Source organism: Plectrocnemia conspersa, unplaced genomic scaffold, assembly GCF_051122295.1.
Source record: "Plectrocnemia conspersa isolate PC_06_02 unplaced genomic scaffold, ASM5112229v1 ptg000003l, whole genome shotgun sequence".
Taxonomy (NCBI): Eukaryota; Metazoa; Arthropoda; class Insecta; order Trichoptera; family Polycentropodidae; genus Plectrocnemia; species Plectrocnemia conspersa.
In genome coordinates, this window is record NW_028277167.1 from 8,520,749 (window position 1) to 8,643,967 (window position 123,219).

Here is a 123,219-nt window from a genome sequence, read left to right on the forward strand (position 1 = left end):
TTGCACGAATTAAAAAAAATAGATAATACTTGGTAACATTATTTCAATCAATCAGTTTAAATAATTTAAAAAAATAGATCATTAAATCTGTCATAAACTACCAATAACTTTTTAATCAATGATATTTTTTATTTAAGGTTAATATATTTATTTTTATATTAATAGCTCATAATTAGAGAATTTTTGACCTTGACTCTCTTAGATACGATAGAATATTAAAAACACTAGGACCTTTTGGGGATTTTAACTTATCTCTTAGATATTAGTCACTGAATTTTATTGTCGATTTTTATGAAGCAATGTCGAGCAAAGCATAATAACTACCATTTAATACAAAAACAGAACATTTATTATACAAAAATACTGAGCATTTATTATAATTACACACTGTTTAAGAACTGACCCTTTATTACTACACTGACCATTTGATAATGTAAAATTAATATTTTATTTTATATATTACAATGTTTTTATTAAAGAAAATTATCTAAAATAAAAAGAAACTTTTTAACAAAAACTTAATTTGTAGTTCAAATGTAATAGTACATTAAGATATTTTTTAGCTTATATAAGTTTAAAATATATCATTTGATAAATAATTAAAATTTTAATTTTATTATATAACTTGAGAAGGATTTGTAGTACTTTAAAGAAAGAAAAACCTAATTGAGTGAATACAATAATATTTGGCAATCATAAAAACAGCAATGGTAATTATACTTTTTGCAACAGTGAAGTATTTTAAATGGAGACTATGGAGCAAACCTTAAAAAAACTATTTACAGAATATTGATCTGTTATGTAAAGATATTGATATATTTAAAAAAAGAAGCACTGTTGTAATATAGTTGTGTGTGTTAAGTATTTCACTTAATCATTTCTATATTAGTTTTAAATATTATTAAATTTGTAATATTTACATTACTAATTATAAATCATACTTAATTAAAATTCTTAGATTATTCTTAATACATACATATGTACAAAGTTATGAATGAGATTTATACATCTATTTCCATGATGGTCACCCTACGTTTAGGTGTTTTAAAACACTATAGATTGTTCTACGGAGCCTTTGTAAGGTCGTAACCTGTACAGTCGTAGCACACAAATTCACCCCATATACCGCCCTTCGCACGGCACACAACGGACTGTCGCCATAGGGTGCATGCTCTGGTTTCGAGGGTTTATTTTTCGTTATCACAGGTTGAGAGCCATAACCTTCCAGTGCCAAAGCTTTCGCCAAACGCGCCGGTCGTGTCCGAGCTTTTTGCCACGCTCAAAACAACGTGCTTTCGGTATCGATGTCGGTCACGGGCACGAAAAAGCTTTGGAAAATATCAAACAACAAATAAAACCAACTCAATAATAATAAAAATATTAACATGATAAAAAAAAATTGTAATTTTTTATAATGAATATTAACGCGTTGTTGTAACTATTATTAATTACACGTGATTGTAAATATTGTAAAACTGCAATATCGTTCGACGTTTATACATCAGTTTTATAAAATTTTGTATGATTTTAAATATTATTGTGTGAAATTGTTACGATATGTTCGAGTATTTGGAGTGAATTTGCGACACATATCAAATAAAGCAGGTATGTTAAAACATGCATTTTAATAAGTTTAAATATACAATAATAATATTTGTAGAAATATATGTATGTAACTAACAGAATGTTTACAAATCACTTGAAAAATACTAACAATAATGTTTTACTAATAAACAATAAAATTATTTATAAAAGTAAATATCACATAGTATAAAAACGCATATAAGATAAATAAAATATTTTAAATGTATATTACTCATGTACAATGCCAAAAAAAATACTATTATATTTATATTAGTTTAATTAATTTTGGTAATACTATTTTATTATTTATTACAACAGATATGTTTATATATGTCATATAAAAATATGTTTTATTTTGACTTTTGATGATTTTTGTACAGATAGAATTCATATTGTATTGTTTATCATAAATATATCAAATAGTAATTTAATGCATAAACAATAAATTTGAATATGATATTTGGCCTTCTATGAACATTACCCGTCGGAAGCTTTTCTTGGAAAAGCGCCATAACTTTGAAAGCTTGTTTGATATAAATACAACAGTAATACACGCATACTATAATAAATAGCTATAAAATATAAACGAAAAGTATCTGTACAGTATATTTATTTTATAAATGGGTGTATATTAGATTATAAAAGCGTAAAAATAAAACGCTAGAGAGAATTCCATAGAGCGAGCAGACTTTTCTTAATTAGTCTTATTCTGCGGAAAAAGGGGTGAATTGAAAGGGAGGCACTCGAACGGATGACAACAAAATGCAATCACAAAAAAGGTAGAAAGTGGAGAGAGGAGACACCTTTAGAAAATAATTAACGCGACGGGAGGGGCCGTCGCATACAAAAAGGAGCTCTTTTTTGTTTTAGAAGCTGTGAAAAGTCCGCTAATAATTTATTATTAACTACACTCGTGACGCGCTACGGTGGAAAAACTCGTAGCCCTTTTCTCTCTCACTGCATAAGCCCTTGAATCGGTGAAAAGCTGGCTCGTTCAAGCGAAAATGTGTGTTGGTTGGATTAAAAAGCGATGCACTGAGTTTTCAATGAGAAAATGAGGTTAAAATTTTACTCAATGACTAATTTAAATAATTTATAAAGAAGCTTAAATAATAACATACAATTCAATATTCTTTGATTATTAATAGCGATTATTAAAATGTACTATAATTATTAAACATATTTTTAATAATCTCAACATGAGTGTACAAATCGCAATTGAAAGTAAAATAATTATTTTTATTATAATTATAGTATCTAAAATGTAATTAAATTATTAAATATTACGTATCAATATACATTTTAATTAAATTAAATTAAGTCATATATTTATAAAAATATATGATATACTTAAAGCTATGTATATTTGCCGAGATTAAATAGATAATATAAAAATATATTAGTCACGTTACAGAGTAATTTATATATCTTTAATACATTTTTACGATTAATTTCAATACAATTTTTAACCTCAAGACTATTTGATAATTGCTTTTTATTAAAATTTTATTTCTTAGCTTTATTGTCTTATAGGTTTTAGTATATAATTTAACTTGAAATTACATATTTTTTCTAATTGTTGTCAATCGTTGTGGTTCTACTTACAAAAAATAGTATAATTGTATGAAAATTAAACACAATATAGTTGTAAAATACAAATTTAAATTCTGTGAAAAGTCTGCGATAAAAGCTTTGAAGCACACAATAAAAAATACTAGAGAAAAATCGGATCTAGTAATAATTTAATAAGCTCTTCACAAATATAATTTTATTTTATTATTTAAAAATATTTTTATATGAAATAAATAATATTAAAAAATTATATTGGTTTATCTAACTCATCATAAATTATATGATCATTTATTTGTTGCAGGCAAATTGCGTATTCCGGACATTTCGGAATGTTGCCGGCGCAGCAGCTCGGCGCCATCAACCCTTGGCCTCCCGACACGGGTATTCTTGACCGAATGGACGACTTAGCCCATAAAGGTCTATTTAATAATTATGTGTTATAATAAATACATATCAATTATCTGTATTAAATATTTCAATAGAAATTCATAAAATTTTACCTATGGTTTTATCTTATACCTTCTAAAACACAAAATATAAATAATATAAAATTATATAGCATTTTTTTATTGAAATATTTTTTTTATATTACAGTCTCCAACTCTCAATATTTAGAAGGTACTTCTTTTAAAAACACAGGTAATTTATATTATTAGTAATAGTAGATTGAAACTTTTATTATATACACACATTAATTGTATGTGTGTATATGAAAAGTTTTGCGAAGCACAAAGCGATTTTTTCTCTTTTTACCCCGAAGAACCGTTGGGGGTGGCAGGGTTAAAAAATATTGGGGCGGGGGTCGAACGGGTATGGTGGGAGCTACCGACGAAATGAACGGTGGAAGAAAATATTTAATGTAAAATAATATTTGATTTTGCTAAAGATAAAAGGCACCGTAAAAGGGTCTTTTAGTTTCAAAGAAATAATAATTTCAAACTGTCTTAGAGATAAAGGCATTTTCCCTGGGAAAACTTCTCCTTTATGGCCATTTTCCAGGCGAAATTAAAAAGTTTATACCGCGGCGGAGAGAAGAACAGTTATAGCTATAAAACGAAGCTCAAACGGCAATGGGTACTTAAAGGCTCTATGTACATTTTTCCGCTCTCTAGCCGATATAACTTTTCCTGTCTGAGCCTCGGGAAATTTATTTCGTTTTATTTTTAGACGAGAAATATAATATATCTATTATATATATAAAAAAATATACACCGTACTCGACAAACTCGCGCGAAGCTTCTCGCTAAGCTAACGATGTGAAATAGTTATAATTAAAATATGATACAATGATATATGATATGATATGATAGATTAGAAATTACAATTTTGTACATTCCATATTAATAAATAGGCAAGAAGCAAATAAAAAATATTTTAGAACCGCTGGTGCCTCAAGTGACGCTCGCGCTTACACGCTTATTCCACCGATACAATTAACATAATTCAATATAAAAAGTGCATAATTATATATTAAAAAAACTAGCAAGATTTTTATGTTTAACATCAGGGGCGTACCAATAGCTAAATAAATAAATTATAAAACTATGGATTAATATATACCCTAAATATCGTTAAAGAATACTTAAATTATTTTTATATAAATAAAATCTTTAGAATAGAATTCTATAAATATTTCAATGTTAATTTTAATACTATTTTTAAGGTAATTAACTAATAGTAATAAATTAAATGATTTAGTTCTTGAAATTAATATAGTTAATTCAATAAATTTAGAATTTGGTATGATTAGAATGCAGATTTAATAAAAATAAATTTAAATCACCACAAACATATTTAGATATGCAGATATTTTAGCGCAACGTTAATATTTTTAGTATAGGTATAAATAATCATTTTTCTAATTAGCGTTAGTAAGTACAATTAATTTAAAATTAGCCTCTAAAAACATTTTACTTATACTTTGTAAAACACAGCCATATAAATACTAACACATTAGGAAATTCATATGTATATAAGCAATATTCTAAAAGTCGAAATATGAAAACCAGAAAATATTTTATATTGATTAAAAATACTTTTTTCACGCCTTTAATTTTTTTAACAAAGTAAATATTTTATGGGAGTCTAAAATTAATTTTATTGTTTCAAACATCAAATAATTTACGATCTTGCTTTATTTTTAGCACCCAACGCGCGCATATACGTTTTATTAAAAAAATATTTTTTCATATTTGCCACAAAGTTTATCCGTGCTTATTATTTTTTTTTACATTTGTTTAATAAGCTCATCACTGTTAACTGTTTTCTACTCATTTTTTAAATAAATACGTGTTTTTTTTTAGTTTTTTCACAATTATTACTAAATTACTAATAAAAATACTAATAATAAATACAGAAAATACTTATTTTTTAATTAAAATACACTAGAAACAATTTAAATATGTTTTATCATACATCAATAAATTTAGTGGGCGCTAAAAAAACATTCTGAAAAGTCCAAAAAAATATTTATTTTATATTTAAAATACATTAGGAACAATCATTTAAATACTTTTTAGCATACATTAATTTATTAGCTAATGCTAAAACAATTTTCTTAATTCCAATATCATATAGATCTGCCCTTTTTTTGGAATTTCTGATAGCCTAATCTTATCAGTAATCGTATTATTTATTTATTGCAAATATTCTGTTGTTACATTAAAATCATTGGCTCAATGCGTTGCAACCAAGTTGACACAATCAACAACTAAAAAAATCAGTGACATGCATTTTATTAAATATTAACAATTTTTACAGCTTACAATTCATTTTAGACCAACTCAAATTTATTTTTATTATTTATTACGACATTAATCCGTGAGAAGAGGAAAATCTATGATAATCGGTTAGTATCATATATATTACTAATTCCGTTATTCCAGACAGGATATAAATTAAAAAAACACTAAATTTCATATTGGATTTGAGCCCACGTTTTTCAAGTAATAGTCCACTTGTCTATCACGCTTGTTTAATAACTTTTCTTATCAACATTTTGTTCTTTAATTTTCTTCAATATTGTTGTATCTTCATGCTTTGAATTGAATAGTTTGTAGCGTACTCGAATATGGCTTCATTGTCTAAAATCCGAATGAAGCAAAGAGTGGAGAGAATTAAAAGAAAAAGTCTGAAATATCTCTACAGGTCGTTTGCGTATTTGTACTAGAAGCGTTAGGATACATTTCATTGCATTATTAGCGTAGTGTCTACTCGATGTAACATTTTTTAAAGATACTAAGGGGTGGTGTCAATCTTCTGCTAACGCTCAGTACTCTAGAAAGTTGCGATCGCGTTCCTTATTCTTGCTCGTAGCGGCCAGGACGTCAACGCTTGAAAACGCTCCTCTTGCACGATCCTTCCAGCTTCTGAACGAGCTTGGCAAATTCAAGAGGAGCTGCAAAAAATATGTGTTATAGTGCTCATCTATTTTATGTGTATTTTTAATGTCTAATATTGTTTGTATATTGAACAATATGACGCATCAAGGAAACCTGTCAGGTTATGAGTCAGATATGTAATAAAAATTAAAAATAATATATTCTTATTAGAAGATGCATCTTTAATTGTATGATTCTTTATTGTTATTTAGTCCAATTTTTAGTTTATTCTATTATTTTGTGCAATACAAATATTTACGAAATATATTTTAAATCTATTTTTTATGATTTGTTATACTTGTTATAATAGACGTTTGATTAATTTAATTCGCAGCTTTTGTTTTACAAAATTATATTTTTTAAATATTTACGTATAGAATATAGTTCATTTGTTGGTACGCCACTATTAAGATGGCATATAAATTTGTTTTATATTATATAACTTGTTAAGATCGTTTTCTCGACATGCACTGTCAATAGACAGGTCTCAGTGACACTTTCGGTGCGCATTTCGCTCACGGGTCAGGGTCAGTGGAATAAGTGCGTAGGTGGTCGAGCAGCAAGTGACGCGGGTGCGTTGTGTGTCCGGCAGGTCACAGCGGGGTTAACCAACTGGGCGGGGTGTTTGTAGGGGGGAGACCTCTTCCGGATTCCACCAGGCAGAAGATTGTGGAGTTGGCACACTCTGGAGCAAGACCGTGCGACATATCCAGAATCCTACAAGTCTCCAACGGATGCGTGTCCAAGATCCTTGGCAGGTAAGCCATTGTTCAATATTTTTAATTATTTTTTAAAAGTCTTTCGATACCAGAGTTGTGTTTAGTTTCTGAATATTCATAAAGTTTTAAAGAAACACAAAATAATATTGTGTAATGAATGTATATTTTATTATACAAACAAAAATAACAATAGAATTAATTTTAGTTTGAAAAATTCATTATTACAAAGTTTAGATTGAATCTTTGCTAGTATAAACATACCCTTTAAATTACTTTTAATGTTGACGTTTATTATCAGCAAATATTGAATATTGAATATTCGAATACTATATATATTCGGCAGTTTTTCAATTATCTGTTTTTTATTGTATTGTAGAATTTTTATTTTATAAAATCACCAAAAGCTCTTGGGGGTTGATTTTCGGTGATAATACACAAATGTGTATTACAGCATCGCAAGTAGTAATTTTCTTTATATTATTAATATTAATTATATATATATTTTAACATTGTAATATAATTTCTTGCATAAATAATAATAGGTACGAGTTAACCTTTTATATGCTACAAATTAATATAAAAATTAACCACCGTTGCGACATATTTTCTAAAATCATATTTTATGCAGACAAATTATGGAGCAATATGTGAGATCCGATGTCTGTCTGTACTTCTCTTCCGCTTATTTTTTCCTGAGAGATGAAAGTTCTAAAACTATAATTAGTATTAGAACTTTCATTAAATTAGGTTTGGGTTTGTACAACAAATGAACGTTTCGCAACTGTCAAATTGAGCTTCATAGACATTTTAAAGCAGCATATTAGCGCATATTAGTTAAATTATATTTTTGCTAGTAGAAATATATATCTACATGTGAAAATATAACTTTACCAAAAAATACACATTCACTGTAACATTTATACATCGGATGTAAATATATAATATATATTACTACATATAGTAAAGTTGAAATTATATAATTTCACTAGCACCTGCCATATAAATTATATTTTCACTGGTAAAATTTATATCTACTGATGTAAATGTATTCTGATATGATTTTATTGAAATAAAATGTTTAAAAAAATTTTGGGATAGATTTGAGACTGTTTTTAAATGAATAACCACATGAAACTGAATGTATTATTTTATCATGAAATTATCAAATTATTACTAGTACAATATATAAAAACATAAAATTTACATAATCCAGCTGATGCCGTTATTGATTTTTCGTTATTTCTTTGCTTCTTCCTTAGGTAATTGATCTGAATTTTCAGAAAATCGATAAAGATGCTTGTTTTTATCTTGAAAAACGCGTGCTATTTTGAGAATACTTTAGTATTGCGCACTCTTTATGATGCCCTAGTCCACAGCGTACTAGAAGCTTGGTCCAGTATATGAATTTATAGTAAAATAAATTGCGGCCCGAAAAAATACTACAGCGTAAATTCCTTTAAAAAAAAAGGAATACGGGTATTATTCGTTTCTGTTATCCAGTTACGTCCGCTGTTCTTCCTTGTAAATGCTAGAATTGGAGCACTTGCCAACTCTTTTCTGACAATGCTCGTCAGACTGCTTAATACCTACTTGTGCATCAAGATTTTGATATTTTCTCGTGCATATACGGAGAATTGATTCAGTTAGTATGGGACAATGTACTTCTGTTGAGATAATTTGTGTCTGTCCCTTTTTTATTTTTTCATGTTTTCAATTAAGTATATTATTATATTTTTAAATTGTTATTTTTTATGCTTTTGGCGATCGTGACGCATTAATATATTGTCAGATAACGGTGGTAGGACACAAAAAATTGATATTACCCTGTGTCATTACACGCACCACTATATCCCTCTTGGCGAACAACCAATAACATGGCATAAATTTAAATTTATGCCATGTTATTGGTTGTTTGCTTGTTATTTGGCTCTCAAGAGCACAAAAATATCTTTAGTTGAATAATGATATTGGCTAATTACTTTTAAAAATAAATTTACTATAGTTACAACTTGAAAAATAACTACGATTATTTTTAAGTTACTATATGGGAATCGAAAACATTTATTCGTGATTAATCCAAACTATTTTTTTTTCATAAGATTATTCCAATAGCGTGTTTTTTATGATGGAAATCCGATTACGTTGCCTTTGGGTTAAAAACCTGATAAATCATACTACTGTATAAAAATAATTTTCTTACAAAGTTAAAATAGTTTGATTTAAACAAAAGTTGATATATCATTTGATTTTAATACTGTTTATTTTATTTAAAGAAATTATTGTAATTATTAAGCTAATATAGTTTTTAGCAAAAAAATTAATTTTTTTATTAAACAAATGCTATACAAGGATATTTAAAAAATATATAAAAGTCGTATAAAAAATAAGTCTATGACAGATCAGTGAGTAAATTGAGTTGATAAATTGAAAAAATTAAATACATATGTACTATACTTAATTATATAATTTATTATAAAATAACTATTAGAAAAAATCCGTATCTCAAGTATTCAATTGCTAAGTACACATTTTTTAATATTTTGTTAAATTTGTAAGAGCAACATTAAAATTATTAGGTTTTAAACTTTAATAATTAAATAATTTTTGATTTAGTGAAAATATAAATGCGTAATAATAAAGCAGTTAAAAGCGATTTTTTCGTAGCAATAAGTATAAATCTAAAGTAGTAATAGTTTAGAATTCAATTTGTATTTCAAAAATTGCGTTACTTAGTTTTTATTTATATACTAGTATCGTGTACATGAAAATATCACCACGGTTAATATTGTTTAATTAAAAACTATTGATATAAAAAAATTACACTCAAAATATTGTTGTATTTTATGAATTTTGACGCTTAACGAAATTTTGTAACAACATTTTAAATTTAAAATTGTCGATAGTTTTATAAAAATTAAATAATTCAATTTTTTTTCAGTATTTTTTTCAAAAATATCTTGAAATTTAATACAGATAATAAAAAAAACTTATGACAGATTATAATCAGTGAGTTATTTACATATACATATAAAAACCAAAACAAAAAAAGGAAAATTATAAAACTGTATATTTAATTAAAAAACGATATACTATTTAATTTATATTATAACACATCCTATTTATTTTTTGTTAGCATTTTAAAGACTAGCTTAAAAAATATGTTTCGATCTTTATTAAATAATCTTGGGAAAATTGTTTTTCTATTGATTATATTTAAACTTAAAAAAATGCAGTTAAGCAAAAAGTAGTTAAAAAACAAATTTCTTTCGAACAATAAATATAACCAAAAAAACAGATATAATAAATATTACCACGGTAAATATATTTTAAATAAATAACTTTTTATCTAATCCTAAATTTAGTCTAAAGCTCGGAATATTGTTGTATTTTTAAAAATCATGCATTTACCGAGATTTTTACCACTTTTTTAAATGTAAAATTGTTTTTATATTACAATGTGTTGGCAAAATATTTCTTCAAATATAATGTACAAACAGCTTAATATATTTTTTTATTAATTCAAATCAGCAATTTACATATAAATGAAATTACCTGTTGGAAAAATACTGTGTAATTTTTCGTGAATGATTTGTTATTTATTAATTTTATACATACACATATAACCCAAACTAATTAATATTTATTAGCACGTTAAAGGCCAGCATAACATATATTTGCTCTTGTATCGCAATATTTAATTTAAAGTAATTAGATATATTATTTTAGAAAAAAAAACTCCTTTCAAAAAATACGTTGATGTTAAAAGAATATATTTGAAAAAAGGATTATTGTAAAAAAATTGGGTTCGAATAACTTTTTATTTATAAACTAATTTTGTCTTCACAGAAAAATAATTTAATTTATAAATTTCTTTCAATATTATTGTATTTTATAAATGATATAAATATCTAATACAAACCTAGTTTAAATAGCGTTATTTTATTATAGAATTATGTATTAAATACGTAGTTTAAAATCATGACTAAAACTAATTATACAACGCTAAAATATGACTATGAATGATATATTTTTATTAAGCTGCTTAACGAGCTTTTTAACCATATATTTAAATAAATATATATAAGTATAGTATTTATTCATTGATATTTTTAAATTAATACAATACATATAAGTGTATAATATTAGGATAACAATTATTTCAAGAATTAATTTAAATTAACGATGTAAAATTTTATTTTATACTATAAATTACAACTCACTCCATTTTTTAATTCAAAAAAATATAATAACACCATTACGCCAACCATTAAAACTTTTGATTATTAAGTGGGGTGAACGATACGCTAAGAAACATTTCACCCCTTAGTGAAAAGGAAGAGAAGATTGAGAATATAATTATGTATATTCTCAAACTTGAATAAAGTTTTTAAAGTGATATATTATACTACTTTTTAATTAACTTATTTTTTTTATAAGACTATTTTCTTTAATTTTACAATGACATAAAAGTTTGGCAACACCTGTGAAGAATGCCTGTGGTATTATAGCTGACACATTGCACGTAAGAAGTTTTTGCATGTAACGTTAGAAATGACATGCTGTCAATGGCGCGAGCGACTGATGTGGTTTCTTCGGAACACCCTGTGCCGGAAAATATCAAACTACAACGCATTCGCAATATGTCATCATTGTTAACTACACTTTTTATCTTTATTTTTTTAATAACTTATATATTTAATAATACTTGTTAATTTCACATTGGATGGTTAGGTGTAATTTTTTTTCTAGTTTTGAAACGTTTTCTAAATTTCATAAAGATCGCCGTCAATAGGCCCATATATTTTCGGTCCAGCATCACACCTGAGCGGTGTAACATAAAACCGGCTCGGAATAGTTGCGGTCTCTGGAAGATATCTAGCGTTAAATTCTCGGCTAGACACGAGACGAGCGCCGCTACAAACGTATATTGTTACACAAATATTTTAATACGACATTGTCCGGTTGAATTACACACTCTAATCTGTTCGAACGAAATAGAAAACCTTCGACGTGTGCTACAAATAAATGGATCGCTACATACGAAAGACGTCTTTCAATACACCGATGGATAAACTATTATAAATAATCATTCGTATAGTTAATGTGAACAAATGTATTGTTTGCTTTATGACTATTTTAATACATTTCATTGATAGAAATACACATATAATTTATTGTTGTAATAGTATGATTTCGTAATGTGAACGCCATTAACAATTTTTTTTATTAAAAGAGTTTCTTAATTTTATTTTTATAGTGTTGTTTATCTTTTTACTTGAAATTTAATATTTTTTATTACATAGCAGATAAAAATCACAACGTTAAAATGTCTCATTCGCGATTTAAAATATTCAAACACACAGAAAGATTACTATTACATGATGAAGAAGATTCAATATAATAATATATTCTTTCACTCTAGGTACTACGAAACCGGTTCGATAAGACCAAGAGCGATCGGAGGTTCGAAACCGAGGGTGGCTACTGCTGAGGTCGTCAGCAAAATCAGCCAATACAAGAGGGAGTGCCCCAGCATCTTTGCGTGGGAGATAAGGGATCGTCTTCTGCAAGAGGGTGTCTGCACCAATGACAACATTCCTAGTGTAAGTGCCATTATATTATATTCTTTGTAGAGCATTAATCCCATGTATGAAGTACGCATTTTCATACATACGCATACATACATCGACGGCAATAAAATGTGCGTAATTGAAAATCGGAAACCATAATGCGAGCTGCGGTCATGGTTGGGGATCGCTGTGGTATTAACGGTAAGATTTACGGGAAATATTAACGTTTATCTGGAAGCCAAATTGTCGGCGGCCGCTTACGCAAAGCGCGGATATGTATGGGTATGTCTGTTCCGGTGCAAGGGGTTGTCAACCGTTTTAAAATTATTTTAAAATAATAAAAAAATATCCATTTTGGATATTTTTTATTATTTTATTAAGTCTATCACTTTATTATAGACGTTGTTGTAAGGCAGAGCAAATCAATTATGTTGTTTCAGTGTTGTCAATTTTAAACTGAATTTCTGGATTATTATACAATATAAATAAGTACCTAATATAATAAATAATATATATAAAAGACTAAATGGTTATGTATGTAACATTCTTTACAATCCGTTCATGCTAGTTTACTTAAATATAACATGTTTATGGTTATTTAATAACTAATATGGTTAGGTCTACTGTCAAATAATACCCGGGTCCAGGGAAAACAATGATTCCGAGCCTCATGGCAAAAATGGAATTTTATATATTTTTTAACATCGTAATATAATTTCTTAAGTAAATAATAATAGGTACGAGTACTAATAAATATAAAAATTAGCTACTGTTCCGACATATTTTATGCAAAATAATTTAATTAGGCATTAAAAATATCTACTCATAATATTTATCTGAGTATTATCCATCTTTTCTTTGCTGCTCAGTGTTGCCATATGCTGAATTTCCAGTCCAGGTCAAAAGGAAAAATCGTAACAATGCGGTGAAAACGCTCGATTATTTAACGCTTTATTATAATCGAATAAAACACATCTAAACCAAATTTTGACCAATAGGAGGGCGCAAAAAACAATTATCACTTCTCAGAAGGCAAAAATCCACGCCAAAAGCAATAAAATCGTGCCGTCGCCGTCGCAGTGAGAACGCTCGTTGCCGAGCGTTCCCACTGCGACGGCGCCGACACGATTTTATTGCTTTTGACGTGAATTTTTGCCTTCTGAGAAGTGATAATTGTTTTTGCGTTCTCCTATTGACCAAAATTCGGTTTGAAAATACTTTGGTCAGCTCTCTAATGTTGGAAGTTCATAGTAATATCGGTAAATACAGCTATCATATTTTTAATGTGGAACATATGTGAGATGCAATGTCTGTCTGTACTTATTCTTCCGCATATTTTCCCTTGAGAGATAAGTTGGCTTAGTTTGTATTTTATCTGTACTTCTTTTTTGTCATATTATATTTTAAACTTAACCTAATGAAAGTTTTAAAAATATAATTATTTTTAGAACTTTAATTAGGTTAAGTTTTGGTTTGAACAGCAAATGGTCGTTTCGCAACTGTCAAATTGAGTTTCATAGACATTTTAGAGCAGCATATTAGCGCCTAACAGTTGAATTATATTTTCACTAGTAGAAATATATATCTATTGGTGAAACTGTATTTGGACTGTATTAGGATAAATATAACTTTACCAAAAAATTCACATACTACATATAAAAAAGTTGAAATCATATAATTATTTTATTAGCACCTGCCAGATAATTTATATTTTCACTGGCAAAAATATGTATCTACTGGTGAAAATATATTCCGATATGATTTTACTGAAATGACATATTTTAAAAAATAGTTTTGCCATAGACTCGAAACTGTTTTTTTTTATATATTTACTTCTTGGAAGATCCGCATGAAACTGAATGTATTCTTTACTTATTTTGCTGCAATAGATCCAGTTGTCAAATTATCGATCATACAATCTATAAAAACATTCAATTTATATTATTTTTGTTGATGTTAATTTTTTAACATTTCTTTGCTTCTTCCTTAGGTATTTGATCTGAATTTTCAGATTAAATACCTAAATTTTCTGCTACTAATTTACATTCATTGAATATTTCCTCTTATGTCTAATATTTTTTAAGCATTTAAAAAGAAATTAAGTCAACAATAAATTGCAAACAAATTTTAATACAAATGGACCCGCGTCAAAAAAATACAATCTGTCCCTTTGAATAATAATATTTATTGTGAAAGTACTACCTAGAAAGTGTGTGCTTTTGAAGGCAATGTTCTGCTCCTTTCATTTATTTTATATTATGTATAAAAATAGCTATAGGAATTTAAACCTGAAATACATCAGTAGATACTGTAGTCCAGATTTATTATTTGCGGTCGGTTTTTACTTTTTTTATAAATATATTCTTTCTATGAATTTTTTAGTGTTGGGCCCTCAAGGAGAATGGGCCTCGGGTTTTTTTTTGTAAAATCACTAATTATGATCTTCCAGATGCAATCTAAATTAAAAAACGCTATAGGTTCATGTGATAATTGAACCTATAGTGTTTTTTATTTTGACAATTTAATAATTCTTAAAAAAAAGCATGACTTTTACAGTTGCGCTATCATTCTGGTTTATTTCTGAATATTATTTCTCTATGCTGAGTAGTATTAAAATTATAAACATTGCTCCACTAATTTGCAAGTATAATGCAATAGAGAAATGTTTCAAACTTAGAGCGAGCAATCGTTTCTGACATTTATTAATATGTTTTGTTATTATGAATAATTTTTAAATAGTCTCATGACGTGTCTAAATATTTTGCGTTTCATATAACAATACGAAGTCAATGACTTATATCTGAAAGACTTTAATTTAAATTCCATTTAGACCTTAATGTTTTTAAATTTATATTATACTGTGAGATTAGAATTAGTAATTATTATATCATCACAGATAAGAGTTTCTTAGATTTTCCTAATCTCACAGTTGAATTTCGTTTTAAATATTAAAAATAAAATCGAGCTTGGACATGAATATATTGTAAGCAGAAATAATAGTATTTTTCCCGTTCTAACGCATTGGGCTGATGTATGTTATGTTGCAATATAATATATTAAGATAAAAAAAATTGATCTAATTTTGAACATTATTTTAACACACAATTTTAGTGTTAAAATTACATTGTTGTTTCAAAAGGTTGATTTACCTCATAAATTAAATTAAAATGTATTTATTATTAACGCACATTTTAAAAATAAATAATAAATTCTAACCCCTGTTAAAGCGCCTTGTCGATTATATAAATATATATTTCTCAGCGAAGTCCCATGCAAATTTCCATGGTTACGGCTGCGAGTCTACGTAGCTCAGGTAGATCTACGAAGCGTAGAGGGGTGTGCAGATATTTAAAGGGTATTCGTACATAATACGCGTATATGTATCTACCCGAAACGTCAGATTTATAATCCACAATTTGATGGAACAAAATATACACATAATGCGTACAAACGAGCGCAGAAATATTAAAATGTTGTATTTATCGCATAGTAAAGGTATAATGAAATAATTTGTACTTTTAAAGATATTTTTATATTAGTGTATATTGAAGATTGGAGAATCCCCCTCTATGAATAATTTTTACTGACGGCAAAATGTCTACATATATGTGTGTCTCTGTCACACTCTTTCAAATTGCATTCAGGTGAACGTGAAAGTGACTTTTTTTGTAGGGAGATAAACGGATTTTTCCATGCGATAGATTTAAGCGTTAATCTTAAACAATCGCTGTATATATCTGCAAAGATTTTGTTCTCTGTATTATTTTGTAGATAATCTCGAGAAATTTTTAAATATATCGAGAAATAAAAAATCATAATTTATTATTTTTTTATATTTGCTTTATTCAACCTTTCTTGAAACATACTTTCTTGTTTTTCTTATTTCATAAGAGTTGAGATGCTCAATTTTGATTTAAATTGCTTAATAATGAACAGCACGATGGAGGAGGTGCATTAAGTCGCACTGAAGGATCTGGTTCGAATCCTATATTTATTTTAGTGTTTTTTAATTAATTGAAAAACACGAAATTAATTTCGTGTCTAGGAGACAAAAGTTAGTTATTATTATAAAATTAAAATTTCGATCAATCATCACGTATTAGGTTTTCCCAGATTTTCTTAATCTCACTGATGTATATTGTATGATTATTTTAAATATTATACATATTATCTATGAAAAATTCTCTAAACTTGAGCTATATTAGCTAGGTATAAAAAATATTACTAATTAGGATTAGCTTATATGATTATCTTTAATATAAACAAAAATTAAAAATGTATGCTTTACTGTTGATAATGCAACATTATATTCTGTTTTATTTTCTTTAGCAATCTGGTTTAAATAAATACTGTTGAAGTTAAGAGTAGGTAAGCAGTTAGCTTAGGGTGACTTATATGTCTCTGTGTATATTTATAATACATAATACAATATATAGTATAAAAGCATTTAAGTAAAATCCTATTTTATATTCAAAAGGAAAGCATTATAATTTATAATAGTACCAAAAAGCTTTCAATGGCTATTGTTCGGTATTGACTCAGTTCGAGTCCTTCCATTTTCATACATACCCTGTGTGTAGTATGTCTTACGAACGGCGGGTCATGTACAACAAAGGAAGCTTAGCAAAATGTCTTTTTCACGCCCAGTGTATTTATTCATGAATATATTATTCGCATTATCGACATACATATACGTATAACACACACAAAATATATTTGCACGAAAATCATAGATAAGGAAATTATATGGTATTAAAATTTGTGACGTTACAGATTATCTCTCACTCTCTCGGTGTGACGGTTCGCAGCCTCCCCCACGTGCTCCTTATCTGTCTGATGGGATCATATTAAAAATGTCATTTGCTAGCGTGATGACTCTATCATTTTAAATACTTCCCTATCAGATCTACACACCCCGCTTAGGGTCGTTTACGAAGGGATGTGTTATTGAACAAGTACCTCATATATTTATATTATATAAAAAATATAACTTTTCGCAGCTCGCAAAAAAAAAATATTATATATATATATATATATATATATATTTTGAAATAGTGCATCGTCCCTTTTAGATGAGATAAGAACTGTGCGGTGTATATAAAACTGTATAATAATGATGTATTAATCTTATCTGTCATCACCAACATCTCTCTTGAGGGTTGAGGGAAAAATAACAAATCAAAGGGCCCTTGTATTAAAACATATGTCCCGAAGCGTTACTGATGGACACTGTTATGTTTTTTGTAAGGGTTGAATAAATTTGTTGTTGAAGAGCGTTTGAATCTGTAAAATCCTATTAGGACTATGATCTATTGAGATAGGTAATTTTATTGCAATATAATAAGTTAGTTTATTTAAACATTTCAGACTTTTTATGTAATTTAAAAAAAAATATAAGAAAATGATCAAAACCAAAACCTGGCATATTAGTATTTTTTTATTGTATATAAGTACTGTCAGAGATTTTGGAAACTTTTCGACGAATAATTAATCTTGAGTTTTTAATCTTCCTGCTCGTGAATTAGTATGAATTTTGCCCCAATAATTTATTTATTATTGTAGTACTATTTACAAGATTGAGTATATGTATGTATGTGAAAACTTTCTATTCACAATCCAGCAAAATATTTAAGAGATGTTGATGCTTTTTGTTGCTCTGTTGAATTTTGTCATTAGCTTTTCTTTAAAATGTCGATTATTAAAACTATTTTTGAAAGATTTTATTTTAGTTTTTCCTCAATAGAGTTATTTTTATAACTTATTATTTTAAAGTTTTAGGACTCTTAATTATAAATATGGATTTTAGAGTATATCGTATTATATATTATTTTTCGTTATAGTAGTGATACATAAAAACAACTACTGTTATTGACATGTATAGTTTTTTGTTTGTTATTGTCAGTTATATATTTTTCACGGAACGTGTTTAACATAAACAATTAAGAACTTTTTTGCTAGTAATAAATATGACATTTCTTGTTATAGTGGTGATATATAAAATACTCGACAACTGTTTTTATATTAATACAAATATATAGTACAATAAAATAGTGGTTAAAATTGGCAACTAATACCTAAAATATATGGATTCTTAGTGTTATCTAATTTTTATCGCGTCTGACTGATTGGAATTATCGATTGAGCATTACATTTTATGTTTTCTTAGATTTTACAAATCTTACGGATGAATATCATGATGAATTAATAAAATAAAAGAGCTTAGTCATGCATATATGGTTTATGTTAATTGTAAGTTTTACTGTTAGTATATAATAAAGTATATGTTACTAATTTCCTACTAATTTCCACCTGTTGTCTCACTACTTACTAAGTAGTAGTTGATTGTGTTTATCAAGTTAACGCCTGTTATGTTACAATGGAAAATTCCAAATATATATTATTCTAAATTTGAGGCTAAAATATATTTTGTATTGCTTTATTAATTATATTTAGTTTTATATGTACTACATAATATTTTGATGGTATTTCTTAATTTTTAATTAGAAATTTAATGCATATTAAAAAATAACCTGTTGGGAAGAATAACTGTAAAAATATATTATTTCAAAGATCAAATAATTGCTTTAAAATATTAGTACAGTTAAACCTCGGTTTAAGAGCTAAATTCAATGCAAATTTTCCTATAGGAATGGTAACTTAATTTGATTCGTTCCATTATCCAAAAATATTTATATTAAAATTAATAATACAAGATACACGTATATTATTTTTTATTTATATGTATTATAAAATAATTTAATTTATAAATTATTCATATTGGAATCATTGCAGTCTAGCACTGATTATTTAATACAATATTTTTCTTTTCCTAAAATTTTAAAAAGGAACCAATCCAGTGGCGTAGCTATGGGGGGGCGGAGGGGGCGGGCCGCCCCGGGCGGTACTTGCTTGGGGGCGGCATATTCGCGATTAAGAACCACACTAGACTCTAGTGTAGTTCTTAACCCTGAATAAACTAAAATTTATGTAAATCTACGAATACCAAGAGTTCAAAAATAATCAATTTATTATTTTAAGAAATGCTGATTTTATGACCCTGTAATAAAATGTACGGGGGGGGGGGCAATTTTAAGGATTGCCGGGCGGCACATACCCAAGCTACGTCATATACGTCATTATCTCTGATTTATTTTGAAGTGAATGGTTTCTCAGCCTCTTTCTCTTTCTATTTAGACGAGATCACTTCTGTAGCCGCATGCTCTTGTTCCTGATGAATGGATATTTTGGTAGTCAGTTCTTGGCCATGTTCCTCCATCAACTTTTAAATATCTTCTTCATTTACTTCTAATTCCATGTTCTTCTCTAGGGAAACAATTTCAACGACAGTTGTAGGCTCTTGTCATCAACGTAATTAAACCACAGTTTTTTCCAATTAGAATTGAGGATTTTTATTTATCACACTCTATGCTTTATCGATCATTTTTAGGCAGCTCACGACGTGGAATTGATTTTTCCAAAAGTCTTTTAAGGGTAAGATTTGTTCTTTCGGTCACTTCAAAGCATAGCTGAAAAATAATAAATGTTGCGAAAATGATACTTAATCCTAATCAGTTAGTTGTCCTTAAGGATTAGAGAATGAGCAGAAGTATTATTTATAACCAAAAAAACTTTGAGTGACAAATTATTTTCAAAAAGTATGTCTTCACTGCAAAAATAATTGTCATAAATACTTCTCGTATTGCAAAACATCGCTCGTTTAGCAAATCAAAATTTATTAAAAATAATTGATATAAAATATTTTTAAATATCGATTCAGATCTGAACAAAGTCATATCTCACGGGTTATAAACTTATTAATAAAAAAATATGATACAATAATAACTTCCGCGGTTCGCTTTCTAGCCGAATGAAACTGCAACTTCAGACTCATGTCGGTGCAATATCTGGGAGCACGTGCTCGATCCGTGTCGTGCACGCTCCTGACACGTGTCGGTACAGAGGCCCATCTCCGGCACGCTGATTGTCCACCCTAATCTTCTTAGCGAGTAATTCTTCTTATTGTTATTATTTATCCTCTGCGAGAGACGCGTAATCGTCAATAGGGATGATGAGTTATTTAACACAGCACTCGACAACTAATCTGTTCCTTTTAATTATGAACTATATGATATAACAGTGGTAGTTATATGTCATTTAAATACTGGTTTTATTACATTTTAACTGCTATATTATTAAATAGTATAATATATACCAAAGCAAAAAATAATTCTAAATATTTATGTTTATATACTTCATAACATACAATAGAAAATGTATTTCAGCACTTAGCATGAAGAATGTAAATTCATATATTTTTAATAAAAATAAGAGACACATGATTGCAAGTAGCAGATAATGAATTAAACGTCTCAAAAATTTCATTATATCTGACCATTCTCAATTAACAACAAAATTCAAGTTTGTATATCGAATCTTATTGTCGTTATTTATTAGATGTTTTTTAAGAAGGCTTTATTTGCTATTTACACTACCATAATTTTTCTTTAATTGGTGAAGAATAGAACTCTTCCATGACAGCAAAATATATCTACTTTTTTAAAAAAATAATTATTCAATGTGCACAGTTTCTTCTACTAATTGACGAGAAAAAAAGAGCAAATCTCGACATCTAGTGAGTCTTACCGTTTCATTTATTTGTTTTTTTTGTCAGCCCTGATTTAGGGGGGACATAATGTTTAAATTGGTACGTAAATCGTGTAGTTTCGCACGCGAACAGCAGCTCCCCTGCAACTGCATAGTCAAATTGTAAATCGTGGCCTACTGGCGCGTGAAGGATCATACTCGTTTGTTGCGATTATGACGGGAATGACGCAGAGTACACGGTGTTAAAAAAGTATTTATATTTATTTTATTACAAGGCACTTATTATGAAGGGTGGATTTATATAGAATTAATATTTCGAAACGAATGCTACTTGAAACATCTTTTATTGAGACAGTGAGCCTAAAAAAACATTCGTTTATAATCCATGTAAATAGTTATAATTGTTCAATTATATTAAATAAATCACTCATGCATTTACTATTCTTCTTTTATTTTTAAATATTTTAGCAAAAAATATTAAAAAATAAAAGAACTTAATTTTGGACATTGAAATTAAAACTGTAGGTTTTGCTTATATTACAATTAGAGACTCGAATAATCATATACCAATATTTGCTGGTTTATTGAACTATTTGTTATCTCAATATTTGTCCAATTATTCGTGAAATATTTGTAATAAAATATTTTGGAATTTTTGATCTATAAAAATCGACCAGCTCTAAATACACAATTGTCTTTGTGTGTTTTATTTTTTTACCTCTACAAACCATTTGTCATAGCAGATGCACGATATAACGATAAAAAAATTACTTTATAATTGCTGTAATTACAGAAATTACTCACACTTCTGAGCTAATGTTGTGCAGCTGTGGACTATTTTAACGCCCGAAAATTAATTTATAGGAATGTGTATAATGAATATTTTTATTTTGTCTGAAGTAATTTTTTGTGTTAATATTTTTGTTGTAGTCTTTTTAGCGGCATGAATATATAATTAAAATAAAACTTCGTACTCAATTAAAGTTTAATGCACTTAATATTCCATTATTTTAAAAATTAAAATAAATACTAATATTAATTTATTGATTTTTATTACAATGTTTGTATCAACCTGAATTTTTATTAAAACTTTATTAATTGCTTTACGAATATATTAAAATATTCGAATGGTTAAAAATACCAATTACAATTAATACTATCAAAGATTTAAAAGACAAGGCGTAAATATTTGAAATAATTAAACATTGAAAGCATCTGAGGCATATTAAAAAAAATTAAAGACAATTTAAACTTATCAAGTGTTATAAATACTATCACACTTGGTAAAAAAATCAACGCAGAGCTAAAAAATTATTGAATCTGAAGAAAAATTTTTTTTTTAAAGCAATGGAACGATTTTATAAACATGATGAAATATAGTATTTTAAATTATTATAACTTAACACTAACCTAACATACTATTTAATTAAAAAGTGTTGCTGTTATGCTTTTTAATAATATGTAATTATTGTTTCAATATTATTTTTATTTATTAAAAAAATAATCCAAGTATCCATATCAGTCTTTTAGCTATTATTTTACAGTTTTGATTTTAATTTTTGGTTAGTTACACAGCTAAGACTAAATTATCATTTAATAATCTAAGATAAAAAAATGACAATGACATATATTTTTAAATATAAAATTGAGAGAAATAAATTAAATAGAAAAGTTTTAAAGAAATTTTAGTGCAGTGTTTCATCAGAAAATAAAATTATTTCTACATATTAATTATACAATTATTGTTAGATTTATCAATTTTTATTTGATAACTACTGAATTGCATTACTCTTAGTATATTGATTAATGAGCAATATTTAAAAAATCTCTTTTATAAATACATTTTATGAACATAAATTCGCGATTTTTATACCACTGATTGTTATGTTAAAAATCACTTTTAATATAACACCGATTTAGTAGTACTTGGTTTATTTTTTATATACTATGATATATTTTATTTTTAAACATACTGTTGTTACCAAAGCATACGTCCCTTATTACTGCGTTTTGCACGAGGAATTTAATTGTAATCTCTGTTTCTGGTACAGTGGGCAGTCTCAATTGGCGGCGGAGCCCTCCCCGCGCTAGGGGTGCAGCTTTTTACACCCCCAGCCGTTGGAGAAAAAAATGCAATATATTCAATATTAAGTAAAACTCTTTCACTGGGAATGGGGGAGAGATGGCCGACTCACAATGAAGGATATTAGCCAAGTACTCGGCTTAAGGGGTCCACAATGGACCATCAAAAACGAGCCATTGTCCCACTAAACTATGCATTCGAAACACAGATTTTAACGCTCCAATATGCTCGAGAATCTTTTTTTAAGCTTTTATGATGAGTCAATAATGTATTTTAATAGTTTGTAAAGACACAGTATATATGCAAAATAATATATAGCAATATATAATATTAGCAAAACGAAATATAAACAATAATTCAACAGTTATTTTTGATTCTTAATACACTGCTAAAAAATCACCGATATCTAAAATATAATATAAACAATTTCAAACGATAATTAAAAGTTAAATAAACACTTTATCTTATTATGGTAGGTGATTTTATTTGTAGTCCGCAGTGATTTCCCATTTGCTTTCACAAAGAATAATGGCTAATGGAAAACCTAATCTAAAGTGATCGATCTGAATTAAAATTTAATATTTATTATTATTATTATCAATTCTCCCAGATTTGATAGAAATTTTCCATATGTAATAAATTTACTATATAATATAATACCTACGCTAGATAGGATTATATCACTGGGTTTGCTAATCGAAGCTTGATAGTATTAATTGATAACTGCGTTGTTATATCATTTGGATGCCCCCAGTGATATATGAATCTGCATACCCTATGGCAGGTTTGCAATTAGTTGAGCATCAAAGGTATGCTTTGATGCGGATAAGCCCGTAATGTTTGACGAGCCTTCCGAATAGTTTTGGTCTTTGGAGAATCGAGACACCATTTGAACTTGAATTAATTTACAACCCCTTCGAACGGTTTTTTAATATACCGATTTTTTTTCAATATACAGAAAATGATATAAACTTAATAATCAGATCTGAATATCGAAATGAATTTATATATAAACTTTCTAATATACCAAACGGGGTTCAAAATGAATGGTAATATCCTTCGCAATATATGTTGTTTATTATATAACCCAAATTATAGTTTTATAGTGTTTTATTAAAAACCCGTTTTTCACTGTTATTGCATGTCAAAGTATAATTTCTGAAAACCATGAATTGATTTGATTGCAAATTTAAATCTTGTTTTTTTAATAACTAAAAAGGATTTTTATCTCTATCTTGCTTAAAATATATAAAATGTAAATTAGCAACTGTTTTTATTAAAAAAATTCTTTACGATTCGGGTGTAAATATAAAAGCCCAAAATTTCTTCGTAGCTCTAGTCTTTTACAAGTTTTACAATCGAAGTAGATCGATCCTTTCTAAAAATCTTATATAATGTAGAGCTTAAAATCAGTTCAAAATAAATTTCATACATCATAAAAATTAAATAAAATATATTATCGACTATTTTACAATTTTATGCATTACAATTTTGATACTTTAAATTACCATAATATCTTAATCTTAAATCAATTTCTTTAAATTCATTATCAATTATTTTCTACACATATGACAAAGAATCAGTAAGAATAAATATGTTTCTTGTTACTCTTATTATGTGGTAGAAAATTCTCATCCTAGCTGAATACATCTACAATACGATACAATAGATTTATCAATACGGCATTAATTTTAGTTACTCATTAATTTCGAATGTGTCGAAGTTTGATCAAAGCGATCCAGTTAGTTAGCCGACTGACCCTCAGGGTCACTTTGTGTCCTAAGCTGATGGTATTATACGTGTGACGACACAAAGTGGCGTCTCTCCCCATTCCGGATTCCGGACATATTGTTGTGGATGCTCCCGAGGGTGTTCATGAAGGGTCTGCAACCCTCCCGGGACACTCTTTGCTCAATAAACCGTTTATTCGGCGAACATGCACTTACCTTGACCGGGACGCTTTGATACATCCGCCATAATTTATTGCCGTTTAATTTAATTAACAATGGGATTCGATATGCCAGAATCAGTGGTGCTATTTGGGTTTATCAATTTGGATGTGTCTGGGTCAAGTCTGAAAGAGAACAGCTTTTATAAATATTTTATTATATTATTTATTGAAATTCCTAAATATTTTTTTAACTTTTTAATAGTTTTATTATGTAAAAATAATATTAATAAAAAATTAAACAATTATTTATTAGGTAATTCTTTTGAGAGATATATGCATTAAAATAAATACGTTGTTCCACAAAACGTAGTTTTTGATTGGTAATTAGGTCAGGAAAGCTTGTAATATTTTAGTTGCATCCATTGTGGCGACTTCAGGAAAGTGTAATTTATATTATAAAAAATACATGACAGTTAAATTATACTTAGATAAAATCTTTCAAAAGTAGGCTTTTTATTTTTACAGAAAAAAGTTAAACGTCCCTTAATTTTAACATGCGCTTAAAAAGTTGTTTTTCTGATAGCCAGGGTACTTTTATTGGACAGAAGAGCACTCTATATATTACTCCCTTGAATCACACAAATGGTATTATAATTTTTTCTAGGTTGTTGTAACAATCTTTTGCCATGACTTTATTTTTTATCAAAGTAGCAAAACTAGCTCTTATGAGATAAGATACATGCAATCTTCGTAAAATTATATTTTTCAACGTTCTTATTGCAATCTACGTATTTATTGTACTTATTACCATCATTTCATAAGTCTAGGTATGGAATCAGTTTCTGTAATAAATGGGATTTAAGGCCAGGTTTGACCCAAAAATCAATACCCTACTAGGCTTTTGCACGTTTAACACTTAAAATATGGGGACATATCAATTTAAATTACTCAGTCTTTAAAATCTAACATCTGAGAATATTTATTTAATTATCTAGTATAAAACAACATGCTAAATTTTAATATCCCCAAAGATACAACAAAAAGAAATATTCCAAATAAAGATATCGGTCGAAAGTAATTTTAATGGCATATGTATAAAAAAGTCCACAATGTTATTTTTGATTTTAATATAAGGTTATCTAGTGAGAAAGAAAATTAACGATATTAAAACGATACAAATGATTATAGATCTGGTTATTATTTTTTTCTTAGTCGTATCTTGACACTATTGTTTCAAGATGCGACAAAAAATTATATGTATAACATTATTTTATATGTATATTTTTTTTTATATATTTAAAAAATACGTACTTTCGTGTATAAATATTTATACTGTATTAAATTTATTATAGTATATTTATACACAAAAGTAACTATTTTAAATACATATAAAATATTCTCTATGAGCTAAAATAACTCATTATTAGAGAATTTCAAGTATTCAATATGTACGATCTACCTCAATTTTAATTAATCATGACGATATTTATCAGTTAGATTGAGAAAATATAGTTAAATTTAATCTGTGATGATCAATTGGAATAATATTTATCACTAATTCAGATCTCATTGAGACTATAGAAATTAAAAAATGCCAAAATCTATATTCAGTTACAACCTAGGTATTTCAGGTTAATAGTCAGCGATTTATACCACTCGTCTATCATACTGGTCATTAGTAAGTAACTTAAGTCAAGCTTAAGTATCTCAAATGACTCAATCTTTAACATCTACCGTCTAAGAATATTTCTTTATTTAGCAATTCATTTATCTAGTAGAAAACAAGATTTATCAGTTTTAATATATACAGGAATTTGGCAAACACATAAAAAATTTATCGCAAGTAATTTAATGAATATATTTATGAAAAAACACTAAAAAAGTTTTAGATATGATGTAGCAAGAATTTTTTTTAAATACACAAATAGTATTTATACACAAAAGTAATATTTATTTTTATTTTTTACATACATATTATAATAGGTATTCTTTGTGAGCTAAAGTAGCTCATTGTTAGACAATTTTGAGTACTTAATATTAGTTCGATTTTATTTATACATGACGACAATAATCCATGAAATTAAGAAAGTTTAAGTAATCCTAATCTTTGATAATCGATCAGAATAATAATTATATAATTATCACTAATGCAGATCTCCTAGACACGATATAAATTTAAAAACACCAAAGTTTTTTAACCTATTTAGGCATATAACCCCTTACTTAAAAAAAAAAAATTATTGTAAAAAAATTGTACGGTATTTTAAATGAAGATGTGTTGCAAGAAAGGTTGTTTAAATCAAATATAAAAAAATTGGTTAGCTGTTTTAAGGTGATCAGGTAAAAAATGATAAATCTATTGTTTTCTATTCTGGTTTTGCCAAAATAAGTCAAGTATAGTTTTATTTTTAAATATGTACATAATAAGAACGAAGACTACACTAAAATTTAAATAAAAATATATAATGATATTTAGTGTTTATTTTTAATATATTGAATACATGTGCCGAAATAGCTATAACAAATAATTCAGAATATAAATATATATTGTCAAATAATGTATGTTACAATGATTTATTTGCATTTTCCCCAATGTAATTTATTGTCAGTTCGTTGTCAGATAATAAGATAGTTGATTTTCTTAGAATATTAAATTGATTATGTTAATAAGCAATCGTCTATATTTATATATTTATTAAATATGAAAGAAAAGACATATTTTTTAATTTAATGTTCACGTATAAAGAAAAAAAATACTGTAAACTATTTACTATTTCAAGCAGGTTATATTGATGAATTTAGTTGTGCTGCGAATCAAACTGCGTTATTTCCGATATATACTGCTTTTAGAATTTAAAATATAAATAATCATATTATATTAATTATCACCATCACAGTTTAGCCACGACCGGCGTGTTAAACGATTTGACGAGGTCTCTCAATTTTGATAATTAAATGCTGAGTCGCCCCTGTGTCCCTGGCGTATACCAGCCGTCGACATCATACCCCCACACCCTCGCTGTACTCCTCCGAGATGAATTGCGAATACGTCCCCCGATCCTCCCACACACCGCACAGGACTCGTGGTGGTTGTCGCGATGTCTGTGCCGACATAATATATGGTATGACACCTCGTCTCATGTATAAATGCATGTTGACAACGCATTTTTATTCCCAGAGCTCGTATTTTAGCCGACGCTCTCCAGTTGCGAATTGTAATTACGGAGGTCGAAATTTATTTCGTTAGACGTATTATAATTCATCGGTGGCTGTAAAATTATATTTAAATTGAGATATGTGAGGAATGCGAGAGCTTTGATAAAATGAAAAACAGAACGATGTACATAAATACTCTCATGAACTAGTATTGCTATATAAAAAATAAATATAAATATGTAAAGGATTAATTAAGTCCTTTTTAATAAAATATTGTCAATTTAATAGCAGCATTTTAACGGCCCCTTCATTCTAAGAAAGTACTAAAAAATCTATAGCTAGAAATTAATTTATTCATAGATGGATCGTATGAGAAAAGTCATTAAATAAGTGCCGAAATAAGATTGAAATAAAAAATATTATATTAATAATATTTTTACATTTAGGAACCATTCCATATTTTCACGAGCTGGCAACGTAGAATTATTTGGGCTGCTGTTAGTCTTCATTTCTATAAAATCATCGTTTAAAGATGCTCGCTATGAATCAAATTAAAGTTATATAGGTTATCTTCGAGGACTTTCTATTTTAATCACAATGATTGTATAAGAGTCCTGCTGGTTAATTTTATATTAGTTGCTCTTCGGCACATTCATCACTGTGCGTAGTTTTTCTAGATTTCTCGAGAAAAATCCCAAATCGAGAATTCTGAAAAATTTTCATAAGAGCTTTTTTTTATATAAATTAAATTTATGCAAATATTTCTTATTGTATTAAAAATCATTAACCGCTGATTTTTTTGTATCACTGCATAAAAAAGGGTGGGTCCGTGCCAAATATTTAAAAAGATGCTCATTTTCTTAGAAGGTCAGACGTATTTGAACTTCAACAAATTATTTACGATTTTCTCAACTTCCCTAATCTGTCTTATCTTTACTTTGATAATCTAAGAACTACATTAATAATCTGACAAGAAGAAACCGCTCGCGTGGAAATCAGCATATTGCAGAAATGTATGGGGGCTTTCCACAGAGTTACGCCATAAAATTTCCCTGTCGGCGAACTTAAGTCTAAAAAGGTTTTTATCTTTATATTGTTCGATATATACAAAATATAAAGTAACAACAGCTGTTATTGACAATTTTCTTTACGATTTGGATATAAATACCGGAGCTTGAAATTTTTCTCTTAATCCTCTTAAAATTGGTTTTCTTCAACGATCATCCATTTTTTTGCTCATCAATAATAATAAAAATATCTACAACTATATACCGTATTATTATAATCACATACTATATATTCTATATATTTTTTATATATAAAAATTTCTCAAAAAATGCCGAACTATGCGTCATATGACACCTAGATATTATTGACATTTAACGATAAAAGGTTTAATCACTTTAATCAAAGGCTTGGGTTGCTCTTTTGCTCCGTTGAAACATTTTGTTTTCTCTTTATAAAACCAAAACCTATTATCTTAACCACTTAAACGCCAGCGGCTTACCGATGAATCACTTCTTGATTATTTTTTTTACTCAAATTATTTTTTTAAAACAAGCTATTCAATTATTTACAATTAAAGATCATCGTACTAGCTTCGTGTATCAGTTAACCAAGTATTTTATATTTATTTTTATTTATTTTGTGATACTGACGCGTAAAGAAAAATAGCAAGTGACTCACTAAAAAGTCGCTGGCGTTTAAAGGGTTAAAATATATAAAAATTAAATAAAACCTAAATAACTCTTATTAAAACCGGTTTCAACAGTACGCAGTATTTTTGTGTATATAAAATATAATACCGGGGTACTAATTGAAACATTACTTTTGACAATTTGAAGTCCTCGGATTTCTATATTCAAGTCCAAGATTTTATTATTTATATGTATCTGTATTAAAAATAGTTTTTCTGTTGATATGAATGTTAAACGTTAAGCGTTATTTCTTTAACCAAATTTTAATATTATTTTTGACATAATTACATTCTGTCTAAAAATGCATTTTTGAATCCTGTTGTATTTGCTTTATATTTTTCTCATTATGATCTGTAATTAATGAAATAAATCAATTTTTTACAATGAAATGAAATCTTTTGGAAAATCTAAAAGAAAAGCAATAAACTTGTACAATAAATACAAATCCTTTTGAAACCTAATATCTAGGTTATTTAATTTATATTATACGCCATTTTAACATTTCTACTAATTATTTAAAGATTACATTATTTACAAATATTGAGCATAAATATATGTTTTTTAATGTGAAAAATTCTAAAATATAAATGAAAAGCTTTTGTTTTTTTACTAAAATTAAACATATTTTTGATATACGTTATATTTAAAAAAAATGCATTTTTGAAGCCCTTAGAAATTGTCTTATATCTTTCGCAATAAAATTATTATCAGTAATTTATTTTACGAAAAACATCATAGCATTAGTTTTACTTACAATGAAACTTTTGGATATTCTAGAAAAAAAATCATTATTTTGTACTATAAATATAAATATATTTAAAATTTTATTTCTAGATAATTTAATTCATATTACCCGCTATTTTATCATTTCTACTAATAATTAAAATATTTATTTATTTAATTAAAATGGAACAAATTACATTGATATATCATTAAACATATTTTTTGCGTAAGTACTAAAATTTGTTTAAATATTTATTTTTAATTAAATTTCTTGGGAATATCTAAAAAATATTGTACATTTTAAGTAAAATTTAGATGTGAGTACTTATATATAGAAATGCCTAACTGATTTCGATTATTCTCTGCACGTAAATTATTTTGGAAAATTCGTGTTTATTGAAAAATGTGATAAAATAAATTTATCGAAATATTCAAAAGCTTTTTTAAGTATCAGCCAATTTAACTGCAGTTATAAATATAAAATATAATTCCTAAATAATTGTCATCTTTTTTTAATGAAAGTAAAAAATCTAATGAATCGCTTACCACTTCAAATTTTTTTTTAGTGACCATGGTTGCTGAATGTTTTTAAAGAAATTATTATAACATTTAATTTTGTATAAATTGATCACTTGGTAAATATCTGCTGACGCAAATTTTGGGGCCCAATTTTTTTTAAATATATAGAGTTCATATATGCATAAAAAATATACATATGTATAACAAAATACGTACTTAGGTATCAACAGCACGACTGACTTAAATTGAAAAAATAACCAAATATAGGTATTTAATTTAAAAAAATATTCACATATTGACAAATATTTTGAATAGCACTTATATTAATTTTAATAACGATATTTTTCGGTATCAGAAACAATCCTTATTTAAATAAGAATATTAAGGTATTGCTTTTGATATGCAATAGAAAAACTTTAAGTTAGTCTTATTTTGATGTATTGTTTATACATTAACAATTCACGATAAATTCAATTCTGTGGTATATTTTTTAAGCGGTTGTAATTGTCCTGGCTTGTAATTTTTTTTTCTAGTAAAATTATACATTGAGAGGAAAACTTTGTTATACAGTTTATTTTTAGGATAAAAGCATCATTGAAAGTGTTCAGTTTAGGACCTGTATACGAAGGATATAAAAAATTCTTGTGAGAATTAAACACATAGTATTTCAAATAATGCATAATCTTTGGTGATTATATTTTCTTAATGGCTTCGTTGATCCATAAATAATACGATTTTTTGATATTTTTTATTCAGTACTGTACTTTAACTTACAACGATGAGTATGTATTATAAAAAAATAGAGCACTGTATAGAATTTAAATGCTTACATAATACATATCATATATGTGTACCACAATGATAATCACTGTACATAATATATAATAGAAATTATTTATAAATATTATACAGTAACACTGAGCTACTAAGATAATAAATAATATATGATATTAAAATTATTTCCCCTGTTCTTATAAGGAAAATTATAATAAAAATATTTAGATTATGTAGGTTTTGTGCTAGAAAATTTATTGCAAATATTTTTTTAATGAACAAACATTTAATTTAAAATCTCATGTGAATAAGTTACACGTTTAGTTATATTTTTTTTATTGCGTCGGAATATTCAGCCTTTATTTATTTATTATTATTTATTATCGCAATACTTGACTAAATTTAGCTTATATACGTTATTCTAAGTATTCCCATAATAAGTACCAGACGGGAATAAAAATCAATTGAACCGAATGGTAAAGGTAAAAATGTACCTTATCAATACACATTTATCAAATATAGTTTTATTGTGTTAAAAATTAGTTTAAATCATAAATTTCTAATATTTTTTGTAAAAAAAAACGGTATTATCGTACTACAAAGATATGTATTTAGTCTACGCATATAAAGAGAGCAGTATATATCTGACGTATAAACCTCACATATAACATCGCCTCTATCCAAGCGCGAAACAAAAGGAAACTGTGACAAATGCCTTTAGCCTGCGTCCTTCCGTATCAGGGATGGTCAAGTTCTAGGTCACATTTTATTACTTAATATATATAAAACAAGTATATGAAAATACACAAAGAGTCTCAGTGAAACTATATTTTTTAATTTAAATTAAATTTTCGATTTAAGATATTAAATTAATTTACTTTTTGGTCATTTCGTTTATTACAAACACAAAGTTCGATATCGTTGGAAGCTTCTGTCGGGTCCACCCTTATACAACCCCCGATATATATGTCATTGGGGGTAGAAGTCGAGGACATTAAGTGTGATCTAACGGCGGCCAACTGTGTGGCCAAATAAATAAATAAACTCTTCCCCTGCACATTGAGGGTTGCTCTGACGTCATTTGGAATTTTATGGTGTCGATATCGGAATAAACATTTGCCGAAAATAATTTCCCAAAGTTTCCCGGAAAAATCACAGAATGAATGAGAGAGGGGTCAGAAATTATGTATTCACAAAGGTGACAGAGATGTGTTTTGGGGTCCTGCGATTTTGATAAATGGTCCGTTTCTACCCCTCGCGAGCTTAACAACAATAACTGGATATTTATGTAGCCCATATTTAAAATATTTAGTGATGTGAACGCATAAATTCATGGCTAACACTCAATCTAGTAAATAAACGGTTTTGTTAGTCGAGTGTTAGACACGTGATAATTAATGTACGATGTGAGATTCTCAAATATTAAATATTATCGGTTAAAATCTAACTAATGGTTTTGTCAATATATTTGCGATTTATTCTCATATTGTTTTCGAGAGATCTGCTAGAATTCGGTTTTCTATATGAATAGTATCTTAAAATATCGGTTATTTTTCATTCTAGTTATATGTACTTTATTTTGAATAATTTTGATAGGGATATCTACTTTTTTTATTAACAGAATCTTAACCCATATGAAGATGAATAATTATAAATAAATAAATGCTGCTGCCCAATAATTGTGATTTCTGATTTCTGACTATAGTTGTTACTTAAAATCATAATTCATTATTTGACTGTTGATCACTTAAAGCAACTTTTGCTAATAATTAGTAGACACATTTGCGATAGATGATTAAATTCATATACTGAAAAATAAACGCTAAAATTGTGAATTTTAGAGAAAATTACTACGCCTTAAATTTATTATGTAACTATTCGCCGACTGATTGCTTTTCACAAATAATAATATTAAGTGTTATTTGTATTAATTTTAAACCAAATTACAATCTATGTAACCCAAAATATCTAAGCACATCTCATGTCTTACCAATAACAAATATACTTTAATGGCTTTTTATCTGAAAAATAATCATTACGTTGTCATTATTATGTTATGCAGCAATATTTGTTCTCAAATATTTGAGATGCATTCGTATACATGACGATATCATAATCTAATGGTGTCATACACGGGGCTGTTAACTGGCGTCAATAATTGTCGCTGTTGACACGGGCGACGAAGTTAAATACCCCCGCGACTCGGATAAAACTACCCCTCTAGATTTTGAATAAGCACATTTGAATTTAAATGATGTATCTGGGCAACAGATGCGGTGCCATGGGTCGTTTGTCAACGGGCAACAACCGGGGACGGTGTGCAAATGAGGCGCTATTAAAACGGGACATTTAACCGAAACCATTGAGCCATCTTCCCGGTCGGATGCGCCTCGACACAATTGTCCATTTACTCAATAACTAGAAAATTTTCATTCGATTACCATAATCTGACATTTGTGAGTATATTTGCTGAATAAAAGACGCGTAGAATATAATTCATGTGAAGAATATACAAAAATTTTTGAAATTCATAAAAATTTAACTGTTGAATGATATTGATTTTTTTCCATCATCCGACAAGGGTATGCAGATTGAAACATTTTATTTATCAAATAACTTATTATTTTATAATCTGAATGACAGAACTCACACGAATATTTAAAAAAATAATTTATACGATATATTTTCCTTAAGGGTGTTCCTCAGGGATCCAACCTAGGCACTGCTTTTATACAGCAGTTACGAATTTCAATTTTATTTTGTATGCCAATGATTTAATTTTTTAAATTGCAATTGCTCTTTGCAGACTCTCTCTCTTTCTCTCTTTTAATACTGATTTAGATTATCTATAAGCAATTTATTTTTTTGTCATTTGTAAAATGGCATTTGATCTAATTTTTTCGATTTTGTTTACCATCTGAATATTCATATAAATTCAGTGAAAACGTTCTAGCTTGAGAACAAACTTCAGTAAGAACATGATTTATTATATTTTTATACCCAAAGTGTAGAAAAAGTAAATTGTCCATAAAAACTGTTGCTACTTTACATTTTTAATATAATATTTCTAACAAGATAAAGTAAAAAACTCAGTTTGCGATAAGCATATTTTATAGCGTAACACTTTGGAAAGCCCCCATATATTTTTGCAATCTACCGATTCCCACGCGAAGCATTTTTATTATCTGATTGTTAATGCAGTTCTTACATTTCCAAAGCAAATTTACGGTTATTGACAGTTAGAGTAGTTGAGAAAATCGTCAACGTTTTTTCCATTCAAATACTTCCGACCTCTATTAGGAGCATATTTTCAAACATCTGGCACGGATACACCCTTTCTTATGCAGTAATATAAAAAATGTAGCGTTTTACAATCATTTAAAAATTTTCGTACAATTTTTTTAACAAAAAAAGTCTCTTGAGAAATTAAAAAATGAGAATTCTTGATTTGGCATTTTTATCGAGAAACAATTTACGAGAAGAAATAATAAATCACCCGCGATGGTGGTTAATTAAAATAAATAAATAAATGTTTGATTTAACTTTGAATGACTGCTTAAGTAAAATAATAAATCTTAAGTGATCATCGAAATCGAAATGAAATCTCGAGTGGATTCTGATGGGATTTTATTTTAAAATATCCATATGAAGGTGCTGCTTGTCTTTTTTTTTAATAAGGTTATAAACATTTTCTTGCTCTTAATTAGTTATTAGCTAAGTTCATTAAAAAGTAATGTATAACAAAACGTTTGTTATTATAATTTAAGAGGAAAAAAATACAAAACCTTTTACGTGCTTCCTAGCTATAATTTAGGTTTACGTTAACTCTTCGCAGCTTATATAACATAGTCGTTGAGTAAGTGAATTATTATTTTTTTGCAGCTGTTTTTAAAATAACCACAGCTCAATCTTTTCCAAATTATAAATATATTTTTTTTATTAAATACAGCGAAAATTCGTATTGGTCCAAAAATCATTACAAAAGACAAAATAAAATGATCAAAGGATACTAAAGCACTTCTTACTCACTAATCAAATAAGATGCGTTAAATGGGAATATCTGTATCTAGTTTAAATATATTAAGTGATCTATATTATCTTGAATAAATATTGATTTTATTGAAATATGATTATCGACGCATGTATATAAAAAGATGCATTATTTATATTTTTGTTAGTGAGTGACATTTAGTGATCTTAACCGCTTATTATAAGCTCAAAAAAAATTAAGATGCACATTCATTCTGGAATTAAATATAACAACGAAATAAAAACGGCAAAATTCGATATCATTAGAAATTTGCCAATTCAGCTGGCTCAAATGATATTAGAGTAAGAACAAATATTTTAAACATATTTTGCTTAATCTGCTATTTAACTTATATTATAATTAAAGGATGTTAGATTGTCACTCGCTGTTTAACGCATCAATCGTGAGTGTAAGGTGGAGACGAATTGTTATTCAACGTGGAAGAATAAGAGATATTAATTTTATGGCTTAAATGCCAGTAGGATGACTCTTTATACATTGTATAATAAAATATATATATGTGAAAAATTAAAATTATTTTTATATTGGATGTTTTTTAATTGTACGTAAATAATTTTCCAAAAATTCTAAAATCTGTTTCTGGCATTTAGTTTTAAATTAAACCTTATGTATAAACTCGACAGGAAATTCTATGAATATAATTAATTCATAATATTTAATTTAACTTAATACTATACTAAATATTTTGAACTTGTACTATAAATTTTCTCATTTCATTCTGAATATTTTAGTTTTGATTTTGCTTGTAAACTTATATCATAATAAGAACTCATATATTGTAAAATATAGTTCGCAATAAAAAACCACAAATGTATTTTTAATTTGTGCTATTTTGAAATGTATACTTGGTATCGTTTTATCCATTTCGCTGTTAATAAGCTTTAATCTTTCCCCAAAACGGTGACAAAATATCTCAATGCGGAATTCAAGAAGACGTCGCTTATATGGATTTTAGAAAGCCTTCGACAAGGTTTGTTTTTTTTAATAAAAAAATTGTCTGCCCTTAGTTGCTCTTTAACTCAGCTATTGCGTTTTTTAAGCACCGTAGGCTGTATTTTTCTTTTGTATGCAGATGATTTAAAATTGTTAAAATGCATTCCTCAAACTTTTTACAAAGCGATTTAGATACTCTATGAAGATGGGCTTCTGTCAACCGTTTGCCCTTTAGTGTCAAAAAGTACCATACTGTGCCATTTTCTCGATCCCGTTCGCCATCAGATTATTTTTACGATCTCAGTGGCAGTGGCGTAGGTATGGCCCCGGGCGGCACTTGCTTGGGGGCGGCATATTCGCGATGGGATATTCATAACCCTGAATGCACTAAAACTTAAATAAATTTACAAATAACAAGATCTTAATAATAACCAATTTATTATTTTAAGAAATGCTGATTTTATGACCCTACAAAAGATGTATGGGGGGGGGGGCAATTTTTAGAATCGCCCTGGGCGGCACATGTGGGAAAATTTTGGCTAGAGAAACTTCAACTAAATATCGGAATCACTTTTAAGAGCAAGTGAAGATTCTCTCTATACGTTAAGATGCTCGGCTCTGTCTGTCAGTTATTCGCGTCCTCTATGAATCAGGATATATAATTTGGAATCCCTGAAAAGGTTCACCTTCATAATAAGATATTTGGATATTACCTGTTCTTGCATATCAGCACCTTTCTTTTAGGAGCGTTGGGATATGATTTGCTGAGTTTTCTTAGAAAGTTATATATCGCTAAGCATTTATTTAAACTACAGAAAGGTGCTGTTCTCGAGGAATTCCAGTTTTGGGTTCCGGAACGTCATGAAACGTTTTCGGTTCCTCTTCTGATTTCACACTAGCCGACTCGCCTATGACTGTCACCATCCCGCGCCTTAATACGCTTTCATTGCAAACTGCTCTATTTAATGTCAGCTACCATGTAATATTTTTTATGTATTATAATAATACTATGTATAGATTTTTAATAAAATTTTAATGCATTTGGGTAACTTGTTAGCTTACTAAAGTTTAAATAATTTAAAAAAATAAATAAATATGCATTTAGAAAATAGGAAAAATGTTGCAAATTTTCTCAAAAATAATTTCAAAATATTATATAAAAAATATTTTAATTGAGTAAATCTTTCTTGCATTTTTTTTATTATTTTTATCAAGTGTCATAATTCTAAAAATATAATAATAAAGACATAAAACGTTAAATATTAGTGCGTGTTCACGAAAGCGCGAAAAAGCGATTCGCGACGCCAAGTACAAGGGTGCGTTTCGTTGCATTGTTATGTACACCATTATCAGAGCGTGCCGGGATTTTAACATAATTTCACACTAAATCCATTGCACCGTAATGGGATTCCCCTCGGATATTTGTTGCGGCCCTGAACGCATAAAAGTCACTCGTAATAATTATATTATATTATCAACGCGACAACCGCTCTTATAATAAAGGCCCTCTATGCGACACATCATTTTGTGTTTGTCGGATGTCGAATTATGTTTTTTTTTCTTATCAGATCATATTTATTAATATGTCAAATTTGATAATAATAATAAATAGGAATCATTGTGGACATTAAGTATTATAAATAAATTGTGTTATGACGCCATAATTCGATACGACCATGTTTACATTTTAATCCAAGCATTGTTTAGATTGACATATCAATACATTTGAATCTCTGCTTCAAAATTAAAATACAATGTACTGTGACTTATGAAATTATACAAGACAATATCTCAATGTCTGCAATATTATTTTTAAATATATTTGGTTCTCTTAGTTGCTCCTTGAAAGTTAAGTGACATGTAGTAAATTACTAATACCCTTTTTAATATAGCACAAATGGTATAAGTATGATCAATACGATGAACTTATACCACTAATAAATATAATAAGATTTCTTAGCTAAAATACAAATAAGCAAAATTTGATTATTCAGAAATCACAGTCAGTAGGCAGTATTTATAAATGAATTTCACTAATCTACTCTTTTTGAATAAGCCCATCAAATACATTTAAACTATTTCGATATTATACTGATATTTTTTTTTAAATAATACTCTTTCTTACATTTAAATATTGACATAAGAAATAATGCTTCACTGATTGTAATTTCTGAATCGAATATAGTTGCATTGAGATGTACGGTATATGACGTGCGAATATTGCGATAAAATATGCAGCTGATTTATAGTGATTTTTAAAACCCTTAAAAGTTTTAATTAGGTGTTGCTTTTTATTATTTCTCTTGCAATATTTTATTATGGCGATCATCAGTCAAGTATAATATAAAGCGCTTGACGCTTTGACCGTGAGAAAAAAACTTGTAGCAATACGCGATAAAATCGCAGTAAATTAAATGCCAGTATTTACGAGCCATTGTTATTCTGACAAGTGCATTTTGAATGAAACAAATACAAATACAATTGTATTACATTGATAAACGTAGGATGTTAAACACAGAATGACAAAAGTGTTGAGTTTTCAAATCTCCACGTGCTAAAACGTTGAAGATTACGCTAATATTCAAATAAGAAAAACGATAAATGCAATTCCAGCACAAAAGTAAAATGGTATAAGTCGCTGTCTATTGTCCTAAAAGATCTGGGCTCAAATCTCATATGGACCTTAGTGTTTTTCTTTTATAATTATATCGTATTTGGGAGATCTGAATTAGTGATTATTATATTATTGTAATTCTGATCAATTGTCATAGATTCGGCTTACCTCAATTTTTTCAACTCACAGATAACCATCGTGATAATTAATTAAAAATCGAGCTAAGTCGTACATATAAGATATAAAATTCTAATAATGTGCTACTTTAGATCATATAAAATATATTATATGTATGTATTAAAAAAAAAATTGGCAATCGCGTCTAAATGGATAGTAAGGAAAATTTCACCCAATGAAACCAAGCGTTTATAAACTCATATAATACACTTTCGTTCAGAATCTTTTTTCGTCAGTAATTCTAATCGGAATTTATTTCTAATAAAAAATTTCATCTGATGTCACTATTTTATGACACAATAGAGTTTATACGAACCATTACAAAACATTGGAGAATATTAAGAAAGCAACCGCTTCCCTCTTCACGTCAATTCTGGCTAATAGCGACTTCCGAAATCCAGAGTTCAATCTAGTTTTCAAAGACGATTGGATTTCATTCAAGACCTATTGTTGCACAATTATTTATAATTAGTGAGCCATATATATTTTTCAATTCATGCAAATATTCTTATGAAAAATTAATAGTTGTTGCATATTATTTCTATCACTATTAAATTGCTTTAACTAGTAATTTTATAGGGATAAAAATATTTTTAATAATTCTTACGGAAAAGTACTTTAAGCAAATGTCATTAACCTGAATTATGTATAATACAACAAAAAACGGAAAATAAATATAAGCTGTATACATTTATTTATAAAAAATAACTTATTGATATTTTTATACACAATTCATATTTCGGAGTATTAATCTAAAGGTAAATTTATATGTAGTGCTCGAAAGTATTGATATGCTATTGTATGATACATAATATAAATATATTCAACAACTACTATCAATACAAATTGAATACTGTATCAAAAAAATTGAACCAGTTATTTACTAGTGTGGGTTTTTCTATAATATATACAAAAAATAAGTGACTCAACACCTGGTCATTAAAAACATGGATGTAATAAATTCTTTCTTTGACTTTTCTTGGGGTTTAAATGTATCCATATCAATGTGCCTTTAGATAAATGCACCCATACTTAAGATTTAAATTAAAAAATAATATATTGGCAGAATCACACATAAACCTACTACGTTTCTTAAATTCTAACACATCTGAGAGATCAGAGTTAGTGATGTATGATTACAATTCGGTCAATTATCTCACATAAGTTTTCTTAGCTTTGCATAATCTCAGCGACAAAAATCAGTGTTTGGTAATTTAAGCCGAGCATAATATTCGCATAATAATGATTTATTACATCTTTAGGTAAAATATAATTTAATTGCAATTACCTAAAAATATTATTTTCTATTAAAAACTTTGTTATAAAAAATATCTAAAAATGAATTGTCTATTCTTATCCTTGAAATTAATTTCGTAGTAAATCGCTTATTTTCCTTTATAAATAAACAATTTTTACCTTAATTAGATATAATTAATCATCTGAAAAAGCACATTGCTGAGATCCCATACGTACAATTACGTATGGGATCCCATCAATGCCATAAAAATATTTTTAAAACTTATTTTGAAAAATGTTAATTTATTAACAGTTAAACTATTACTTAAAGCAAAATGGATCGAAATTATTTGCGCAAAAAATGCTAGTACATACTAACGATTTAACGGTTTTCATTAGGTTTTTTAAGTTATGTCAAAAGGAATTTTAGAGTTATTCCCAAATAAGTCCCTAATTGATCGTTACTTTTCGTCGCGAATTGCAAGACTTCCGGGGCGCTGATTCTTTGAAATAAAAAATAATGAAAATAATATGCATCGAATATTATAAATAGCATTGAATTGAATGGGCACCCATTGAAATCTGAGAAACACTTGGCGACCCATCCGTGAAATTCGCCGCGTTTTTACACTTCACCACTCGCATTGATCGCCGTCGGGAATAATTGCGTGTGTCCTTATTATGACGATTTATCGGACCGTGCCTTTTATTTATGTCAATAAAAAAATCGCTCATACTACTACTGCATACATAAGGTCTCGTTTTCATTATTATATTTCGTCCGCACCAAAATCATTATGAAGAAATACACTGAGGCACTTTGTATAGTTCGGTGATCAATTATCACGCGTCGATTGATCCCCAACGGCGAAAAAAAAGCAAATGCACTTTTTTATTACTCGTTTTGTTCGATGACTTTTAGAGAACGGTTTTTTGGGGGTATTATGTGATGTTAATAAGTGTTGATATTTTTATGATTTTTACGCGCTGGAAGTGACTATTGAAAAATTTCAAGTGCTAATGTAATTTATTATATATACAGGATCTTTGATACTTTTATATATTCGTATGTGTGTTAGAGTAGAATAAAATAAAAGTATGTCACAAATTGATATTGGTTTTAGCCACAACATCACTATTTTGTTTCGAAGAGTGTGCGTAATAAAATAAGTACATATGTACATATGACACGAAAGATCGATGTACTAGAAAAATATATTCTAGTTAAATTCTAGATAGTATATATATATTTAATAAAAAATCATAATAAACCTTTCGTCCTTACGGTGTTTTTTAAAAATAAATTACATATATATTGGTTTATGCTACAATTATAATTGAAAACAAACAACAACTTTTTAAATATTTTTTACTAAGTTTGGTGTTTACACTTTATCGTATTTAAATAAAACCATAGATTATTACACAACATGAGTTGGAAATTTTATCTTTGCTTTTCTCTTGTTGACTTTATTTCTATATATTTAAAGGAGCTTATTCCAAAATCTAGCAAAACATCTACTCTTTTAAAAAGGAGTAGATGTTTTGCTAGATTTTTAATAAATTATACGTAATGTTAGCCTGAGCATATTATTAACCATATGACATATGTAAAGTATCATCTTGATTAATCAATAATAGATTAATGAAATACCAAATTAAAGAGGAGAAAGATAAGAAGCTGATATTGATATTATGCTTTTTTGTTTTCTTTGAATAGGAATGAATTCTGACAATTATTTACCGACGTAAAATAATATTAATAATATAAGTGATCTTAATAAAAATACTTAATCTTTACCCTAAAAATAAAAAAAAGTTCGTTTCAAATATATATTATACGTGCTTTTAACATTGATTTATTTTCGTACATATTTTAGGTACCAATTAAATACGAAAGCATAGGACCGCCTATATATTTTTTTGAATCTATCTTTCAATCCTGACATTCAGCAAAACTTTTATCATTAAATATAACGTGGGTGAATCGCCCATCAGCTATTCGTCAAGACAACTATAAATTATTTAGTTTTCTCTTCAATCTTCCAGTCAATCTCTCCGTAATCAATTTATTGATTTTTCTCCATACTTTTCTTGTATTTTTGTCTTGCATTTTCTACTTATTCGTCGCCAATTTTAAGTTTCAAGTATTTTTAAATAATAAAGTTTGGAATATTCAATACGTTGCGTTGCTTGCTTGATCCCAAAGTTGATTACCATACATCCAAATTTGTATACACACAATTTATTCTCCACTGTAAGCTAGAACGTTTTGTCTGTTAGCTAGTAATATTTTTTTTATAGAGTTCTAGTTGTTGTTTTTTTACTCCAAATATAGGTTTTTCAGGTAAGGTGCATCCCCAAATATTTTTCACAATCCGATTGTTGAATTCTTGAGATTTTCTTGGAGATAAGTAAACGGGTTTTCACGAGAAGCCATATTAACTGTGTCGTCAGTTAGCGGAGGTAGTCCTTTTTGTAGTTGGAAAGTCTACAGTACTAGCCCTAGTACGCTGCCTTGAAGTACTCTAGTTTTATTGGACAGATGTATGATTTTTCGTCTTAATATTTTGCTATAAAATATCTATTGCTCAGACATGATTTCATGATTATTTCTAATGGCATACTTTGTGGAAAGTCTGCTTTAGGTATATTCAGGGAAGCAGCTGAGCAATGCTTCTTTTCTTGTAGTTTTTTTATTAGGCTCGTGTGCCACTTTGTGTATTTGTTCAACTATTACATTCCCTTGCCTGTATAGAAAGTATGTTAAATGTAGTTTTGATCCAATGACACTGCCTTGTAGAATTTCAAAATTTATTAGTATGTTCTTTCTATATATTTATTTCACAAGGAGCAAATAATCTATTCAGTAAACCATTAACTCTCTTAGTAATTAGATGATAGTCATGTAAATTATTAGTATTATTTCTTGTCGTGATAATTTTATCAAATAATATTTTTTATTCTTCAAAAAATTTTTGGTGTAGCTAATTATTTATGTATTCTAAATACTAAAGTAATTTTAAACGTTAGAATAATTTAAAATATGTTTCAATGGAGTATGTTTTTTTTACATGATGTTGTACCTATATATTTAAAGTTATTTTATATATTTATTTAGCTTTTTAAAACCTGACTCGGTTCATTTTTTTTCATTCATTCGAAAAGCATTGTTCTCTCCTCGGAGTCACTATAGACTGAATCGTTTACGCTTCACTATCATCCCTCTATTATTTATTGTATTCAAACAATGCCGAAATACAGGGTAACTTCCCTAATACGATATCATAAATAAAAAATGTGCTCTAAATACAAACGTATTTATACGTGTTAACTGTATATATTTATTAATAAATAAATATAAAAAATGTAAATGCGAATATATTATATAATTTGTACGATCTAATAAACGTTGATTAAAAATAATACCTTTAATTGGTCCAAGTACAAAATAAGCCTTTTATTAATGGTGAAAAGGCGTTTTTTTAATACATTAAATCCGCAAGTAGTGCCCCGAATGTACGAAAGTCTTTGGAAATGCGAAAAGAATGGGGATAAACAATAAAAGTCAGCTCTCATCCGTGAAGTGTCTCCGCGTGTGGGGCGCAGCCTCCAAGGGTCAGGGCCCCCCGAGACTCCCCGGGAAGCCCGGGAGTGGGTATTGTGAGAAACACCCCCCGTCGTCATCCATTTATCGACAGCTCTGCGCCTAAAGGCGCCCATACACACACGAGAAAAAATATCGATGCATTTGGCGGGGTAAATTTTATTAAATTTTAGCTATATGCTACCTCGCCATATCCTCGTTATTTGATGTCAATAACACATTACATGACTTTGTGTAAAATTTAATGGAGCATATATATATGATATAAAATTATTTTTAAGACTTATTAGACTTATAAATTTAGTTTTATAGCAAAGCGTGTGCGGGGAGCTTTTTTATTTTTTCAGTTGACAATGTACCATCGGCGCTTGAATGCGATGTCAATACCGTGTACCAGATATGGTGATTTTCATAATGTCTCCATTGTCAGGGAACGAAGTGGGAATGGGGCGTCAATAAGCGAGAACGTAAATAACAGAAGGTCCGCATTGTAGACGCCATTGTTCGCCGTCGGGATCTTGAAACGACTTTAATGCTTGCATTAATGACAATATAATCAAGTGCCCCTAAAGTTTCTTTAGAAAAAATACAAGGAAATGAAAAAAAAGTGTTTGTGTAGCTTGCATGTTGCTTTGTACGTGGGATAGTTTATTTTAATGGGATTATAAATTTTATAATCAGAAAGGCACTGAAAAAACGAATTATAAAAGTTACTCAAGATGATCATACTATGCAAAAAAAATACACAATCGCTACAAATATGGTCAATAAAATTAGCTTCTAGATTTTGCAATTTTAGCAATATATATTATTACTATTTAATATTGCTTAAAGATGATTGAGTAGCTGATTAAAATGTCATTATAAATATCAATTTACAGACTAAGTTTTTAGTTGCCAAAATTTGATATATCGACTTTTGTTAGTTTTGTATGAATTTCAAGATTCGAAGTCATCACTGATGAGAGAATCAAATTTATTTTTAATGCATATTTACTTTAGAACTAAATAACATTTTTTTTGTTACATAAAAAATTAGTATGTAGTAATCTCATTAGGGTCGGCAAAATTTCAGGAGTAACATTAAATTTTGATAAGGTCAACTATTTTTTGAGACCTTTGGATTGTAAAATAACTTTACAATCAGTATTTTAATTTGTTTTTTTTTAATCTTAGTTATGTAACAGTGAATGTGTATTACCGGTGTAGTTATAATTTCACTAGTTAAAATGTATTATTTTTGCGTAAACTTTGTTATAAAAACCATGAATGCTTCTAGAATCAAAAGCGGTAATATACGATGGTATGTCGAGTTCTTTTAATTGTACAACAAATTTATGATTTTTTTTCGATAGCAACTCTACTGTCATCTCTGTCATCGGACCCTTAAAAAATTACAATCAGTAATAAATTATTAATTAATAATACTATAAATTTTAGTCAAACCATAAAAATCATTATTATCTGTAATTTTATTTAAAAGTGCAATATGTATGTTACAGTGAATGTGTATTATTAGTGAAATAATATTTTAATTAGTAAATATAATTTTACTAAAACAGTAAGTTAAAATGTATCAAACATTTGATTTACAAGTTCACTGCTCATTATCAGTATAAACTGTATTTGTTATATAAAATTAAATATTATATAATTTTTTCTTCTGTTAATCTGTAAATCCAGCATAGATGACAACCAAAAATGACAAATATTTTATTTAACCCTTTAAGTGCCAAAGACTTAATAGTGAGTAAGATGTTATTTCTCTTCATGTGTCAGTATCTCGTTTTTAAAATAATTATAAAATGCTTGGTTTATTTATAAATGGTGCAAGCACAATACTCTTTACAAATTAAGAAATATTAATTTGTGAATAATTAATATTTTTTAACAAATTAATTTGTTTTTAGAAAAAATATCAATAAGTGACTCACGAGTGAGTCGCTGGCGTTTAAGTAGTTTTATTTGCGTTGTTGTTTCTTAATTTATATTTAAATGTTACTACTCCAATGTACTGAAAAATATAAAACTAATATTGCGAGCTAACTAATTTATGCGGTATGTTATGGGAAAATTTAATGAATAGAACATATACACGTCATTACAATTATTTTAATTTATTTTTTAATAAATTAAAAGTCCATTTATATTATATATATATTTGTATATTTGTTACACAACATGTAACTAATTTATGATTTAAAAGAGAAATTCTATTATTGTTTTTGTATTATTTATTATAGCCGGTATATTTCTCCCGTTATTATTCAATTAAAAACTTTTTGATTTTTCCCCGAGCGAATTGTTCTTTCGGCCGATTGCACATCAATTATTCGTGTTTATTAAATTTTTCCCATTAATTAGATGCGAATGGAAACGCAGATGTTAGTTGGAGGCAAAATCAAAGCCGTCTCGCGTTTCGATTGTTCGCGGCCGACTCAAAGAAAGGGTTTGTTCTCTTTCATGTTATAGAGAAAGTCTGTGTATAGTACGAAAATAAACATAAGGTTATATCGTTTAGTATCCCCTCTATAGGAAATGAGTCGCATTATATTAATGATCCCAGATATGATACTTTGCCTTTTCAATTTATTTTTAGCACAAATTTTCAATAAAACAATAAGGTGCTCAAATTTAATGATATCTATAAACGACACAGCAAATTTTCAATTTTTGCCACAAATGTAATAATTAAAAATGAGGTTCATAGCATTTTTTGATCACACAAGATTGAGTTATAAAGGGTTTTAGCACCCAAATAAAAATATGAAGGTGGTTACTGTGTGAAATCGTAGTAGGAACAGCGTAAAAGTGGCTTTCCGATCCATCGAACAAGGGACCGGTCCTCGGTTGGCTAAACGGTTTTGTCATCGTACGCTGCGAGTACACTTCCCGAAGACAGATCCTTGGCCGAGTTGAACTCCAACGTCTAGAACCCCTGTCAAGAGCTCGTCAGACCTCTGCATCGACACGCAGACCACCTTTGTCTTGGCGTACAGATATCGGATTACAGAATGGACGAAATCGGACCGATCGCACAGGGTGCTCGCGAAACGCTTATATCATATAATCCAGTTAGGTTATATTATAATGTAGGTGGCATTCTTTGGCAAAGAAACAAAATCTAAAGAACTAACCCTCAGGCTAACGGTAATCAAAGTCGTGGGCGGTGTATATATATATTTAAAAGAACGCGATTTTTAAGAGCAAATTTGATGTTAAGGAATACGTATAGGTATATTGTTTTTATTTTTTTCTATTAACGTTTGAGTAAAGTTATATTTGTAATATACTGTCTATATTTTTATATAACACTAATGATTCCCTTGAACCAATCAGTCTAAGAACTAAGTTTATCCGCATTGATTCCTACAACAATATTAGAGATTCTGATTCTTGGCACTTTTTGATTCGAGATTTTTATTTTAATATATGTTATTTGTATTAAATTTATAAAAAAAATATATAAGCCATTTACAATACATATAATGATATTATAATTATATCAAATTATACATAAAGGAATTATAAAGTAAAACTTACACATTTTCTTTTTCTAATTTCAATGTTCTTTATTGATTATTTATGTATTTTTTCGCTAAAAACTCTTATTAATTATGTGACCTATTCAAAAGTTTTTTTTTCTTGTAATAAAGATTTTTTTCTGTATAAAATCACTTTCACTTTCTGTCGACGTGTGATTAATGAATTAGATTCCAATATCTCGGATTATTTTCTTAACCCACTTTTTCTATTTTTAGGCCTAATAATTATTTTTCTTTATATTTTAATATGCAACTTCTAGATCATTAGATCATTTAGAAAATGAATCATTTGTTATAATACGTGTATTACTAAGTTCTACATTGATTAATTTCCTTGAACACTTCTACTGATATAAAATAATCTTTTTACCTTTTCAACAAAAATAAAAATTTATGCTTTATATTCAATCATATTCATTTAGTAAATCTAACTCAAACAAAAATATTATTTTAACAATGTATTACCAACTTAAATTTGAATAGTTTGCACTTGATAACAGCTTATTTTAAAATGTCAATATATTTAATAGCGTTGTCTGTAATGTCTCAGACTAGTAACTCCGAGGTTGCGAGTTCGAGCCCCAGCAGCTGCACTCAAATTTTTATTTATAAAAAATGCGCTATTATAAAAAAATTGGTCGCAGCTGCAATGACATATATTGGTTGTAAATTATATTGCACATAATAATTTATAATTTAAATATATATGGTTAATACTTACTTGTAGGTATTCATTATATCTAATTGACTTACTTAGTTGGTACAGATTTACCCCATTGTAACGCATTAGGCTTACGCCTGTCAAGTTACAACGGTAGATTTAATATTTTTTTTCAAATTATTCAGTAAGCTCATTTTTATTAATTCTTGAAAGTATTGAAAGATACAAATATTTAAATAAAATATACTTCATATTTTCAAAAAACATTTTTTTATTATTTATTTATATATTTAAATTGAATTAAAATCATCGTGACATAACAAAAGGTTACCCCAATGCGTCACGATTGTCAAAAACTGTGCAGATGATTTTTAAAAATGTCAATATCATGCAATTGTTAACGTATTGAATATTAAGAGTTTTAGTACTTAAAGGGATTTAACTATTTAAAGTAGTAACTATTAAGTAAGAATAATTTTTCTTATGTGCAATATATTTTTTGATGTGTTATATATTTATTTATAGTAAAATAAATTATTTTTACTGTAATATATTATATATGTTATAAGTCTAAGAATTTAAAAGCAACTTTCACAAAATTATGAAATATTTATTTAAGAATCAATATCACCATTTTAAGTTCTTCAATAATATTTTACATATTAAATCTTGTGTTTTTTTTAATTTGTGATTATTTCTCAGGATTCAGGAGTTAAAATTTCAAGATAATCTTGGAAATTTCCCAAGAAATCCAGAGACAGAATTCTGATAAAAGTGATTTGTAATTTTCTAAAGAAAGACATAACGATCGTCTGGAAGTCATTGAATAAAATATATAAACATAAATGTATATAAAAATGTTTTCGGAAAGAAATTCGAGATATTTGGATCAATTTGATTAATCACGCTAAATTTACATATCTACGATTAAGGATAGTAAAATTGATAGTGATTTTATACACCAGGAATACTAATTAAAATGATAGACAAAGACTTCTTAATACGTCGCTTGATATATAATTGTATTAGAACCTGTCAAATAATTTATATTTTCACTGGTAAAAATGTATTCCGATATAATTTTACTGAAATGACATATTTTAAAAAATATTTTCGGTATAGTTTCGAGACTTTTTAGGAATAACCAAACGTATTATTTATTTATTTTGCTGCATTGAATCCAGTTGTCTAGTTATTGACCTCTTTGAATAATAATAGAAAGTGGGTGGTTTTGAAGGCAATGTTCCGCTTCTCTTATTTCTTGTATGTAGGTACAATATAAAAAGGACTGGTTTCTTTTTTGTATATTTATTCTTGCTATGATTTTTTCCAGAGTCGGGGTCCGGGAATTTGTCCCCTCTTCCCCCTTCTCAGTAGGCCTGTTTGTGGGGCATATACTCGACTCAAATCTGAGTCAAATATACAACCATCTGCACTAGTTTATTAAAATTATTTATGTCAGTCTGGTGCGTCATCTTGATTAGGAATAAAACCAACGACCCCTGCAAAAGGTCCCTTAGTAAAGAAAAAATCAAGAGCAAAGGTCCTAAGAATTTATACAATAAACAATAATGAAAAACTAGGGTTGATAAAAAAAATAAGAAAGCTAAAGTTAAACGTGATATATTGTACTTACTGTGCAAAGTGAAAATAGAGCAGTGAATGTTTTTATTATAATATAAACACAGATTCAATTCCATTTATGATAATTGGAAAGATTTTTTTTATTTAAATGAAATAAATAAATATGTACTTTTCATGCTTATTTGAGTTCTCATTTGCAACCACAATTAAACTTGTATCCGCTTAGAGAAAATACGTTATTTATTATATACATATAAAATGTAGGAAAAAATATCGTAAATGTAAAACAAAAATAAGTTACGTTAATGATGAGAAGAGGGATGAAAGGGCATCTGTTTTTTGCTAGGTGTTTAACGATTGATGAACTTAATGAACAATGTCAAGAAGGGTGAATAAGTGTTCTTTGTAAAATGGCTATTGGTAACTCGCTGGATGCCGAAAAATATACTATAATACTCTATAATTCGTGTGTTATTGTTTTATCATTAAGACAAAAGTTGTTGATACTGGTTAAAAAATTTCATACATAAAATGTATTCAAATACAAAAGTGATAAACTAATTGTGTGACTATTCTTACTCTCTATTAAAAAAACAATAAAAATAAATAGTATATGTGTTCTCTAAAAGTCAAAATATAATATTAAAAAAAAATACTTTATCAATATAAATATTTGTGACCTATATAGATATGAAATCAGAGTTTCGTAATCAATTTTATTATGTATATTCGTGTAGGTGCCGGCAAAGAACTTTCACTTACCTCCAACGAGTCTCGGACTTTTCTGGTTATTAAACATGCCACCGGACGTTGATAATTTTAGCATCGCGTTCTTATTTTAGGTGTCGTCGATCAATAGAGTGCTGAGGAATTTGGCCGCCCAGAAGGAGAAGCAGGCGCACTCTCCGCCGGCAGGCTCTCCCGGAGGAGCTGTTTACGATAAATTGAGGCTCTTGAACGGACAGGTAATTCCATTGTCATGTTAAATTTTATCATCACTCACACACGCGCAGATGTATAGATTGATAGACGTAATAATAAGTTTCGCCGGTGTCACTCTTAAATTTTCGCGCCCTCGAACCTGACGAAGATTGATCGCTGGAACAATTTATGTTAAGCGGCTATAATCATATTTCAGTGGGGATTTTTTTCTTGTTCGAAGGGAGGAGGATGGGCGCGAGCGCCGTGGTACCCGGCGGCGAGGTCGCCGTTTCTGCCAGCCCTGAGTCCAGGGCCGCCCAATCACCACATGTCTGACATACCTGCTGCTAAGAAAGGTAGGATTTTAAATAATTATCACATTAGCACATACATAGTGAGCAAAAACGCGGTTTTTAATAGGATTTTTGCGGCACACAAAATATAAATAGCACATACAAGATGTACTTATTTACCTATGCACTACTAGGCAATGTAACATTGACTGGTAATGCAACGGCAGATTAATACATCATATTCTTAAAACTCGTGTTATTGCAAATAAAACATCAATAGATAATTTAAAAATGCTTAGGCCTATCGTATACATTTTAAAACGTATTTGATAAATGGAATAAATAGAAATCGGCTCCTAGAAAAAAACACATTAAAAAATATTTACGTTATCAATACTTGTAAATAGAGTAAAACGAAGTGGCGTTGAAAAATACTGTTTTTATTTAACCAGTGCACATTCCTCATTGAAAACAATTTTTTAATTGCGAGTTAATTACGCAAAAGGTGAATTCCGTGATCAATTCTAAAAAACATTCAATACTTTCAGTATATGATCAATGTTAAAAACCGTTACAACCTCTGTGTAATTTTCTAATAGGTGTATTTTAAATAATATAACTTTTAATCTGAAACACATTTTATTACAAAAAAAAGTTAGTAATTAGTACACATAATTTTAAGACAGACTTTGTTTTAGTTTTCAGTCAATTTTTTTAATTTTATCACTTAATCGCAAAATAATTTAGCATTAGAAAATGCATGGAATCCTTTAAGTAGCAAAATTTAATGTTCCTATTCTAATTATACACTTGTATGAATGATAAGGATGCATTTGTGTGTTCAATACATTTTAATAATAATAATTTATTTATTTGCATATTGTCAACCTTCCGTTGTACCCCAACCCTAACTATGTCCCTGAGATTATTTCATTATATATTTCTGGCTCAATAATCTCATTGGCACAACGATTTACTAGGATCTCTAAACTAGAACAGGGAAAATAATTCCTAGAGTTGCTTTTATTGGAATTTTATACACACCTTAATGCGTTTCGACCACAAGTCGATTTTTTTTATTCGTTGTTATTTTGTCTTCAACTTTAGACATATCATTTTTGCAGCTGCACATTAGAGATTTAAATTCAGTGAATTAAAATATGTAAAAATATCAGTCAAATAACTAACCAAGAAAAATGGTTAAGACATCCGCTAAATTCAATTTGCGTATCATTGTATAATGTAATCAAACTTATATACTTTGTTGCTTTAATCTCCAATATTGTATTTGTTATTACTTTTGTAGCAGAAAGAATTAGTTGCTCTGTTAGTTTTTCAGCTTGTTGCTAAAAAAATTGTTTTGCTGGTCTAAGAAATTAAAGAATATTTTTAAGTAGAGTTATGTTATGTTCTTTATGTCTATTTTAATCGTTAAAATTATAGCATTTTTATGTTAACGCTATAGTTTTTAGTACAAGAAAATGAAAAAGAAACATAATCGAGTATTTTTTTTAAATTTAATTTTACTCTTTTTTTTTTAATGCAAATGTCATTTTATTGCGCGTCTGTATTAGATAGCTTTAAATTCCCTTATATTATTAATTTAGTTTAAATTTTTTTAAGCCATATTTATTATGAATTTAAACCATATTTATTAAAAGCTTAAACCATTTTTAAAACAAGTGCAAAATTCACACGCTCCGGTGATGTACACTTAGTGTACATGTAAAAATATTGTAAAAAAATTATAATTTCAAACGAATATTATTCATAAGTCGTAAAAAATATTGGTACGTAAGTGCTTTATGGACATTGCATATTATTTTGTACTATTGCAGACATTGATGAAGTAAAACATTGAACAAAATATTTATTTTAAAATTCTTGTACGCGAACATGACTAAAATTTTTTTTATTGCTACCCGATTTTGTTGACAGACTTTATTTTTGTTGCTTTTGATAATCAATAATATATATTTTAATTACTTATTTTAATATGTAACTGCATCTCGCAGGATTTTCTAAAATATATACATTTTGCGTGACATATTATTAAAATATTCAGCTAATATTATATACATGTACACTTGGTGTACATCACAGCATCAGAAAGGTTAGCACAGCTTTTAGTACAAATATTGTTAAGGAACGCGGGGTGAAAATGATAATATCTAAAATTCTGGAAGTCATTAATGTTCTTTTCTTCAGTTGTTAACGGTTAACTGAAGGCATTATTTGAATTAGAATCACACATAAAATAAAGCAGCAAAACAATTGCTGTCAAAAATCTCCTGGACAAAGTTTGCTCTGCGCTTCTTTGAGGCAACAGAAACGATCGTATTGTAAAGTACGCTCGGGATAAGGATGCCAGTTTGTTATTGTGTGCGTGTAGATGTATATGAGAGGTAAAAGCGATGTAGCTTGTACTTCGTTGTCTCGCTTTAACTTTTAAAGACAGTCGCTGATTCGTCAACGCTGGTATTCGTCATTAAAGTGCAGTGTGGACCAGAAGTTCGATCTTCTCTAGTGATTTATTTTAAATAATTTTGTGTTGATATTGGTTTAACTCAGATATGCCCACTGTCCCATGGGTATGTCACTAAGCTCGTGCCACTGTTTTTTATTTATAAATAAAATTTTAAAAGAACAAAATTTCTTGGGCATATCTGGGTTAATTGATATCAAGGCTTCAAATATACACTGTAAGTTATTCGTTCTCTTACCCGTGGATTAAAATATTTTAATTATTTTTCCATTAGTCCGTACGTTGTTGGTTTTTTTACACTATTCTCTGTAAGGCTTAAAAAAGTTATTATTCTTATCGTTGCGCCAATGATATTTTTTTAATTTATTTAATAGATTCTAATGACTTAATAGAGTCGTCGAGCCATTAAACAATCTGCGAATAATTTCTTTCCTAATTTTATATCTTTTTTCTTTTGAAGAATAGTTAAAGACTTCATTATTTCTTTGACTAGTGAAAGATTTTGAATTTTGCAAATATTTAATTAATGACATCAATGTCTGGTTTCTTCGATTATATAATATATTTTTAATTGTCCGTTGAAATTTCCAACTTAGCTCAGATGTATGTATGTTAAATAAACATATATTTTCTTTTAAAATAAAAAAAAAAAAATATTCTGAGCGAAATTTTTTTAACAAACCGGAATCCTTATCCCGAGCGTACGCTAACATACGACAAAAAGTGGTTTATTTACAACAGAAAGCTGTCTGCACAATGGTTGGACAAAAATGACAACACAAAGCATTAGGCAAAATTTAAATACTCGCAAAATAAAATGTATTGTTAGGTAGAAGTCTAGTCTGCGATTGCGAAATTAAAACTAATATGTCTAAAATGTCTAGAGATTAATAAAATCCACAAGACATGTGACGTTTGTTCACGCACTGACCAACCAAAATGGTCCAATTCTCTTGCACTAAATTACGCGTTCACACATTACATCATAGACCCTCTAAAGTTGATTAAATTTGGCTATGAAATACTCCTTACTATACATATTGTAAGATTACTTGCTTTAAAGAGTAATTTTTAATCAGCTCCAGTACTCTAAAATTTTGATTAATTGCGTTGCTTTTCGTCTGAGAAAAATATATTTTATTTAAAAGAGAAAAATATAGTTATTTCTTACTAATTATAAAACTGTCCTGTAAGAACATCCTAATTATAAAATTCAAGGTTCTCGATTTATCTAAAACTAGATAGCTAGATTTCAACGGTGTGTATATTTTACGTTGGTTTAAATAATCAACATTTTAATAAAATTATGTGGATATTTTCTATTAATATATTTTTTTTAAACAGCTTCCTGAAAATATATTAACTTTCGTCAGGCCGTATATTTGACATGCCTGATTATATAAGATACATTTATATAGATTTGGGAGAGATCAATGCCGTCATATTTGACGGGGCGGCCGAAAAAGGAGAGCGGTGGCCGGCCATATTGGTAATCTCGGGCCGTTGCAAAAGCCGGGCGGGCGCAAAGAAACAGAGGCCCGAGGGTAGCAACTTCAGAGGGGAGTTTCCCGGCATCAAAGAATGTTTCAAAGAATAAAAATGAAAATTAAATCTTCCACGCGAGTTGGCAGACTAATGTTTCTGACGGTAACTATGGCCGAGCTCATCTACATGCCCACCCGCTCCTCTTTTTCATATCCGCTTTTGTCGGGGATACGTTCTCGAGTATATGGTATAAAGGCGGACGCGTTTATTTATACGAGGGATTTCCATTTAAAACCGATACACACATGTATCATAAACAGGCTTGCGTGAAAACTATCCCTGAAAAATATATGTATTTATGGATACGTACGAAAGTATGGTATAGATTAGATACATTTGTATTCCTAACTACACTGTACAACATTTTTTTTTGGCAAAATAATAACTTCTGTCTAAATCTAGACATCATTTAAATATGTTATTTTAATTAAAAATCGTAGAGTCAGATAGTACATGAGACTATTTATTAATATTGTTTCATGCATTGAAAGTCGAAATTAAAAATAAGCTTTTCTTGTAAGATTATGTATAATATAATTTAACAATTTTCGTCATTAATTATTTCTTTTACTTTTTGTTATAAAACACAATTTAACGCCGAGTTTTAGACTATAAATTATTGGTTACCAACTAAATAGTATGCTTTTTAAGGAAGATTTAATATAAGGTTTATTGAATAAATGGCTTCTGATTTAATTTCCGCAAAAAAGCTTTAACCAGGTTTTTGTGTCTGAGACTTTTACTACATATTTTTAATTTATAATTAAATAAGAGTTCCCTAAGGTTTACAAAAATATTAAAAAAATGTTCTATAACAAAAATCAAACTTTGTGTATTAATAAATTTCATTTTTGAATAATTATTTTTACTACAATATATTAAGCTTATCATTATTGGGAAAAAATCTAAATTTATAAGAATACAAATATATTTTTTGGCATTAAGTCATTAACCTGGTTATCGACTAATATTTGTTTCAAATATGTTACATACATATCTTGTGACTACTAATATATTATATTATTATTTTTTTGTTTATGTCAATCAAAAACATTAAAAATCAGATCATTTTCATATAACTATGAGTTTCCATTCATAAAAAAACGTACTCTATTTCAAGTTGAATAATTGAGTACAAACAAAGGATCTGTAAAAAATGTTTACGCCATCTTAAAATATATCGACAATATTTATTTTGATATCAAGTTAAAAAGTTTGTATTTACGTTCGCAACCAGTGGAAAAAATTGATTCAGTAGTCCAACCTTTAATTAAATTAATTTGTAAAAACGAGTGTTGTAGGCGGTCAAAAAAAACGTACCACAGAGGCTCTGTATACGTATCTACGCATGTAAAACCGTGGAATTTTCACGCTACAATTGTTTCAAAAACAGCGTCCGGTTTATTCATTTTTCCCCCGATTTTCGTTCGCCCCCATCGGGTAAAAGCCGATTTTATTTTTGTGTTCGACTCTCTAGTGACGCTTTGTGAACTCGAACCTACCTCAGGGTATACTTTGAATGTGAGAGTTTTGGCATTTATCAACCTTTATTTAATAATTAATTTTTTAATAAATTATTAAAATTAAAGCAAAATACAATTTTAAATAACGGTTCATGCGACGCAAATATAAGATAGATCTATTTATGTTTTTTTACAAATTAGTATAAATAAACTTTTTGTTATAAATTGCTACATGATAAAAGTTTTATATATTTGAAATTTTTTAAAGAAAAAGTTTGCTATATAGTTTTTTGATGTGTATATTGGAAACTTTATGCATTTAATTTAGAAGCGTCTTGTCATTTTTTACAATTAAATATGACTAATATTATTTTTCTGTAATAAACTTAATTAGTTCTTTGCCATAATGATTATATTATTTAATTTTAAGTATTATAACTAATATATTATAATAATTAAATAGGTATTTTTATGGTATAATAGTTATTAAAAATTCATTTTAATATAATTATATTTACTTACAAAACGAGATTGATTATTCAGCTATAATATAATAAACGTTTAATTAGTTAACACATAAATTTTTATATTATATGTGTAGAAAAAAAATGAAGTACACTGTAGGTGTAGATGGTTACTAAAAAAGAGTTTAAAATATATTGTACCTACATCAAAAATAATATAAAAAAATTAAATTTAATCGATACCTTTCATTATTAGGGTGGAATGAATTTTTCTAACTGTGTTTTCTGTAACATATATTTTGCAAACACAGTGAATATCGATTATTTTTATAGTTATTTATATATTTTTTTAGTAAAAGTGAGAAAAAATTAATAGTTTAGGCTGTTCATCATTTTTAAAATTAAATTATGCAGTAGTACTAGTACTAAAACTATTTGTGGACTTATCAAAACAATTCTAAATGTCACAGTTAATCTTAGGACAGTTAAGAGTTGCTAAATACGTTGTATTTACAGAAGTTTGTCATCAAAAATTGTTTTTTTTTTTTTTAATTGTGTTAAAATAGTGTAAAATGGTACAAAATCATAGACCTACTTTTGTATATTCATGTTGATAAAACACACTACTAAATTCAGCATCGATGAAAGCCAATAATTATTTATATTATTGGTACATATGATGTATGATGTTTTGCAAACACAGTTAAAATTAACTTATTTTTTAAATAACAATTCAGTGCAATGAAATGCTGTTGATTTATTTATCAATTTAATTTGATTGTGCAGTACTAAAAAATTCTGTGTACATTAAAAAATATTGTCAGTTCCCGTATTTATTAAATTTCATCAATTTTATACGTGATAGTTCATCTTAAGTTGCAAAATACATTATTTTTACAGCAGTTTCAATGCACTGCTTTTCTAGTTCATTATTAGAAAATTTGTAAAAATACTACTGATTGTATAGTTGCAGTTTTTAGTTTAGTCAACTCACCGATTCTTAAATAATCAAATAATTAATTAATCAGCTTATTGTACAGTTTAATTTATAATAAATAAAGCAACAGCATTATTTATTTCTTAATAATAAAGAATATTTTTATTATATTTTATTTTTAAAATATATTTTTTTAATATAAAAACATAGTTATCTTTGCCCTTTTTAGCGTTAGAAAATCGTATATAATATAATGTTAAAATCTAAGGTCCTTAAAAGCTTAACTCTAAGGCTGTATTTCAAACGATTTAACAACATAAAATAAACTGACACGGATTCTTATTAAATTTATGTTCTTAGTTAAACTTAAAATTAAGTATATTTTATTAAAAATGGTTTGATAAATGTTTTTTAACAGGAAACATATGGTTTCTTATATGATATTGTCCATTTAAAAAATGTATATGGCAAAATACAGAAAAATATCTTATAATTAAACTAAAATATTTTTTTATAGAAATTGCATCAACACAAATTAGTTTTAATGTTATTACTGTTTTCTAATAGAGCTAAAAGTAAATTAAAGACTATTTTCAAACAGAATTAGTATTGAATCCCATATTTCATATGCATCCCTCATATAGAGACACATATTACATTTTAGAAAATACAAAAGTAAATAGCCTAAATTATCATTTTTAAAACTTGAATATAAAATATCGTCATTAGTAAAAAGCGCATATAAGGATGGAATACCGTATTCCGTAACGTCTCAGACTAGTAACTCTGAGGTTGCGGGTTCGAGCCCCAGCAGCGGTACTCGAATTTTTATTTATAAAAAATGCGCTATTATTAAAAATAACCAGCCCTAGCTGCAGTGACATTCATTGATTATATATTGCACATAATAATTTATAATTAATAATATAGATGTCAACGATTTCCAAACTTTCTTTTTCAAATTGAAAATAATAAATACTTACTCAAATAATTTTCAATTTACTTATTTAAAAATATGTAATATGCTATATTCATAGCCCCCCTGTAACAGGTCGGTAATGACCGAGATTAGATTCGACCATCGACTGTTTAGTATTTAAGAGGTCGTATTTCGCGGTTAGCCATGTAACCCGATCTCGTCACTTATTATCCGTCATTTATCTACCCCGGTTGTAAAACAGCGGTTGACAGCGGGACATACATTGGTAATCCCGCCCCCATTGATGGCACACGCTCCGGTATTAATCTAATAATGCTGTTTTGTTAAATTGATGCCGCCGCTGCACCACTGCCGTACCATCGCCCGAGGCTCGATTCGTTTCAAAGGGACGATATGGGATTATAAAAAATATGTATCTATCTATGTGTGTATGTATGTGGATGATGGCACAGGCGTCAATTTGTATTTGTAATTGGTTTTCGGTCGAGTGGTTAATTCTGTTATTTTTTTATGAAAATATCATATAGGTATGTGAAAATTAAGAAAATGGTGTAATACAAAATATGTACAGAAATAAGATAGCTACAATTTTTCTATTGTGTGTATATACTTATATTGATTGTGCCATTTTAATTGATGAAAGATTTTTCTTTTGAAGAATATCTAATATTTATACAAGTAGTTTTGGAAAAAGTTCAAATTTAGTAAATGTAAGGCATGAGGAATTTTTTTCAAAATTCTAGAAAAATTAGGGTCTGAACTGTATTTTAAATGCATTAAAACAGCCCTACACATAAATTTGTGGTTTGGTGTTGCCAAAAAACCGGGTATTCGGGTACTTACGGGTTCCTAAAAAAACAAATACTCTTTATTTTTAACGGAAACCTGATAATATTTATGTGAGATATATATCTCACACAATTTTAAAGATGCAAAATTCTCTGGTTATTTTTATATTTTTTAAAACTCATTTATATATTATGTGGGTAATGAGAGCGGTGTATTGAAAAGATACAGAAACTCTATATATTCACAATGTAAGTTTTATGACACATTTCGTTTCTGCATCCTTAAATATTTACCGTTTAACAAAAAAATAAAAATGTGAGTAATGGCAAAAAATAAATACGGCATACTCGGAGGACGGTCATACACAAAAAAATGATGTTTAAGTATATTTTTATAATATTCCGTCAGTGATTTATGATCGTTAGGATCTTGTTCGCTCGTTATTCATCGGTTGATAGTTAGCACCGCTAGCATTGAACATTTTAACAATTTTTTTTAAAACTATTTCACAACACAAAATAAATTATTTGTTCAAATCTTTAATAAAAAAGCAAATTCTGCATGTATAATTTGGTGATCCATAAATAGAATATTATAAAAAATTATGATGCTTTCAATTTTATAATCCGCGAGAGTTGACAATAGTCGGCACTTTATAAAGTTTCTGGTAATCCTTTGACTCATTGTAGAAACACAATTTTGCTGTTAACAATGTATTGGGACGGGTGAGCCGTTTCGCGCGTTTTTATGATAAGCAAATTCATGTATTAAAATTTTCCCACGCTCGCAGACAAAAGTGGTTCTGAAATATTTCTTTGCTATTTTTTTTATCTTACTTTGGTTTCACGACAAAATTTATTTTTGACTGTGGACTCTAAAATTTAATCTTTCTTAGATGCAATTTTATAAAAATCACATAAGATTTATCTGTGGATTATCAGATTGTTTGACCGTTATTTTAAATCTGATAAATTTATTAATCATAATAGTTTTGTAACAAATAATATTTTAGCCGCCGTTGTAATTAATTTTGAAGAACAGTTGAAGTTTAGGAACCCTTCCCCGTCTTCTTACTTATATTTTTTTATTTAACCTCAGTTTTTTATTTCCCAAATGCAATTCTTAATTTATCTGTATTTTGTAAATAAAAAAATCATAATTCAAATATTCGGAATTGTTAACAATTCCGTCTTATTTCTTAATTAGTTGAGAAATGTTAATCAATAAAATTTCAGTTTAATAATTTGTTGAGTTTTAAAAACATGTTACCTAATGCAAAATATGTAACGCTTAGCATTAGACACATACGTTTTAGAAAAATATTATAGATACGATAAATGTAATGCTTATTAAATCATAATAAATATTTTCTAAGAAAAGAGACGTTTCAGGGTTTTATATGTTCGTATTTGGTTAAAACCAAATACGATAATAAATTATCTTTCATATTGGGAAAATGTTGATGATTGTCTCTTTTTTTGCTGCAATCTATTATGTTTTTGAAAACTAAAATATTAAAATAATATCAATTTTTTTTAAGTAATATCCTAATTTAACATATTTTTTTAATTTACTGATATTTGTCGTTTATTTTTCATTCTGACACCTCTCTTAGATAATTTTAAGTATTGACCATTCTTACGTATATTTTCTAAGCCTTGACCAATTTTTTAGTATTCACCGCTATTCATTGAATTGTTTTTTTTTAATATTAATTAATTGATAATGATAAAAAAGCAAAATTCCCAATAAAATAATTATTCCATAGAAACAGCACAAAAAAATCGTAATGATTTTTTACAAAGGATACACCATACAACGTATAGTCTTTGATATCAGCTCGATCACTTGTATCATATATAAACACACGTGCTAATCACTATAAAACAAATTGGTACAATATATATGTGCATAATGTATGAATTAATTAAACCTATCATCACGAGCCGCCCATGATCCATTTGGCAGTGTAACTATTTGTGTACGGCCTAAACGTTCGCGGCGCACGATATATTACATTGTGGCTTTGTGGTTCGCTTATTGACATAGCGAGTTTGTACCTATGTATCCATGGTTATATGTACACATCCACACCCGCCATCTCTATATGTATATAGCCAAAGTCTGTCTGCTGGTATTTATAGCTGTGACGGACACCGCCAGGGGCGTGCTCGACCAATGATCAAAGAGCTCCGTACACGGCTGATCATTTTGGGATGTCTGGATTTAATAACATTTTTTCCCTCAAATAGTATAAAATACATGTTTATGTATACAGGTTAGCAAAAAAAAATTCAATTTTATTTTTAGGAGAAATTTAAATATCAGGTAATTTTACAGGATTATGAAAATTTACCGTTTCAATTAGGTATCTCATATTTGTATTTTACAGTTAAATTTTTGGTAATATGAAAATCCAAATTAGGTGATTATTACGTAGCAAAAATTTAATTGAATATATAAATATAATAATTTATATTGATATGGATATACTTGCTTAAAAATGGAAAAAATATAAAGTAGTTTAAAATAAAAGTTATTTTTTTTTAATTACCAATTTTATTGTATTATGTTAAAAAATATATTTTTTATTTACAATCACTTTCTATTATCAATAGAATATATTTATTTAAAAAATGTACATTTTTAACGCTTTTGATATTTGATATGCACACCAAAAGGGTTAAACGTGTTATTGAAGATAGTAAAATTACTGCAAAGTTAAATTTTTGCGTGTATAAATTTATCACGTAACCTACACTATATTATATGCCATTGTAAAGTATGTATTTTTATTATCTCAAACACAACAGATTTAAATTTACTGCATTACAGTTTGACGGTTCAGTGATTATTGCCTAAGCGAAAATTGCGCACAGAAAAAATCCAATCATAGATGATCAATATACACATACATATATATTTGAGAATATGTCAATATATCAGATGACAATATGATTTTAATTTAAAAATATTTTACGATTATATTAGTAATTTACATTTAACAAAATTTGACTTAAAAATAGAGAAGAATATAAAGCAGTTGGAATTAGAAGTAAAATATATTTGACAATCAGATAGTCATCTATATTCAGAATTTTCACCGTATGAAATTTTCGTTTGCTCAATAATTCGGTCACCTATGTAGCAATGTATATAAACTGACATATAGTTAATAAATTTAGGTATTAAATAATATAATATATTGATTGTAAATTTTAATATCATTAGAATGATGTGCGGAATAATCTGTCTGTGAATCTACATATATTTTTTAGTATGTATCTACTTAGTTCTTTACAAATATACAAATTTTTATCTTTAAATAAAGAACAGATCAATGCCCTTAAAAGTCAACATTTAAAAAAAGTTTCTTAGTGAACATTTACTTTTATTACTGCACCAAATTAATTATTAAAATTAATTGCTTAGCGTCTTTTCTGAATACAAGTCAAGTTGCGACAAAGTGTAGCATATGGAAATAAAATATAAAATTAAAAAGGCACTACATTACCACATATATAAAATTATAAAGTCATATCTGAGCGATAGATATTTTATTGTAAAATATCAAGAGAAGCACTCAAATCTTACAAAGTTTGTTGCAGGTGAAATAATACATTTTTTTAAATTATATCAATATTAATTCCATAAATACTAAAAAGTAGATTATTACTTTTCGAGTTGTAGTAAATATAAAAATATGTCATAGCCAATTATATAATACATATGACGCCCCTAAAATCTCACCACCCATGTATCTTAAACCCATTAAACTTCCATTTGGCGCGTCTTTCCATAAGTATGTATATATATCCTTAAGTACATATGAAGTAAATTAAACTAGAAACGTGGGCAAAGGTAATAACCATATATGTGCATACGTAGTTTGCTGACGCTTGCTTAGTTGAGGCAAGACGAGAGGGCACCTGTTGAAGATAGCATGTTAGGGCAAACATATTAGAAGCTGCCAAAAGTTTTCCGCGAAAACTTTCACAATATTCCCGGCGTAGTGAGAGTAAGATGTTTCGAGTTCAAAGGCATCATAATTTCAGACTAAGCATCTTGCAAAGTGCTTCAAACTATACCGACACGCGAACTCGGGAGAATATTTTATTCTTTATTCGACTCGAAATTCAAGACAGATATATTGATTTATGTTTATTAATATGTTTTTGTGTTATCTGTTAGATATTGTTTGAGTCATAAACTTTTCTGAAATTTATTTTATGTATATATATATATATACATTTTTCACAGCTTATTCCAAAATTCTAAACTTGCATATTACAGAGTAACATTTTTAAGTCATCCGTTATATGTGGAAATTGATATCATTTAATTATGATTATTTAATATTTTAATGTTATGTACAATGAAATACAAAGTCTATATAAACATGCATGTTCTTTTCGCGAACAGAAAGTGTATAAATATTGTCGCAGTGATTTCGGTAATAGGGTATCCCCATCGAATAAAGCAAGTCAATAAATAGACAGGACATGTCCTATTAGCAAATTTAAACACGGGTTACATTCACCCCTCGGTATAACACGATTGTAACGTACACAACGACACACACTTAACCCCGTACGTAGTACACCCCCAGTGTGCAAAACACAGTCTCACCCCATGTTTAGGAAACATTTGCCGAACCCTCCCCTTCCACAAGAACACCCCACTCGTGTCCTTAGCGTTATTAATTTAACAACGATATCTTGTTATGCCTATTGATACAGTGATATTTTCGGATGTAGTCGCTTAATGATAATCCGTTACACTTTGATCTAAGCGTTAATTTATCATTCATTGAAAAAATGCCAGTTTAATTCTAGTAAAGCTCAGAAGCTGACGTTTTATTGAGAATAATTAGATCTTTAAATCTAACTACTTTTAAGTGTGATAGTAGATAAACTAATAATAACTAGAAATGAATTAGAGCATAGAAATTTTCCGTTTTTATATGTTAGCAGGTGATATGATATTAGCAAAATTATATGTATATCAAAGTATTATGCTATAAATATGGCAGTTGTATGAACTTTATATTAGCAGTGGTATATCAAATTGGTGACTAAAACTTGAAGAGCTTCGGCTCAAATCCCATATGAACTTTAATGCTTTTAAATTTCTACACTGTCGGTAAAAATGGAACTAGTAATCATTACAAATTAGGTATTCTTTAATTTGTGTTCTTAAGCAATCCCAAGCAAATAATCTATAAAACGTTACGTTTGAAAAAAGGCTTAAAAATCAATATTTTATTAGTAAATAGATTATTTTCTAAAAACATACATGACATTATACACAACTTATTATTATTTTATATATCAATGGAAAAATCATGAATTATGTCAAGTAATTATTCTCGATAATTATTTCTATAGAATATCTAGAAAAAATATTATTTCTTATTTTTCGACATTTTTTAAATTGTTTCTCTATATTTTTTTTTAATAAATTTATATTAATATTTTTAAATATTTTACAACCGCTTTAATTTTTAGTACTAATTGTAGTTTTAATCTGCCAAGTTCACAGTTGCTTGCAGAGTAGGTAGTACGGAAAGGGGCAAATATTTCAAATATAAAACTCAAGAAATATTGCTTAGTAATGTTCATTTTATGGCCGACTCTAGAAATTAAAAAAATCGTTTCAAATCTTTAAACATTTTCCGGTAAATATAAAATAAGAAGTGCAAAAATACATGACTTAATAAAGTCTTTAAAAGTATTCGTTTGCGGAATAAATTAAATAAGAGTCAATATTTCTATCTAAGTGCTTTAAATTATGCTATAAATGATATAACATCGATTAAAAATTAATTAATAGTTTAATATCTACTTACATGTTTTAATAAATGTTTAACTATTTTTGCGTTTTTATAATTAGAATATTAACTATAATATAATTTACATGCATAGATGTTGACACAAATTCTAGTAAATTATATCAGTAAAAAGATTTTCCATGTACAAAAAATATACTGTAGTAATCTAAATACAGGCGGCCCTCGACTTTCGCACATAATTGGTTCCTGAAAATGTGTGCGAATGTTGAATGAACGCAAGTCGAGGGAAGTAAAAAAATTTAAATTGTGTGTATTTTAAAATATTTATTTATCAAGTTAATATAAGATGTTTAAGAGGCGTTTAAGAGACACGTTTAAGTGGGGTTTGTGGGTGTTTTCTTTGAAGAGTCATCAAGAGTTAACTGTTTTCCACTATTATTTTTCTTTTCTTCATATAGTATTTTATAACATGCTATGTTTTTATTGATCACCCCACGCACTTGAGATATGCGTTCTCCATTGGGATCACAATCTTTCATTATATTTAAAAATTTGTCAAGGTGCGTGAAGGCTTCATTCATATTTTTCATTGTTAAAGAGTTTTCCAAAATAAACCTGTCTCATCTACATTAAATATTTGGCTAGAGGAATATTCTACATCTTCAATAATTATGTATATTTAGAAAATAAATTCTTTTGCAGCATCTTTATCCGCATCAGACGATTCTCCAGTAAATTTAATATTATGAAAAGAATTCCTCATTTTAAAATTGAAAAACCAACCGTTACTTGCTTGGAAAACCATGCTAAAATATTTTTTTAATCTATCCTTCCAATCTTTGTGCAAACTAAGAGCTTTTGCTTGAATAATTGTAATACTCAGAGGAACATCTTTTTGATGTTGGTCATCGATCTACGATGACAAAGATTTTCCATTTCATCCATGTTTTTTTGGAAACATATCATTAAAGATTGTGGAAATATATCTTTATTTTCCAAAATTTTGAACGTATTTTTTAATTATATTTTTTTTTGCAAAATTGAACATATCTTAGACCTGTTTGTATCATATAAACGTCCGATTGAAGCAAAAGATTCATCGCTATCAGAACGTTTTTTAAAAAAAAAATTAAATTTAAAAAAATCGTTTTTTTTTAATGTGCGAAATAGCGAATTGTGCGAAAGTCGAACGTTCGAAAGTCGAGGGCCGCCTATACAAAAATATTATATGTTCAAATTTCTCATTCTCGAGAAATAAGTAACACTAACTGTGCTCAATACAATTTAATAAGACGCAAAAATGTTTTTATGCAAAAAAATATAATAAATAATAAACTAAAAGACATATGCTTATATATTTTTAATAAAACATATTATCAATATATTCAGAGTAGCAAAAGTATAACTCAAAATATATGTAACGATAAAACAATCTAAGAGGAAAGTTATTAGGTATTGTTTTTTATTATAATCGTGACGTCATAAATATTATTCATGCATTTACTTATGTGTACGTGTACATGTAAAGAAAGGGTTATACCGCTGTCGAGCGAATTTGTTCCACCCCCGGCTAAATCTCATAAACTTGAACTTATTGTAAAATATATTCTGCACGGTGGCTGCATACTACGGTGCCTTATCTCGAAATACAGGCATCGTCGGCTATAACCGGGTATAAATAACCCCACACACATACACAGGAACGTATCTATATAGTTATATAATAAAGCCTTGTGATATTTTATATAGAAAGGACATTCCCCAACACTATCGGCCGCGGCCGTGCACCTTTGTAAGGTCATAAACAAAAATCGAACACTGTGTTTATCAGTTTCGCCAGTTTTGTACGTACCTAGTGTTATGTTAAATAAAATATAATTTTATTACAAAAAAATCTGTGTCACCATGTTTTGCCAATAGGCAACTTAAAAGTCCTATTAAATATTTGCTTAAATAAAATAAAACCAATACATTCAAAATGTAATGTAGCGTGAGATTGATTTTACAGTGACACTTATACGTTGATAAAAATGCGCTTTTTGCTTGTAATACTTACATAAAAACCACATTTTTAATACATATTTAATAATAAATCTAAATTAAAAATCGATTTTATTGCACAAAGAATAAATTATTCAGATTAATATAAATAATACTAATACTGCTAAGTTATTTTTATTTAATTTTCATTAAAATGCAAGAAGTATTTATTATATAAACTCTAATGAATTATCTGTGTTATATTATTTTTATAGTAATGAGTATTATTTCAATTAATATGGTGCACATTTATATTGTTGTATTTTATAAAATAGACAGTATGTTATTGCCTTTGTTTAAATATTAATAATTTTATATACAACTCACTTCAAAAGTATTCCATACGTATTTGCCAGAATAAATACTGTCCTTATTATATAATTAATATTTTATAAAATAGATAAGAATAATTTTATCACAGACATATGCTTGTCATTGCATATCATATAGATTCGTGAATATCATTAAATAATCTTAAGCTCTTCCGAGCGATATGTAAAAATAATATTTAATATTACAAATGATTCTATCCAGACTTTCCAAGAAATTATATACCTTATCAACATGATTATAATGACCACGTGCATTATTTTAGTGATACAAAATTTCCACATGTAGTGTTATTTGTGCAGCGGCTACATACTACGAACGTAGCATTGAGGGGGTGTTTGTTGGACGCCCTAAGCTGCGCGCTCACTTGGGCGGCACTAATACCCTTTACCCCCGCCCTGGGCGCCGCCCTCTCGCAACCCTCACTTTCTCCACCCTTATAATATATCCGTTCTTCAGTCTTTATCTTCTTTGAATTGTCCCGACTCGCAGCGGCCGATACGCGGGACAATCGCGCACTTTTGTAACGCCGAAAATCGCATTAGCCGAATTCGATCGACCGATATAGAAGTTGATTGTATCGATTTTATAGTTTTTTTAAATTATAAATATTATAAATTTTGGTTTTTCTAAATATAAATAGTAAAATTGCTTATTTTATTTTTATAAAAAGTAAATGCAATGTGATAGTTTAGGTTTGACGCTTATAAGCGCATTCATGTCTATTTGTTTTTTAATTATTTTTTTACTTGAAGCTTAGGAATGGTAATTAAAACGAGAGGTAAAAATATTTACATAGTAAACGAATCTTATAAAAACTCTCTCTGAAAATATTATAATATTTTACAACGTCCAAATGACACCTAACTAATTTTTAAATTATAAAATCTAAATATTTGTTAGATGTTTTTTTTTGTACAACATGTTAAACGTGTGTAGTAGTAAGAAACCTTTATAATATAATATGTGTCTAATACTGCCCTACATAGACATAGCATTTACTATTTGTACGTTAAATTTTTTTTTAAATTGAATCTTGTTTCAGTACAGTTATTTACTACTAGTCTGACTTTGTTTTTTTTACTGTAAAAAACATTCAAATAAAAATCAGGAAATCAGTATAGGTTAAATAAAAGTTTGCATGCATATTATGCAAGAACAGAAGCATATTTTTTTTTAATTATTACTCCTGTAGGTTTAATTAAAAATTAAGTAACATTATGTTATTTGATATAAAAATAAATTTAACCAATTTTTTTGCGAGTTCCGCTCCCGATCATTGCAGAGAAGTTGCTCACTTGTACTATCGTACAAAATACGGGTTTAGGGCAAAACATTTTTGTGTTAATTGTAATAACTAAAATTATATTGAAAACATTTATATCTTAATAGAATTCTTAGCAGCAGTTTTTCACCAGCTATATACAATAAAATATACATATATAAAATGTTATATAGACATACAATAGATATGGATGTGTTTTAGCTACTAATCTTGTGATATTAAAAAATACAATTAATCGTCAGAGAAGCTTTTTTCCCACGTTAATTCTTATCACATTGAACGATAGTTATTGTGTTGTATGTATTGTCATGATGAAGGCAATGTGATTTTGAAATACTGCTTGAAGCAATCAGGAAAATTGCGTAAATGATTTTAATAATATACACATTTTTGCCTTTGAATTAAATGATCGTTGATAGTTTCACAAATGAATCACGTTTCATAGCACAGTTTTAGTGGATATACGTTTTTCAGTTACGTAATTGGACTACCAACCGAACTTAGAACCAATAATTAGGCTGAATGGATTTTACTGCGAATGGCAGTATTTTTGAAATAGACTTTTTCATAGATTGGCACAAATAATGCTTATTCTTGAAGCCATTATTTGCAGGAAAATAGATATTTTTTGAATATAAATAATAATACTCATGTGTTTTAGAAAATTCGTTGTTAAATCTCTATATATATTTTTGCAATTTAAATAATTATTTAGGAACATATAGTTCTCTGTTTTTTTTAGTGATTTATTATTGAAGCGCGAGGTAATATTTCAAACATTCTTGAGTGGTAGATTTACTAAAACTTATATAATTGAATAATGAAATTTCAAGCGATGCATTCTCAGATTAATCAAGTGGTGTGGTATTAAAAAAATAAGTACCCCTTTAGGGTGGTCAATGAGATTTCAGTTTATGTAAGCCCGAAGTTATTTTGTTTTTTGCGTTGAAGTTTGGTTGTGCATTATGTTGTTTAAAAATTTGTTGTTGATGACGCGTTCCGGTGATAGAAAAATGTACTGAAATTTTCTGGCCACTACACCACTGGATTAATCATAGTATAGATTTATAACTTAATTATTGCTTTTCATAATTTTAATTTAATTATAAATGATGTTGTTCAACGTTCTCCCAAAAATTCGAAAATTTTTTGCTATACTTGAACATGTTTATATATTTTTTGTAAATAACATAAACAAATGTTAAAACAGTTAAATCTCATTAAAGATATATGTTACTATTGGCTAAAAAGCTTTGACTGAAATTATTTTAAAAAGCCGAAGATAAAATAGAACGCTAAGATGCGCTTAAAATCCAAAATAAAATGAAATTTTCCAAATTAACATTTTCATGCAGTCTGATATCAAAAATAAATAGGTCATCATATTTAAATAAATATATTGTAAACGAGAATACAAATTATATATTTTTTTGAGTAGAAACACAGTGAAGATGTGTTAAAAACTGTAACGTGTCGGTCTTGGTTCAGCAAGTTATGATCAATAAATTTATCATTGAAAACCATCCGATTCACGTTGATGACAAACAACTCTCGGTGGACTTGAAGTTAACTTGCAGAAAGTTGAATATTAATACGACTGTAACTGAACTGACCACCACAATAGCCCTTGTTATGTAACAATCGTATTCACCCTCCGATGTAGATAAAAGATATTTAAAATTTAGCCTGTTGCACAATTCGACCTTCAAAAATGTCCATCAAGCAAATGTCACTTTCTAGAGGTGTGAACATACTGTTTTGGTCGAGTAAACGAGTGCAATAATTCGGCTGAATGATTGCTGCATAGCTATGATTCGCTAGAAAGCTTTCCATACCTATGATACCTAAGTCCAGTCTCCAAGGTACGAATAACCACAGTGCCACAGGGAGTACCACAGAACGTGCCACAAAGAACGGAACACCGCCATACTACGAGACCTCAGAGGACCACCCACTGGATATCATCCCTCCGCCAGTTTCTCCACCAGCGCTCGGAGAAAAACAACACTCGCCCACAGTAGTTTATTGCAATATGTATTATACAATAAAACATGTTACCAGTTTCTGGCATATTTTTGGCTGCGAAGTCTGCGTATTTTTCTATATTAATTAACCAGTATAGTATAATGCATCACAGGTGGCTGTAGCATCCTACTCACCCAAACGTACATCCGAACCGTGAAAGAGCACACTCTCGCGCGATTAGTCTCGTTTGTACGGCCTCTTCGTTCGACTGTCGCCGCTCTCATTGTTTTATTTTAACCACCCTTGCGTAACTCTGTGTAAAAACATTACCTCTCTTTGAAGTGAGCGCGGCCCGCGTTAATAACGCGCGCACCTACGTACGTGTAGCACGCGTGAGATGGCCCGCCGTGTATCCGCGGTTCCTTCTGGACCACTAGCCACGGCTCTTTGACGAGCGGCCGCACATTCATAATTGCGACGTGCGTATGCGCGTGCAACGCGCCTTACATGTCTCCTAATGTGCCTGATCAAAGCGAAAGTAATCCCCGGATGCGCTTACGCGGACGTGATTAATTCAATTAGAGCAGCGGGTTACTTTTAAATGCGGCTATTTTGGTTGACGCGCGTTCTATATTTAACGGCTTAAAAATATGCCAGAATAGAGAAAAAATAGACTTTATAATTCAAACCATCTATATAAAGTGCGTGTGACCTTTGGCTTTTACGCGATTTGAACAACACCCGACCTGGGTTGTGCGGCCGCGTGTATAGTGCGTGCTAGGACATGGTTTGATTAACCAGTTAACTGATTAGAGACTAGTGACCTAACCAGTGGCGGAAACTCAAATTTTGAGCCCCCCACAGAAATTATTATCAGCCCCCTCCTCGTAAAAAACTAATTTTCTGAATAGTTATTTTTTAATTTTGTATAAAAAAAATATCAAACAAATATCAGGAACATTAAAAAACATTAACAATATAATATTACATACATCCATAAAAAATATCAATTTATTATAGACAAATATTAACGCCACTATAATCATGGTATCTATATGCTATGTATATATTATATATATAAACATTAATTAAAATATCTAGAAAAAATATAAATAAAAACACAATGTAATATTTAATTAAACTTTCAAAGTTTGCCTCTCTTTATTGCACACCACGACAACAATTCGTAGAGCATCTTGTATCTAACTAACACTGTTATTTTTTATGGGTATCCGGTTATTTTAATGGCAATATAATATTTGACTTCTTCATATAAATTATACATATGATATATCTTACGCAATTTTCAAGATGCAAAATTCTACGGCTATTTTTTTATTTTGCAAAATCCATTTAGAGATCAAGTGCGTATTAAGAGCGGTGTATTGAAATGGAACAGGAAATCCCAAATTAACAATTCGATAGTATTGTTTCATAATGTTAGTTCTATGACACATTTCATTACGGCATTTGCCGTTCAACAAAAAAAAATGGGAGTATTTTCATAAAATACTCACGGTGTACTCGGAAGACGGTTGTACATAAAAAACGGCATTTAAGTATATTGTTATTATTTACCGTCAATGATTTATGATCATTAGTCTTTAACGTTTATTATCCATCGGTTGATGGATAGCTCTCTAGCAAGAGATGTGAACAGATTTTTTTTAAAAATCCAATACAATTTTGATATAAATTAAACAGAATAAATTATTTGATAAGGTAATTAATAGTAATTATCGATTAAAAAAAACAAAAAATATTTATTTTTCACTTTTGGAAATATTAAAAGAACAAATTCTGCTTGTACAATTAGGTGATTCATAAATAAAATATTATAAAATTTCCTGATACTTTCAAGTTTATAATCCGCGAGTGTTGACAATGATTGGCACTTCATAAAGTTTCTGGTACTCATAGTAGTAACATATTTTTGCTGTAAACAATATAATGGCATGAGTGAATCCTTTCACGTGTTTTTACGATAATCAAATTCATATATTAAAATTCAAAATCATATATTAAAAAAAGCAAAACAAAAAGGGTGATTCTGAAATATTTCTTTGCAATTTTTTTCCGTTTTACTTTGGTTTCATCACAAAATTGAATCTTGTCTGTGGACTTTAAAATGTATGTATTATGACTAAAATTTTTTTTTAGATACAACTATATATAAATTAGATTATTTTAATATACGGTGTAAAAGTTATCAAATTATTTATCCATGATTCTACGAATATTATCACAATATTATCACAATGGAAAAAAATATATTTATAATTTAAAACTATAGTAACGTCAATTGTTATTTTCTTATAATTTAATAAAATATAACAAAGAAAATATATATATATCCTGAATCTGGTCACTCTATCTTATCTCTCACTCACTCTCGTCACTTAGCACACGAATGAGCGAGAGGCACCGTATGCGACTAGTACGAATGCATATGTATTAAAAGTGTCTCGTCACAGGGGAACTAAACTCAACTTTTATATTTACGTACATATATATTGTTTTACAGTTATATTTCTCACTGAAATATTTTTGTAAGGACTATTCTTAGATTGCATTTTAGTATGAGAAATAAAAAAGGATTTAAGTCAATAAATTATTTTTAATTTAATTTTAAACCGAGATTTATTTATTTTACGAAGAAAAAATACAACTTTTGGAAATTAAATATATTTTAATAAACCTTTACTATTTTTTATAATCTCTTCGTTTTCGCGCTCAAAAATTTACGTCAAAAATTCACGCTCGATAACGAGCATTTATTAAAATACTATGAATCCTAATTAAATTAAAATATTAAAAGAACAATCACTGACTGGCCAACTTTTGCCTGCCCCTGGAAAAATCTGAAATGACGTTCCTGAATTAATACTATAGCGGCCAAAACATTTTTCCTGTATATTTATTTTGTACATAAATTTTCAACGTTCAATGGAAGTTGATTAATAGATTTTTACTGTTGCATGTTTTATGTCACATGGAATCCACAAATATGTATGTGGATATTCATTTTTTTTTATTTAATTTAAATTAAAGACCATCGTGATTAGGGGGTGCAAAAAACCGTCCGAAAGAATATAAATTGTTTTAAGTTTATTACAAATCAAAAACTGATTAACTGATTCTAACTGACCTCAGAATATAAATATATTTTTATTTGATGTATTTCATTAATTATGAAAAATACCAATTTAATGCCCACCTCTGAACCTTTTTCAGCAGCTGACTTTAAGTTGTATCTCGGCATTAACCTGGTGGATGTTGGTTTTTAAGTGCCCTCGTGTTTCGGGTTTGTCGACGTAGACATGACTCTTAGTGTAGCCCTACAAAAAAATCTTGGCGACTCTCATGTTGTATTATTCGAATCTGTTCTGATTTTTACTAACATGTTGCTTCCAATTCAATCTTGAAATATGGTGTAATCCGAGATATTGTGCTAATTCTGATTGTGAAATTTGTACCCCATCGAGGAAATTTTTTAGGTTGCTAATTAATATATTGACGCAAATTATCTATAACATGGGTTAATTTTAATTTTTGGGCATGATTCTTAAATTATTATTTATTAGATAATTTTGTTTTTTAAGTGCCTATAGTGATACAAATATTCTGATAAATGTTTTTCCTGTTGTTAGTAGCAGTATAAAGTAGATACAAAATAGGTTAAATTGAAGACCTTACAGTTAAGACCTTATCAAGAGTCTATATTGTCAATTTAAGCTTATTAAGAGCTTGTGGTTCATCAAGAAATACAGCTAGGCAATATTTTTTTCAAATGCCAATTTTTTTAATCTCTCGATGCACTTTTGCACGCATGGAGTATTAATCACTGAATCCAAATTTAAAAGCGGCTAAATTACTTAAAGGCTTCAATATAATTTTCTTGAACAATTTGCAGATGGTAGGCAATAAGAATATCGGTCTATATGATATCACCTTCTCAGTTAATTTGTCTGGTGTTTTTATTATAATTATTTATACAATCTTGGAGCTTAATTTATGCACATATTTGAGGCGAAAGGCATTATGACTGCTTTTTGTAGTAATTTTATAAGCAGGCCTGTTGAAATTAAAATTATTTCAGGAACCTAATTGATGAATAAATTTATTATATTTATTAGCATATTTTGTGCGTATGTTTTCCATTAACAATGATGAAAAAATGGGCATTGATCCAAGATTTGTATATATATATATATATATATATTTTACACTAATAAAAATAATATGTATACATCTATTAAAATATTAGAACAATGACAAACAAACTATTTTTTATAATATAGTTTTTCTTAAATAATTCGGGAACTGTTATAAATTAATTAAGAACAGCCCTGTTATAAATTATATTTTACATCGTAAAGTATTTTTTTTTTATTTTTACATGTAACATGTTATCTTTTAATTATTCTCTATTTTTATATTCACAAATGCAAGTAATTCGTTCTATAACTACATACAAAGTACCTATTCTACTATACCCACTCGGATTTCTATATGAATATTGTTCTTTAGCTCAGAAAGAGAACGAGGTATATTGACAAACACTCGTTTTTAAATATCTCCACAAATATAAATCTAAAATTGTGAGATCAATAGTACGCGATGCACAATAAAAGATTTTCCAGATTTTCTATAAACATTTTTTTTAAACATTAAAACAGTTTATGACCAACAATTACTTTAACTCTATATTTTATAATTTATGTTTTTCACCCATTGGTTTACAATTTTTTTTTTGTTCTACACTACATTATCACTAATAGTACAATAAATGAGTTTCAGTAATGATAACTAAAACATTTCGAAGGACTTAGTCCTCTTGAGCCACCTTTTTAAGTAGTTCACATTGAGGAGTTTGCTGCCTCGATGTTGACGTGCTGTTAGAGCCTCATTTTATGTTTAGCAAAAAAAAATTTTATAGCACTGTTGACGTCTTAGACACCTTTTTTAATTATTTAAATGTGCCACTGCTTGGAACATCCCCAAAGTTGTTTGCCGTAGACCCAAAATCTTTTCAGGATTTAAATATATATATATTGATTATGTTGTATATTAATAGTTTGGAGCTTCTTCCCATAAGTCAATATAGCTTTTAATATTTTTTCAAGTTCTTCTTTTTCATTTTTTATAAAATATGGTTACTTTTAGTACTGCTAAACTTTTTACAAAAATAAAAAAGTTGATTACGCTTACTCGTAACATAGCTGTCATTCTATTTTTATTTCTTTTGCTAACATCAGGCTTACGTAAATAAAACTAACTCTAATTATAAATTAGGAAACGCTACTATGATACAGTAAAATATACACATGTAGTCGATATCACATATAAACGTGCCTGTTACGGCGTGTAATTCAGTTATGGAATGCATAAAGGCATATGAAAAAAAAACACCACACAACCAAAACCGATCCCAAATCGGCAAAACCCTTTTAGGTCACATTTGCAGCGTCGGAACTGGAACGCACCTCTTTGTGAGAGTACCCCAACCCCACCCATACACAAGGTATTCATTTATTTTAATCCATAACTCATCAAACGATGTAAACGGCGAAATCATTCATTTGTAATTAATGCACCCTCTGTATGCTGAACATCCGGCGGGGGGAGAGGGCGAGTGGCGGGGGAGGGGGTAGATAGGAACAGGAGGGCTAGCCCTCTCTCTGGAAGTGTGCGAGATGTGCTGAAAGCGCTTTAGGGTTCACAGACCAAAGGCTTTCACGGCGGTGAGAAGGTGGGACCGCGTTTGTAACTCCGCTAAATCTGGGCCTACACCCACGCCCGAAAACCACCCTCAACCGCCCACTCAGTCCGTGTTGCCTTATGATGATTTTTCTGCTGTTATTGCTATCATTTGCACGGTGATGCGTTTTGGGTAATGTGACACGTGTGCGATTATCAGTCTGGTTTATTTATCGAGACGGTTGTTAACACGCTAGTGATTTGTAAACCTTTAGCGTATATTTTGTAGAATTATTATAGTCATTATATACAGTAGTATAAGTCATCGACTTATACCTGAAAGTATTAGATTCTAATCTCACATGGACCTTAATGTTTTTTTAATTGTTTTGGGAGCTCGAAATTATTCATTAGATTTTCTCAGATTTTTCTAAAATCACAGATGAATAATTGAGTTATATCGTGCATAGTGACATAATTATTAATCATTATAATAGTCTCTAGATGATAAAATATGTCACTGATTTTACAGATTTTATTTCATTCAGGGGTCTCACTACTTACTTGATAGTTAATAATTGTGTATACCCCATCGTAACGCGTCATATTGCAAATAAATAAAAACAAACATTTTTCGCGCTAGATATATTTTTAAGAGCTTCAAGAATTTCTTATTAATTTTTCAGACAAACGATTAATTTTGAAAAAATATTTACACCTTTGAATTGATAGTTATTAATCTATTATCATATTACTTTTTACAAGTGCAGGTATATTTAAACAACAATAAATAAATATTTATCTTAGAGTTAACAAATAACAGTTATGCGTAAACTAAATATGTATTAGCTAATAATTTAAAATCAATACAAAACTGTTTATTATAAGCTCTAAAGAAGTATTAGTTTATATTTTAATATATGCAATAATCATTATAATTTCTTAAACAACATAAAAGTTGTATACATTGTTACAGAAATATATTATTGATTTAATAGTCAATAATAGTATATTTTTTATTTTATTGATTTGATTGATGCTGTGAATTGCAGCATGTTATTTTCACCCAATTAAAAACATAATGAGCTAATAATAAGCTTTTAGTTATTTTTTTGAGTTTTTAAAATAAAAATTGATTTCAAGTGGGTTATCACAGTAAAATTAAAGTTTGTTATGAAACGTGGTTGTTAATAAAAGCATTGAATACATTGATTGAGACAACGTGTTTGACTTATTTATTAGCAAGAATTGCTTTATTTATAAATTTCATCGGCTTCTAAAGATTTGCCATTTTGTTTCAAACTGATTTTATTACAAATGCACATTGCCTTCGTCATGATAATAAATAAAATAATGAGAAATGTAGTAGTTTAATTTTAAATGTAGCAGATGAAAATATTTATACAAAAATATAGGCTGTAGTGAAGTGCGAAAAATAAAAGCGGTTTAAATTTAACCTATAACCACAAAGTTAATAGAAAATATATAGTATATATACCGTTTTGAATATAAAATATAAGTCATTTCAGCAATGTTATCAATTAAAATAAAATACTTGAATAGAACGTTACGTAACTACTTTTTTATATTATTTACAGTATTATCAATTTATGCGATATAAGAGCTCAAAAAAATATTTTAAAAGATAAAATAAAAACATTTTTATCTTAACATTATTATATATTCTTACCCTAAAGTCATTTTTATATGTCAATAAAATACATACGCACATTCACCCAGCACTCTCCCCTTATTCGTACGTTGTCGTCTTCTTATCTCATTATTATACACATTTTTCAGCTGCTGAAAATGTACCAAATATTTATATTTAAACATAAAACGTAAATATGATATATATAAAAAACAATTTCAAAATAATATTGTAAAAAATATTTATTTAGAAAAAAATATAATGGACGCATTTTCTACCCCTGGAATTGGCAAACGTGTGGGTAAATGCGCGCATTATTATTTATAATGCTCAATATATTTGCTAGCTGTCAGTGCCAAGTTTTTTTAAGAGAGTCCCCTCGACATTTTTTACACAAGGAAATTTAGAAACGGATGGGAAGGAAGAGGAGATATTATAAGACAAGGAATTGAATCGGAATACGAAAAATCTCGACATCATTTGATGTTTCTCTTTCTATACAGCATAAAATTTTACTCTGATAGAGATAGCTGTAGTGTATAAATATAATTAATATTAAAGTATGAATTATTAATATTTGTGACTCGCATACTTATTAAAATAATTTTGGGGTACACGTTTTTTACGTAATATCTCTATAGCGATTTTATTTACTCATATTATCTATAAACGTTTGTTGTATTACCAAAAATAGTTGAGTGAAAGATTTTTCTATGGCAAAATAATTATAATTATTGCATGAAAGCATATTTTAAATCAATCAAATATTAACAGATTAGTTTTTTATATTTTTACATATAAATTATATTCTTTCTCACAATTGATTTTCGTCTCGCTATTTAATTCTACAGCCGTAGTTTCGTGGAAGTCTGTGTTCTCTTTTCTCATGTTCCATCATCATTTTTTTAATGTAATCTAAGAACTATTTTACTCGATTCAGCTATTAATATTTTTCAGATAACGTCAGCTCCATTAAAAATAGCTTAAAAAAACACACAACTTGAGTCATTTAAGACGTGCCAAACCATTCTTCGTTTCAATAAAATACTTATGATTGTTATTCGTAAAAATAATGAATCACTTATTTGCAAATGCAATAAATAAATTTAGTTTAATTTTTACTGTTTTTTCCATGTAAAATAAATTTCAATTCGGTTCTAGTAATAGTATAGTTATTTAGTTTATTTAAATTTACTATTGTTGTAGGTAGTTTCAAAGGATAGAAAAAAGTCGTAGTCGCCATAGCTTGGACCACTTTCACGCGTCTAGGTGTCATTCCTTCATATTTAGAGGAGCATTCTCTCCCCCGTCTGCCCCTTTTATTCCATTTGCCCGCCTATTGTCATGTTATCTTCGGGCGGAAGTCGGGAAATAGGGAGACCAAGGGCTGGCGCCAACCCTCTTACACCCCCTGCGCTTAACCGTGAAAGAGCGGGACGCGAACTACGACGGGCCTACGAAAAATTCAATGGAATTTTCGCATCCATTCTTTTTCTGCAACTTAAAATTGACTCTTTCGAATAAGGACGTTGATATTGATTTTCAAATTTCAGCAAGAAAATTGCTTTGCGTGTAAGCACACGCGTATACGTATTGAGATATGTATAAATAGTATGCAATAAAAGTTGATTTGGAATGGGAGAAATAATTTAAGTAAGCATCATTTTTCTAGTTTGAGATTAATAATATCTTATAATTAATAAGCTCAAGGTAATATATGGTAAGAATATGAGTAAATATTTATATATATAGATAGTTGAATGTGGTGATTGTTTTTGCTTTCTGAAAACATCTTTATTGATTGTGGTCCAATGTAATTGAATATCAATAAAACGATAGCGAAGTTAGCAAACATTTATAGAAGGATAACTAGTTTTTCAATTTCATTATATATAAAGTTAAGCTAAGACTTTTATACAGTTATTTATTTATAAAATTACATAACAAAAAATTATTTTATTTTTAATGAATACTTTGACAAAATAGTCCAAAATATATTTATTCGATTATAAAGTTATATATTATATTAACTAAAAAAGAAATTCTAACCTCTAGATTATAATTACTGATTTATATTATAAAAATATTCAAATAAATATCGCTTTAAAAAGTTTTAAATATGTTTTAAAAAAATATAATAATATATAATTTAGATAGATAATACATTATTTTTTTATCAGTATCATTAGCTGTTTCATATAAACATATGTATATGTCAATTATAGCTTATTCACATTTTTTTGCTAATTTTATGTTGTATTTTTACTGATAATTAATTATATTTAAAAAAAAATACTAGTAGCAAAAAATATATACACCATTAAAAATAATATGGTTCTCTTATTTTATTAGATAAGCTAGCAAAAAAATATTTACAAAATCGGCTTTTATTAAAAAAAACGCAACCTTGAATATATGTTACATCATATGATGTTTTTATTAAATCACATATATTATTATTCAGTATTTTTTAATACAATGTATTAAATTATAAAATTTAATTTAAAGATGCTAAAAAATTTGGAATTTTACAGAAAGTTTTAAAATGAAAATCTAATTAAATTATTACATTTTTTGCTATTTTAGATTCATTTACAGTTTTTTAAAAGGTTTTGTTTCATGAAGCTTTCTACATACTAAGTATAATATATAATATCATGCTCTATGAAACACTATAGTTTTGTTTTATAAAATTCTCTACATTATAGACAATAAAAAAGTTTTTTTAACAACTCTTAAAAGTTTTAAATGTATAAAATACATTACAATCAGTGCAATGATCAGTGCAAAAATGCAAATACAAATAAATTTGTCAAAGTAAGGGTCCCGAAAATAATACAGAATTTTCACAAAAATAAAACCGACACTAACTTTTATAGTCATATTCATACCAAAGATTGCACTTCAAAAAGAATACTAATATTTTCATTAAATTATATTAAAAATATTTTTAGTATTTTTAAATTTTGAAAAAATATCTCAAAAAAAAAAATTTTAAACAATTTTAATCTTAATGTTAAATTGTAACTAAAATTAGTGCTAAATTAAACATTTACGTCTAGCTATCTTATAGTGTATAATCTTAGCGACTTTATGTTTTTATACTATTTGGAATACTGTGTTTTTATTACTATGTATATTCAAATGCATACTTTATAACAATACAATAGTACAAATAAATTTTAAGATCAAGAACATAATCAAAACATAAGTATGGATTGTAATTTTTTTTATCTAGACATTTCAAGGTAAATATAAAATAATTGTTTTTTTGCGAATTCTCACAAAATGTTTATTTATCAAAAACTGATTTTTTGCAAATGATTTTAAACGGTTTGCAATCCCACCTGTTTTGAAGAAAATTAGTGATTTTATTATGTTAAAATCACAGCTCCATTCAGAGCAAGTAGTAATAAAAGGGACAGAGATTTTCGATCAGCACTCAGTAAACATTGTTTTGCAATATAAATTTTATTATTTTTTTACTCGAGGAATTACGAAATGCAATATTTCGGTTCTATTTATTCAGATATTTGCTACTCGGTATAAAATTAGGAATGTAGAAATCAATGACTTTAAGTATATTTACTTATTTATTTTATTAAGGATTCTTTCGTCGACTATATAAAACAAGAGTGAATATTGTAATGTAAATGTTATAGATAAATCATATGATAAGACGTTGTCATAAAAATATCATATGATAGAAAGTAACTTGAAAATGTAAGATTAAAAAAATAAGCATACTTTAGTCACAATCATATTATAAAATTCTCCGTGTTTGTTTATAACATAATCATTTACTATAAATGTAAATGAAATCAGTTAAAAGATTTTTAATGTACAAATGTATATTTTTATTTCTCCTTTACTAACAATACGTGATTTGTAAGTCTGTTTTTTTCTCTTTTACTTAGTTAATAAGAATAAGGGGAGGAAATATACTATAATACAATAATATAAATACATAAAAAATGAGAAACACTACGTGGAACGTACCTGTTTCATGTTTATTTGCGTTTCAAGCATCAATTTGATTCAGACTGATGCTCTTACTTAAGTTGAAGTGATTAAATTAGGATTTCCACAGATCTACAATCAACACAGTAAATTTGTGGAAAACTTTTAAGATTAAGTATAGTAATAAAATACAGCATCTGTATAACTTCAGTTGTAACCATAACCTAAATTAACATTTAAGAAAAATAATATAATCAAATCTCTACTTTGGTACTACAATGTAAATAATATAATATAAAAGTAATATTAAAATTCTGGATGCACGTTCGGTATCTAAGTGCGTATATATGTATGTATATATGTATACCATACCTAGATACAGTGTGTCCCTGGTGTCCCGCAATTGTGTTACGGTAGAGTCGTGGTACCATAATCGGGATGACACATCCATTACACGGGACGACGGCTCCGGGGCCGTGGCCACAGCATCCGGCATCCCTGGACATACTTTATGGCATTGCACCCCTTATACAAACGCAATTAGTTCTTTAAACTATTATAGTAAATATACTTATAATATTTTTAATTATTATCAATTTATTCAATGACGCGTTTATATGTAAATATTAAAATTTAAATAGCTTAGCAATTTTATAAAACATTTTTGTATGTGGCAGTGCATAATAAAACTGACAACTATTTTAATTAATTTTAATTTTTTAAGTCGAGTATTTTTTATCAATATGTATTATCCTTGCTACGCCACTGTTTGTATATATCTATATATATAAATACAAGCAAAATATATATATAGCTATGCAATTTTTTTTCATAAAGTCTAATATCACATAATGTATTGTAATATCGCATATCCTCGAGTCGCATAATGGGCTCTCCGCCGTAAACCGTACCTGATAAGAACCCAACCAACATAAACTGCACACGTCGAGATACGAACTTCCCCACTTACACGTGATAATAATAATATTAACCGGAGTATTTGCGTCTCGCTTCTTCCTCACAAAATCATTACCATGGTTCATAATATTATAAAAATATATACATATAATATAATATTTATTATGAAATCCTAATATTGAAAATCATATATACTAATTATAAAAAAACTTTGTATGTGAATTGTTCCTTAAAAATAATAATTGAAAATATTTAAAAAAAAAGAGTTGTTAAAATAACAGTACGCCACTGATTTTCCAAATCACAAATTTTACAATACAGTCACAATTTTGTGCTCAGAACCCAAAAAGAAAAATAAAAACGCTTAGCTTTTATACACCTACATATAGATATAATATATAACAAGCGGTATCATCACTCATTTGCAAGATCGATGGTGATGTATTGTGCTCTTTATGTACATATATCGGCGAAAAACATATTTGTAGAGAATATAAGTTTGATTGTATTATTTGGTGAAATATAGTAATCACAAATATATGTTAAAACTGTTTAGTTTTTTCTTAATTCTGTGGATTAAAATTGTACAGTTTAAAATAAAAAACAAGTTTTTTTTATATCAAAATTATTTTGTATTAATATATACAATCTTTATAGTGTTTCGTTCTTGAGATACTGGCATATTTTAATTATGCATTATAAAAATTTTAATTTGGAAATTAGTGGCCTAGTGTGACTTTTGCAGCTAGTTATATATAGACGCTCGTTACCGAGCGTTCCCACTGCAACAGCGCCGACACGATTTTATTGTTTTTGACGTGAATTTTTGACTTGATTGACCAAAATTTGATTCATATACACTTTAACCAATACTCTCATATCAGAAGTACGTAGTTATATCGTTAAGGATAGCTATCATATTTTTTAACATAGTGTAATAGCAAAGTGCAGACAAACTATTATTGCAACATGCAAGATGCGACGTCTGTCTGTACATCTTCTTCCGCTTATTTTTGGAACTTTCATTAGGATTAGTTGAGTTTGATTAATTCGTGTAGGTTAGGTTTGGGTTTCAACATCAAATCGATGTTTCGCAACTGCCAAATTGAGTTTCATATACATTTTAGCGCAGCATATAATTTCTTATTAGTTCAATTATATTTTCTATAGTAGAAATATACATCTACTGGTGAAAATATTTTTGGACTTCAATAGTGAAAATATAAATTCACTGAAAAATTTATTTTCACTGTAACATTTATACATCGCATGTAAATAAATAATGATAAGTATGTAAATGTATATATATTACTTCGTATGGAAAAGTAAAAATCATATATTTTACTGGCACATGCAAGATAAATTATATTTTCACTGGTAAAAATATATATCAACCGGTGAAAATGTATTCCGATATGATTTAACTGAAATGACATATTAAAAAAAATATTTTTGGGATAAATTCGAGACTGTTATTTGTAGGTTTTCTTTGAGGGATAACCGGAGAATTTAAAGAGACATTTAGCTTTTTTTAGGGAAGGGGGGACAAAAGTTGGCCAGTCAATAGCTATTTTTTTAATCATTAAGATTCATAATATTTCATTAAATGACATGTATTTTTTTTTGACCAAATTCAAGGGGGGAGCAAATGCCCCCACGCCCTGTCGCATTCCCTGGTTCAGCGTCATCTGGTTCATCTTTTGAAACGCACCTTCAAGTAAGCTTGGAAGAGTAGGGGAAAAGGCAAATTAAGAGCCAATCGTGTTAGTGCTTAGCTCCACTACCAATATATGATGGTCATCTGATGCTTAGTTCAAACAGCTTATGACGAAAGTGTATTTTTTGTAATTAATGTCTTTCAGAGGTCTGCATGACTCTTTTGCGTTTTGAAAATGTCGTTTTATGTTTTGTTAAGCGAAACCATTGTTTTGCAGATTTTTAATTGATATTGTTGAAATTATTACAATATTAGGACAGTGATAAATAATTATAAAATAAAATGTGCTTAAAAATAAAATAATCAGTAAATAAGCATTCACATCTAGCTATCAATCTGCAGACTTTGCTTTGGATAGGGTGTTTTTATAACATGCTTGTTTTACGAAACTGAGTCTTTAATAATATAATTTAAAAGCTAGAGGGCTAAATATACTTATAAGCAATTTAAAATTGTATATAAAATTGCAACTAGTATTTTTTCTCGAAATTCTTTTAGGAATATGTAAAATGATGATTTTGTATTTTTTGGGAAATTTAAAGGTTTTTTAAAAATCCGTTTAAATTTAAATCCTGTAAATTAGCACCTGCATTCAAAACAATTAGTAACAAAAGTAACAGCGCTATAAAAACATTGTTTTACAATTTAAATTTTATGACCGAATCTAGGAATAACGGTAAGCAAATGTTTTGTTTTGACTTCCTTGGACATTTTGTGGTCAACAAAAAACTATAATACAAGGATCTATGACTTAAGAATTATTATATTATTAAGTTTTTGGCAAGGATTATTTTGCCCACTAAATGAAACAATAGTCGATGTTTACATGTGAATGTTATACTAATCATACAATAAGATGATGAAAAATGACCGTTAGTTAAACATGCATTAAATAAAAATATACAATCTGTGTCCACAGATGTTTTGAATATAGAAATTTCCAAAATACATCGTAAAAAATAATATATTGATAGTTATGTAAAAAAATATCAATGTTGTATAATATTTAAAATATTATTTTCATTTAACAGCACGTGGGTATAGGTGTTTTATATACTCCGCTTGTTACATTGTTACCTATAATTGACTATGAGAGAGGCTTTAATTTCTTAAGTAAGTTCATATTATTTACAGCGTCTTAAATAAGGCAAATGACTCAAGATATAATATTTATATTTAATATTTTAAGATTGCAAATATACATGCTTCGCACTTATTATAATCAAATACGTGTTACAAATTTTATTCGCATATGTATTGTTCAGATTTATATCTTATTCTTTAGTATTTGCTCAAATATTATTTTGAAGAAATCAAATCGCTACGAATTTATTACATTCTAGTGTTAACACATCCCATATAGATAGAATCAAATTTCTAGCGTATCTGATCGATCATCAGAGATGCTGTTTTCCTAAATTTTTCAAATCTCACAGATGCATATAGTGATAAATAATTAAAGTTAAATCGAGTTAGATTTGATTGTGTTTGATTGTGGACTGTAATAATAGTTTATAATTAATTAAGTAGATCTCACTAATCTACATACTTTGAATTCAGTCTGAAGTCTAACTACTTATTTAGTTGTTAATTGTGTTAATCCTGTTGTAACGCATTGGGATAACGCTTGTTTTTATTGCAACGGAAAGTTTATTAATTATTTAAAAAAATATGTTATAAAATATTCAAAGCAAATCATTAACTTTTCATTGTACAGTTGTAAATTAAAAAAAAACAAGAATATCTGAATTACTGAACTCTTACTCGTCCATTATGAATTGAGTAAAATAAGCATGCTTCAACTGGCATAGTTTTTGATTGCATTAATTACATTCATCAATTGATTGCCGCAAGTATCTATTCTCATGCTTAATTTTAAAGCTATTATATTTAGATACTTGGATATTGTTTCAATGAGCAGTTTTTAGTAATTTTAAAAGCAAAAGTACGTTGATCCTGAGACACTTTTATAATGTACTTGAGCCATGAAAGTTTTTATTGTTGAGCTCCTGCTGCAGTGAATCGAACCCAATACCTCCAATTACAAGGCATATCTCATACGAGCCTCGTGTGTATATTTATATACATACAGGGACATACAAGCGCTATCATCACTCATTTGCAAGATGGATGGCGGTGTATTGTGCGCTTCTTATTTATTTCACTTTCGATTCGGGCACAATGAAAACATTACCGGGAGGGTGTTGCAAGGCAGTGTCGCGAGCTCTTTATTCCGGAATCCCTCTCTCCTTAAGAGAGAGCCAGGATGGCCCTCTCTGTCCCTCCCCCCCCCCCTTCCCCGCTTCCTCGTCTCTCCTCGCCACTCCAGTCCTTATCGTCACTTTCTGCCTGAACGCGTTCGTTATGCGCCCTCCGCGCCCCCCGGGCCCCAGGAACAGTCCCAGCAGTCCCGATCCTCGCCGCCGTATCTGGGCCCCCCATCGGGGGTCCCTACCAGACGATACGTCTGTGTGCACGTGAAAAAGTGCTAGCTTTTATATTTATATATATATGTATGTGTGTATATTATATTTAAAACACGTGACGATTTTAAAGCGTCTACACGTTCGATCTCGAGCGACAATCTTTGTAACGTGTGCCGACATCCGTTTAGCAGATTTCTGAATAAAAATGTATTGATAGGTTCAGTTAGGTCATAGGTTTGAAAAAGTCGTTATTGCTATATTTACATATATATGTCGGAAGACGGTTCTTCAGAAAGGGTAAACAAACATAGCTTGACTCAACAGCAAAGCTATTTTTTTAAGCTTTGAAACTTGTACGTCTAATAAACTCTAAAGACACACCAAAAAAGTATGAAACTTGTTTTACGTACTTTATTTTATCACAGTTTGACGAAATAAATATGCTATAGAGCCGGCCTGTCAAACAAATCGATCTATCACTGGCTATATATTATATCAACATATTCACAATCTGTTTTAAGGCCCAGAAAGTGTGACTTTGCAGTCAAATAAACACTGAAAAAGCTAGTAACAAACATCTCCCTTCATATTTAAACAAGTCACATTTTGCATAGTGCTTGGGAATCGTTGCAGATGAGGATGTTTGTGAGCCAATTGCATCACTTTTTGGATTCACAAACTGTGTTCTTGCTTTAAAAACGAAATGGTCTAGATCACTGTTTCTCAACGCGGGACGCACGCTCCACTGGGAGGGGGAGGTGCAATTTCAATATTTTGGGGGGCAATGCGCAAATCACTAATATTTGCTACATTTTTTTTGTTGAAAATATTATTTTTATATTGCAATCGACTTTCGATTATTATTCGCAGGATAGAATATATGGTATAGCGTACGACCTTTCCAAACAAAGAGTAGCTTTTAAGCGGTAATTATGAGTGATTAACATTTTGGATGGATTTGCAATATTTCCAACTATTGCCGCAATTGTTTGGTGGCGAGATCTCTCTTCCATTGTGTATGGCCCTCATTAGAGACGTGTGATTTTCATGACCACCTCACAACCATGAACTTTCGATAAAATATTGAAATTTTACATTTTTTTTTGTCATTATTCGAGAAATGTTGCTGTTTATTATTATTTTTCAAATTTTAGATAATGATTTCGTGTCTTAAAGAACCCAAATGACCAGAAAATATAAAAAATATTTTATTTGATTTTTTATTAGGTTACGATTTCTTATGCTTTAAATAACCGTCATTTTTTAAAAAAAAGATAGCAGTGTGACAAACTTAGTCAGGAGTGTTATGACGATATCGTGTTACCGTATCCTCAAAAATCTATATAAATTATCAAAAAATGTAAAATTTTTTGCTAAAGTACTAATCATAAATAAATGTGGCATTAAATTAATTATAAATGGAATATTTCAATTTTATGACTGCATTAGAAGCTATAGAATAAGCCAAAATAATTAATTACTTTTTGAGAGTTCGGGTTCGCTTAAGTAGAATATCAAAGAGTGAAATTATAAAGAGTAATATTATTGAGCTGGTGTTTAATTATCGTTTTCCCACTCTTGAAAACAACCGGCGTGCAAATTTCAACAGTCTGCTGTATACAGAGACGGATTTAGATGAATAGAGGCTGTAGGCTATTTTACTTGTGAAGCCCATTCATGCCACCATTTTACGAGTGTTAGTTTATACATTACAAAAGGCAACAAAAATATAATAATAATAATAGTAGTGATTATAATGATTATTATAGAAATATTAATAATAACAAAATACTGAGACAGAATATTAAAAACTGTGAGAAACTTATGCCATCCAAGAGTTCATCAAAATTTTTCAGTTGCATTGCACAAACTACTTAGTGCGGACAACCTCTTTAACTCGTTTTTAATTATTTCAAGTCTTGAAAAATACATTACTCTTGAACAATAAGTGGGCATTAAGCTAAGAAAAAGTTGCAGAATTTCTTTTAATTGGGGAAGGTCGTCTCAATTTTTTTCTTGTTTAATTTGATAAATGTCTTTAAATATGATAGAAAGCGCTTTCTGTGGATCTATGGCTTTGTTTCACGTATATATGAAAGTGCAAAAGTTCATCAGTTATATTCAGGTCAACAGTACAGCATCTTGCTTCAATCATGTCTGATTAATATGAAAAGCAAACATTTTTGCAACATCACTGTACACAGCGCCTCTTCTTCTTTAACATATTTTAATATAAATACATATTTTATGTTAAACAACCCCTTTTTTATAAAATATGTATTTTTGGTTATTATATTTTTATAACATAACGTTAAAATATTGACGTTTTGTTTAGAAGTGTGATGCGTGTAATTCCTTTTCGGTCAAACATCCAAACATCTCCGTCGTATCATCGTAATTTAATATCGTTTTTTCATATTTTCTCGTATTCTTTTACCACGAAAAGAATGTACAGGTTGACAGGTGGACGTTTCGTCCTTCGTCAGGCCGACAGTTGGCCAACGAACGGACGAAATTCAATACTCGCTCCTTATAGGTATCCCTGTGAGAAAAATTCAGCACGCTATCCTATTAGATTTTGACGATAAATATTATTATTATTTTTTATTATTTTAAGAATTCTAATTAATATGATAATCAGCTAATATAATACGCTTTCAGTTACATCGTATTTACACGACGCTGAGCGTGTTTAATTAAATTATAATATTTCAGTTATCAAAGAGCATAAAAACACTTTTTGGTGAATTGTTTTGCGTGAAAATCTACGTGTATTCAAGTGATAAGCTCTAATCAAGTTTACATGATCACACCAATGTGTGAAGGTTGTATACTAAAAAATATTCAATAGAAAAATACTGTTGGGCTTAATATTTCATCATATGTTATACAATAACAACATAAATATCCGAAAACGATATAATTATAAATACATATATTTATGCTCCACAAATATTTACAATTAGCATCATAATTTATCTTAACATTAAAATTTGTAAATTATAAAAGTTATTTTAATCGAAAATGTGTAATAACATTTACTATAATAGTTTATTATGTACTTAAAAAAACTCAATAGAGTTACGATAGTGTGTGAAGAATATGCTTATGCACTTTTCTAAGAAAACTAAATGTATTTTTTACGACAAGAATGTGTAAAACATTCCAAGGCTTTCAAAATTTCTGGAAAATGTTCATATATACTTTACTCACATTTTCTTGCATGGTCGTTTATAATAAGGGTTGTTTAACAATTTATAATAAAATACTTAATACAAAATAACTAAAAAGAAATAATAATTTAGATTAAAAATTACAAGCAAACTTATTAGTTATTAAGTGTAATTTGTAAAATTAGTCTACAATGAAATCTCTTTGTAACGAATACCGAGATAACGAAATTCCCACTATAACGAATCTTCAATTTGTCACCGAAAATTTTTCATACAAAATGTTTTCATTGTAACGAAAACTGATCTCAGTATAACGAAATATTTTTCCCAGTTCGTCCTTGACGTGTGCCGGATGTGTTCACAAGCGACATTCAAAGTGTTTCGCCGACCTTCAAACTTTTTTTTAACAAATTTAATTGTGTTAAAAATGGACAAAAAACAATCTGTAAGGGGTAATTTTGATGCTCTAATAATATGGTTATTAAAAATAAAAACAAAATATATCATCTTCCTGATATTCAATATAACGAATTTTTTTCTTCGGTCCCGTGAGCTTCGCTATACTGATATTTCACTGTATTAGGTTTTCATATGAAGTGAATTTTTTAGTGATGTATAAAATATATTTTGTAATATGTTCCATCTATAGAAATGTTATTTTGCCAACGTCTTAATATTATCAAAAATATTTATTCTTAGAGGTTGTAAATTATCAGAGACTTACAATATCACTCTAATTATTATATTTTTTATTTTCAATGTATAAAAAGAATATAATCAGTAGGGTAAAGGGTAGAAATTATAGGTAATAAGGAAAAAAAATCTAGTACTTATTAATTTAATTTTGTAACACTAATTCTCGCAAATTTTCTATGCATAGTTGTAATTTCCCTACAATTTGACTCTGCTCTAATAGTCTCGCCTGGTTACAGAATCGACCGATGAATAATTCCCCCAGAATGCTATCCTACTATCACCATAATTTTTCTGATACCTGATATCTTCTGGTCATCATAAAGAAACCATCGCAGGTAACGATTCTTCTCATGAATGGCTCTCTATTGCTTTCGAGAACTAACAAAGAACAGACTTTAATCAGTGGCGTAGCTATGGTGGGGCGGAGGGGGCGGGCCGCCCCGGGCGGCACTTGCTTGGGGGCGGAATATTCGCGATGGGATCGTCTAGTGTGGTTCTTAACCCTGAATGCACTAAAACATATATAAATCCACCAATAACAAGAGCTTAATAATAACCAATTTATTATTTTAAGAAATGCTGATTTTATGACCCTGCAAAAATTGTATGGGGGGGCGGCAACTTTAAGGATCGCCCTAGGCGGCACATACCCTAGCTACGCCACTGACTTTAATATGTTGCTGTGTTTGCCATTTATTAAGTTCATGCGGTACCCATTTATCTATTTCTTTTACCTTTTATATGCCAACCAAATATCATAAACCAGTTGCAGGGAAACCTTTATGTATGCTGCAAGTGTTTGAGCATATTTATGGATTAGCTAAAACAGTGCTTCTCAATATTGTTCATCAACAGCAGATTGAGATGTTCCATTGGATTCATTTTCAATGGTAACATCGACAATAAAAAAAATCTCAAACTAATATTTTACAGTTCTCTGACTAACAGAACATATGCCAAATCTTAAAAAAAATATTTCTTGTGAGCTGCGCCGTATTGTGTTTCAGTTTAAACTGTTGACATAGCAATGAGACAAAAAAACAATATAAAAAAATTAAATACTCACTCTTCGTAAAATAAATTAATAATAAATTTATTTTGATCACATTTTATTTCTGACTAAATAAAAATCGGCCACTTGATATAGAACAACCTAGCTAAGTTTAACTTAAATAATATTAATTAATACGGACTAACTTCTGACAAATCAAATTTTATTACATTTGTCTTGGTTGAAAAAAATATTCACAATATTAGGTGGTTGAAAATATAATTAATAATATACAATTAAAATATATAAAAGAGCTATTGCTTATAAATATTTATAAGATTTTAATACTCAATATATGTTACTATGATTTTTTTATTTTTATATATTGACGGTATTTACTATGAACTGAATATAGCTAATTAGTAGGGTTTTTTTCAATATACTATGTACACCCAACTTAGGTTTTTAATATTTTTTTTAGAGTTGCTTATTGTAGATTTCGTTATCATTTTTATTAAATTATCTTGTCTTTCAACGTCAAGTTTAGTAGTTTTCAAGTTTCAATAATAATTGAAACATCTATTTAAGATAATTATAATAGAAAAAAATAATGTATACATTTAAACATATTGAAAAGCTTGGAAGACATGTCTTATATGTTTTTTTTAACGTTTGGCATTGTAGATTTTATGTTAATAAAATCTTCTTGAGAATACAGTAAAATTCGAGAGGTTGCTGTTTCATAAAGTTATGGAAGAGATAGGTTAGACAAGTGAAAATTTCGGTTACATTTTACATGACCTTAATATAAAATATCCTTTGTATATAACTAAATAATAATTAAAAAATTGTCTGTATTTTTAAAATATAATATAATACTATTTTTTCTGTTAAAAATCTAAGAAAAGCATATAAATATATCTATATAAAATATAAAATACATAATCCCCTATATAAAAAATGCTTCCCTTAATCACTATGAAACTTAATAATATTTAAAATAAAATTGTATATATACTATATATATATATATACTATATATATATATATATATATATATATATATATATATATATATATATATATATATATATATATATATAAATTATATAAATTATAGTATCGTACGCAATATTTTTTTAGATTTTAATGGCAAGTTCTATATATATATATATATATATATATATATATATATATATATATATATATATATATATATATATATATATATATATATATATATATATATATATATATATATATATATATATATATATATATATATATATATATATATATATATATATATATATATATATATATATATATATATATATATATATATATATATATATATATATATATATATATATATATATATATATATATATATAGAACTTGCCATTAAAATCTAAAAAAATATTGCGTACGATACTATAATTTATTATAAATAATGCTAATTATATTTTTTTTATAAAAAAAACACATTTAAGTATTTCTCATATTTACAATTCAAATGATCAATTTGTCATACATCAGTGATCGTGTATAAACTGAGATGCCTTCCGATATCTGGCCGTCCATCAGATATCTCTCTGGTTCCTGACAGGAAGCCATCGCGGCTGCGTTATTAACGCTGTCAGGAAAATTCAGGAAGTGCACATCGTCAATCTCTCGCCCCTGAAAGTGATATTTTCATATGGCAGCGACTAAAATTATAGTATTTGTACAGAAGCTACTATGATGTCAGCACCGGAAGTCGCCGCCATTGTGGAAAAAGGCGCAAATTTGCCGCGCCGGAAAATCGCAGAGCATAAAACGGATGTCTAAAGTAAATAATAGTAAATATTTACATATTATATTTATTTATATATCGGTACAAAATCTGGATATAAATACTCAGATATATAATATTATATACGTGTATAAAAAGGATTTTGATAAATTAAGCCATTCATTCTTAATCAACAAGTTGATCAATCAAGGGTTTTCCGATGAACTAACTTTCGTAATTACTTGAAGAATCATCGACACTCAGTTTATTTTTATCTTTACAATATGATTAAGATTCACGGTGGAAAACGAAAACGACAGCATTAATAAATGCCACGTAACATTTTCTAGAAACGGTCTTTTCATAAAAAAAACGTTTACAAAACTTCACATTTTGCTAAATGTAAAATTGTAATCCTTTCCTAATCGATATTTTGCGTACTGTAAGATTGATTTTAAATTTATTGTTTTATCTCGTTTCAAGGGATACGTTCTTGAAATCAAGGATTACTACTCTATCCCTACTGTCAATTTTACTATTCACAAACTAAAAAAATGTATTAAAAAAAATTAAGCCGTACTCAATTTCCTCTAGAGAATTTAATTAAATAACATAAGTTTTGGCATAGATATCCAAAAATATTTCACTGCACACCTTTGATGTTATATTTGATAAAAACAGTTTTTATTGCAAAAAAATTAAAAAAATCGTTCATCACAGTCAAATTGACTATATCTGATTTAACGTTATTTCATCATAAAAACAAAATTTCATTTCAACAAAAAACTATATATATGGGTGTCACTCTCGTAAGCAAAAATTTTAAAGGCTTCTTTCATGATGATTGCCACATTTTCAAGGTAGACATGAATTTTATTAAATAACGATTAATCAGGTCTTTCTCCTAAAAAATCAGCAATATATTTGTATTTTTTTTTGCAATGAAAAAACAGTTTTAAATTAAATATCAATGGTTATGATGAATTTAATTTTTACTAAATTCACTTTTGAATAAAAAAAATGTCATACTTACATCAAAAAATATTTTAGACCTTTCTTTTAAATTCTTTGAAAACAACACTAAAATTTTTTTACTTTTTTTTATTTTTTACACCAAGACAAATACAGTCTTTGCTGTCCAACTAATAGAAGAGGAATTATATTCTACTATGACCATACGTTTCTAAACAAACTCGTCTAAAATTGCTGCAACATGATGTTTTAGTGCATCCACCAAATAGTATAGACCTTGCTCCTTAATACTATTATTTATTTTAAGACTATAAAAGGTTTATGGAACTGATTTTTTGCCAGATTTGAACTCGTAACAAAACCACTTGTATTACTAACTAGTTCAAGAATTCTTCGAGAAATGAATCTTTCAATCACCATAAAAATGGAAGAAAATCATTGATCACAATAACAAATACACGAATGATTATACATATATACTATATAGCATCTTCACTAAATGTATCTTACAACTTTTGTACAATTTCACTGCACTTTATTTTTTGTTTAACGCAAAATCAGATGCAATTTTCATCACTTAATTTCAAAATAAAGTAATCGCTGATTGTGAAAAAATGCGTTGTCGTAACATTTTTTGTCAAACAACGTAAGAAAAAATATTAAGTCTACTGAGAACGAAAATATACGTGCTGTAAATAGCTCACAAGGATTGTAGTTACCCTGATTTAAAAAAATATGAATTTTGTTCCCTACATTTTGTAAAATAAATACCAGCTACATTTTTACATCTAAAATTGTCAGTGTTTGCTAAATTAATTCAACAACACTACCCCCCTTTATTTACATTTTTAATTACACTCCCCAGCGCTAACAACGACATTTTTTTGCAACGGAACTCTACCGAGGCATAGACAAGCCATCAGCCGACCAGCCGGTGAAAATTCCTTTGGAGAGTCCAAAATGCAAAGTCGGCTCGCGTTAAATATGCGCTAAGGGGGAAGCGCAGGGCGGCGCCAGGTGGGCGCGCCCTCCCCCCACCCCTCGCCGCGATAAGGCCGCCCATAAATCCGCAAGCCGCTAGAAGTTAACGGCCGATACGCGCCCTAACCGCCCGCCCTGGCGATAAAGTATTTTTATTGCCCCCGACTTTTTCACGCATTTTCCACTTTAAAACGAGCCCCATACACTCACTAAAAATAACGCGCAAGCAGCACGAAAAAATGCTAGCAGTGGTAACCAACTACTAAAGAAGTTTATATATTTAAATTTGCAGCAAAATAGTCATAATAATCACTTATAAAAAAATGGCAATTTACCTAAGGAATATTAGTTTTAACTTAGGAATATGAATAATGTATTCAGTAAATATATAGTTTTTTTATGATTGGATTTTTTATGAGTGGCGTTTTGTGTAGTTTTTTCTTAAAGAAAGAGGAACTAAAAATATTTTTAATGTACTATATTATGTTTTAAACAATTTAATTTTAAGTCAGAGTCAATTAAAATAAATTCTGACATTAAGTATTTCTTATTTTTCGATGATTTCCATTTGAGAAATTGATCCCAATTTCTCAAGAATTCTCGAAAAATTTGGACATATATATAATACATATACAGTATGTATTTTTTATATTGAAAATCTTTTTACTGATTTACTGTATAACAATCTAGATCAATACTTATGCACGTGAATTTATAGTTAATAATGAAAATATAAGCGAACGCAAATAATAGTAAAACATTTTTTAAAACTTATGAGCACATAATTATTACATTATGAGATAATATTTTTATTCTGCCAAAAAAATATAATGCCTCTTTAATTAAGTTATATCATATGATGTTTATTATATAATATGATATTTTCCTTCACATTTTGTAAAAATGACAATATCTAATCGTATGATTTTTATAGCACTACCTTTGCCAAAAAGTTAAAAATTTAATAATTCTCAAATCATAAATTCTTTAATTTAAATTTTTTGCTAAATATAATATGTTCAAGGAATTTAAAACGAAACGATTGTTAATCATAATTTCTAGAGTCGTTCATAAAACTCGGGAGTGTTTATTTGATATACCTGTCTCTTTTTTCACTACCTGCTCTGTTGCAGCTGTGAATTCAACTTTTTTAAATTGCAATGGTTTTTAACCTTTTAAAAATATTCATATAATTTTTGGACAAAATAAACAATATTATTAATAAGTCTTCATATTTTCTATTTATTGAAAAATCATAATTTTGAATTTTTTTCGGAAAATAAAACGACATAAAGAAACATTAATTGCTATTCAATTTTTGGGGACAAAAAACTCCTGGCTGTGGCACTCAAGAATATGTTCAAAGAAGTTGAAATAAAATATTTGCTAACCGTTATATCTAGAGTCGGTCATAAAACTTATATTGTCAAATAATGTTTTAGGAGTGTCAATCAGAAATCCCTGTCCATTTTCATACTATCTGCTCTAAATACCTACAGTTGTAAATATATCAGATTAAAGCTACTATTTGTCTTAATAATTACAGTGGTTATAAACTATTAAAAAGTATTCGTATAGATTTAATTCTATATATATTTTTAATTATTAATAGCTTTTTTAAGGCACGTATTTTTTGGGTTAGAATATAAGCGGTCAGAATAAACATTAAATGGTCAGAATTTATATTAAATGATTAGAATTTAAAATTAACTGGTTAGAATTTATATTAAATGGTAAGATTTTTTTTTCAGTTGGTAGTAGTGATATCATAAGGTGTTGTTATTACTGTAACGCTAAATATATTGGTACTACTGGTCAATTTGTTCTTTTATCAATGTGTTTTAGGGCTAATTTGTTTGGTTGAGCTCGCATTATTGTCAGATGGCAATACAACACGCCAAGCGCCGCCGCTCTGTCGTTATTCCCGCTTCGTTTGTCGTCTGAATACCTTCGCGTTCTACATACAATTAAATAGATTCATTGGGTATTAAATTTCTAACCAACGCACACTCGCACCTAGCCTGCTTAATATTTTTTGTGAGAGTGAGATATTTCTAAAATAAATAATTTATTGCCAATTAATATTTATAAATGTGTTTTTTAATTCACGTGATTGTCGTATATTTTAATGATAATCGTCCTATTATTTATTCCGACTGTAATCTACTTTTATTCTAAACATTTGATATTTATTCTAACCATGAATAATATAATTATGACCACTCATTATTTTAATTCTGATCGTTTTATATTTTTAATCTTATATTCTGACTATTAAATTTGTTGCCTTTTTTAAAGCTTCTATGCAGTAATGAAATGAACATACTTTGTCTAAAAAATTTTCATTTAATTTCTAATTCAGGTTTTAGCAAAATGCATGATTATATTTAAAAAAATCAATTGTCTGGTTAATAATTTTAAATTATTACTATAATATTATAGTGTTACAATTGATTAATCGCTTAGCTTCGACAATTATATTGAAAAGCTGTGATAGGATAATATATTAAATTAAAAATATATTTATAAAAAAAATGGTAAAAAGCAAACGTTATTTAATTAATAAATTATTTAATATTTAATTATCCATGTTATTAAATATTTTATTGATGATTTTTTCAGCCAACGATCTCGACGGCTTGAACTCAGACGAGACAGGCTCCGGAGATAACAGTAACGCAGGCTCCAGCGCCGGGGCTGACGACGATCAGGCGCGGCTGAGGCTCAAGCGAAAACTCCAAAGGAACAGGACCTCCTTTACCAACGACCAGATCGACAGTCTCGAGCGAGGTACGTAAAACAGCCTTAACCGGGTGACCCAAAAAGACCGGTCCCGGACTGGATCACTGCGGAGCGGTTACTCTAATTTAACGCATCATCAGGCGCTCTATGAACCATTCAGCTGAGCGAAATCTCAACTTCTGAAGACGTTCGCTCTCCGTCTACCCGCAAGCCAGACACTGGGGAGAGAAAAAATCTGACGTAAACGTTAAAAGTAACGTGGCGAAAGTTGAAAGTCGTAAAACACGTACGCTGAGCGATATGAAAAATGTTAACGGCTTATTAATGTTGTGCGCAGATTTTTTCTGAACGTTTTCGAAAGCTAATTGCGCGACGGGGCTCATTATTAATCTAAATAATGAAGGCGGCTTAGTTTTTTTTATTATAATATATTATAGCTCATAATATTATTTTGCTACAAAGAGATAATAAACTGATTTATTATACTGTAGTATACTAATGTAAAATACAGATTAATATGCTAATGTCTATATATTATGAAACCACGTTAGCATTTTTATGCCTTTTAATTAAAATTAATTTAATAGCTAAATTATTAGTCAAATAATAATAAATTTAAAAATAATTTTAAACACGTTTTATTATTTAATAAAAAAAATACAGTCGTTAATAGAACACAGTAAAACCATCGATTCGAACAATCGAGGAGTGTTTTCGGATATAGTTTTATATAGTATATATTAACTACATGAGAACCAACAAAAATGTTTCAAAAACCAGCAAAAATAACAGTTCCAGATGATAGCGAGAAAATTACATTAAAAAAGTAATAAAAAAACACGACAGACTGATTACTGGTAGAAGCAGTGTTTCAATGTTCTAAAAGATTTTTATTACGACTTACAATAAATGAGATTTATTGAAGCATATCTAAACCGAATTTTGACCAATAGGAGGGCGCTCAATAAATCTCGTTTATTGTAAGTCGTAATATTGTTATAAAAAGTTTTTATATGAACGCTAGATAACTACTGCGACGGCGGCGGAACGATTTTATTGCTTTTGACGTGGACTAAACAGGGACGCCCTTGAATTTGACTAGAAAAATTCATGTCATTGAATGAAATACTATGAATCTTAGTAAAATAAAAATATTAAAATATACGACTACTAAATAGCCAACTTTCTCCTCTTTCACCCTGGAATGACATCCCTGACAACACATCTTTCAACGAGCTTGCCAAAAATATTATGACGATAGTTATGACGAGCAGCAAAAAATTAGTCAAGTCATGACAGTCAGATTTGTAATAAAAAAATATATAATAAATATTCTGAGTTCTTAATTGCTGAAGAACAAAAAAGCATATGACCTAGATTGGATCCCTGTGGTACTACCGAATGAGGGACATACTCATCAGATGCGACGATTACTGCGACTGCGAGTAATCATCATTTACAATACATCGATTGGGCAAATTAGATTAATATTAAATTATAAAATTAAATTATACTTTTTATGAGTAATAAATGTATTAAATTTGAGATCAATTAATACAACTACAATACTAATAATAATATAATATATAATAATTTTATTTAAAAAAGCAAATTATTAATTAAAGATTTGTTTCGCAGAATTCGAAAGGACTCATTATCCAGACGTTTTCGCAAGGGAAAGGCTGGCTGCGAAAATTGGTCTACCCGAGGCAAGAATACAGGTAAGATTCTAATTGCGCTGTCACATTTTTTTTACTCTGACTAAATTGAATTTTACAAATTTTAAGGAATAAAGAAAATTATTTTTTTACTCAGATATTTTCAGGGAACTTTAAATTTAATTATTTCATCAGTAGAAATATGATTTAATTTAGTAATAAATAAAAGTTGTTATAATAAATGTATGTATTATATATCCTATGTACTTAAAAGATATTATTTTAGTGAATATATTCTAAGACAGTCGATTAATATGTATAATTATATTATACACATACATATACTACCCCTAATACAATATTATATTGTCTATCTTGAATAGTTTATTTAACTAGATTTGCCGTTTATTGTCATTAAATTTACTGTTCAATTTAATGTTCAGCTTTTAATACCACCGGGAATTGTATCATTTCCAGTTATTATTAATAATAATAATAATTTTTATTATTTTAAGAATAGAATAACAATCGACATTTTTCTATAAATAAAAGAAGCATAAATACATATAATTACACTATTGCTTATTTTTATATCTATACATAAACTATGTTTCTAAAGTATTTTTTTATTTTAAAATAATATTTATTATCTTTAAAGCAACATCTACTGAATATAAATTATATTTCATATTGATGTCACTGATTTCCGGACCTTAGTCTAATGGTTAACACTTATTTGTACAAGATGATCCAATTCAAGTTTCTTATATTGACTGCACTGTAAATCAGACAGCTGTCAATAATCATGCGCGTGCAAAGTGTCAAATGTTAATTTGCAAACAACACATTTACGAAATGGCTTAATCACTGAAATGTACGACCAGTCAACAATTTAATTTATAATATTTTTCATAATTAATGAAGCACGTCAATTTTTTTAATAATAAAAAAAATCCGAGCATATCCTGTAATTTGTTATTTTTAGAGTTCAAAAACTGAAGTTGGATCGCTCTTTAGGTATTCATTATATCTGATTGACTTTCCCAGTTGGTACAGATTCACCCTGTTGTAACGCATTTGACTGTAAGATTAAAAAAATATGTATGTACGTGTAAAAACATATGGGTACTGCAGTTATATTCTGAATGTATTAAAAATTAATAAAAATATATGTTTTCAATTTACATGTTGTAAAATTTTAGTGATAGGCCTGGGATATTTTATTACAGCAATAATAATAATAATAAGATAGACCATTTTCCATGTAATCGTTTTTGATAGCAGACGGTCGCCGACGTTTGACCGACATTGCCTCCTTTTTTGCCCAGTATGTGTGTGTATCCTCACGCTTCATTTGTTGCCTAATCGTTCACGACTAAAGCCCTTCTATTAGACGGCACTTAAAATTTCACACACAACTTGGAGGAGAGGACACGACGTGCTCACTGGCCAACCGAGCGTAGAAGATCTTTCTTTCGCATTCAAACACTTAATATTTTTTTTGATTGTCCAGGTTTGGTTTTCGAACCGGCGCGCCAAGTGGAGGAGGGAGGAGAAAATGAGGGGGCAGAGGAGATCGGTGGGGGCCGGAGGCGGAGGCAACGGGGGGCCTGAAGGTCCACCGCCCCCGCCGCCGAGGGCTGCTCTGGCGCCTCCGCCTTATCATCCACATCCGCATCATCACCATCCCCATATGTATGCTCCACCACCTCCGCTGCCCATCGCTGATACTTACAGGTGAATATGCATAAGAAGGCCAAGACCACGTTGGTCCAAATTGAGTAAAAATTATATTTTATAAACATATCAAAAAAATAACGACAATTTCCAATTGAGTTAATCATTTTTATCATGTTGGTATTACTATCTGTGATGTGTAAGTCAATTATCAGATGTATTGAACGCGTAGTTTGTACTTGACAGTCAAGTATTGATGACGCATTTTATCACGCTTGACGATTTCTTTGTTTTGAAAATGAACAAACATATAATTTACATATTAAATCCTGTGTAAACAATGGAATAAAGTACTGTGAAGTATTGAAAACGTTGGAGTAGGCTTTTAGTGAGGATTATATCTTGAAGGTCGATGAAAAACCTTATTATAAAACAAGACAAGGCAAAATTCGTGACATCTATCAAGAAAGCTTTTTGGTCTATTGAGTTAGAATATCAACAAATCAAAACCAACAGAAAAATCAAAGCAAAACCTAAGCTCATTATTTTTATCTATTTTTCAGTGAGTTGGAGTCTGCGTTCTTAAGAGGTCCGATGGCCACAATGAGCGGACTTGGTAACGACGGCTGCGCAAGAGAACCTTCTCCACCAGGAGCATTGGACGGTGGATATCACGGATCTGCCGGAGTTCCAGGAGGCACAGGAGTCGGCGGTGCTTACTGTCCACCTCCTCCACCTCCGTACGACACACATTTAGCTTGCAGTCCTATTCATCAAGGCTATCACATGAACGGACACCATCAGTACAGCACGAACGGAGGATCTTCTAGCGGTAAGAGTAATTCTTCTACATACAATCCATATGCCTACGTCATCAGCATTTCATAAATCAATTATAACATTGCAGAATTCACGGGGCTCATATCTCCGGGCGTGTCCGTGCCGATAGCAGTGCCTGGCCAAGGTCCAGATATGACCCAGCAGTACTGGTCGAGGCTCCAGTGACCCTGGTGGCAGTAAGCGAAAGTTAACCGATGAATATTTTCGTGAAACTGCATTTAATCCGGGCGAAGAACAGCGGCCGTCCTTTGTGAACATAGGAACTGTGCTTTTGTGTTTTTATCTTAGAACAGAACGAGCAAAATTCAATTATTGTTGAATTATTTTTCTTTGTAATAGTAAAATGATAAGTATGTTTGTTTTATATTTAGATTTATCAGCACAGTATACAAATTGTAAAAGTACAAGAAGCACTAATTTTGTTATATGAATTGAGTGCAAACTAAATTGTTCTATTCTACTGCAATATTTATTAATAATTATGACGTCTAGAATAAATATCAGTTATTTTTATGTGGTTTATGGAAGATATGAAGGTGAATCAAATAAAAACCTTGAATATTTTTTAATGTGTTTAAAATCACATCAAGTTGTATGTTGCTTTAAATTCTATCATTCTTATAGATTAACATCAATCAAAGAAATGTCCAAATTCAAGCTAAAATCATTTTAGAATACTGTAGCATGACTTTTATTGTTAGGTCATAATATGATCAAAAATGTTAAAAAATTATTAATGATTCAATGCTTCTTGTATTTTACTCAAAAGTAAATAATTGTGAACCTCTGATTTGATTCTAGACGTCTTGGTTGTTTCATTATAGATATGATTTATTTAGTTTGAAGAACATTATCACCATATATGTATTTTAAACAAAGATCCTACAGCAAAATCGTGTTAACTATTGTCATTTGTATTTTTCATATCTATTGAAAAATCTACAGATATAATAAATCCATAATTTATTCATAACATATCAATTTGTTCCATTATTGTTGTTTCTTATATATTGATGTATATTTAAAACACACAATTGTAATCATTGAAAAATAGTGATGCAACTTTTCTATTCCGTATGTATCACAGATAAAGCTGAGTGAAAGCTTTTCATTATATTTATTTGATAAAGTCTTTACATTTTATTCCGCGTGTCTATATCTTCTTTATTTTTATATCTTATCACTTGAGTCTTGGTCAGCTATTTTACAATTTGTCTATTCATATCAAATTAAAATCTAAAAAATTAACTATCATACATAAATATTCTTTATGATTGTCAAAAAGCGATGTATACTATATCTATATTCTTTATAATTTATAACTAAACACACAAACTTAAATTCTGTATAACTTCCTATAGAAAGCTACTTTTTATTATTTGTTACTTGTATTCATCAGAGATATAAGAATATCAGTTAACACATACTTGCCGGATCTTTTAATTTATTCAGTTCAAATTCATATGAACCAGTTAACGATGATAATTCAAGTCGGATTAAAGAAGATTGGAAATGATTCGCTAAAAACCATATTGTAAATACATTTGATGGTTGTGTATCAAATTTAGTATTAAAAAATGAATGCTACGCATTTCTTAAATTATATAATTATATTATTAAAAATAATTTTTACACATAATATATCTTTTTCCGTCAGAGTGAGACTTGGTATTGTATTATAAAATAAGATTCAGTTCTTGCATAACTTATAGATATTCCTCTGCTCTAAAGAGTGAAACACTGTGATTAGTTGATAATGAAAGTATTAAATGAAAAGAAAAAATAATTTGATACCTTTGTCGTGTGCAGTCACGTTATAATTATTTTAACTCGGTTAAATGTATTAAGTTTAAGTATCATAAAATAATATTGACATAGCAATAACCGTTTTTATTTGTATTTTTTGAAGTGTCTAATAACCGATCGCTTCACGCTTACTTAATTTATAATACAAAGTGATCATTCCGTCGTTTGCCGTATACATAATCATTGTATTATATAAAAAATAATACATCCTTATCGTTAATTGCTATGCCAATATGAAACATATCATAAAATTTACTATAAATGTAATATAGTTAAAGAGAATATTACAATTTTATCTTAGATAGGTGTGTCTGTTAATTTCTACATGTGTAATAACCCTTTCGCCGCCGCGTGTCGTGTCACAAAATGTAATATCATTTGTGTATGCTTTGAATTTGTGTAAATATTTTTTAACTTGTGTTACCATTTAATTAAATCGGTTCAATGTGATAAAACATAAAATTTTCACATAAATGTAATGAAATAAAAAGAAAGTTCTGTTTCATTATTGTTATTTACTTTTTTTTATATGTATATGATAAAATAAAATTGTAAAACAAATTACATATGTAAGAATGTATACATATGATTTTGTAATTACTTTAGTCATCCGTAATCATGAAAGTAATACATAATAAAACACTATGTTTTACAAGAAACTTACACTAGTTTTAATGATGGTTAATTCAAATTGTTAATTTACATCGATGAACACTGGGGATGTCTTTTAAAATTACATATCACAGAAATAGTTACATACGTTCTAAATCTTAATGTAAATTTAGACAATTTAATTGCAAACATTGACTCGCAAATGAGTATTTTTGTTTCAAATAAATAATAATAATTATAAAACATGCTTGAAATAATTTTACTGGAAATAGATTCAATTTTATAGGTACTCATATTACCTTTAATTTTATAGCAATTTATTAAATGACAGATGACATAAGTCGATATTTGTACTATAGAGTAATATAATAATATTACAAAGACAAACTGGTTATTGTTGGTATTCAAAGTTTACAATTTGTACATATTGCTTATTAATAAGGCACAATAATTTACAAAAATTACATCTAAAATTTATTAAAAATATGTCAATTCAGAATTAGTACTTCAATACTTGGTAAATATGAATTACTTATGAGAATAAAATATAAACGTATTTAATAAATACGTTTTTGTACCATTATACCATAACTTAAATTAGCTAAACAAAATATATACATAATGCTAATTTAAATGCAGTCTTCAAAAGTACTTTCTTACACTAAGATCTATATTTTCAATATATCATCTTCGAAAAGATCATCCAAAGATGGATTTCCCGCGCCTGTACAACTCGATACTACATCAGGTACGTTACTGTCTAACAATAAGCTTTGCTTAATTGTATTACTGTCTTTAATAATATCGCACCTACTTTTCTGTATATCAGACAGAATCACCGTGTACTCGTCCATTATATAATCGTTAGAATCGCTCGAAGTTGTTGTATCGATAGAATTATCTTGATCCAATTTCTCGCTGCTCAATTTTGTTTTGGTTAACATCCTATAATCAATCTTAGGAGTAGATTCCACTTTTATATCAATATTGAAGTCAAGCTTTCTTCTTTTAGTCGCTCGTATCTCATCTAGAGTTAATATTTTAAAGTTGTCCGATTTTGAAATCGTTCTTTTGGGAGCTTGCCGGAATTCATTCTCGATTTCATCTAAGCTCATTGCCACGTGTCTTTTAGACAGTTTTCTATCGCTCTTATCATCAGCACTGTTTGAGGGTTGATATGTCGATATTTCGATGGAATCATACGAATAAAAAGCAGCAGATTCTTCTTGAATCTTCTCGAGACGTAACTGCTCTACAGATTTGATCCTGAAGCTTTCTTTTACTGGAGTCAAGGACGGCATACTTTCTGAATCAGATTCTGCAAATAATAAATAAAAAATATTAATAGCTTATTTAACATTAATAGTTTATTGTTAGAAATATGTTATTTTTTTTAGCAAGGCGATAAATTATTCGGCCACAGCAAATATCATTTTACTATCTTTTCCACTTCAAAAAATCAGATATTAAAAATAACTTATTAAATAAATTACAACATTCATAAGTGATATATTTTATTTTTGATTTGCTTGTTATAACATACCTATAAATCCTCAAAACGTAATTTTTTGTACATATTTGATTCCAAGCTCCAGATTTAAACATTATCCTAGCTGTGGGATCTCCGTTTTATTAATTTTCCAAGCGAGCCAATTACTGCAATCTAACAAATAAGTTATTCCAAATGATTTTCGTCTTGAAGTACTGGCGTTGTCAAGACTCCCACATGTGCAGAAGCGATGATAACAGAAAAGGATAAAAGGATTGGGCGTGTGTTAAAAAGGGGAAATAATCACAAAAATCATATGAAATAATTTATTTATTGAATTATTATTTACTTTCTATTTCCATAACAATGCTCACATAAAACAATACTTTTTAAAATAAACAAACACTTAAGTTTAATAAAAATGAAATTAAACCGTCATACTGTACATAGGTATATAATAGGTCTAGAGGTTTCGTTGAAATGAAAATAAAAAAAAATCGTTCCAATACTAAAAATATGTCAACAGTATAGAAACGCAAAAAAAAACATATTTTGCTACAAAAACATGTTATTGAACAGCTTAAACATCCAACTGGATCATTTCTCACAATGCATTCCTCCAATTAAAGGGACAACCCAATTTTTTAATTATGTACTATTTTTTTTAATTCGTCACACGAATCGTACACACACACATTATATGGTTGCATCAGCGTCAATATTCATTATACACTTTTTTATGTGCATGCACATTCTCATCATGGCATAAAATCAATCCTCAAAATCTTCAACAATTTAGCCATTGCCGGTGCTAAAGTCACAATCATAGATCTGGTAATTTTTTTTATTAAATAGAATTAATGTATATAAATTGTTTTTACGCATATATTTTACATAAATATGATGAAAACCTTCGAAGCTACCATTTCCCCTCCCCAATCAAAAATAAAGCGCACACAACACAAAAAATTCAATCCAGAACAGAATCGTTCGTTCATAGGTCGCATTACACAATATCATATATTTGCGACGCTTTATTATAAAGAAATCAATTTTATCCAGCAAAAAAATTAGATTCAAGATTAAAGAAAAAGAACAACAAACTATAAAAAAAAAGTAATATTGGAATATTACACAACAAAAATGTTAAACTTTACTTTTTAATAACATAAAAAAATAAAATAAAGCACATTTAAACAACATATTTAGCAACAAACTCAACAAAATCAAATAAACTCTCGATCCACTCTCCTATTCCAAAACCCAGCTCTATTATAATCCGATCTAAATTTGAACGATACATCACGTATGTGATCCTCCGACACTCCGACATTCACAAAATATCATCAGAGCCGGACACTTATATATTTGTTTACAACCACAAATACAACTTCTTCCAACTGACTTATACATAATATAAAATCATCAGTCAATATTTTTTTGCACAGAAAACTATATAAAAGGAAGAAAAATACAATTGCACATCGTGACGAATATCAATCAGTTTCATTTATATATATAATATATATACAGCAGAGCTTCTCTATAACTAAACTGGGTGAAAGAAAATAGCGATTGTATATTATCTATAGAAAATATTTTAGAATAATCGTGAAAGCGTTCTAGGGAGTGTTTCTAACATTATATAATTTTTAAGAGTTAAGTTTGTACTAAACAATTTCTTTTATATATTTATTAAATATATATAAATTGTACATCATAATAACATATTACTTTTGTCCAAGAGGAATTTGATAATATATATATATATATATATTTGGATATAAGATAGAAAAATTTAACTAGTTTAATGAAAATTTCAATAGAGAAATTCCACTGTATTCGAAACGATAACATAGATTCAGCCATAGTATAAAATAAAAAGGCATATATTATTGCGATACAATATTGATTCATATTAACACATTTAAATAACAAGCGTACGCTCGAGCATTTACAACCTGATTTTTGTCAATAGTTCAGCAATTTTTTGAAGTTTTATAATATCCAGGTACAGCGATCATGGCCTTCCGGTTATTGAGTAAAAGAAAAGTTTCACAATTCCGAACATATACATATTTTAAATATACCCTGTATCGATACAATTCCAGAGTGAAAATGTTCGAGCGTGTCGCGCTTCTACAATATAATATTAACATAACGTGCAGCGGAAAAATATTGCATCGACGCCATAGATCAACCTCAGATAATATTCAACATACTTCACAATTATGTCATGGATACATATAATCGTTTATGCTTCGTTAAAATTTATATAAACTCACAAACGCACATGAAAGAATAAAACAATAAATACTCATTAACATATATATATACATATATATGAATGGATAATTAAATAATAATAAAAATTGACGACACAAAAATTACATCGCCATCATCGTCATAGTAAAGAATAAAAAAATCACCATTCGTTAATTAACTATAATAAATATGGTGAGTCAAAAAAATTGAGTAAATGCAACAAATGCACTATACATCTCACTGATGCTATCGTAAGTATTAAAATCTAAATACACACATATGTATGTATGTATATAAAATGAATATATATACGTACGTACATACACATGAAGCAATCGTTATAATAACAATGATTAAATATGTATCATTATAAACCGTTCGCTCTTTTCATTCAGCACTAAACATGTGCTTATATTAAACATGTATGATATATATATTATTAATATTCACGTAAGCTTAATATTGTGTATATTTAATAAATATACTTATACAGTTCGTTCATTATGTGCATTATACCGAAGAACAACAAAAAAAGCGTTTTTATTTCACACATATGATGATTCACATTGAAATTTTCAATAGACACTTCTTGTATATAATATTTGGTTTGTATCAAAATAACAACTATATGTATATATATTTCGTTCTACGTTAATTATTTGATATATACGTGTCATCGATCAGATCGTCGAACATTTATAATCAAGGCTTTCAAAATTAAACCTACGTAAAAAATATTCTGGATAAATATGTATACAATTACACGTAAACCCAAAATAAAAGCAAAAACTATATAAATATATATAATATATACTTTTTTAAATATATAATAAATAAATAAATACTGGCACTCTCTATAAATATACAGAGTCAGAGCCGTAATGTTAATCAATTCAAACGATACATAACTTTTAATATGTATTATTATTAATATATTAAACGCACTACCCCAAAACGCTGACGCTCTCGTTCCGACGACTTGGTTAAAATTAAAAAGCTTTATAAAGCAAACGCATTTTTTGTCGTAAGCAACCATTCGAGAAACGTAGTCATAGGAATATATATTTATATTATTATATATATATATATGTATATAGTAAACCGTGCGTCTTGAGTGCGACACGTCGTCGTTTTGGGGGGAGGCAACGTAAAATAAATAAAAACGGTTCAATCATCATCATCGCAGAATGATGAGCGGGTATGACGGTTGTCAATATAAACGCATACCTTCTTCCAAATTGACGAGAAGTGGATCGACGGAGCGCCTGTTGTGTGGAGCGGTGAGGACGGCGGGTGCTACGCCCACCATTTTCGAGGGATCCATAACTACTGTGAAATAATAAAGCAATAAATTAAAAAATATTTAAGCTTAAGTAAAATCAAAACAATTTGATATTACTTATAACGTAATCCAATTTCAAACAATCTACAATAATCATATTAACCTATGAAGCATATGGTTTGGTTACATTTTTTAAGAATGCGTCCACATGATGTTTAAATAATACACTTATAGACAAGAACGTATTAACTAACATTTTAATTGAAAATAATTTTTATTAACCACCAGACAAATTTCGAGTGTTATTTCAAATGCTACTGCTTGGTAATGGCTAGAAAATTTAAAACCAGCAAATGCTAATTACACTTTCATGTGTGAGCCACATGTATAATTTACAGCGAGAATGTATATAAATAAATATATACATTCTTGCTGTAAATTCAGTCATCTGGCAAAAAAAATATCATTTTCACAATCAAGCTTCATATACATTTCTTGCCTTAGGGTCTTTATACATCACCCATAGTTTGTAATAAAATATAACTGCACATTTATTAGTCAGCAAAATATATCAATAACATGTGCGTCTGTTGTACTTAAGCTTACGATTAAATATTATACAGGCCACTGAAAATTCGTGTTATTGAATGACTGGCCACTATTTTTTTGTGATGGATGCAAAAGAATCCATTAAATATGAATTTATATATTAAATAAATGTTTTCAATTTAGTTTTTTAATAAAAAAAATAGGAATCATTATCATTATGTTTATTGTTATCAAACATACAGACATGTGTTTTTTAGGAATTAAACAAATAAAAAATTGTTACAAAATAGTCCATAATTGTTAGAGGCTAGTTATTAATATAAGTTGATGACATCAGAATATATGTAAAATTCTCTAATCATCTCTCTCGATTTTGAATGATGCATAAGCACTTCAGTTTCACAAATTACGCATATAATCATAATCGGCTCTTAACGATAGTTATACAAACATTAGCTAACATTAACGTCAATTTTTTATCCATTTTATTGCTAAAAGAAACATCACTAAAATGACCATCTAAAATCCTCTAAAAATTAATAAAAATTATTGTTTGATTGTTCTTACATATTGTTTCCTCGTTTATGATTTAAAATAATTATTATTAATTTTAGACTAGTATTTGCAGTTTTAATTATCTATTAATTTGTCTTTTATAATGTATGAAGTAAAATACTTTTTTATTATTATAATTCGATTAACCTAGCAAAAAAATCACTTAATTGATCTAATCTATTCTAATCAACAATTAGTCGATAAACATTTTATCGATTTAATTATTCTTTAATAAAAAAATATGAATCTACGTGGCGTTCAACATGTTAGTAGTAAGAAAACATAAAATTCTATTCTAGCAACTGTAATATCTAATTGTGGAGTGTTTCAAAATTAGTTCTAAATTAATATTATTTAAATTGGAATCAATAAGAAAATACAATAAATGTATCTGTTTTGACACAATTGATAAACTACACACGATTTATGTTGAAATATTGAGTTCTTTACAATATTTCATAGAAATGGAGAAGAAACTTTTGATATTTTTATTTGTACAGTAGACCCCCCAATAACACGGTAAATTGGGAACGTGTAGTTGGGGGACTAAAAAATACTCAATACATTCATACGAATCAAACGCGTGTGATGAGATATCCTCCCTTTGGCTCGCTCACACATAAAGTAACGGGCACCAAAATATCACGTCTGCAATTTACCGTGTTATTGGGGGGTCTACAGATATTTATTATTTTTGCTTACGTATTGTAATTTTTATTTATACTATATAATTTCACTGTATTGGTAATAAAACACGAAAAAATAAATATATGTGTATCAGGCGCATGCCCATATCTCTCACTCACTCTCGTCACTTAATACGCGAACGAGCGAGAGGGACCGTATCTCACGGCCCGCGCCTGATGTATTTATATATACTGCAGTATTCAATTTTAATAACAATTTTACTGTATGAGAATACTTTTTATTATTATGAACATATTTTTATTTACATTTTATAATTATTTATATACTTTGTAATACATTTAATCCTCATTGTATTTATCAAGCATTAAATTCTATATTCTTTTAACAACCAATTTCAATAATAATAAAATCTAAACCAATATTTTGGATTTTCTAAAACTGCTTTTATTATAATGAATTTAACCGCATCTCCAAAAATCAACAGTAAGAGTTTAAAAGACAACGGAGAGCATATTTTTTCCAACAAAATAATCATTCAAATATTTTTATAAATTATTGAAATTTTGTCAATTAGTTTTAATGAATCGTGGATTACTCGACTCCCTTTCAATTAAAAAAAATCATTTAGTAGTAAAAGAGTTGATGTAACATTACAGTAAAAAAACACAAAAGTGAGGAACAGTTGATGCTGAAGGAAAAGGTATTCAGAATAATAAACTATAAAATCCATTATGTTAGAACAATAATTCAAATAGTTTAATTGTAGCAATCTCGAAAGATAATTAACAATCAAAAAGAAACCACTCACGGCATTGCTCGAGTTTTTTCAAGTTTATTTGTAGTACGAATTTAAGCATTACAAAATGAGATAACCTTTTGAATATCTCAATATATCAAAAAGCAGAAATAATATATTCAATTTTCATCAAATCAATATTAAATCATACCATGTCTTCGAGAAGGCTGTTGGAACGCAGGATGAGCCATAGTTGCAGCAGCCATATTATGCATTGTAATGATATTTCCTTGTTCCTGATTGATAGATGGCATCGGTGGACCAATCTGAAATTATCATTTGTGGTTAATTACATAATACATTACCATATAATCAAAATAAAAAATACTTACTTGAGTAGAGGTTGGTTCTTGAATAGAACTTCCACCTGGGGCACTTTTATGTTGAAACGGACAATGTTTCTTTAGACAGCCGCCAGGTTGCGTTTCCCAATAACAAGGAATTTGCTTACGATTTTTCTGCAAAATACACGATTCAGTGATTAGATTGAAAATTAATTTATATTTTTAAGATTTAATAAACGATGCTCACTCTCAACTCCATATGTCTAAATTTGCACTGCTGATCAACACAGTTACCTTGTTGCCAGTGATAGCACATAGTTTCGCATCCTAGAGCTAAGGGCTCGTGACGAAACTGACATGTATCGCCCTGAAAACGTTCAAAATAAGAATTATTCTCACGGGGATCGGCATGGATAGAATGTGTGCGACCATAGGACGTACAAAACCTACCTTGGTGCATGTCGAATAATAATAAAAATAACAGTCGCTTATTTTCTTGTTTACTTCCATCTTCGTTTATTTAATAGAGTAGTTACTGAAAAAGAAAATAACACATTATTAGCATAAGATTTCAATAATGTAACACCTGTATTATTAATTTTCATTATATGTACACATCTGTTTTGTGTGACTGTTTTAGCTATACATACGAAATGTTAGGAATATTATGAATTGAAGAATTCAAATTAAATGGACTAATACAGACATAAACTATGCGATAATTTGAGTTATAGTAATTAGAATTAAAGCAATTGAAAGCGAATTAGCAAACATCCTTTTCAATTATCTTAAAATGGTTTAATTATAAATATATGTATATAACATGATTTTAACGATTTTTTTAAATGTAAAATAGAAATATATTTTATTTTTTTTTAATATTTTTTCTGTGATAGTTTTTGAGGAAATGTCACATGTGAAAGTGTAGAAAAAACCGCCAAATTGGAGTACCATTCCCAATTATATGATTTTGAAGGATTAAATGTATAGTAGATGGTGTAATTAGTTAAATAGACATGATGATTTTACGATAAAAATATCAGCACGTCAAATGAATGGGCAATTAGAAATGAGCCAAAAATACCAGAGGAATGTCAGGAGCCAATCGCTTTATTTATATTGTTTTTTTTTACTTACTACACAGATTATTTTTGAAACCACTGATAATAAAAAAATACTGATGCGGCCTCGATTATCTAGCAACTCTCATTTGTAAAGATGTATTTTTATCACAACACTGATTCAAAGTTTAAAACAACATAAAGGGCCTATTGAAATAGATACAATATATGTAAACACAAAAATCTTTGGAAGAGGTCAGAGATTCCACAATAAATAGTTGCTTAAAATTTGTAAAAATAATGTAATTAGATGTTCAACTGAATTTTAAAATTGATGTGGCAGATAATGAAAATTTAATTGAAACTTATGACTTTTTTAATTATTAGATTTTGATGAAAATAGTAATATACAACGTAAGTAGAGGAATGAAACGAAAACTTACATGCAATAAAACTTGAAAATATGAAAGGAAGAACGTGGCTGTCTAGTTAAAGTTGACTATTTTTTTTTTAAATCACTGTCGAAATAAAATATATAACTGTGTTTTACTCCTACAAATATGTAAAGGTATGCAAATCGATTATAAAATATGCATATCCAATTTTTTTATTTGATATATTATAAACAGTTATTTAAAATCGTATTTCAATCTTGAGAGTCCAATGGCCTGACACCAATGAAGGGTGGACAAACAATAAGCAATTTTGTAATCCTTATCATGAAAAATCTGGGAATTTTACCTAGATTTTTTTTAGACCAATTATCATATCTTGACCCTTTTACCTGCGACAGGTAAAAACCGTTACTTCACAAAAAAATACTGTTGAAACATTCTTTTGATAAGGACACAGACCTGTGCTTTTTTTTACACATTGCCATTTTGCTTGTATAAACATTGTCTATAGTGATTTTTAATCTGAATTTCAAGCAAATATATTTATTTTGTAAATTTAATAATACTTCTTGAAATATAATCAATTGCGGGAATAAAGATGATATAAAATAGAAATACATATTTAATCAGGTGTCAAGTATTTTTTTCAGAAGTAAATTTATTTTTTCCCAACTTCAATACAAAAAGGCTCAGCAACTAAAAGGTATATTAAATTTGTATAGACCAGTGGTCACCAACTTTTTTGAGAAAAGGGCTGGATTGATTTTTTAAAAACATAGGGGGACGGATGAAAAATATTTTTTTATTCCGATGAGAATTCATAGGAAATTAGACACATGCATTTGTATTTGTTTTTCACAAAAAAATAACGAATTGACCATCACCCATTAAATACGCGACACTCGGCGTCTAGTTTCCTTTTCTTTGAAATCATTATATTGGGGCACTATAATTTAATAAATTTTAATCGAAATTTTTAAAACAAAATTTGCATATTGTTTTATAAAAATTGTGGAAGTTACTATCATAACCTACCTCAAATAGGGAAATCACCGCTAAACACTATTACTATTCCCTTCACGGTATCACAATAATCAAGCGATGTGTACACTGCAAGCTTTCAAATGCAACTAAATATTTTCGATTCGGTCTGTTTTGCCCGAACTACCCTTTTTTATCTTGCCTGCACTATGTTCTTAGAATTTCAATAAATGAAAGTGTCTGGGGGAATTTTCAAGTAAAGGAACATTTGGTCGCCTTCAACACCGAATTCTCGGAAAACACTGGTTATCTCAAATATCCAACTTTTTTTATTTTGGGTCCACTACCTACTACCTAATCAAATTTCGATTGATGAATTGAAATATAACTGCCGTGAATTCACACCAAATAACAAAATTCTATAAAATTAATATATCCCATATGAATTATTTATACGCAGAAATCGGGAATTTTTGAAGGGCCGGGTGAAAATCTTTGGCGGGCCAGCCTGTATGTTGGTGACCACTGATATAGACTATTGGAAGCGATTAATTACTATTGTATTTTTGAATATATTTAATTACGAGCAAAATATAATATCAGCACGTTGAAAGAATAGCAGGATATTTATAATGTTTTTATTAACTATACTGATTTTTAAAATATAGCATTAGCTAGAAATCAAATTACTAATTTCTAACAACAAAATTAACATTGTGGCTTGGATTATTTAGCAAATAATTTATTGTCAAGATATCATTTTAGAGGAATAATTAAACATACGCTCTCTAGAATTATGGATGTTTCATTTAAAAATAATCAACTTCCACAGAAAGAATCAAAAACAATACGTTTCAAATCGACGTTTCATATTTTAAATTGATTCCTAATTTTGTTTCGATTGTTCCTGCTGTCGAAAACACCTGCTCAGTATCAGTTGATATTGACTTTATTGTTAGGAGTGTTTTAAACAGTTCGTCCATTGTTTCTGATATTTTTTGGAAATTATCCAAATATCATAGATTGATGATATTTGTTGTTGTATAGGTCAGTGACTAATATGGACCCTAAAGTTATTAAATTTCTATTGTGTCTAGATCAGAATTAGTGATTATTACATAATTATAATTCTGGTCGATCATTACCGATTAGGTTTTTCTAGATTTTATTAATCGCACGGATGAATAACTAAATTTAAATTGAGATCAGACATACATAATGACAACTATTGTTTGTAAGTTTTGATAATAGTCTGGTGTCTCACTATTTACAATGTGTTGTAACACATTGGGTTAATGTTGCCAAGGAAGATCAATAATAAATAAATAGATTCTTGCCTCTGAATCACAACAGAAAAACCACTAATCTCATTTATGTAATGCCACAGAAAATGAACTAAGTCGCTTAAAAATAAACACATAGAAATTCCACAGTTAAAAACTTGAAATATCAGAGCTGACACGGATCAAAGTAAGTTAGCCGATGCTTTTTCTGTATCATACGAACTCACTAAAAATTTGAAATACTACACGTAGTAAATAGATCGATAAGAAAAATAGAAGCATCGTAGTAGTAGATAAAGATTTATTTCTTTAAATAAGCTCACGGGAAATTTCAAATGGCAATAAAAACTTTAAAATAAAAAAGTCCTTGAATTGACAGATTAGATAACACGCTGATTAAACACCTTCCTGGAATTTGCATTCATTACTTAACAAACATATTTTATGCCTGCCTTTCTTTTGGGTATTTCCCAACAATTTGGGCTTCTAAAATTCATCTGATAAAAATTCCAATAATTTCGATTAGTTATCGTCCCATCAGTTTTTTACAGTCATTTAGTAAAATACTTGAAAAAATAATCCTTATGCGGTTAAAATAATCTTTGAGGAATAAAATTATTAACAAACAGTTTGGTTTCTGCAAAAATCACTCGACAGCACGTCAACTTAACAGTTTAACGGAACACATATGCGCTAATTTTAATACGAAAAAGAGTATGGGTCTTTTAATGTTAGAGAAAGAAAAAGCCTTCGACAATATGGCACGATGATTTGATTGAAATAATTATATAAATACAAAATCTGCTTCGCTGATACCTAAGAAGTAGAAGCCATGTTGTTTCAGTAAATAATGAATACTCGATCCAGCGTAAAACTCCAGCTAAAGTTCCTCAGGGAAGTTTGGTCGGGCTAATTCTCTTAATCTTGTATATGAACGATATCCCAATAATAATAAATTAATCGCGAATACATCTTAAATAAATATTTTATGAGGTGGAAAATTAAAATCAGCCAAATTAAAACAGAAGCAATTATTTTCACAAAGCGTAGATAAAACTCTGCAACCACCTCTTCTAAATGAAGATGGCAGTAAAGCGTAAATTTAATAAACATATTTTTGAACTTCGTTTTAAAGGGCTTGCTGCCATTCTGCCCTTAGACCAATATTAATACAATAGAAATAGCACACTGACTATAAAAAATAAAATTTTAATTTATAAACAATTAATTAGACCCATTTTAACATACGCCAGTTATTTTTTCTAAATTCGTTAAAAATAAAGCTATATTTTAAAAATAAAAATATATTATTGATCAAATTAAATATATATGTACAACTTTCAAGAAATACAATCACAAGACGAATTAAAAAATCAAGTGAAGATATATGTTAACTAAGAGGACATAAATAATAAATAAATGAATACACTGATGATCATGGATACTGTACGATTAATGCTATTTAAGGATTATTCAGTAAAAAAAAGAACTCCTTAAAGTAAGACGCACGAAAAAACAAGAGTTTTTGATACGATAGACAATGGTCCATGTATGACCGGTCACAATAATGATTTTATATAGAAAATTTGAGTGAGCATATCGACCAATGTTTACGATTATTGCTTTTATCATATAATCCCAACTTTAAAAATATTGACAAATCTGGACAGACCAATGATCTCTGATTATATTTTTATCAAGTAAAATGTTAAATAAGCATTCTTTATTTATGAACTTATAATTGCATATTTGTAGATTGTGATGATTTTTTTAGAGAGAAATAGATCGCCACTATTAAAAGGTTGGGCCAGCCCTACTTAAGACAACATATCAATGGTTCCAGTTCTTGAATGAAAGGTATTCTATATTATTCTAAGTTTTTTTAATTTGTTCCCTTAAATTAAAACCACAAACGTTTTATTGTTTATCAAATTGTAGCTAATAACATATTGTAAACATGAAAATAGTTATAAACCATAAAAAATGTAATGCTGTATAATGTGCTTAAGAATTAATAATTATAGCTCGGTAATAACATAAAGAACTAACAATCTTTGTTGATAAACCCGAGTCGATGCTCCGTTTTCACTTAGTTTGAGTAAATAAACTTCCAGAATACTGTCGAATAGTAGTTTATTAAAATAAGTAATACCACAGTTGACACAACCCACCCCACGGTCTTGGCAAACGAAAGTGACACTTTCTACCTTAAACATCCCATTACACCACTTTCGATTACATTACATAATAAGAAAAACAATATTCCTTATCTACATTGTTATCACACAAGGCTACTTTCGTTACATTTCGCAACAGTTGAAATGTAGCAATAAGTATAGCGAACGGAAGATATTTTGCGGATACAAAGGGTTTATTAATTAAATTAACACCTTGCGAAACGATGTCGAAAGCTCAGATCGAAAATGTAGACATAACCTCAAAGCGGGGAGACGGGGGCGCGACTGTAACGGCCTTGGTAATTTTGTTCCGGTCAGGTACGAGTAAAAGTGAATTGCAATGCGTTAATTAACCTAAAACGAATCAGACGATTCGGTTTGACGTTTGTTGTTGACGAGTCGATAAAATGCGCGAAAGCGACTGCCTGTCGCGACTGACGCTCCTCTACTTCTGACGTGACATGTAGCGGAAACGAGAGACGTCGGCTTTATAGGTTAAATTTATGTCGAAAATACGAACGAGTCGGCGCCGAGGGTTCGGAATCAGCGTGGAAGACTCACCTAATTGGTTTGGGGCGCGGGCCGGAGGCGAAGAACCCTCCCGCAGTGACGACCGCCCGGGAGCGACAAGGCAGAGCAGACAGCTGGTCTTAACGCTGCGCTTAGTGACCATGACCCATTTTTATAAAGACACGTGTCTGACGTGTGTTGTTTTAATTCCATCGCTTTTACAAATCGCCAATATAAATATTTTGCAACTCAATTTCGTTTAAACTATCCATTTTATGCATTTAATTAATTAATCAGTCAAATAATAAAATCATTTTCTTTAATATTGTGGCCAACAAAATAAAATTCAATTTGAAAGTTTCTCAATAAAAATAATAAATTATTTGTGAAATTCTCATACCTCCACTATCAGTATGCGTTTGAAGTAGTGCTTGCTTTTATTAAATAGTGATCCAACTTTAGTTTCCGAACTCTTTAAAATATAAATTAAAGAATATTTTCGGATATTTTAAAATAATTATTGTTGATTTTAAACATTATATAATTATACATGCATACCGGTGTAGGGGGGGGAGATTAAGTCAAAATTAGCACTCCAGCACTACTTAATTTAGCACTACGCCACTAGCTAAAATTTGAGTACTTCACAACCCATGCTATAAATTTAATTCGCGCAAAGATGATTGTGGAATCTAAAATATTATATAATCATCATATTTTTTAGAACTATAGGATCATAAAGAGCGTTGTTATTTTTCTGAATGTTCACAATTTCGCTAAATTTTACGTAATATGTTTTTTACATTTCTTACGGTTTCATTATAAAAATATGTATGAACCAATATGTGTATAGAATTTAACATAACAAAAAAGGAATAATCTTGACTGTATTCAAAAACATAAAGAACAAAATAATTGTGTTGAAAAAGAGAACACGTTATATATTGAATTACAATATTATAGTGATGCTAGTTACTTAGCAGCGATATCCTAGCTATTGGTTTTAAAGCATTATTTTGACTTGATTTATTTAGTTATGAAACATGACTGTTTTGATATTTCCTCAAAACTTGTTATTCCATAATATGAGTTATTTGTCTGTGCAACGTAAGAAATCTAGCTTTTGCATTATTCAAAAAATAATTTGTAATTGCCCTAACAGTCGTTACAAATAAAAGTACATTATCTAGTATAAATGTCTACGTATGTATTTGGTAATTTGTCCCTTCCACTTGACGTTTGACAAATTTCGCCTCTGGCTTAAATGTTCAGAGATTGAGTGACTCATAAGAGGACGTTCGACATTCGTGAGGTGATGAAATATTTTGTAAGCTGGGTGTAATCTTCCATTTATTGATTTTTACTTAATAAATCTACATATTATATAGAGGAGACGGTGCCGTAGTTGCACGCAAAGCCAATTATATGAAAAGGGTGGGAGTCGGGAGTCTATAGCAGGTCTCGGCAACCTTTTTTGGCTGCGGGTCAAAATAATTCAAATGTGACTATGAAAAAGCCTATTCGGGTCAGTGAATATTTTTGGTCTTAACAACCATATATGTGGTCTAGTCGTGACATCGTAACACGTTAAAAAAAATGATATTTGCAGAACTGAAATGGGTCACTTCAAATCATCAAACGGGTCACTTGGTGACCCGCGGATCATAGGTTGCCGAGCCCTGGTCTATAGTCTAATCTTTTGCTAGCTGTTTCATAAACTTTGAGATAATTAATTTTTATGTTGTTCACAATTTGACGTTTATCATGGAATAAGCTCATCAGTGACAATTGATGGCCTTCTACTCATTTATTCGTAATTTTGTATTAAAAAATAAGTTTGTAGCGATAATCAAATTTTAATGAGTGTAATAAAAATGTCATCGAGCAGTTATATTCGAACTTAACGAGTATTATCTCACTAATCTGATCATACCCTACGCAGTCTTCTCATTCTGCCACCAATATTTAATATTATTGTTGCCTCAGCATTCATGTGCTGAAAAACACGCAACATTAGCTGTGTGTTTTTCAATACAAATTAGTGCGCTTTTTCGAGTCCAGGTGAAGTCTTTGCCCCCCCCCCCCCCTCCCTAAAAAATTCTAAAATAACGTCCCTGATTCTAATTAAGAAATTCTCGGGTTATGCCTCAAAGAAAATCTGAAAAAATAGTCTCGAATCTATTCCAAAAATGTTTTAGAAATTTGCCATTGCAGTGAAATCATATCGGAGTACATATTCACCTGTAGATATATATTTTTACCAGTGAAAATTTAATTTATCTGGCATGTGCTAGTAAAATGATATGATTTCAACTTTTCCATACGTATATACATATACATATACATTTACATGCTTATCGTTATTTATTTATATTAGATGTATACATGTTACAGTGAAATTTATATTTTCACCAGTAGGTCTATATTACTACTAGAAAAAATATAATTTAACTGATAGGAGCTGCTGAAATTATATGCTGCTATAAAATCTCCATTAACCTCAATTTGACAGTTGTGAAACGTACATTTGCGGTTCAAAACAAAACCTAACCTACACGAGCTAACTAATTATACTGACAGACGTCGCGTCTCGCATATTGCTCCATAGTTTGTCTGTACTTCGAAATTACACTATATTTAAAAAAACTTGACAGCTATCCTTAACGATATAACTACGGACTTCTGAAATGAGAGTATTGGTCAAAGTATATTTAAATCGAAT

The 123,219-nt window shown here is 28.6% G+C and overlaps 2 protein-coding genes across 9 annotated transcripts; one reads left to right on the forward strand and one right to left on the reverse strand.

The window, feature by feature from the left end:
• Positions 1-1,226: 1,226 nt before the first annotated feature.
• LOC148236529 (paired box protein Pax-6-like) lies at positions 1,227-104,779 on the forward strand. Of its 2 annotated transcripts, XM_088182401.1 has the most exons (12): positions 1,227-1,605; positions 3,458-3,573; positions 3,751-3,795; positions 7,129-7,294; positions 12,678-12,858; positions 51,523-51,645; positions 51,843-51,957; positions 99,510-99,677; positions 101,268-101,350; positions 102,801-103,024; positions 103,528-103,796; positions 103,872-104,779. In XM_088182401.1, the coding sequence occupies exons 2-12, from the start codon at positions 3,486-3,488 to the stop codon at positions 103,967-103,969; spliced, it is 1,560 nt and encodes a 519-aa protein (XP_088038527.1). In that variant the 5' UTR covers positions 1,227-1,605; positions 3,458-3,485; the 3' UTR covers positions 103,970-104,779. The 2 variants fall into 2 exon arrangements, with proteins under 2 accessions (XP_088038527.1, XP_088038528.1); XM_088182402.1 differs by lacking the exon at positions 3,751-3,795 and having other exon boundaries at positions 103,872-104,524.
• Positions 104,780-106,105: 1,326 nt separating this feature from the next.
• LOC148236530 (uncharacterized) lies at positions 106,106-120,724 on the reverse strand. 7 transcript variants are annotated; one of them, XR_015809008.1, is made up of 8 exons: positions 120,549-120,654; positions 114,532-114,625; positions 114,338-114,457; positions 114,139-114,264; positions 113,958-114,072; positions 111,204-111,305; positions 107,766-107,885; positions 106,106-107,540 (listed from the first exon to the last, which is right to left on the reverse strand). XR_015809008.1 is itself a non-coding variant. In XM_088182408.1 (7 exons), exons 2-7 carry the CDS (start codon positions 114,598-114,600, stop codon positions 106,891-106,893), a joined length of 1,170 nt encoding a protein of 389 aa, XP_088038534.1. In that variant the 5' UTR covers positions 114,601-114,625; positions 120,549-120,724; the 3' UTR covers positions 106,106-106,890. The 7 variants fall into 7 exon arrangements, 6 of the variants coding, with proteins under 6 accessions (XP_088038534.1, XP_088038532.1, XP_088038531.1 ...); XM_088182408.1 differs by lacking the exon at positions 107,766-107,885 and having other exon boundaries at positions 111,204-111,302; positions 114,541-114,625; positions 120,549-120,724; XM_088182406.1 differs by lacking the exon at positions 107,766-107,885 and having other exon boundaries at positions 114,541-114,625; positions 120,549-120,724.
• Between the last annotated feature and the right edge of the window lie 2,495 nt (positions 120,725-123,219).

Excerpts from the sequence above, each read along its gene's own strand:
- LOC148236530 (XM_088182403.1), bottom strand. The coding sequence starts at position 114,600 with ATGGAAGTAAACAAGAAAATAAGCGACTGTTATTTTTATTATTATTCG. Across the intron at positions 114,073-114,138 it reads AAGAACCAACCTCTACTCAA|ATTGGTCCACCGATGCCATC; the intron begins GTAAGTATTTTT and ends TGATAATTTCAG. Across the intron at positions 107,541-111,203 it reads TCTCGTCAATTTGGAAGAAG|AATCTGATTCAGAAAGTATG; the intron begins GTATGCGTTTAT and ends TATTATTTGCAG.
- LOC148236529 (XM_088182401.1), top strand. The coding sequence starts at position 3,486 with ATGTTGCCGGCGCAGCAGCTCGGCGCCATCAACCCTTGGCCTCCCGAC. Across the intron at positions 3,796-7,128 it reads TACTTCTTTTAAAAACACAG|GTCACAGCGGGGTTAACCAA; the intron begins GTAATTTATATT and ends TGTGTCCGGCAG. Across the intron at positions 12,859-51,522 it reads CCAATGACAACATTCCTAGT|GTGTCGTCGATCAATAGAGT; the intron begins GTAAGTGCCATT and ends TTCTTATTTTAG.